The sequence below is a fragment of the Rhinoderma darwinii genome, chromosome 5 (genome assembly GCF_050947455.1).
Source record: "Rhinoderma darwinii isolate aRhiDar2 chromosome 5, aRhiDar2.hap1, whole genome shotgun sequence".
NCBI lineage: Eukaryota > Metazoa > Chordata > Amphibia > Anura > Rhinodermatidae > Rhinoderma > Rhinoderma darwinii.
The window spans coordinates 113,128,789-113,272,967 of NC_134691.1; the positions used below are offsets into that span (position 1 = coordinate 113,128,789).

The 144,179-nt window shown below is 42.6% G+C and overlaps 2 protein-coding genes across 4 annotated transcripts; both read left to right on the forward strand.

The window, feature by feature from the left end:
* Positions 1–1,332: 1,332 nt before the first annotated feature.
* TWSG1 (twisted gastrulation BMP signaling modulator 1) lies at positions 1,333–59,860 on the forward strand. The gene is made up of 5 exons (XM_075828367.1): positions 1,333–1,470; positions 6,707–6,864; positions 12,821–12,920; positions 26,942–27,214; positions 59,092–59,860. The coding sequence occupies exons 2-5, from the start codon at positions 6,742–6,744 to the stop codon at positions 59,271–59,273; spliced, it is 678 nt and encodes a 225-aa protein (XP_075684482.1). The 5' UTR covers positions 1,333–1,470; positions 6,707–6,741; the 3' UTR covers positions 59,274–59,860.
* Positions 59,861–74,254: 14,394 nt separating this feature from the next.
* Positions 74,255–116,943, forward strand: RALBP1 (ralA binding protein 1). Of its 3 annotated transcripts, none has more exons than XM_075826425.1 (10): positions 74,255–74,353; positions 88,068–88,372; positions 99,083–99,526; positions 102,240–102,589; positions 105,540–105,701; positions 107,645–107,776; positions 108,748–108,858; positions 112,494–112,615; positions 115,807–115,930; positions 116,243–116,943. In XM_075826425.1, exons 2-10 carry the CDS (start codon positions 88,129–88,131, stop codon positions 116,480–116,482), a joined length of 1,929 nt encoding a protein of 642 aa, XP_075682540.1. In that variant the 5' UTR covers positions 74,255–74,353; positions 88,068–88,128; the 3' UTR covers positions 116,483–116,943. The 3 variants fall into 3 exon arrangements, with proteins under 3 accessions (XP_075682540.1, XP_075682541.1, XP_075682542.1); XM_075826426.1 differs by lacking the exon at positions 74,255–74,353 and adding an exon at positions 74,361–74,466; XM_075826427.1 differs by lacking the exon at positions 74,255–74,353 and adding an exon at positions 82,616–82,685.
* The last annotated feature ends 27,236 nt before the right edge of the window (positions 116,944–144,179 follow it).

Genomic DNA, 144,179 nt, shown 5'->3' on the forward strand with positions numbered 1-144,179 from the left:
TAATATATGAGTCTAAGCAATCTTCTGTGGGCTAAGCAGCTCGTAGAGCCACTTACACTGATACATTGAGGGAGTTGTATCAAAACGATTATAAAGGAAAAGTTGGGAAGTTGTCTATGGCAACCAATCAGATGCCACCTCTCAGGGTACTTTCACATGCGCCATTTTCATGAAGTTTTTGAAGCCAATGCCAGGTCTGGATCGCAAAGGGAGGGGAAGGATAAAGGAGAGGTTCTACTTTTTTTTTTTTTTCTTAATTATTATTCCATGCCTGGTTGTGGTTTTAAAAACTGCAATAAAATGGCATGTGTGAAAGCACCATTATGGAAAATGAAAGCAGCAATTTCACTTTTCCTTTGCACTGGTTTTTTTACATCTCCGCCATTTCAGCAAACCCTCAGCTACGAGATGTTTTAGTTTTCATCGTAAACACACACATCACTTTGGGGAGGCTGATATTATTTGGCTGATGCTACAACACAACTTTTGCCGTGTGATTTCTGTTACATTATTCTCAGAACAGGCCACGCATTTCGTGCCACCATATAACCCGCACGCACACGTTGCGCGCAGGTAATTCTGAAGGTAAAATCCGCACATATTAGTGAATTTTTTTATGCATTTTTTAGGTGTGGTTTTACTTTATGAGGCGGGAATATGTGCGGTTTTATGCTGCGGATTTTGGTGCCATTTTTAAAAAATGATCAGATACAATTCTGCGATAGAAACGTGGATGGAGTGCCTTCCGCTACTACTCTATGTAGTCCACACAGCTCTGCACATGGTGGAAAGGACCTGTAATAATCAGTTGTAATTAATAATCACCGCTATCAGAAATGTATTTGTCGTCACAATTTGTGTCCTTACATTAGCGTACGTAAATGAGGTGACGGCTATTTGTAAACAGGAATTGTTTTCTGTGGTCAGCATAAAAATCACTGGTCTGGTGATCAATGTTATAACGAAATCATTCACGTCCTATCCACGAATTGCGACCTATAAACAATATTTCTCCAGTTGTTCGCAGCCGTCATAATAACTGGATCACAACGTCAGATCTTCTCAGACCGGTATTACGGAAACCCGGGCAAACAAAGGGGTCGTTCAAGTTCTGGAGAAAAGTATTTGTTAGTGGAACAAACCACACTAGTCCCTTGTAGTCCACCATATGAAGCAGCTCTGTGGGTTCCAGGGCTTGCTGGGTGCTGTGGAGGTATCTAATAGAAGAATACCAGTCATTTGTCTATGGGGATGGAAAATAGGAGGGAGGTGCTCTGGAAAGTGACTGCAACTTTTTTGTGAGCATATTGGGGGCTGGGATATCCCTGCTCCTCCTTCTCCTTCTTTTCCACACGCCATCAGAGTCTAGGAGGTTACAGAAAGCTGGATAGTTTGATCCTTGTTGAAAGGAGAAGTATAGTGAGACAAACCCTAAGGTGAAGACGGGATCCCATCCCATACAATTTACTGGTAAGAACCTGGGAGGAGGTGGGTTTGGTTGTCATGGAACATGAGAAATTATCCTTTCTTTTTTTCCTTGGGGTGAAATTTAAAACTGCAAGGAAACCCAAGTGTCTAATGACTAATGCCTATTCACTTTCTGTGTCAACAAAAGAAAGAATAAAGGGTTGGATTTTGATAGGAGCATACCTATAGGTGGAGGAGGCCGGAAAGAGATGTATATGCAAACTTCACCTATACCAGAGGACTGATAGGAATGCTATGCTGCAATTACACTGGGCTGTGTTGCTGCTTAACCCATTAAATTCCTGTTCTATTTATTGCATTAGTTGTTGTTACAATTCCTTATGGCCTTGTGTCCTTTATTATATTTAGATGGCTTTATTATGGATTATTATTACTTTGCATTCACTTTTCCTCTAGCGTCCTTAGAACATGTTTCTATATTACACAAGTCTTTAAAACAACACTAATAAAAGAAGTCAGGGAGAGGTGGTATTTGTGTGTGTATACTGGTATATTTTATTTTTTATCACCCTACTTTACTAAATGTTTACATTTTCGCTTTTTTTGTGAAACTATTGAAATCAGGAATGCAAGAGAATTTTATGGGATGTGTCTGTTCATTTGCATGAGTTTACTCTGATTGTAAGGGCAGATTGCATAACCTTTCAGTGGATCCTTTAATGAATCTGGGTCTTCTGGAACAGGTTTATTCAGGATTGTTAACCCCTTAGAAAGCCATGATTGCAAACTTTTTAGTTAAAAAAAAAAAAAAAAAAAAAAAAAGACGCTTGGAATCTAAGTGATGAAATGCACAATTATATTTCAACCAAAGAAGCAGGTGGTCACAAGCAATACAATGAAAGGGTTAAATGGTATGCAAGTTCTTGTATTATACTCCTGTTATTATAGTATCAGGAGGGGCAGGTCCCAATATACTGATCTTTTATATGTTCTCCCTTCTGGACATTAGTTAATTCATGCTATTTATTAGTTTCTCCATGCTTTTTAGGCTAGATTAACACGGACGTTGCGCATCTCGGACGTGAAAAACTGCAGTTTTTCACGTCTGAGGTGCATCCGTGCTCTGCGCGGCGGGATGCGATGTCACGGATCCCCCATAGACTAGAGTCTATGAAGGGATGTGTGAAGCGTGTGAAAATAGGACATGTCCTATTTTCTCACTGACAATTCACACGGTCGCCGTGTGAACGGCCACATTGAATTATATAGGTCCGTGTGACTGCCCGTTTAACATGTTCGTGTGAATAAGGCCTTAAGGTTACATAATCAGAACGAGCCATTGTAAACCATGATATATTTTTGTAGAAGTTTATATATAGATTGAAATGTATTGATTTTGTTTGTAAATCGTGTAAAGCTTCCACCCATCACCAAAGCTACCTGCTGTGAATTTCCTTTTAGGAAGAAGTAGATGAATAGTGTGTAGGAATTTATACACAAACACCCCTAAGCATATAAAAGACAACACAAATTCTAGTTTAGCAATGTGTGTATATAGTATAATGGTATAAAAGTTTAATCCAACATACTGTATGATAGAAAACTCAATAGTATATCCCATCAATTACAGACTATGGGTTTCATGTGTAAAAAGTGTTAGTAGTGAAGATCATCATAACTCTCTTTATAAATGGAAGACATATGTTCATATGACATCGGCAACAAAAACTTTTATGAAGTGTTTGTTACTGAGTGTCAAGTGCTAGAAACCATTTCTCACCATAAATGAGGAGTTTGTTATATAGAGAATGCGTACGACTATTCGCTGCCTTCTATTCCTAACAGTTTTGTGTAGTTGAAATTGTATCAAAATATTTTATGCATAATAACGGACTCCTCTACAAAAAGTTTCAAAGTGCGTTCATTATGTGACCATTATATTTAACGGGCCACAAAACCTAAAGGGCCCAGCTTCTAGAAGGAGCTGATAAAATCGTTCACACGTATGGAAAAGAAAGAGATTCTCGAAACTGGAGATATGTGATCTAAAATAGTCATCAATGGGGACAGACATGTTTCTGGACTCCCTGCCTGTCATCCCATTGAAGGACACCACAGTCGTCTAACACCTTAAAGAGGCTCTGTCACCAGATTTTGCAACCCCTATCTGCTATTGCAGCAGATAGGCGCTGCAATGTAGATCACAGTAACGTTTTTATTTTTAAAAAACGAGCATTTTTGGCCAAGTTATGACCATTTTTGTATTTATGCAAATGAGGCTTGCAAAAGTACAACTGGGCGTGTTGAAAAGTAAAAGTCCAAGTGGGCGTGTATTATGTGCGTACATCGGGGCGTGTTTACTACTTTTACTAGCTGGGCGTTCTGATGAGAAGTATCATCCACGTCTCTTCACAACGCCCAGCTTCTGGCAGTGCAGACACACAGCGTGTTCTCGAGAGATCACGCTGTGACATCACTTCCCCAGGTCCTGCATCGTGTCAGACGAGCGAGGACACATCGGCACCGGAGGCTACAGATGATTCTGCAGCAGCATCGGCGTTTGCAGGTAAATCGATGTAGCTACTTACCTGCAAACGCCGATGCTGCTGCAGAATCAACTGTAGCCTCTGGTGCCGATGTGGCCGACACGATGCAGGACCTGTGAGTGACGACACAGCGTGATCTCTCGAGAACACGGCTGTGTCTGCACTGCCAGAAGCTAGGCGTTATGAAGAGAAGTGGATGATACTTCTCATCAGAACGCCCAGCTAGTAAAAGTAGTAAACACGCACGGATGTACGCACATAATACACGCCCAGTTGGACTTTTACTGTAAACACGCCCAGTTGTAGCTACTTAGAAAGCCTAATTTGCATAAATACAAAAATGGTCATAATTTGGCCAAAAATGCTTGTTTTTAAAAAATAAAAACGTTACTGTAATCTACATTGCAGCGCCTATCTGCTGAAATAGCAGATAGGGGCTGCAAAATCTGGTGACAGAGCCTCTTTAAGGCCACCTGCACACAAGATAAAAATGCTGCCCGGTTTTCTCGCAAAAAATTCCACAGCATTTACGCAAAAGAAATTCACATGGCGCAGATTGAGAATCTGCACAGCAGTTCAATTTTTCACACGTGATTTTGTTAAAATCTCATTCACTTTACTGCCACTTTAATACACTGCGGAATTTCCGCATGCAAAATTCCAGACAGAAAATCTGCAGCATTTCCATCCAGTGTGCAGAAGATTATTCAATGTTTTATCAATCTTCTTTTTGTGTGTTTGGACTAGACAATAATTGTTACATTCACTTAAAAGCAAACCGATGCGTGTAAACAGGCCTGTAGGGAGATCAGATGAACTTTAGGGTTTGTGACCGTTTCGATTGCAGCCATGGTGGCAGTGGTCGAATTATTAAGAATTCAGGCATAAACCAATGGAAAACGTTTGGGGTCTCTAAAAGAGACTCAACATTTTGGGGGGATTTGTCCATCTGTGCATTACACTAACAGAAGACAGTAGAGCTACAGCCTTTTAGGTAAGAGGATTCTTCCCTGAAAATAGAGGCCTAAAACTCACCAAGATAATTAGGTTTTCATCCGTCAGCAAGTGGAATGTTTTCTGGTTATCTTATCTTGGTATGGGGTAAGACCGTACTAATGAAAAGATTTAACATTCTCCTTGTGCCAACTCTGCAAACCAACAGCAGGAACGGAATCTGATCTTATTATCCGATAATGAAACTTAAGTCAAAGATAACTCTGCTTGTTGTACTGCAGACGTACAGCTTTTTATAGTGTTTAGAAGGAAGGACGGATGAGAAAACTACTCAATGGCCCATCACTGTGATTATATCTCATCACGCTCTATATTATCCTTAATCTCCACCAAAAAAAAGAAGCTGCTTTCTTACTCGATAAATAACGAATCACCAATATACTACTTGTGTGGTTGTTTGACTAGTATTGTGGAGAACAGACGTGTTTCTAGGACATTTTTATGGCACTTGCATAACTGCACCTTTTTGTTTTGCTGCTCTTTTATCATGATCTGTTGTTCAAGCTGGCCATACATATTAAATAAAAGTCGGCCAAACTTGCCAATATATAAAAACCAGGGTACAATATAGAAAAGATGACATGATGTAGTTCACATGTTAAATGTTTTAGATCTGTACAAACTAAACCTGTCGTTGGAAACCATTTTCAAAACTATTTGCAATTTTTGGAACAATTTCTTACCTGTGCCTACTCTAAAAGTTATTTTTGTTCTAGAGTCCTCTTACACCCCCTGTCAAGTCAGGAATATCACCTCTGCTGCTCACCACTTGTCATAGACAGACAGACTGCAGAAGGTGAGGGGTATCTTTTCACTGCCTGCCAATAGAAGTCTACAGAGAGGGATGGGGAGCAGACTTAGAGACACAGAAGCTGTCAAAAGAAGTCAATAGAGGTAGGAGCAGAGTGAGAGAGACACACACACACTCCCCATAAAATTCTATTGACGGGGGAAGGGGAGCAGGAGCAGAGGGAGAGACGCACACACACAGACGCACTGCCCATAGAAGTCTGAGAGGGGAGGGAGGAGACATAGGTTGCTGATAAGATTTCTATCTCTCTCCAGTGCTGGATTCTCAGTCTGTACTACTGTATAATTTCCTCCATTCTGCTGCAGCTTCTATATATATATATGTGTGTGTTAGAGATAGAAGTGGAGTATTCTACTCTTCTCTGTGTGCTGTGTATAGAAGACATGATAGCAGCTAGGCGGAGGGGAAAACTGCTAAAGAAATGCAGGAGACCAGTCCTATAATGACAAGAAATGGTGTTATTCCTCATGTACACACAAATGACAGCTGATTCTGGAAAGTCACCTGAAAAGTTGGGCACGGTTTAATGCCTAAAATTGACTAAAACATTTAAGGGTTTATGGAAACATTTAGTCAATTAGGGTTATGCTTCTGCCATATGTGAGGATATCCCATATACTCTTCTCCTGGGATTGGTTGTAACATGCAGTTTATATGAATGGTTATATATTGAATTTTGAGTCAGAGGAACATGATCAGAGACTACTGCAATATCAGACCTGCATGGCTCACAGAATATGATAAAATGGCAAACTCATACATAGAAATCAATTTACCAACTAATGTAAAGCATAACAATGTCAAATAGAATGGCTAGTCCTACTTAAATGTCATTTTCTGTAGTGCTGACATATTTTTGACTGTATTTCGACCTGCGGGTTAACCCATTTGTTCTGTATATTTTCAGCTTTCTGTGGAAAATTTCTGTGTCCTCTATAAAGCATGAAGTCATCTCCCTTTACTATTCCAGCAATAGCCACCGTTCTGTGTCTTATTTGGATTATGCCCATTCAGTGCTGCAATAAAGCTCTCTGCGCGAGTGACGTCAGCAAATGCTTAATACAGGTACCTTTCATTTATTCTATACAGAACGTCTTCCTTTCAATTGCATCATAGCCTTTCTTGTTAATATCGCGCACGCTGGAAAAATCTATAAGATCTAATAGGTTATTTGTGAATTAACTTATAAGAGATGGACTCCAAATGAGGTTGTTGTCTTCTGCTGGACACTCGTGACACCGTTATGCCAGAGCCCGGACCCACCAAAGGATCCTCTAGTGGACCACTATAACTCTGATAATCTAACAACCCAACCATGATATGTTTGCGTGTGACACTGAGATGCATGGGTCTTCGTACCTGTATATATCATTGTGGTCTGGTTGTTCGGAGGGGTGTGCACATCAATGATGACACCACTAACTTGTTGGAGGTGATTGGTTATGATTATATTGTAGTTGTCTACCAATTTCAATCCATATTTTTCAATGCAAACCTTAATTTCTTGTTCAGAATTACTCAATCTTGTGCCAGCTTTGGAGACACCATGTAAATTAAAGGCCCTTTATAGATTTGGATATACCATTATGCTTCTGTTTTTAATGGATAAAAGGGATAAATAATTCGAATGAGACCACTAGTACCTTCCCTTACAAGCGTTTGCTCCACTGGCCTCAAAGGTTAAAATTAAGGCGCATCATAAAAAATTAACAGAACTGGTGCCGAATGCTGGCAATAACTTGTGAAATAACCTAGAGCAAACCGTAGTATGAACAGAGCCTTTAAATCTTTCCGTATTTGTCAAGTAATGTAAATGACAAATTCCCCTGTCTTCATTATTTTGTACTGAATGATTTTTTGAGTTTAGTAGTTTTTTTGTTTTGTGTTTTTTAACATCACTTCAAAACCTTTGAAATAAATTGGATGAAATATTTTCCTCGAATGTTGTATGCTGAGAAGGGATTTTTTTCTGATTTTAAAAACATAGGAAATCTATCCTGGGCAGTCAATATTTTCTTAAGCTGCTGACATACACAAGTTATTGGCCGAACGACAGCTATGTTCCTAAACTCCCCCACTTAGCTGAGCATGCATGGTATGTCAATACGGGGAGTGGGGTAAGCGTCTTTCAGACACATCTGACACCACTTATCCCTGGAGTAAAAACAAAGTCTTGTACGGGTTAAAATCCAACCTGTCTAAACGTTCTCCTTTCCTGAGCAGGAGATGTCTGTAGACAGTCGGGTTGTCACCATACAACATATTGGACCAAATTGACTAATTCATATAAATGTGCCTGATCATCTTTATACATGACGCAGGTTTTGTGGGACACTTTGGCCAGCATCCACTGCATGAAAAGAGTTTTCCCACCATAAACATTATGGCATGTTGATAGGGTAAGCTTGGTGGGAAATCCAACTGCTTTGATCCACTCCAGTCCTCAAAGTAGGGGTGCATGGTCCCCCATTCCTGTTGAAGAAGTGGCTCCACATGTGCTTTCACTACAATGAGTGGGAGATAAGGAAACCACTGAGAAATCCCACTTGGCTGTTTCTTTAGCTCCATTAAACTTTAACGAAGAGTAGCCACCTTTCGTCCTTAACCCATTATATTGTATACAAAACAGTTTGGTGGTTGTTTAATGCTTTCAAGTTCACTTTCCAGTATCTCCCAGTTATCTGACATCACTAATATCCACTTTGCATAAAATCTCCTACTGGTCATAATAAATAGGCCGATGGTGTTATTTGTAGGGCCAAACTCCTAGGAAGATAGATAACCTATATGTTTATGTATACCATACAGCCATTTGTATGGAGAAAATACCACACCGGTTTCTACCAACTTGGAGCCCCTTTGAGGTAGGACCACAATAAGGTTAGCACTCTTGGTTGGATTTTTATGGGTGGTGTTTTTAATTTTTAAGTACACCTAGTTTGAAGATAAAATATGGATCTAGCAAATCGATCATTTTTGTACTAGAATAAAAACAACAAATAAGTCAGAGAGAGATTTCCAGTGCGAAATCAGAGTGTAAGGATAGAATGCAACGCTATGACATTAACCATTGACTAATAGCCACAGGCAAGTTATCCTGCTGCAGAGAAAGTGAGGAGCGTGCTGCCATTTTTACAGCTGTCTGGAGTACGGAGCTGTACAGACACACTGGTGCCTGCACCCGGCCTAGGAATGGAAAAACGCCCAGTGTTCTGCTCACTACACCTTTAAGAGCAGACTTCAATACCACATCTAAAAGAGATCTCGGCTGCATTGTAATTTTGCAGTTGTAGATAACATTTTTTTGTAAACTAGATTGTGAGCTGTTGTGACTTGTTTCATTTCACTGCTGTTTTACTTAGCTCTCCAAATGAACTCCTTCTATTCTCTGCCTAACATCATAATATTCATTATTATGCATGTCTCACCAAGACAAGACCTTCTCTAAATAAGTCACCACAGCAATCAGTATATCCTCACGGATCTAGCATCTGGAGGCCACCACAATCGGTAGATATTACCAGGGGAAGTTTTTGTTTGCCCGTATATTTCTTCTGCCATGGCTGAGGCTACTGATTGGATATGTTGACACGGTCAGGATTTGCTCGAATCTCTCAAACTGTAAATTTCTGCTGCGGATTTGCATGTGGCTTTTCAGCATGGAGCCCACATGAATAATGAGCATGCTGCAGATGATAAAATCTGCGGCGTGGCCATTATTCTACACAGACTTTTACGGAAAAAAAACCAAAACATTCACCTGCATTGCCAGCGGACAGCGTGTCCACAATACACATTCAATTTAACATTATACATGTATAAAAAAAAAAAAAATAGTGTAGGAGATTTGGAGTTCCAAGAAAATACACAATTACTCATTTACTTTCTGGCCCTAGTAAATTGCCCTAGTAAATTGCGCTAGTAAATTGCGTGTTAGGCATGTCGTCGTGTTTTCCTGTATGGTATATACTGCTATCCTGGTGGAAAGGGGGCAGCATACTTGGCCTTTTCCTTATCTCCCACAGAATATAATGGATATAAGTATCCACCCATGCACAGCTACCTCTTATCAAGGAATGTGGAACAGGGAACTCCTGTTCTCAGGACTGGTGGGGGTCCCAGTGTGCAGACTTTCACAAATCAGACATTTATAGCATATTCAATCAATATCGAAAAGGACCTTAGTATGTTACATGATGGTTCTCTGTGAGTGTGTGATATTGTCTGCAGTTTTACAGCTTGTTACGGAAACATTAAATATGTTTGGTGATATTTATTAAAATGTATTAACGCATATTCTATATGGCTCCACCAGTCAGTGAGATGCAACTCTCTTACAGTCAAAAGTCATTATACACTGCACCTATTTACAGCTGAGTGTGAAGTAAAACGTTCAGGCTATGGCCTTTGTCAGGATGTAGTGTCGCTACGTGCTGACTGATTCTGCCATGTAGACGACCAGGCCTTCTCCAGCGGAGTGACGAAGTGGTGCGGTGACATTATCATGCCATCTGCATTACAAGAAAAGCGCCGAATGGTGGGCAAGCGAACTGATGAGATTAATTGAGTCCAATTGTATGTGAGGGTCTTCTGAGCCAGCAGGGACTGCCGGGGGGGGGCCCCCCTGGGCAGGGGATAGGGATACTGGGGCCAGGAGCAGGAGCTCAAAGAGCTCTAATTGATAATCCAGCCGTGGTCACGGGGGGTTCCGAGCAACTGGAGCTCCCCCTTCACGTGCGCTCCTGCAGACGAAGGCTAACGTTAGAGCAGCTACACGGTAGCAAAAAAAATGCATGTGAAAATGATTTTTGCATTGAGATTTTTAACTATTCCTTCAGGTGAACAGTCATGAAGCCTCAGCTTTGAAAGGTGTATTTCCACATAAGAATATTATGGTAGATTGCTAGGTTATGCCATAACTTGGTGGGGGTTGGACCTCCCTGTTTCCTCAAATAAATGGACACATGTCCCTTCATCAGCCCCCTGTGGCCCCTTTCATTACAATCCCCAGAATTGGGCTGTGTTGAAGATCCCTCTACAGTGGGAGGATGAGAGCTCCACTGTGCAGGAAAAAAAATCCATGATGGAGTTGCAGGGCTTAAAGAGGCTCTGTCACCAGATTTTGCAACCCCTATCTGCTATTGCAGCAGATCGGCGCTGCAATGTAGATAACAGTAACGTTTTGTTTTTTTTCAAAAACGAGCATTTTTGGCCAAGTTATGACCATTTTTATATTTATGCAAATGACCCTTTCTTATGTACAACTGGGCGTGTTTAACGTTATATCCAAGTGGGTGTGTATTGTGTTCGTTACATCTGGGCGTTTTTACTTGTTTTACTAGCTGGGCGTTGTGAATAGAAGTGTATGATGCTGACGAATCAGCATCATCCACTTCTCTTCGTTACCACCCAGCTTCTGGCAGTTCACAGACGCACAGCGTGTCCTCGCTCATCCGACGCGATGAAGTTCCTGTGGGAGGAAGTGAGTGACGTCACAGCGTGATCTCGCGAGGACACGCTGTGTCTGTGCACTGGCAGAAGCTGGGCATTGTGAATAGAAGTGGATGATACTGATTTGTCAGCATCATACACTTCTATTCACAATGCCCAGCTAGTAAAACAAGTAAACACATCCAGATGTACACACACAATACACTCCCACTTGGACATAACTTTAAACACGCCCAGTTGTACTTCAGAAAGGCTCATTTGCATAAATATAAAAATGGTCATAACTTGGCCAAAAATGCTCGTTTTTGAAAAAAACCAAAACGTTACTGTTATCTACATTGCAGCGCCGATCTGTAGCAATAGGAGATAGGGGTTTGAAAATCTGGTGACAGAGCCTCTATAACTAGTGCTGCCGCCCCTTCATTCTGGGGGTTGTGGGGGTCCCCACAGTCAGACCCCCACCGATTAGGAAGTGAGGGCATATCCTCGCTGTACGCTTTCACTTCTAATAGTGGTAAAACTCCTTTAATGTTCTCATTTAATTAGCTATTATACATGATTATACCACTCTACCGTACACCCAAGCCTATAGATCCCTCTAATTGTTGACAATTTACCCTTTATTGGGCCTGGCCAAGCAAAGTCAAACATCTGTTATTGGGGCAATCGAGCCTAAAATCTTTTGGTGGAAAGATGGTTTGACTGACAGTTATTTCATTTTTATGATTGTCTTTAGTCTCTGCATTCTATAAGGGCCCTTTTACACTGGCCAATTATCGGGCAAACGAGCGTTCATAGAACGCTCGTTGCCAATAATTGCCCTGTGTAAACAGGGCAACGATCAGCCGATGAGCAAGCAAACGCTCGATCATCTGCTGGTCATATTGTTTTAAACAAGTAAAATATTATCGTTGTCGGCAGCACATTTCCGCACATTTCCCGCTGCCGACATAACGTATGTGGACGAACGATCCGAGTAACAACCGCTCGTCCCCATCCATAGCTCCGTGTGACAGGAGTAAATGAGCAACGATGTCTCGTTGATCAGCGCTCCCTGCACCGGCCAATTATTGGCCGGTGTAAAAGGGCCTATAGGATAAAGACACATTGTGCACTGTAAAGAAGTGTGCATTTAACCGTCTGTAACATTGTGCTACGTCCCTTGCCTAATGGGGCAGCATGTACAAGGTAAATCTGGTAACTTTACTCTAAATGCTCTTGGAATACAATTAAGAAGTTGTGGTGTAAACAGAAGCTTAATGACTTCCTTTTGTGTGACCCCTCCAGACGTTTGTTCTACTCTAGACCAGAAGTCTCCGCATTATAAAGCGTGGCTGTAGCATTTCTCCTGCTGGGAGTAATAATGAGCACTATGACAATTTCAATGAGTTTTGTCTGTCTTGATTTTTATCACACTTGCAAGTACAGCTACTGCTTTATACATGCAGAGGATCATTATCAAGCCATTACAGATAGTAATTTCCAGATGTCATTGGTTTTTATTGTGATTTTTATTTTTTCTTGATTATTTCTATTTTATCTTTCTTTTTTTTTGTCCACTATTTAACAGGAGCTCTGCCAGTGTCGACCTACAGATGGAAACTGTTCATGTTGTAAGGAATGTATGCTGTGTCTGGGCACACTCTGGGATGAGTGTTGTGACTGTGTTGGTAAGTCTGTGCTGCAACTTTCTATCCTCTAATATCGGTCACGACAACTACTTGACCACAAGACTCCAGTAAGGCTGGATTCACACGAACGTGGCGTTTTTGCGGACGCAAAAACGCGGCATTTTGCGCGAGCAAAAACCACTTGACAGCTCCGTGTGTCATCAGTGTATGATGCGCGGCTGCGTGATTTTTGCGCAGCCGCCATCATAGAGATGAGGCTAGTCGACGTCAGTCACTGTCCAGGGTGCTGAAAGAGTTAACTGATCGGCAGTAACTCTTTCAGCACCCTCAACAGTGAATTCCGATCACAATATCGAGCAACCTGTTAAAAAAAAAAAAGACGTTCGTACTTACCGAGAACTTCCCTCCCGGCCGCTGCCTTGGTGACGCGTCCTTGGTGACGCGCCTCTCTTGACATCTGGCCCCACCTCCCTGGATGACGCGGCAGTCCATGTGACCGCTGCAGCCTGTGCTTGGCCTGTGATTGGCTGGAGCTGTCACTTGGACTGAATTGTCATCCCGGGAGGTCAGACTGGAGGAAGAAGCCGGGAGTTATCGGTAAGTCAGAACTTCGTTTTTTTTACACGTTCATGTATATTGGGATCGGAAGTCACTGTCCAGGGTGCTGAAACAGTTTAACTCTTTGCGCACCCTGGACAGTGACTATCTCCTGACGTCGCGTACCGGAATTTTTTTTGCCGGGTTCGGCCAAAACGAGTTCGGCCGAACCCGGTGAAGTTCGGTTCGGTTGTCCAGGTTCGCTCATCTCAAAGACACTCCGTTTGGATGTTTGTAAACAGAAAAGCACGTGGTACTTTTCTTTTTACATTCATCCTTTTGACAGCTCTTGCGCGAATCACGCAGTTCGCACGGAAGTGCTTCCGTGCGGCATGCGTGGTTTTCACGCACCCATTGACTTCAATGGGTACGTGATGCGCGAAAAACGCCGAAAGAACGGACATGTCGTGACTTTTTTTCAGCGGACTCACGCTGAGTAAAAATCACGCACATGTCCGCACGGCCCCATAGACTAATATAGGTCCGTGCAACGCGCGTGCAAATCACGCGCGTTGCACGGACGTTTTTCCCGTTCGTCTGAATAAAGCCTAACAATGTGCAAGTTTCACATGATTTCATGATTTGTGCAACCTTTCAATATTAACTATTTACTTCTAATGGAATAAAAATGTCAACTGTCGCTGTAACGTGTACCTGTCACCGATTTTTATTTTTTTATTTATTTATTTATAAATTATTTTTTTTGGAGGTGTAATCCGTATTCGTTTTAAGTATTTCGTTTTCATATACTTTGCTGGGCGTTCAGTTAAATTAACCATCTCTGCACCAATTTTCACTTTGAAGTGAATGAGTCTAAGGCTACATTCACACGAGTGTGACAGATTTACGTGCGTAAAAACGTGCATAAATCTGCGTTGCGTTTTGCATCAGTGTGTTTTGCGTGTGTTACTCACTTGCAAGCACTTCCTTTTTTTTTTCTTCAATGTAATTGATGCATGAAACGTCCGTGTGCTGTCCGTGGTTTTTACGCACCCATTGACTTCAATGGGCGACTAGGTGCGTGAAAACGCACCAATATAGGACATGCGGTGAGTTTCACGCAACGGACACGCGCTGGGGGAAAAACAACGCATGTGTGAATAGCCCCATTGAAATCAATGGGTCCGTGTGCTGTGCGTTGTTTCAATGCTGCTGTTTTACTGTTGTATTGTTTCACGCTCGTCTGAATGAGCCCTCGAGTGTCTGCATTTATCTGAATGTGTCTAAGGTCCCTTTTACACGGGCCAATAATCGGGCAAATGAGCGTTCATATGAACGCTCAATCCCGATCATTTCCCTGTGTAAAAAGGTCAACAATCAGCTGATGAGCGTGAAATAATATCGTTGTCGGCAGCATATCTCGCTTTTGTATACAGGGGGAAGTGCTACCAACATGATGGAAATGTATGAGGACGAGCGATCGTAGTAACAATCACTCATCCCCATACATTACTGATCATAGCTTCTTGTGAAAGGAGCAATGGAGTGCCGATCAACGAGCTGTCTCGTTGATCGGTGCTCGTTTTACACGGCCCATGTCGGGCCATGTTAGAGGACCCTAAGAGATGTAGCTGCAGTGACCAATCCGGTGCAAGAGTGTATGTCAGGTGACATGATCGAACTATCGGCTACTACATCCTGTATTCGCACGTGACTTATTTGTTACAGGAATATCTGCAACTGTCCCATAGATCTAAATGGGGCTTGCAGAAATTCTTGCGCCTTTTGCATAAACAACCTGATTCAGATGTATGCAAAGGCTTTTCAGTTGCAGACACTTCTGTAATAAATCTACCGTTTGTGAATGTACCCTAAGAAGTCTAGACAACTCATGAATATTCATGAACTGTCATTTTATTAAGATACATTTTAGGTCCGCTGCAGTGTTCTAAAATGCAAGAAGAAATACTGGAAGAAAATCGCGTAGAGCGGAATATATTTATCTAATGAGTCTGAGTGGTCCAGAGACTTAGGATATGTTCACACGTAGTGACCAAAAACGTCTGAAAATACGGGGCTGTTTTCAGGCGAAAACAGCTCCTGATTTTCATACGTTTTTGTAGCTACTTCCTTTTTTCGCTGCGTTTTTTACGGCCGTGTTTGGAACTGTTTTTCAATGGTGTCAATGAAAAACGCCTCCAAAAACGTCCCAAGAAGTGTCCTGCACGTCTTTTGACGAGCCGTCATTTTACGCGCCGTATTTCGGCAGATGTTTGTAGGCGTAATGGAGCAGTTTTTTCAGGCGTAATTCGAGGCGTAAAACGGCCGAATTACGTCTGAAAACAGTGCGTGTGAACATACCCTCAGAGAATAACATTTTAATGGCAGGCGATTTTTAAGCCAGCTTCACATGACCATAATATGGCTGCATTTTATAATTTTTATTACATTTGTAACACCAGATCCCATCTCATTGTTTCACCACAACTGCAGGGGGTCCAGGTCTTGTGGTCGTAATATAGATTTTAAAATGCAGCCATATTACAGCCACGTGAAACTGGCCTTAGTATGAGCCAGTGTTGTAGTTGCATTAAATCAGACATATTGCCACTATGCGTTCAGTGCCGCCTGTTTGAAGTACCGGTAGTTGAACAGCAGTGTAGATGTAGAGCTGTTATTTTAAAATAACCGCACAAAATTGGCGGGATCCACCAACAAAAAATCGAATGTCTCTGTGCAGCTTACGTCAACCAATTTACATCACATACAGCTATACATTTTCTGCCCATTGAACCAGGGTCCCATCTGTCACAATTCTCATCTTGATGGTTGGAATGCTCATTATCCGTCTTATCAACCACATTTGTTTGATTTGTTTAGGCCATAAGGTTAAAGGGGTTTTCCGACATGGTATTTTTAATTTAATAAATCTTTACATCTGTTAGTTCTGTTAAACCTATGCTCCCCACCTGTTTATGTGTCTAATTTTCTTCGTTATACGCTCCCCGAGGTTCTTCTCCCGTTTGTTTACATCGCAAGTTTGTTGTGACTGGCCGTTTCCTGTACAGAATAAAGACCACAAATCCCATGATTCAAAGCGCCGACTGAAAATAGAGCATGCGTATTGGACACGGAGTGTGAATCAACCACGCATGCTCTGAATAGGAGGATTAGTACATCGTACAACTCCTAACTACAGTGTCCAGTTACGTCATTTATGACGTGACCGTACACTCAGACAACAGGAAAACGTAAGTTAGAGCTCATGGACGGGGCTGAGGAGGAAGTTTGGATTTCAGGTTAGCGAGTGGTCACGTGACAGAAGATGCGATACGCCGCTAGGGACATCGGATCAAACGGAAGTATATTCCAAAAAGATTTGTTTGCCATTGGTTAATTTAACTGGATTGGATTGTTTGGTTCTGGAAAACCCCTTTAATATTTCTGTTAATTCTACAGGCCAAACAAAGTAGAACAGTCACAGCAGCCTGATATAATTCACGGTCTACCCAACCAAATATTGTTAGATAAAGAAGGGAATTTAGGTCCCCGGACATTGTGTACACATAGGAGCCTCATGGACCTATATGGGGAGAAAGACACTTGTAACGTTTATCTGTACAAAATGTTGTGGAGGCCGTGATGTGAGGCAGATCCCGCTTGGCATGACTTTAATGTCTCCAGGCGTGATTGAATGCAGGTGACTCGGTCGAGTGCCAGATTAGAACCCACCCTTAGGGCCTGTTGTATTCACAGCACTTTTCTCCAGATGTGCAAAGTTATAAGCTGACATCACTGCTTACAATAACACAAGCTGGAGCAGCATTTTCATCACACCTCCTCTCATGAACTCGACCCCTCTCCACACTTTGCTTGATTTATTTTCTTTAAAAAAAAAAAAAAAATGGTCTTTACGGATCCTTCAATGAGCACATACAGCAAAGATTATACCGTTTACAGATGTTTAGCAGTCAGTTCCGAATAGGAAAGGGATGTAGGTGCAGGAATAACCTGAAGTTACTTGTAAAACCTCCAAGTTCTGTTTTTTGTTTTTTTTTACTTCCTCCATTTATTAGCTCATAGCTTTTATATGTTCTCTCTCTGGCTGATGAACTACAAGTAGCAAGATGTCCTGCCAGTTCTAAGACAGAACAGAAAATGTTTAATTTTTTTTGTTTGTGTGTTGGATTTTTATTTTAATTTTTTTAGTACCTTGGTTTTATCAAGTAATCTGTTTGACTTATTGCAATGTCTCACTTGGCTAGGCTAAATTCTGTGAATTCACATCCTTAGTTTTGTGTTTGTACACAGCTATGATCTATGTGCAATAAACTCAATGTGCATCTCATTAATGCATTTCACTTGACCTTGGATCTGCTGTCAAGCCTCTCTTGCATTGCTCATGGGTGCAGATCTGTCCATTTTGACCCATAGATCCAATCTACTCACATGTTAGGTGACTCTGTAAACTCGCCACACATACTTTACCCCAATTATATTTCTTATAATTCATGTTGATGATACATATACACCGGGTGATTTTCACCAGCAAAACTGCCACTTACGTGCTACAATGGAAACAACAGTGGTTATCAGCAATGTTATTTAGAACGACCCGGAAATACAAAAATAACGAAAACAAAAGTAAGGCTATCAAGCATTCTAAGGGTATTATCGGCCGGTTTTTGGACCTTTTTTTTTTACATGATCCTTTTAAAAACGGCCACAAAAAAGAAGTGCATGTCACTTGTTGAGATGTTTTTGGAGCTGTTTTTCATTGACTCTATAGAAGAACAGCTCAAAAAACGTCAGTGAAAAATGCGAGTTGCTAAAAAAACTTCTGAAAATCAGGAGCTTTTTTCCCTTGAAAACGAGTTTTTTTTTTTTTTAGTAAGGCCCCATGCACACGGCCGTAATTACGGTCCCATAGACTTCTATTGGCCACGGGTACCTTCCCATTTGCGTACGGGAATGTGCCCGTGCCGTTGAAAAATATAGAGCATGTCCTATTTCAGGCCATAATTACGGCATGGGCAGGCCCATAGAAGTCTATGGGGTTCCCGTAATTACGGGTGGCTACGTGTGTGCACCCGTAATTACGGGAGCGTTGCTAGGCGACGTCAGGGATTTCAATTTTTGAATAAAGAAAAGCAGAGAAAATGGCGTCTGAGCGATCATGTGACATAATTTCCAGCCCCCCCTTTTTTTTTTACGGGTCCGTAAATGCGGGTGGAATACGGATGACAACGGACCCGTATTTACGGGCACGGGGCTGTAAATATGGGTTAAAAACTTGTGACAAAGGACCTGTATTTACGGCCAGTATTTACGGGAGGGAAAAAATATGTTCGTGTACATGGGGCCTTAGTGTGTGCACATGCCCTTAATGACAAACTGAAAAATGTAACCTATTGATATTCTAGCTCTATGCGCATATTGTACCCAGATTCCCCGTCTTGGCTCTCTTATTACACTGAGGATTATTGATTTACTATCAGATTTATTTTGTGCACACACTCCACCACCTCAATGTTATCTCGTGTACCATCATTTGTCTATTGAAAACGATGGGCAACCTGTTGCTGCCCCTCACCCCTCTTTTCTTCTTTGACTTTCCTGTGTTTTTTCCACTCCTACACCTCACTATTCATCTCTGCTTAATAGAAGAAAATGAAGAAGTAATATGACGATTTCTTGTTAATCATTGGGGAAAACAGCACCATCGTTATATGCTCCTGCCATTAGGAGGCGACACTGGGTAGGAAAGTCTTTGCTCCGCTCAGAGAGGCCATACCCTGCCCACAGTCACTGGATAAGTAGATTTTTAGCATAGTGTCGTATGAGGCAGACATGGACTGATACTCAGGTCTGCTGCTATTTTATATTTATTTATTTTCTTTCCTTAGCTGCAGGTGAGTTTTCAGCCTGTTTACAGCCTATGTCAAACCCCTGCGGGTTTCGGGAAACCAGGCAATCCTCGGCTCTGTTTCTCCCTTTCCGCCGGTCACCTAACATATTTTCTGCTTTCGCAGACAGCGTGTCAGTAACCCACTGTATGTACGAGGTAACTGATGAGGTGACCATGCGTGCACCTGAATAAGTCTTTTCCCATTCCCGCTCTATTTCTTCTGCTGTCTGCGGTGCTGCTATGAGTATTAGGAAGTGATTCCTTCTCTAGGGGAGTTTATAGCGTTTTTTTTTCCTTACTTAGTAACGTCTGGAGTTTTTTCTGGTCCTTTGTGGAACAAGCACCATTTTTGCCATTCAGACCACTAGTTTCTTGTCTAGCCCCCAGCTTGTCTGGCCTAGACCCCAGTTGTTTTCCCTGTCTTTGCTCCGCTCTGGCCTGTCAGGTGTTCCTTTTCTGCTTATGGCCTCCCTCATCTTGTCTGCTCTTGATTTGGAGGACGACCTTCTCGGGTGGCAGGGTTTGGAGGTGGGGCTTATTTCTTTAGCACGCCGGTGTCTTCTCCTTACTGGCACAATTTTTAAAACGGACTTGAGGACTTCAGCTCAACTCATTTGTTGGTGCCATCCTTCTCCTGTCTTCACCCACAGGGGTATGCAGCTGGTAGGCTTAGGGTTTAATTTTCTTCTCCAAACAATAATGTTTGTTAGTCCCTTCTGTCATATCTTCTCCTCGGGAAGATATTACCAAGCAGCCTATACAGATGGGCAATGTGATATAATGTTTACTAGTGGCCAGCCTAGCCTATTCTGCCTGTAGTGCTTGCTATCCAGGGCCCCACAGATGGCTCCCTCTCGAGGATAAGGCACCCCCTGAACGGGTGATATCTTTTGCTCAGGCCCTGGGAACATTAACCAGACTAAATCCAGTCTTTGGAGCATTTGTCTTCCCAGATTGTGGTTGAGCTCAGCGCCCTTCCTTCGTTTTTGAAAAATACTCCAACTGCTTCCAGCAACCGATCCCATAAGAGACATAGGGGTGCCTTGGACAGGTCTCGTTCCTAGTCATGCTATTTCCAGGGGGATCCCATTGCAGTGTTCCATGATCATGTAGCCTCCAATGTTGGTCAGTCTCTTTCCTCACGTGTCTTCTGACTCCGATAGAGAGTCAGGACAGGAGTTGTAGTTGTCAACTGCTTTGCAGGCGTTAATACATGCTGTAAGAGACACCTTGCATGTAATGGCTGATCAGCTCCCCTTCTCATGAGGAAGCACCCTTACAGCGCATGTGGCACCACAGGCTATGTTTACCAAACCATAACGAATTTGAGAAAATATTAACCAAGGAGTAGGAACATTTCAGACAGACCTCTTGTTGTTTCTAAAATGGCAGATACTTTGTTTCTTATTTAGGAGGATTTGGTCTCATTGGGTTCTGTTTCCTTCTGTGGATCCACCTATTGCTAGGCTATTAAGAACTACTGCTTTTCCCCTGGCTGCGGCGGCTTCTCTCAGTGACCCTCTGGTCAAGAGGTTGGATTTTTCAAGGTAAATCTGTTTTTGTGGCTGCAGATTCCGCTCTGCATCCGTCTTTTTCATCCACCTGGGTGAGCAAGGCCTGCTCAGTGTGGTGGAAGCGGCTGCATCGCGCCATCCTATCTGGAGCAACCAGCAGGAGTTAGCAGAATTTGCTTCTCAGGTTATCCATGCTTCAAAGTTTGTTTTTGAAGCAGCCCATGTCTTTGCCTGTGCTTCTGTTTAACCCCTTCGCGCACCCAGACGTGCTATTACGTCTAGGTGCAGGGGGTGATGTTTGGAGCGCACTCCATATGCTGCGGATGTCGGTTGTATTTTACAGCGGACAGCCGGGAGCAGCAATCGCGCTGTTCCTGGCTGTGTAACCCCTCAAATGCTGCGGTCAATCGCGACCACAGCATTTGAGGCATTGAAAATAGGGGGAGGCGGCCCCCTCCGACAGCTCATCACCCCCGCAGTGAGATTGGGTGGTGATGACGGTTGTTATGGCAACCCAGGGGCCTAATGAAAGCCCCCAGGGCTGCCTTCACTCTGCCTCTGTTAAGCCCTGCCTGTAGCAGGGCCTAACAGATGCCTGTAAAAATGACGATATACTGCAATACATTAGTATTGCAGTATATTGTACCAGCGATCTAACGATATAATATAGTATATCTAATATGGTAACCAATTTAACCCCAGGATCATCTAGCAGACAGTCCACTGTGCCCTATATACCTGTCATGTGCCCAAGACAGGTGTTTCGTTTCCCCGTCTCCAGCAACCTGTGCCACAGAACAGTGGTGCCCCATCATATGACTGGCAGCCTCCTGTGCCTCATCCAGCCTCCTGTGTCTCATCCAGCCTCCTGTGCCAACGATTTACTGCCCAGTGTAAACCATTTTTAAAAATCAACCCCGTTATTGCCCCATCGCAACCCGCCTTTGCTGCATACCACGTCTTGTGCCTGATTGCCACCTATATCCTCCTACGGTGCCTCCTGTGCCTCATTCAGCCTCCAGTGCATAAAGACGCCTGTTACTACCCAGCGTATAAAGGAAAGAAAATAATAAAATCAATCCCGTTATTGCTCCATTGCCAGCCTCCTGTGCTGCATACCGGTGTCCTGTGCCTGATTGGCACCTATACCAGAATTGGGTGCCTTATTAGCACTCTGTGCCTTATCCCCAGTCTCCTTTGTCACCTGTAATTCACTTCCCAGAGACATGTGTGTTAAAAACAAAACAAATTAACCCCTTCATTGCCTCATCGCTACCCTCTTGTATTCTGCACCTAATTGGGGCAAATCTGTGGCCCATACCAAACTCCTGTACCTCACCTGAGCTTGACACCTGTTACTCTGGAGTAGTTGTAGGTAGGGGGATAAAATAATTACATATGGGTTTAGGGAACTAGTTATTATTCTATAATAATAAAAAAAAAAACGTTTACGTTCGTTTTGACACCTGTGACACTTGTTACTAACTGCGCAGTGACATAGGGAGTTTTTACTTTGAGTTTTTCACATTTTATAAAAGAAAACTACAAAACCAAAAAAGAGACTACAATAAAAAAATAAAAACACACAATTTTACAGAAGAAAAAAAAAATGACTAAGCGGCTGTGTACTGCTAAAGTGGCATGTGCCTTGCTCCTTGAAGAATCTGATTCCGGCAGTAGGGATAAGGTGACACTTTTATCTAGTAGATCTACTAATGAACCGCCACGTAGGCGTCCAAGGGTAGGCGTCAGTAGTGCATAATAGCAGCCTAGTACAATTGACTCCACATGTATGTACACAGAAAATGTTGTGCCCCAGGTGCCTGAATTTACTGCAACTCCAGGCATCAACGCAGGTTTCAGTGAAATTAGTATATATTTTTTTTCCCCCAACTGTTCCTCACTGATGACCTTGTGAACTTGATGGTGGCACAAAAAAAATCTATGCGGAGCAATTTATTTCCCGCAATCCAAATTGTCATTATGCCAGGCCTCGAAAATAGACCCCTACAAACCCTACTGAAATTCGCAAGTTCTGGGTTGTTTTATTGAGTATGGGCATTACCAAAAACCCCACGATACGTTCTTATTGGAACAGAGACCTCCTTTATCATTCCCCTCTTTATTTTCTTGCCATGCACCGAGCGCATTTTGAAAGTATGTTAAAATTCCTTCACTATAACAATAATTGAGTGCCCACCCCAAAACGACCCCAATTATGATAAAATTAGACCAGTAGTTGACCACTACAACTTAAAATTTAGTCTGGTCTATACCGCCCAAAAATGTCTAGCAGTGGAGGAATTCTACCCCTTAATGAATACTGTGCTTTTGAAGGGTGTAATTTTTATTCAAGGAGGCATTTCTGGAACTTCCTTTTATGTTCTGGAGGCTCTGCAAACATAAGGTATTGCCTAAAAATCATCCAAGTAAAAAGTAGGCCCTAAAAACCTCCTGGACCTGTAAAAATCATATATGGAGTATTATTCAGCACAAGATGTATATCTCCAGTAGCACAAGCTGGGCATCGCATATTGGGCCATGAAGTGGCATAATTGTGGGAAATTTGCAATTCGCATCCACTGCGCATTAAATTCTGGAAAAGACCAGTGGGTTTCAAATAGAAAAATTCAAGAATTCCTTGAAGGGTGTAGTTTCCAAAATAGGTAAACTTTTTGGGACTTTTAACTGTGTTCGCACTTCAGGGGTACTGCAAATGAGCCCTGGTGCTCAAAAACCATTTGTGCAAAATCCATGCTCCAAAAACAAAATGGTGGGCCTTCCCATTTGAGCCCTACCGTGTGCCCAGGCAGCAGATAATGGCCACATATGGGGTATTGCCCTTATCAGGAGAAATTGCATAAAAAATTGTGGGGTGATTTTTCTTTTATTACCCCCTTGTATAAATGAAAAATTTGATAATAAAGCAACGTTTTATTGGAGAAAACGCATTTTTTTTATTTTTACGGCCCAGTGTTTATAACTTCTGTGAAACACCTTTTGGAGTCCAAATGCTCGTTGCACGGCTAAATAAATTCCTTAAGGGGTGTTGTTTCCAAAATGGGAGTCACTTCTTGAGGGTTTCCATTGTACCAGTACCACAGGGGCTCTGCAAACGTGACATAGCGGCCAAAATCCATCCCAGCAAAATCTGTGCGCCAAATGGCGCTTTTTCCCTTCTGAGCCCTGCCGTGCATGCAGACAACAGATAAAGGCCACGTGGGGTATTCCTGCACCCAGGAGAACCTGCACAACAATTTATGAGGGGAGTGTCTCTGATAACACAAGCTGGGCACAACATATTGGGCACTGAAATGGCATCATTGTAAAAAAAAATTCAATTTTTCATGCTTTGCATCAAATTCTGGAAAACTCCTGTGGGGTCAAAATGATCAACACATGACTAGATAAAGGCCTTAAGGGGTGCAGTTTCTGAAATGGGGACACTATTGTGTGTTTCCAATATACGTATACCTCGGGCTCTGCAAACACAACATGGCGCCTGAAAAATATTCCAGCAAAATCTGTGCTCAAAAGTCAAATGGCATTCCTCGCATTCTGAGCCCCACCGTGTGCCCATATAGCAGTTTACGATTACATATAGGATATTGCCGTATTCAGGAGAAATTGCATAACAAATTGTGTGGTGCTTTTTTTTTTTTTTTCCATCTTTCACTTGTATAAATGAAAAATTTTGGGATAAAGCAACGCTTTATTGGGAAAAAAATCAATTTTTCATTTTCACGGCAGTGTTTATAACTACTATGAAACACCTGTGGAGTCCTAAAGCTTATTACACATCTAGATATATTCCTTGAGGGGTGTAGTTTCTAAAATGGGGTAACTTTTTGGGGGTTTTGATTGCACTGGTACTTTAGGGGCTCTGGAAATGCAACATGGTGCCTAAAAAGCATCCTAATAAAATCAAGGTCCTAAAATCCATAAGTTGTTCCTTCATTTCAGAATACTGTGTTTGAGTCGAGTGGCGTACTAGGGCCACATATGGGATATTTCAAACTTCAAATCAAATATTGAAAATTCCTAATTTTTGTACATTTTCAGTAAATTTGGGATTTTTTAATAAATTTTGGTCGATAAATCTTACTTTTATTTATCACTAACACAAAGTACAATGTGTCACGAAAAAGCAATCTTAGAATCACTTAGATAAGTAAAATCCATCCTTTTAAAGGGGTTTTCCCATCAGGGACAATTATGACATATCCACAGGATATGCCATAATTGTCAGATAGATGCGGGTCTCCCCTCTGGGGTCCGCACCTATCTCTAGAATGGGGCCCCCTAAACCCCGTTCTAGCTTTTTGTGTTCTGGCTGACGCGTGTGATTCCCGAACATGAAGAAGATTCCCGAAGTCCCATAGTAGTGAATGGCAGTTACGGAAACCGCAAAAGCACTTTTATCGTGTTCAGCGCTGAGTGATCATTATTACCATCTGGGGCACTGGATTACAAGTTTGTAAAGAGGATAGGGTATAGGAGGGGAGGATGTTGGAAAAGCGAGAAACTAACACGTCTGTGTGTGAACTTCTGCAGAGATGAGTCATGGCTGGAATAAGTCGTCACAGTGGTCTGGGCCAGATGGAGAAAAGAAGGGAAAGTGTCACTGGATATAAATGTGCTGTAATAACTTATATGGTCTACGGAGCTCCTGTGTATAACTGGCATCTACCACTATATGGTCTCTAAATGATGGTAATATTGGTCTTTTGTATAGTGGTTATTATTCAGTAACCATACGGGAGTTTTATTCAGTCACTATGTGGTTATGGTGTTATTCGGACCTTTTATATTGTGTTATTATTGGTCTTATAATTGTGTGTGTGTGTGAATAAATATATATATATATATAATTTGTCAACAGTGAGGGTCAATTAATGGGCTGAAGGGATAGGTTAATTTGGGATTACACAGTGGTATTTTAAGTAACCCTGCTGTGAATTTAAGGAACTCAAATACCCTGTATTCGGCACTGTGAATACTGTCTGCTGTGTATGTTACATATTACAATAGTATATATTATACTAACCTTGAAACCTTGATATTCCATTTTATATAGGTTTAATTAAAAGTTACGTTTTATACACTTATCCTTCCTTTGCACTTTAGTTATTTAGATTAAGGAAGCGCTCCAGCTATATAGTGTAGCATAGACTATTATTAAAGAATGAAGTAGAGGCTCTTGTGTATGCTTTGTGTGTACCTGTTTTAGATTGTCATTTATATAATTCCCCTAATGCAGCCTACATTTTCCCATGATGCTTCTGGCTTTGCAGAGAGAGAGAGAGGAGTCTCAACACACTGCACTTGCTCTGCTCTGAGTCCTATCTAAGTGCAGCAAGTGATATATCAGTGACATAGAATTTCCCACCCCTAATTGCAGAATCTGTGTATTCTATGTGATATAGCTTCAGCCTGTCTCCTCGGTCTCCTGCTTGTGATAGTTTTCTGCATGTCAGTTTTTTTTAACAGAGGAGGCAGTGAGGAGCAGCGTCTCATAGAAATACTGGACTTTGCACACAGCACTCACAGATAGTATAGACCGTTATGCGAGTCAGGGAAGTTTCATAACTCTGCAGCTAATCATTGTATGAACTTGCGTATTATATTACTGCACTCCTGCTCCCTTAGGGCATAAAGAATATCTTTAGGGGTCTTTTGAGGGGTCTCAGAGCTGCCAGGAGGGATTTGATTGGTGGTGATGTAATACTGCAGTTCACAGGAAGTCAGACGCACAGGAGAAACTGACCTCCTGTCTACACATGAGACCACGGTCTATTTTGGTGGTCAGACTTAGATCACATGATTCAGTTGCCCATAATTAACGGGTTCTAAATGTATAGACGCAACTGAGCTGGCAAGAAACAAATGACACTGCAAGAATATTGCTGGCGAGTTAGCATTATATGTGCAACATTTTTTAAAATAATTGCTGGAGTGCTTCTTTAAAATTTAAAGGTGTTCAGATGTGGACATTCACTTTAAACATATTAAATAAACAGTCACCACTTTTATATATCTATACAAACATATCCAGCAATGAATTCCAGTTAGAAATAAGAATGTTTACCATTTGTCTTTAGGAATGTGCAATCCAAGAAACTATAGTGACACTCCTCCAACCTCTAAGAGTACAGTTGAGGAACTTCATGAGCCCATTCCATCCCTCTTCCGAGCACTAACTGAAGGAGAAAGCCTAAATCAACTCACCTGGAACATTGTGTCTTTCCCTGTAATAGAAGAACTCTCACATCATGAAAACCTTGTATCCTTCCTTGACTCAGTAAATCAGCAGCAACACCAGAATGTGTCTGTTCCTCAAAGTGGTGTCCATGTGTCACACTCAAGTGAAAAAGGTATGTCAGCACTGTCCATTTTCTGTCCAAAATTCAGCATACTTTTTGTTTTTGTTTATGTGAAGTCTTATTTGAGTTTTTTTTTTTTTTGTTTTTTTTTTTTAAATAGTCATAGGAAAACTATACGGAAATTCCTATAAATAAGCCAACATGAAGAATCCATGTGTCAGAAAGTATACTGTAGCTACTTCTAAACTTTATAGATTAAGAAGAGAATTTGAACCAGGTAGTACTAATGAACTGCGATTATCATAATGAAGGACTACTAGCTCAACTTTCAAAGGATAATCCTTAGCCAGGGTGTAACAAGTAACCAATAAGGCCATATAGCAAAACCACAATGCTAATATTCCAGCTTCTATTGGGCTCTTAAGCCCTATTAGACTGTGTGCACAATTTAGGGGTAACGGTAGGGTCCCTTTCCACCATAACCACCTTCAGCAGCAAGTTCAGTACACGAAAAGCCCATGATTATTTTGGTCTCTACTGGGTTGTGTCTTTTTATAATGTAAAAAGTGATGTCACAGTACAATGGTAGTGCACACAGTGATGTCAGAGCATGAAGATAATAAATGCAGTAATGTGGCAGTGCAAGGGCAATATAAAAGAAAATCTAGAACATTATAGAAGAAGATTTTTACATACCATGTTCACAGTACATGTATAATGCATAAAGTTACTTCATAGCACAAAAATAATCCAAAAGTGATGTCACTACATGGAAAATGCAAATGACCTAATACAGTAATAATACAGACAGAAATGTATATTCACGTGGTAACAGCACAGCACATGGGAAAAAAACCCCACACATAATGGTGTCACCATGCTGGTAAAATGCACAGAAATAATGCAAAAAGTGATGCAGCAGAAGAGGGATAATACACACGGCAGGTGCGCAACAAGTTCACTATTGGAGCTCCTTTGCAAAACTTGGAATGGGGCCCAATTCAGTTTCTCGTGCCTCCTTTAATCATTCATATTCCTCACTAACTGCACCTTGTGGAAATTGGACCCCTTAGTTTTGGGCCTACATGCCTGCTACCTTGAGGCGTAACTTAAAGCTCCTGTGCTCCAATGCAAAATTTGTAAAAGGGCCCCCCTAGCTACCTTATGTCATTTATAATACTGGTGTCTTCTTAAGTGACAGGGGCTATGGGCCCGCTCATCCACTACGGCCTGGGTGCGACTGCTACCCCTGCACCACCTATAGCTACGCTTCTGCAACTACCATAGTAGATCTATCCATTGCAATTCAGTCTGCAGCTTTCAGGTTATTAATAATTCTCCATCATGAAGAAAAGACACCTGAGGTGGTCTTGGAGAAGTCTGAAAGGCCTATCTGACCCTATCCATACAAGCTCAATTATACTATTCCACAAAAAAAGGATTATATGTAACTCAGCGCCATTTCTAATCTTTCCATCTCCTCTTATCTGCCAAAATCCATCAATATAAACCAGTGGTCTCAAACTCTGCCAGGTAAATGGGCCGCACATAGAAAAAAAATGTAAGTTGACAGGCCACATTACATTAAAATTTGATACAATACAAAATTATTGTTAATCAATTAGTTTTTTGAACTACTACAGGTTTAAATTTACCGGAAAATTGCGAGTTTACTCCACACATATTTTAACGATCCAGTTTAAGTGTCGCTAAATGCAGTCCGGTGGCTCAGTTGGCAGCGTTTGGCAGACACCAGAATGTCAAGATTTGGCAGCCCCTTTAGATGGTGCCACAGTTCCCTCTGTAGATGGTGCCACAGTTCCCTCTGTAGATGGTGCCACAGTTCCCTCTGTAGATGGTGCCACAGTTCCCTCTGTAGATGGTGCCACAGTTCCCTCTGTAGATGGTGCCACAGTTCCCTCTGTAGATGGTGCCACAGTTCCCTCTGTAGATGGTGCCACAGTTCCCTCTGTAGATGGTGCCACAGTTCCCTCTGTAGATGGTGCCACAGTTCCCTCTGTAGATGGTGCCACAGTTCCCTCTGTAGATGGTGCCACAGTTCCCTCTGTAGATGGTGCCACAGTTCCCTCTGTAGATGGTGCCACAGTTCCCTCTGTAGATGGTGCCACAGTTCCCTCTGTAGATGGTGCCACAGTTCCCTCTGTAGATGGTGCCACAGTTCCCTCTGTAGATGGTGCCACAGTTCCCTCTGTAGATGGTGCCACAGTTCCCTCTGTAGATGGTGCCACAGTTCCCTCTGTAGATGGTGCCACAGTTCCCTCTGTAGATGGTGCCACAGTCCCCTCTGTAGATGGTGCCACAGTCCCCTCTGTAGATGGTGCCACAGTCCCCTCTGTAGATGGTGCCACAGTCCCCTCTGTAGATGGTGCCACAGTCCCCTCTGTAGATGGTGCCACAGTCCCCTCTGTAGATGGTGCCACAGTCCCCTCTGTAGATGGTGCCACAGTCCCCTCTGTAGATGGTGCCACAGTCCCCTCTGTAGATGGTGCCACAGTCCCCTCTGTAGATGGTGCCACAGTCCCCTCTGTAGATGGTGCCACAGTCCCCTCTGTAGATGGTGCCACAGTCCCCTCTGTAGATGGTGCCACAGTCCCCTCTGTAGATGGTGCCACAGTCCCCTCTGTAGATGGTGCCACAGTCCCCTCTGTAGATGGTGCCACAGTCCCCTCTGTAGATGGTGCCACAGTCCCCTCTGTAGATGGTGCCACAGTCCCCTCTGTAGATGGTGCCACAGTCCCCTCTGTAGATGGTGCCACAGTCCCCTCTGTAGATGGTGCCACAGTCCCCTCTGTAGATGGTGCCACAGTCCCCTCTGTAGATGGTGCCACAGTCCCCTCTGTAGATGGTGCCACAGTCCCCTCTGTAGATGGTGCCACAGTCCCCTCTGTAGATGGTGCCACAGTCCCCTCTGTAGATGGTGCCACAGTCCCCTCTGTAGATGGTGCCACAGTCCCCTCTGTAGATGGTGCCACAGTCCCCTCTGTAGATGGTGCCACAGTCCCCTCTGTAGATGGTGCCACAGTCCCCTCTGTAGATGGTGCCACAGTCCCCTCTGTAGATGGTGCCACAGTCCCCTCTGTAGATGGTGCCACAGTCCCCTTGTAGATAGTGCCACACAAACACCCCCCCCCTGTAGATAGCTCCATTGGGGCTTCCTCTAGGAGTGGAATCCCCAGCCAAAGCGTTGCCGAATCTTTGGCCGGGGATTCCTCTGCTGGGACTCCAGCTCTGCTCCTGACATCACTGTCCATATATGGACAGTGGTGTCAGGGGCTTCCCCAGAGCCGGAGTCCCGGAGCAGAGACTCTTCTAGTGCTCTGCCTGGGACTTCTGCTCTGCTCCTGACATCACTGTCCATATATGGACAGTGATGTCAGGGGCTTCTCCAGAGCAGGAGTCTCGGGGCAGAATAGTCTCTTCACTGGGTGGACTCCTCTGGGGAAGCCCCTGACATCACTGTTCATATATGGCAATGCTCTAGCTGGGGATTCCACTTATAGAGCGTGCCCCAATAGTGCTATCTACAGGGAGGGAGGGTGTAGCGCTGTCAAACCCTCTGGGTGGGGGGTGCATGTGTGACAGCATGAAGAAGCGCCGGTGCACTCCTCCTGCAGACAGCTCTCTCCTCTCCCTAGGGAGCTACGGAGCCCAGCGAGTTGCAGATGACAGTCTCAGGGGCCGCATGTTTGAGATCCCTAGTAGAAACCACTATGAAATCCCAAAGAATTTAATCACCGCATGTAATGATAGGCTCGAATTTATTATGCAGTTTTATCACGCCACATTTTGGCGTAAACTGCAACAAAAAAGTCACAAATTGCAACGTGTGCCAAATTTGCTGTAAAATTTGACTTTTATCGTCACTCCCCAAATTTAGAAAGTAACAAGGGGGCGTGGCCTTAAAGGAGATGTTTGTTTTAGCCAAGTTTATTAAGTACTAGAAAAAGTACCTGGTGCTGCCTGGGTGTAACGTGTTGGTCTGTCTGTTTGTGTGTTCATTGGATTTGTTCCAAGGGTGCCCAGGAGGCCAATCCATGCCCTCATATTTTCTTGGTTTACGGGGAAGGAGATGGAGTCCTAAGACTGTGAAAGAGCCTGTTCATTAACAACATTGGCTTGGAGGTTTTATTACCAGTTGGCCATAAACTATGGTTGGATCATAATTGAAAACCGCATCATGCATAAAAGCCCACTCATTAGCACGCTGAACATCATGGTGTGCTCTATCAGATTGCTGACTGGCCTGGGTTCAGGCAGGAATCTCTGCGCTTCTGAGAACCACCTGTCTGATCTGTTGCTGAGAGAGCCCGAGTTTGCTGAGGCGTTTCAGCAGCTCGAGCAGCAGTATGACACATTTGATCAGCTTGCAGTTGGGCAAGAGGAGTCTCTGCAGCTAGTGATGAAGCTTTCCTCCTGGCCATCAGTAATCGGATTGGTTGCTATGGGTAACAGCTCCCCTGTACCTTCCCATATAGGATTATCTTGCAAATTGCACTACCTGCTACTGCCAGATAAAAACATCTTTACTATAAAAGCTAATGTCGGTATTTGCTTTTATAGTATTGGATCGTGATCATGTGTTAATGGCTGATAACCGAGAACAACAGCAAGGTCAGGACCTTCACGAAAATCTTCCTGAACACCCGATGTACCTATGTGCCAAATTTGGGGTCAAATGGTTCAAGCGTTTGGATGCCTATAGAGGACAGACAAACAGACATTGACTTTTATAATATGGAATAGCAGAGTTTCCCGGCTTCACACTGGTTCATTTGTTTGTTGTGTGTGTGTGGTTAAAAACTTAATTTCCTACTGATATGAAGCCGATATATCCAATAAAATACAAGTGCAGGGTTCCTTTTTGGAGGCATGGTTCTGTTGAGAGATTTCAGCAGCTTAGGCTGCTGCCATGCCGTTAGACGAAAGACTCCTGTGGCAAAGTGCAGGGTTCCTTTTTGGAGGCATGACTGGTATGAAAGGGTTTCAATTTATGAGAATGCTCAAATCCAGTATAGGCGCAGTTCATTTACAGCGAGTAAGTAGAGTAAAGAAAAATGGTTTGGTTGTTATTGAAACCTGGTCTAAAACTGTGTGTATGTGAGTGAGGCTAAGAATGAGGGACCTGTGAGCTTCTAATGCAGGGGCGTAGCTAAAGGCTCATGGGCCCCGATGCAAATATTAAATTCTTACTGGGCCCCCCCCCCCCCCCGCAAACTTCTCATGGCCGACGGTCCGCAGCTTTCAGCTGCATCGCTGGGTCTCCTAAGTGACCCAACAATGCAGCACTAGCAGCCGCGGCGTCACTAAGGCTGGGTTCACACACCCTATTTACGGACGTAATTCGGGCGTTTTAGCATTGAATTACGTCCGAAAATGCGGCTCAAAAGCGTTGGCAAACATCTGCCCATTCATTTGAATGGGTCTTACGTTGTTCTGTGCCGACGGTCATTTTTTTTTACACCCCGCTGTAAAAAAGACGCCGGCGTCAAAGAAGTGCCTGTCACTTCTTCAGACGTAAATGGAGCCGTTTTCCATGGACTCCATAGAAAAACAGCTCCAATTACGTCCGTAATGGACGCAGCGAGAGACGCCTGCACATGCCTTTACTTCTGAAATGCCGGAGCTGTTTTCTCCTGAAAACAGCACCGTAATTTCAGCCGTAACAGACGCTGCCGTGTGAACATACCCTCAGAGCTTAAAATGTCAGGGAAATAGCCCCAATACATATGTGTCCGCCCCAAAAAACAAGTGTGTATATGAGACAGCATAGCATATCTATAGCACTACGACCCTATAAACTATGAATAGGATTAGATACAGTGGCTCAGCAGACAGTATCACACATGATAGGATTAGATACAGTGGCTCAGAAGGCAGTATCACACATGATAGGATTAGATACAGTGGCCCAGCAGACAGTATCACACATGATAGGATTAGATACAGTGGCTCAGTAGACAGTACCACACATGATAGGATTAGATACAGTGGCTCAGCAGACAGTACCACACATGATAGGATTAGATACAGTGGCTCAGAAGGCAGTATCACACATGATCGGATTAGATATAGGGCCCAGCAGACAGTATCACACATGATCGGATTAGATATAGGGCCCAGCAGACAGTATCGCACAAGATACGATTAGATACAGGGCCCAGCAGACAGTATCACACATGATTGGATTAGATACACAGCTCAGCAGACAGTATCACACATGATTGGATTAGATACAGGGCTCAGCTCGCTGACATTGCGGCCCCAGCGCTGGACCCAGGAAAGGTAAGAATAATAATTTTGCTTCTTTATGTGTTACTGATTATTTTTGTGTGTTTGTGTTTTTTTAGAGGTTCGGTTGTTGGACTTCGGATACGAGGACTTCAATGACGGCGTGTTTTTTATTCTCAATAAAATGGTTAATGAGGGTTGTGTTTTTTTATTTCAATAATATATTTTTTCTATGTGATTTGTATCTTTTTAAACTTTATTATCACCGCCTTAGTAATGGCCGCTGGCTGATTGACAACCTCCATTACTAAGGCGGGGCTTAATGTTAGCAGGTGCAGAGGCTACATTAACCCCCATTATTAGCCCGGTACCCACCGCCACCAGGAGTACCGGGAAGAGCCGGGTACGAACCAGTACCCGACCATCTGTAGTGACGGGCAGGCACCGGGGTGGCCGCAGGCTGGTAGTATTAGGCTGGGGAAGGCCAAAAACAGTGGCCCTTCCCACCCTTGTAATGCTGCCTGCTGCTGCTGTGTTGTATCTGGCTGGTTATGAAAATTGGGGGGGACCCCACATCGTTCTTTCCAATTATTATTATTTTTTTTTTTTTAAATGACGTGGGGTCCCCCCCATTTTTCATAACAAGCCAGATACAATAAAGCAGCAGCAGCCTAGCATCACCAGGGTAGGAAGGGCCACTGTTTTTGGCCTTTCCCCTCCTGATAATACCAGCCTGCGGCCACCCCAGTGGCCGACCATCACTACAGATGGTCAGGTACTGGATGGTACCCGGCTCTTCCCAGCACCCCTGGTGGCGGTGGGTACCGGGGTAATAAAGGGGGTTAGTGTTAGCCTCTGCATCGGCTAACACTAAGCCCCGCCTTAGCAATGGACGTCGTCAATCAGCCGGCGGCCATTACTAAGGCGGTAGTGATATAGTTTAAAAAAAACCACAAAGACATAGAAAAAATATTTTATTGAAATTTTAAAAAAAAACACACAACCCTCATGAACCATTTTATTGATAATAAAAAAAAAAGCTGTCATCGGAGTAGTCCTGGAATCCGCCGTAGTCCAACGACCGAACCTGTAAGAAAACACACAAAAAATGATTAGTAATACGTGTGTTAGGATTAGATACAGGGCCCATGTGTGATACTGTCTGTGGGACCCTGTATCTAAGCCTACCACAACGTAGGCTTAGATACAGGGTCCAGCAGACAGTAATCTTATACAGTATAAGATTACTGTGTGCTGGGGCCCTGTATCTAAACCTAGTGTGGTAGGCTTAGATACAGGGCCCAGCAGACAGGATCACACATGGGCCACGTATCTAAGCCTACCATGTGATTGGCTTAGATACAGGGCCCAGCAGACAGGATCACACAATCTGTGATCCTGTCTCATGGGCCCCCTAAGCCTGCTACATCGTAGGCTTAGGGGTTGTACAGTCCCTAAACATTGATGGCCTATCCTCAGGATAGGCCATCAATAGCTGATGTGTCTCCCGGGACCCGCAAATCAGCGGTTTTGAAGGGGCCGCAGCACTCGTACGAGAGCTGCTTCCCCTTCATTTCACTACTCGCCCACACTGTGAATCGCCGACACGGATTCACAGTGTGACCGGAATGAAGTGACAGGAATGAAGGGGAGCAGCTCTCGTACGAGTGCTGCGGCCCCTTCAAAACAGCTGATTGGCGGGTCCCGGGAGTCGGACCCCGCCAGTCAGGGCTAACCTTACCTTCCTCTTCGGCCGCGGCGGGAGTTCTGTCGTCTCGATGCTGTGCGCGGCGCATAGCGCTGTGACGTCATGCGCTGTGCACAGCGCTTGACGTCAGGACCTCCGCTGCGATCTGGAACCAGGAAGGTAAGTAAAGTATGTTACTATAGTAACAGGGGCCCGCGGCCCGAGTTACTATAGTAACTTTTTATTGATGTGGTGCGGGGGGCCGTGGGCCCCCCTGGCTTCGGGGCCCGGTCGCAATTGCGACCGCTGCGACCCCTATAGCTACGCCAGTGTTCTAATGGCTAATACAGGTCATGTGATTTGGAGGAAGGTCCTTGATGTGGAAGCCAGTGGTGTCTTATTTGCTTTTGTGAATATTTCGAGAACGGTAGGACCTAGAGATCTGAAACCTGGTCTAAACCTTCAGAAGTGCGTGATTTACTTATGTGCCAAATTTGGTGCAGATTGGTCCAGTCGTTTGGCCGTGCATAAAGGACCAGCATCAGAAATTAATTTTTATATATATGAAGATGAGGTCTGAAAATGTGGCTTATATCCTTCATTAAAAAAAATAACTAGTACTTCTACAGAAAACTGTACAAGTGGCTTCTTCAATATGGATTCTTTTCTTAAATTAACAGTAAATATTTATGCACTTTTTTTCATGTGGGGATAGTTTTTATTTTACTGTAGGATTTAGTATAAACTGGATAATCATCACATCACTTTGTACAGCATTCACTGAATGAATTTTATTACGCTGTGAATTGCAATTCCTTCCGATGTTATTAATATGTAGATCCCAGGAATAAATTATCTTCAATTATCTTTGTTATGGGTGTTTGCTGGAAACGGGCAGTGGTGGGAAATTGCAATGTGCGAACGCCAAATATCACTCTTCCTGCCAAAGCTAAATGCCAGTATAAACTCAAGTGTCCTTCCTGTTCTTTCACAGGACCATCCGGTTTTCTTTGGCAAAAAGGGGCATTCAATAATAACTACAGATGACTAGGCACATAAGGGGATTTAGTTAATACTCTCTTATAAAAAGTGAATAGTGGAAAGTGTTACTTTAAATCTAGAAGGGCTGGCAGCTGACCGATGAAGAAAAGCGTTTTTACATCCGCAAGAAAATAGTTAAACGTTAGAAAAAAAATGTAGCTAAATTTTGAGATCTAGGGAAAGTTGCTTGTGACTTTTTTTTGCAGAGGTAATGATGGAACTTACAATTTACCTGCAGTGTTTTTCCAGCCTAAAGGCTCAAAATAGTATTCTATAATAAGAAACTTCACTTCAAATTGGTTTTGTTGTTAAGTTTAAATTGTATGCTAAGGATTCTCCAACACAGCCGTATTAAAACTTGCCCAGCAGCATGTTAAACAAGGAAGTTTTTCAGTTACTTGGGACGGACAGTGGAGAAGATAATGATTTGCTTCAATCTCACACTATAGTATGTACATGAGGCATGTTGTTATACAGAGATAACATGTTCCTCGGCATGGTGACTTGAATGTGGCTCCTTAATTAAAATTTCAGCATGCATGTTGTCTGTTAGGGTGCGTTCACATCAGCGTCGACTTGTTTCTGCAGAAAAAACGGAAACCTTATGGAACAGAAACCAATTGCAACAGAAGCATTACCATTGAAATCAATGGTAATGCAAAGAGAAGCTATGGTTTCCATTTGGCTTTCCGTTTATGGGTTCCCCCGAAGAAAAGGTCTAATGAAACCCATGAACGGAAGGGTGACGCTTTTGTGAACAGGCCCTTACACATCATTAGGGTGGGTTCAGAAGTGGCACAATTTTTTTCACTGCAAATCCACAGCAAAAATCTGCATGTGTGAAATTGCGATTTTGCTGTAATGTAGATTTGTAATGGAATTTATTATTTGTATTGAATGCACATCGAGAACCTGAGACAAATCCGCCATGCCTCAATGTTGGCTGAGTTGCTATTATAGCTGTCCGTTGTTGCAATTTCTGTCCTATTACAGATTGAATAGCAGCTCTGGAGCACAACTGCTGAAACCCTGTTCAGTGAAGAGAACATCATGAGTGCATGTATAGTGTTATTTGGACAGAGAACACATTACTACATTACATTACTATTTAGTGCAATATTCTAATTAGTCCTGCTTGGAAGTTGCTAGCTCATAGAAATTTGCATGTGCAATCTAGAAATTTGCTTTTACTTAACTAACGCTTGTAATTACCAAACATATTATTAACTGTTCAGTCAGCATCTGACAGGAGTAGTGGAAAATATTGGGATAGATTTACTGCTGTGTGAGAGTCTAGAAAGTGTAGCAAAATTCTCCCAATTTTGATACAACTTTGTTTGCGCCTCGCTAGCCTTTTTTTTTTTTTTTTTTTAAAGTGGTCTTAGGATGCGCCAATACTGACACAAAATTATCATGACGCATGCATTACTGTGATAAAGGTCTGAGTTTGCGCTGTATAACGACTAGACAGCATAGTAAAGGTAGGCCATTATCTTGTCCGTGTTAAAAAAGCAACCAAGTTACATGATATCATGGCCGGCCTTAGGCTGTGTTCACACAGAGTTTTTTACAGTAGGAAAATTCCTCCTGCAAAAACTGCTCCAAACGTTTTTTGCACAGTGGTTTGGACAAAAACTCGTCAAAACACTCGTCGAGGCGTTTTTTTCCCCCCATATCTGACTGATTGAAATGGGGTTTTGGAGGCGGAAACCGCCTCAAGATAGGTCATGTCGCTTCTTTTTACTGCGACACGGTTTTTACGCTCGCGGTAAAAAAACTCGTCCGCCTCCTATTGAAATCAATGGGAGGAATTTTCATGCGGATTTTGACGAGTTTTGCAGAGCGGTTTCCGCGCCAAAAAGCTTGTCAAAAAAGTCAGTGTGAACAGGGCCTTAGGGTTATGCAACCTGTGCAGTCACACAGGGTGCATCAGCCCCCCTGCTGAAGAGGAACAGGGACACATGTGACCACTATATATCTTTAACCAAACCCATGAATGAGTGGGAACATAGTACATATGTGAGATATTACACCCCATCCCACCCCACCTATCGAGTGGAGCACCTGAGCCAATGATGTCCTTTTTAATAGTCTGTTCAAATGTAGATTTTATGAAATTCTACTTTCCATATTTTTGAAAAATGAAATATGGTGTATTTTTAACATAGGAGTTATTTTTATGTAGGTACAAAATTCTTCTAGGTTTTCTTGTTGAATACACTAAACTGTCAATGAAAAAGGAAAAGACGAAAAGAACAAAAAGAAAACGCTTATTTGGCAGTCAACTCCTTAAACAAAAATTATTGTAGATATCTGGCTGAAAAACAGGGGTCCTTTACATCCTAGTCGTATTCCACTGGAAAGTTGGATGAGGTGGGGCTTGGCTTTATTTAGTTTGACCTGCTAATTTTCCAAAACCTATGTTTTATATGGATAAATGAATGCCTGGGAACGGTTTGTTTTTTCCCCCCTACCCTCTTGGATTGTGATATGAACGGGGTCAAAGAAGAAGATGAGGGTGTCATTGTAAGCCTTTGTAATAGTTTTTTTATTTATTTATTTTTAGTGTCTCTTTAAATACCTGCAGCATCTCTCGCTTGTAATCCGACTAGATTTTTTATTTGAAAGGGTTTTGTGTGCATGTATAATAAATTCGAAAAGTCTTAACATATTTAAATATTTATTTTCTTACCACTTAGCGGCAGAAAACCAGGTGCAGTGCCTTGTTCTGATCCTCCACAACTTGCAGTTCATATTTAGCTTGTCACCTATTCTAATTTCCATGATTTAGAGTTGATTATGACTAGGCATATAAGGAACTTTTCTTTTCCTAATGCCACCTCCTGGCTGGCGTATTTTATATCAATGTGTTGCGCAAAAAAAAGGTGCACACCATTAACAAACTTTGTGCATTTTAGCACTCCTCTTAGGCACTTTTCTAGACCCTTTTTAAAACTGTCTTGTAAGGTGCAAAAAGTGTCTAAGTCTGTGTTCACATCAGCAATGGTTTTCCGTTCATGGGTTTCTTTGCAGCTTTCTGTCTGAGGAACCCGTGAACGGAAAGCCAAATGGCAACTAAAGCTTCCGTTTGCATTACCATTAATTTCAATGCTTCCTTTGCAAATGGTTTCCGTTCCGCAAGGTTTCCTTTTTTTTTCTTAAAACTACGCTATCGTTTCTGCTTTAAAAATGGAAACCTTACAGAACGGAAACAAACAGAAACCATTTGCAACGGAAGCATTGCCATTAAAAACAATGGTAATTAAAATGGAAGCTATGTTTTCCATTTGCCTTTCCGTTAATGGGTTCCTCCGAGGAAAAGCTGCAACGGAACCCATGAACTGAAAAGCAACGCTAATGTGAACAGGCCCTAAATACACCTAATAGATTTGGCTCTCGCCATGTGCTTCACATTTTCAATTTTCATTTAATTTTCAAATTTGTAAAAACCGGTTCCCTACTTTACATGCAAAATACCTGCAGTGTATTGCGCCATGGAAAATGATTTTTGCACTCTTAGAATCAAATAATTGACAATTGCGGCTAAAGTGTGCTATAGAAGTTTGTACTACAGCTACCGTGAAACTACACAGCTCCCAGTATGACCTCCACAATCTGCTGAGCGTATTCTTTCACAAACTAGAAAGGTGATCGACATTAACTGCAGACCTTACGGGTGACTATTATACTGATCAGAGATAGAATAAACATTTACACTCTGTGACTCTTCTCTGATTTGGAATCGTTCTCTTTTCTTCTCCATTTGGCCCAGACTGCCATGACCACTTCTTCCAGCTAGGTCTCGACTCTTCAGAGTTTGCTGCAAAGAAATCTATGGCTCCTCACTTTTGCAGCAGTTCCTCACCCACTATATGAAGACCAGACACACTGTGCCCCTATTAACAATAGCTCTACACACTGCCCCCCGAAAATAATAGCACTACACAGTCATCTGAATATAGTGATGCTCACTATGCCCCATAAAAATGGCCCCATACATTGTGCCCCCTGAAATGAAAACTAATATACACTGTGTCCGTGGAAGTTAATAATAATGTACACTGTGCTCCCTAAAATAAATAACAATGTTCACTGAGCTCCCTGGTAGTACTCGCCTATCCCATTTTCTGCGCTGTCATCCAGTGATGCAGGTCTGGCCAAGCCTCGTTACTGCACAATGACCTAGGCAACACAATCCCGTTAATTCGCCGAATGTAAACGCAGAAAATGCACTCGTTTGGCGGGGCTGGGAGCCATGGATACCCTTAAACCTGCCAGCGCCTAATTATTCTATTGCATCCGTATCCTAAGACTGCCGATACCTTTGAATCCAGGGGAAACCAGGTTGAGATCCTTCTTCTCACCGGTTCTCCGAACCATCCCAATAGCAGCCAAATGAGCTGCCTCTTTAGTACATACAAGCTTGAGCTCTACATGTAAATGACCTGTTTTCGAATTACAATAGTTTATTGTATTAGTAATAGAAATGAATCTGACATGCTAAAAATATGTTTTGGTAGACCAACCCTTTCGTGAATAGTTGCCATAGAACTGAAGAGCATACTGAGATCAGTGTCATAATTGTACCTTGAAATTTCACAGATTTGCCAGTTCATAGAATTAAACGGGAACATCTCTCTATTTTCTTAAATCCGCCATAAGGGAATCCGAAACTGAACAATTTTTTATTGGATCAAAAAGAAAAGCATTTACCTTGAACAGGGATTGCACAGTAAAATACAAGTTTTTGCAGATAATACTAAACTGTGTAAAGTAATTTAAGAGGTTATCCGGGTTGTGAAAATATTTTAGTAGGGGCTGGAAATGAAATAAGGAAGCCAAAAAAACAACACTTACCTATCCTTGCCCCAGCGATCCAGCGCTGATGCTCCGGCATCACTCTCGGTGGTTGTTTACATGCACATAGCATGTAACCGCTGCAGCCAATCAGAGGGCTCAGCCGGACTAAGTGGTGACGAATCGTATTTTTGCCATAATGCCAGAAATAAACACATGGTGGCTGAACCCCACTGATCCCTCTGATTGGCTGCAGCGGTCACATGCTACTTCTATGTAAATGGCCACCATGACTGCCAGAGCATCAGAGCTGGATTCTAAATATTTTCAGCATACAATGGTCTTTCCTGGGCCATTGGAAACTGAAACCAAAATCAACCTACATTCCCGCAGACAATGGAAGATCCAGCCAATCAGCATGATCGTTTTACTGGTAAAACCCCTGTATTACTGTAGTGCGTGCACTGATTGGCTGTCTAGTAGCGCCTCTCTACAGTACAGTATGGTACTACATGTCCTGTACTTTTCTTTACCTGTGCCAGGATGACTTGATCCTTTTGACCCCAGATGAGGGTGTCCTTATTTTATTTTTCTGGTACACGGTGTACTGTACAGCACTCTGAAGAAGCTCCTGTCTGCTTTAATCTTTTTTTTTTTTTTTTTTTTTTTCATATTTATAGTTGACATATTGGGGGCTTCGGAACCAATTACTAGTTTTCCAGAGGGGTATGGTTTAGAGTACCAATATTTTCAACTTACAATGGTCGCGGAACCATATATACTGTATAGAATTCTTTTTATTTTAACTTTTTCTAAAAAGTAAAAAAACTGGCAGGCCCACTGTGTTTAGCTACAGGACATTCTTCTATTTAACTTTTACCATGTTCTGTGTTACATTATTTCACAGCAAGATACAAAGAACTTTGTCTTGTATAAAGTAAGTGGAGAAGCAGATGCGTCATATTAAAGTAATTTATTTGAAATATGATTGTGTGTTTTACACTTTGCTCATAAAAATAAAAATTGACATGTCAGTAAATCACATGAAATAGATGGCTAAAATATCCCCAACAGGGTGTTTTCTTTCAGCACAAACTATATAGGGTGGCTTATACGATCAATTATCTGTGCACTGCTTGAAACTTTAGAACCCCTTTAATTTGGCATTGGAACTTGGAAACTACATATCTTTTCTGTAAAAATGCAGGTGCCAAGATAATGTATTTAACTCCCTTTTTTTGTATTTTCATTCCTGGTCATGGTATCACTTATCACCTTCAAAAAGCAAGAGGGTATTCTAAAGGCCCTTTTACAGAGCCAGTGATTGGCGCTTGTACGGACGGTCTTACACGGTCATTGCAACTGCTCATTCATAGGCTGATCGCAACTTTTATGCGGCCGAAAAATTGATTGCTTGTCAGCAGTACATCTCCCCGTGTAACGCTGGTTGTACTGCAGAGAAGATGCAAAATGTATGAGGGTAAATTATTGTATTAACGATCATTTGTCCCCATACAATCCGCTAATTGCTTCATGTAAATGGAGCTAATCGAGCACCGATCGACATGCTTTAAACCATCTTAAATGAGTATCGTAGCTAAAGAGATCATCCAGGCATTTCGAGGAACAGATTAAAGGTCATAGAGGTTCTCTTTAGTAAAGATTTTCTCAACCTTGTCTAGACACGATTGCCGTAACTCCTTGTGACGGGAGCAAACGAGTGCCGATCAACGAGCGGTCTCATTGATTGGCGCTCGCTGCATTGGCCAAAATCGGCCGGTGTAATAGGGCCTTTACTCTTGTCTGCATCTAGTTTCTTTATCTGGCCTAACACATTGGATTAATGTTATCTGAACTAGCTGATTTACATTGGGATTGGCTGACACACTCTAAGGGGGGATTTACACGAGCGTGTGCGTTTTTGCGCATGCAAAAAACGTGGCGTTTTGCGTGCGCAAAAGGCACTTAACAACTTCGTGTGTCATCACATAGGATGCGTGGCTGCGTGATTTTCGCGCAGCCGTCATCATTATGACTCTCTGTTTGGATGTTTGTAAACAGAAAAGCACGTGGTGCTTTTCTGTTTCCAAACATACTTTTTACTGCTCTTGCGCGAAACACGATCATCCCACAGAAGTGCTTCCGTGTGGTGCGCGTGATTTTCACGCATCCATTGACTTCATTGGGTGCGTGATGCGCTAGCAACGCACAAATATAGGACATGTCGTGCGTTTCACGCAGCGGACATATGCTGCGTGAAAATCACGGACTGTCTGCACGGCCCCATAGACTAACATAGGTCCTTGCGACATGCGTGAAAATCACGCGCGTTGCACGGACGTATTACACGTTCGTGTAAATAAGCCCTTAAGCACATGTCCCCAAGCTTTTGTAGCTCGCGTGCCACTTTAAAATACGACAGGTGATTTTGAGCTACACTGAGTATTTACTGGAAAAAGTATATTAAAGATATGACGAGTCACAAGGCTCTTACACTAGTACTAACTGCCAGTGATATGGTTTTGACCCCAGTAACAAGTTTCAGTAATATTATGACATCCCTGGTTCCACTAAGGTACTAAGTTTGGAACTACCATTAGCTGGAGAGCTGCCGAGCCACCGGTTGGGGGAACACTGCTCTAAAGTGTATAGTGGCATCCTACAAATCTGCCAATGAGGCGTCTGGTCTGGCAGCTACTTATTCCCATCTTTTAATATAAATATTCATGCTCTTCTGATAGGAGCATGCATGTTTATGGGGTAACTTTTCGCTGCTATGTTGTATTGGTACCACTCCTCTGACAACTTACACTAGACTTCTCCAGTCACTACTTTTTTTTTTTTTGTAAATAATTTCTAAATACTTGACATGTAGTTGTTGTTGTTATTGTTTTTCAGGTTATTTTTTCTTGTTTTATTGTGTAATTTGTTTCTATGTACCAATCTATTTGGTTTGAAGATTTAGTATTTCTTTTCTTTGTACTTATGCTTTTGCCTAGATTTATTGACTTATTTTTCAACTAAACATCTGGTTGCAGTATGTCTTCAGGATATGCATATTCCTTGTACATTTGTTGGTAAAATGACATAAAGCTCTGTTGAGGTTTACGAATAAACAAAACTAGAAAAAAAAATGCGCTCAGGCTACCCTACGCCAGAACGTTTTTCAACATTCCTAAGAAAATCCATTTAATATAAACCAATTGGATATTCCTTCATCCTGACTGCAAATGCTGCAAAACCAAAACGGTAATGCTGCAAGCTATGTAACCTTGAAATGTCACCTGCAATCTAAAGGCCCTTTTACACTGGCCAATTATTGGGCAAACGAGCGTTCACAGGGCAACAATCAGCCAATGAACAAAGCAAACGCTCGTTCATCGGCTGATTGCATCGTTTTAAATGCCGAAACTATTATCATTGTCGGCAGCAGGGCCGGCCTTAGGGGTGTGCGACCTGTGCGAGTGCACAGGATGCTTCTCCCCCCCCCCCCAGCATGTGGGGGGGGCGCCACTGGGCTCTGCCTCTGTTCCACACGTGGAAGATACAAGAGCAGAGGAGGAAGCTCCGCCCACCCATAGCCAGTCCTGCAAGAAGCCTGTGAGCCTGTGAATGAGCCCTTAGAGGCATACACATATACACACTATGTGTGCAGTGGCTCGGTGGTTAGCACAGTCACCTTGCAGCGTTCAAATCCAACCAAGGACAACATCTGCATGGCGTTTGTATGTTCTCCCTGTGTTTGTGTGGGGTTCCTCCAGGTACTCCGGTTCATTCCCACACCCCAAAAGCATACTGATAGGGAACTTAGATTGTGAGCCCAATGGGGACGGTGAGTGTTGGACCTATGTACATCGCTGCGGAATATCTTGGCACTATATATAAGTAAGGCCGGATTCACACGAGCGTTGCACATCTTGGACGTGAAAAACGGTATCCGTGCTCATCCTTGTGCATCTGTGCTCTGCGCTGCGGGACACGATGTCACGCATCCCCCATAGATTAGAGTCTATGGAGGGATACGTGAAGCGTGAAAAAATAGGACATGTCCTATTTTCTCACCGACCCTTCACACGGTCCGTTGAAACAACGGCCGTGTGAACAGCCATATTGAATTACAACATTCGTGTATATAAGACCCAACATAATTAAATGTTACATTATTTTTATATATAATATATATGGGTATAGTTATCACGGTGTTATCTGTTGTATTACATAGCAGGTGACATCTACTACATTATCTGCACTGTGTATATATGGGAATGTGTATTTGTGCTTGTATATAGGTGCCGCTTTATGTATCTGTATATGTTCCTGTCAGTATATTTGTGTATGTATGTATGTCTATATATTTACATGTATGTATTCCAGAATGTGTGTGTGTGTGTGTATATATTTGCCTGTTTATCTAAATATGTCCCTCCTATTCATGTACAATGTGTGTGTGTATCACTACCTGTTTCGTTGATAAGCGCTCATTTACACGGCTCCCGTTGGACCGTGTAATATCACCTTAAGTGTAGGAACACACTAAGCGTAAACACTGCAGATCTCTTGCAACGTATTTCAGTGCGGAAAATCCGCAGAATATTAGAGTAGCAGCAGTGTGGGTGAGGATTTCAACAAATCTCATCCCCACACAGCACAAAAAAGCAGCCAAAAAAAATACATAAATTGACCTGCCGTGCGGTTTTATCTGCCGTAGCATGTCAGTGAATGCTGTGGAGTCGCTGCTCTTGTATTGTGTGTTTTCCCCATTGAATTTAATGGGGTGCTTAAACCCACAACAAAATGGTGAATGGTGTGTGTTGGGACATTTGCAGCAGAATTAGAAATTCCACTGTAAAAATCGCACGTAAGAAAAATAAAAAAAAGTTATACTTACCCAGAGTTCACTGCTTCTTCTCCAGTGCGGCATCCTAGGATGATGTTTTATCCGATGGGACCGCTGCAGCCAATCGCAGGCTGCAGTGGTCACATGGCCTACAACGTCCTCCCAGGAGGCCAGACTACGCACAGAAGAGCGGGACGGGGTGAGTATGAATGTTTTTGGTGTTTCTCCAGCACTGCTTTCTGCAGCAGAAATTCCACCCAAAAAACACACCACAATATGTGGTGGAGGTGTTCAGGGTGGATACGCTGTGCAGCTTCACGCAGCATATCTTCCCTGATCACGCTGTGTGTGTTTCTACCCTAAGGCCCCATGCACACGACTGTAAAAATCATCCATAATTGCGGACCGTAATTACGGTCCGCAATTACGGACCCATTCACTTCTATTGTCCACGGACACCTTCCCGTCTAGTTACGGGAAGGTGTCTGGGCCGTAGAAGTTTACCGCAAAAGATAGAACATGTCCTATCTTTTGCGTTTTACGGGCTGTGCTCCCATACTTTGTATGGGAACACGGGCCGAGTATGCAGGTCGCTGTCCGCAATCGCAGCCCTTGATTACGGGCACAGCTGCGTGCATGGGGCCTAAGTCCAAAGTCCACAAAGAATAGCTGGAGATCAATTGGAGCTACATTTGAAAAACTTTGTTGTTTTTTTTTATATACTGTTGGCACCTCACACAACATATAACATTATTTATTTATTTTTTTTACCAATTTGTTCAAATCTTCTATAGTCTATCTCAGCTAATTAGACTTGTATATTATAAGGGTTGTCTGGTTTAGAAATCCCATTGTGAAAAACCCTATTAGCGAACTCTAAATTAACAGAGGGGGTCCACAATTTAGGACGCTCCTCTATTAGAAAGAGCATCTCTCGCTCTGGAAGACCCAGCATCAATGTTCCCCCTAAGTCTTGGCAGCTCCTGAGAGGGGCAGTTAGGGAGCAGGGCAAGTCTCCATCCATGGTGGGCAATCTGATGACCAAAAGTAATACCCCCAGTAAACGCTAATATACCGACTTTAGTTTTAATTACTTTTTTAAATACTATAATATTACAAGTACAGCAGTAAAATAGACAGTTATATACACCAATTATAGGCATCAATGAAAGAATCCCTCATTACACCTGTAAAGGATCTGCCAGGCACAGCTTCGTGGTTAACTCCCAGAACTAATCAGTCAGCACCTGAGAATACATCCCTGAGACTGACTCCTGCTTCCACCATTCAGGCTGGCAGGCTTAGGAGTGGGAGAGCCTATCGTAACCTGGCCAGACTCAGCTAGCTCCCGCCCTCGGTCTATTTAAGCCTGCCCTTCCTTTCCCTCGGTGCTTGTGATTCTTTCCTTGTGGTTTCCTGGCCCAGCTACAGCTCCTGCTATTTTTGATCCTGCTCCATACAGACCCTGGCTTACCGACTACTCTTCTGCTTTTCGTTTTGTACCTCGCACACTCCTGGCTTGACTCGGCTCGTTCACCACTCTGGTTGCTCACGGTGTTGCCGTGGGCAACTGCCCCTTTTCCTTGCTTGTGTTCCTTTGTGTGTTTGTCGTGCACTTACTGAGCGCAGGGACTGCCGCCCAGTTGTACCCCGTCGCCTAGGGCGGGTCATTGCAAGTAGGCAGGGACAGAGTGGCGGGTAGATTAGGGCCCACTTGTCCGTCTCCCTACCCCCTGCCATTACATAATCACAAGCCCATACCTAGTCTACCCCTGGTCCCTGACACCACTATGGATCCCCGTGAGACCCTGGCTCAGCAAATGCAGGTTCTCTCCCTACAGGTCCAGGCCCTGACTCAGAGGGTCAACCAGCCTGATGCTACCCTGGTAGTTCCCCTCACCGCACCTCTTGAACCCCACCTCAAGTTGCCCGACCGGTTCTCAGGGGACCGGAGGGCTTTTCTCTCCTTTCGGGAGAGTTGTAGGCTTTACTTTCGTTTAAAGCCTCATTCTGAGAGCCAGCGGGTGGGTATATTTATGTCCCGGCTCCAGGAAGGGCCCCAAGAGTGGGCCTTCTCCTTGGCTCCTGACGCCCCTGTACTTTCCTCCGTTGATTGTTTCTTTTCTGCTGTCGGACTTATTTATGACGAGACTGACAGGACTGCCTTTGCCGAGAGTCAGCTGGTGACCTTAAGTCAGGGTAAGAGACCTGTTGAGGAGTATTGCTCTGACTTTCGGAAGTGGTGCGTAGCTTCTCGGTGGAATGACCCTGCCTTAAGGTGCCAGTTTAGGTTGGGTCTGTCGAATGCCCTGAAAGACCTGCTAGTTAGCTATCCCTCTTCTGACTCCCTAGACCAGGTTATGGCTTTAGCGGTACAACTTGACCGACGTCTCAGGGAACGACAACGTGAACGTTTATGTGTTTTCTCCTCCGACTCCCCCATGATGCCTCCCGAAGCTCCGTTGCTTCGTTCCTCCCCGAAAGATTCAGAGATACCTATGCAACTCGGGGCCTCAGTGTCCCCCCAACAACGTAGAGAATTCCGCAGGAAGAATGGTCTCTGCTTCTACTGTGGGGACGACAAGCATCAAGTGAACAACTGTCCTAAGCGTAAGATTGCAGCCAGAGAACTTCCGCGTCTAAGTGATCATCGGGGAGGTCACTTGGGCGCACAGGTATTTCCCGTAAATATGAAACGTACTAAGATCTTGCTTCCCTTTCAGGTCTCTTTTGGTGGTAGGTCTGCTACCGGCAGTGCCTTCGTGGATTCAGGGTCCTCTACTAATATCATGTCTGTGGAATTTGCTATGTCCCTTGCTATGCCTCTGATTGATTTGCCTAAACCTGTCCCGGTAGTGGGTATCGACTCCACTCCTCTTGCTAATGGTTATTTTACACAGCATACCCCTGTTTTTGAACTCCTTGTTGGCTCCATGCATTTGGAGCAATGCTCTGTACTGTTGATGCAGGGATTATCGTACGATTTGGTTCTAGGTCTTCCCTGGTTGCAGTTGCATAATCCCACGTTTGACTGGAATACTGGGGAGCTAACCAAATGGGGTAATGAATGTTGTACGTCATGTTTTTTTGTTAATTCTATTTCTCCCCCTAAGGAGGCGAATACGCTACCCGAGTTTGTTCAGGACTTCGCTGATGTTTTCTCTAGGGAGGCCTCCGAAGTGTTACCTCCTCATAGAGAATACTATTGCGCTATCGAATTGGTACCAGGAGCTAAGCTTCCTAAGGGTAGGATATTTAATCTTTCTTGTCCCGAACGTGAAGCTATGAGAGTGTATATCCAGAAATCCCTGGCCAAGGGTTACATTCGTCCCTCTTCTTCTCCGGTAGGTGCTGGCTTCTTCTTCGAGGGAAAGAAGGATGGTGGTCTTAGGCCATGCATTGACTACCGTAGCCTGAATAAGGTCACGGTAAGGAACCAGTATCCCCTTCCTTTGATTCCTGATCTCTTTAATCAGGTTCAGGGGGCCCAATGGTTTTCTAAATTGGATCTACGGGGGGCGTATAACCTTATTCGCATCAAAGAGGGGGATGAGTGGAAGACTGCGTTTAACACGCCCGAAGGCCATTTCGAATACCTCGTCATGCCATTTGGGTTGTGTAATGCCCCTGCGGTCTTCCAGAATTTCATAAATTAGATTTTGAGAAATTACCTCGGGATTTTTCTGGTAGTGTACCTTGATGACATACTGGTGTTTTCCAAGGACTGGTCCTCCCACATTGAGCATGTCAGGAAGGTGCTCCAGGTCCTTCGGGAAAACAAACCGTTTGCCAAAACCGAAAAATGTGTGTTTGGGGTACAGGAGATTCCATTTTTGGGTCAAATCCTCACTCCACATGAATTCCGCATGGACCCCGCCAAGGTTCAGGCTGTGGCGGAATGGGTCCAACCTGCCTCCCTGAAGGCGTTACAGTGTTTTTTGGGGTTGGCTAATTATTACAGGAAATTTATTGCTAACTTCTCGGTCATCGCTAAGCCCCTTACGGACCTCACTCGCAAAGGTGCTGATCTCCTCCACTGGCCTCCTGAGGCTGTCCAGGCTTTTGAGGTCCTTAAGAAGTGCTTTGTCTCGGCCCCGGTGCTGGTTCAGCCCAACCAAATGGAGCCATTTATCGTGGAAGTTGACGCATCTGAGGTGGGAGTGGGGGCTGTCTTGTCCCAGGGTACCAGGTCCCTCACCCATCTCCGCCCCTGTGCCTACTTCTCCAGGAAGTTCTCGCCAACTGAAAGTAACTATGATATTGGCAACCGCGAACTCTTAGCCATTAAATGGGCATTTGAAGAGTGGCGCCACATCCTGGAGGGGGCTAGGCACCAGGTAACGGTCCTTACCGAACACAAGAATCTGGTTTTCCTAGAATCTGCCCGGAGGCTAAACCCGAGACAAGCTCGATGGGCGTTATTTTTTACCAGATTCAATTTTTTGGTTACCTATAGGGCTGGGTCTAAAAATATTAAGGCTGATGCACTGTCGCGTAGCTTCATGGCCAGCTCTCCTTCGGAGGAAGATCCTGCTTGTATTTTGCCTCCAGGTATTATCATTTCCTCGATCGATTCTGATTTAGTCTCTGATATTGCTGCTGATCAAGGTGCAGCTCCCGGGAACCTTCCTGAGAACAAGCTGTTTGTTCCCCTGCAATTCCGGCTAAGGGTACTTAGGGAAAATCATGACTCCGCACTATCTGGCCATCCAGGCATCCTGGGTACCAAACACCTCATTACCAGAAATTATTGGTGGCCTGGGTTGCCTAAAGACGTTAAGGCCTACGTCGCCGCTTGTGAGGTTTGTGCTAGGTCCAAGACTCCCAGGTCCCGACCAGCGGGCTTACTGTGTTCGTTGCCCATTCCCCAGAGACCTTGGACACATATCTCCATGGATTTTATCACCGATTTGCCTCCATCCCAAGGCAAGTCGGTGGTGTGGGTGGTGGTGGACTGCTTCAGTAAGATGTGCCACTTTGTGCCCCTCAAGAAACTACCCAACGCCAAAACGTTGGCTACCTTGTTTGTCAAACACATCCTGCGTCTCCATGGGGTCCCTGTCAATATTGTTTCGGACAGAGGGGTACAATTTGTTTCATTGTTTTGGAGAGCCTTCTGTATGAAGTTGGAGATTGATCTGTCCTTCTCCTCTGCCTTCCATCCTGAAACCAATGGCCAAACGGAGAGGACTAATCAATCTCTAGAACAATACCTAAGGTGTTTTGTCTCTGACTGTCAATTTGATTGGGTCTCTTTCATTCCCCTCGCCGAATTTTCCCTTAATAACCGGGTCAGTAACTCGTCAGGGGTCTCTCCTTTTTTTTGTAATTTTGGGTTTAATCCACGGTTCTCCTCCGTTTCACCTGGTAGTTCCAACAATCCCGAGGTAGAGGTCGTTCATCGGGAACTGTGCACAGTCTGGGCCCAGGTTCAGAAAAACTTAGAGGTGTCCCAGAGCGTACAAAAAACTCAGGCTGATAAACGTTCTGCTAACCCCCTGTTTATGGTCGGGGATCTGGTGTGGTTGTCGTCTAGGAACTTGCGTCTCAAGGTTCCATCCAAGAAGTTTGCTCCCCGGTTTATTGGGCCGTATAAGGTCATTGAGGTCCTCAATCCTGTCTCCTTCCGGCTGGAGTTACCCCCGTCTTTTCGGATACACGACGTGTTTCATGCCTCCCTCCTCAAACGCTGCTCCCCGTCCTTGGCTCCCTCGAGGAGACCTCCTGTTCCCGTCCTCACCCCTGAGGGGGTGGAATTCGAGGTGGCCAGGATTGTGGACAGCAAGATGGTCCAAGGCTCCCTCCAGTACCTGGTCCATTGGAGAGGACTTGGGTACCCGCCCGGGATGTTCACGCTGGGGTATTGGTCAGGAGGTTCCACCTGCGTTTCCCCAGTAAGCCAGGTCCACTTAGAAAGGGTCCGGTGGCCCCTCATAAAAGGGGGGGTACTGTAAAGGATCTGCCAGGCACAGCTTCGGGGTTAACTCCCAGAACTAATCAGTCAGCACCTGAGAATACATCCCTGAGACTGACTCCTGCTTCCACCATTCAGGCTGGCAGGCTTAGGAGTGGGAGAGCCTATCGTAACCTGGCCAGACTCAGCTAGCTCCCGCCCTCGGTCTATTTAAGCCTGCCCTTCCTTTCCCTCGGTGGTTGTGATTCTTTCCTTGTGGTTTCCTGGCCCAGCTACAGCTTCTGCTATTTTTGATCCTGCTCCATACAGACCCTGGCTTACCGACTACTCTTCTGCTTTTCGTTTTGTACCTCGCACACTCCTGGCTTGACTCGGCTCGTTCACCACTCTGGTTGCTCACGGTGTTGCCGTGGGCAACTGCCCCTTTTCCTTGCTTGTGTTCCTTTGTATGTTTGTCGTGCACTTACTGAGCGCAGGGACCGCCGCCCAGTTGTACCCCGTCGCCTAGGGCGGGTCGTTGCAAGTAGGCAGGGACAGAGTGGCGGGTAGATTAGGGCTCACTTGTCCGTCTCCCTACCCCCTGCCATTACAACACCACTGTCCCTGTAGATAGTGCCACACAGACCCCCTGTAGATAGCATCACAACCCCTCCCTGTAGATACTACCACACACAGCCACCCCCCCTTAGATTGCGCCACACAGCCCCCTGTAAATAGCAGCATACAGAACCCCTGTAGATAGCGCCACACAGAAATTCCCCCTCCCCTTGTATATACTGCCGCACTGCAATCCCCCCTCCCCTTGTATATACTGCCACACAGCAATCCCCCTCCCCTTGTATATACTGCCCCACCGCAATCCCCCTTCCCCTTGTATATACTGCCACACAGCAATCCCCCCTCCCCTTGTATATGTGCTACACAGCAATCCCCCCTGTATATAGTGCTACACAGCCCCCCTCTCCCGTTGTATTTACTGCCACACAGCCCCCCTTCCCCTTGTATATACTGCCATACAGCTATCCCCCTCCCCTTGTATATACTGCCACACAGCAGTTCCCCTCCCTATGTATATTCTGCCACACCGCAATCCCCCCTCCCCTTGTATATGGTGCTCCACAGCAATCCCCCCCTGTATATAGTGCTACACAGCCCCCCTTCCCCTTGTATATACTGCTACACAGCCCCTCTTCCCCTTGTATATAGTGCTACACAGCAACTCCCCCTCCCCCTGTATATACTGCCACACAGCAATCCCCCCTCCTCTTGTATATACTGCCACACAGCAATCCCCCCTCCCCTTGTATATACTGCCACACAGCAATCCCCCCTCCCCTTGTATATGGTGCTACACAGCAATCCCCCTTGTATATAGTGCTACACACACCCCCTTACCCTTGTATATACTGCTACACAGCTCCCTTCCCCTTGTGTATATACTGCTACACAGTAATTCCCCTGTATATACTGCCACACAGCAATCCCCCCTCCCCTTCTATATACTGCCACATAGCAATCCCCCCCCTCCCTTGTATATGGTGCTACACCCCAATCCTCCTGTATATAGTGCTACACACACCCCCTTCCCCTTGTATATACTTCTACACAGCCCAACTTCCCCTAGTATATAGTGCTACACAGCAACCCCCCCCCCCCCGTATATACTGCCACACAGCAATCCCCCCTCCCCTTGTATATACTGCCACACCGCAATTCCCGCCCCCTCCCCTTGTACATGGTGCTACACCCCAACCCCCCTTTATATAGTGCTACACAGCTCCCTCTACCATTGTATATACTGCTACACAGCCCCCCATTCCCTTGTATATACTGCCACACAGCAATCCCCCCTCCCCTTGTATATGGAGCTACAAAGCAATCCTCCCCTGTATATAGTGCTACACACACCACCTTCCCCTTGTATATACTGCTACACAGCCCCCCTTCCCCTTGTATATAGTTCTCCATTGCCCCGCTCCCTCGACGGACGGAGCGCTACACTGCCTCTCGGGCGGGAGGCATGCACAGATCAGCGTGATGATGTGACATCATCACGCCAGCCTGTGCAGGGAGTCTTCCCACCGCTTTATAGGCTGTAGGCCTAACGTGGCCTGCAGCCTATAGTATTCATTTGTATCTGCGTCCTGAGGACGCACATACATGTGAATGTGGCTGTCGCTAGCACCGGAGCCCTCTCCGGTGCTAGCGACGCCACTGCATCCGCCCACCGCCCTTGACAGTGCGCGGGCTCTAAACTTTAGTGAGCAGGCGCACTGTGGAAGGTGCGCAGCCGTGCACCTTACAAGGATTACTGCCCAGCATGTCCATGTATCATACTGACAGTCTAATGATTTCAATGAGAAGTATGTAATGCTTAATTTCCCCCGTGCTTGCGCTGCAGGGAAATTAAACGCTTGTATTGGATCCTTCCACAAATTACAGCTGATTGTTGTGGGTAAGCTTATCATAGTAGACCCTTCTCACAAAAGGGAATTGTCCAAAGAGGAAAACCCCTTTAATGGCTTCATTAAATTTTTTCATTTTTAATTTGCATATCTCGAGAGGCTTATGGTGAGATTCTATTTTTTAATGCTGCTTAAAATGATTTAACCCGTTAGTGACCGCCCATTAGTGTTTTTATGGTGGCCACTAACGGGCTTTATTTCGATGCAATAGCCTTTTTACGGCGTTGCATTAGAATAAATAGAGCAGGGAGCCATTAAATCTCCCTGCTCTCAGCTACCTCCAGTTGCTGAGGGCTGGGAGCAGCCCTGCTCTAACGGACGAGATCGATATCCTTATCTATCACGCTCGTTTTAACCCCTCAGAGGCGGGGCTCAATAGCGAGCACTGCAATGGAGCTGTTTTGGAGAGCACGGGTGCTCCGTCTCTCATCCCACAGACACCCTAAGTAAGATCGCCGGGTGTCGGTGGTTTCTATGGCAGCAGGGTGGGGGGCCTAATAAATGCCCCCAGGTCTGCCACTTGTTATGCCTGCTAGATCATGCCAGAAGCATGGCCTAGCAGATGCCTGTCTGTTTTACACGGACAGGCAATAATACACTGCAATACAAAAGTATTGCAGTGTATTATAAAAGCGATCTGAGGATCGCATAGTTAAGTCCTCTAGTTGGACTAGTAAAAATTATAAAAACTAGTTTATTACATTTAATTTAAGTGAAAAAAAAATGAAAAACACACTTTTTCCCCTTACAAAATGCTTTATTAAAATAAAATAAAAAAAGTTACACACATTTAGTATCGCCGTGTCCGAAATGACCCCAACTATAAAGTTATTACATTATTTAACCCGCACGGTGAACGGCATAAAAAAAAATCAAAAATTGCTGTTTTCTGTGAATCCTGCCTTAAAAAAAAATGTGATAAAAAGTGATCCAAAAGTCGCATCTACTCCAAAATGGTACCAATAAAAACTAAAAGTTGTCCCGCAAAAAAACACCCTCATACAGCTACATAGGCAGAAAAATAAAAAAGTTATGCAGTTTTTAAATGTGGACACACGAAAACAAATAGTTTTTTTTTAAAAAAAAGTGTTTTTACTGTGTAAAAGTAGTAAAACGTACAAAATCTATATAAATTTGGTATCGTTGCAATCTTAACAACCCACTGAATAAAGTTATTGTGTTATTTATACCACACGGTAAATGGAGTAAATTTAGGATGCAAAAAAGTGTGGCGAAATTGCTGGGTTTTTTTTCTATTCCCCCCCCCCAAAAAAAGTTAATGAATAAATTCTATGTACCCCAAAATGGTACTAATAAAAAATAAAACTTGTCCCGCAAAAAACAAGACCTTATACAGCTATATAGACGCAAAAATAAAAGTCTTAGCTCTTTGAATGAGACGATGGAAAAACTTAAACAATAGCTTGGTCATTAAGGCCTAAAATAGGTTGGTCATTAAGGGGTTAAAGGCGCACTAGTGGGGAAAAGAGTACAGTATTCGAATGACTTATTCTCCTGGTGATGATAATATAGGACTCCACCACTTCTGTTAACCACCACCGTGAGTTTAAGATAAGGCACAAAGAAGTCAATATAGCCTTTAACAACATTCTCGTTCTGCTCGAATGTTAGGGATTATTAAATCTATCTTCGGAATTATAAACCATGAAGCAGTGTTTCCTTTGAAAACCTGGTGTTTACTCTATGACTAATGGTCAGTGTGTTCTATTTATTTTCTCTATACCAAACCTGACCTCCTCGAGCTTGGCAGTACAGATGTGTCTGTTCTCAGGACGTCCTAATATAACCCAGACTCAAAATCTGATCTGTAACTCCGGAGGTGATGTAGTTGAAGGATAAACATCTCAGAAGTGTCGGAAGAGAATTTCCTGAAAAATGGGTGGCAAAGATGGAAAAACAAATATATCCTGGATGTAGAAACTGTTACTGTATATCTGTACATCCACTATTTTGTTCTTATTATCTTAATAAACTTGCACATAACTCCAGCATGTCGGAACTGTGTTAGCCACCCACAATATGTAGGGTTTGCCAAGTGTCTCTCCTTGACTATGGTCATATTTTCCAGTGGTAAATTCACTATTCTATTTAATTACTGTGGGTTTTTGGTTTTGTTGTGTTTTGCTGCCAAGTCGTCTCACGCCCTATTTTTTTTTTTATATATATATATAAATGTAGTTTGCAGGGACTATGCTGCTTTCATGTGGCTTAATATGAAATGTTTCATGCTAAAGTTTGTCTCAAGCTGCAGAAAGCATAATCGGTGGCACCAAATGTTGGTATATTATAAATCCGTGATGTTATTTCAGTCAAACACGAGGGAGCACCACCATATGTTAACATTTTATAGAGATTTCAATATGCATCTGACACATCATTACTTCTATCTCAAGCAGAAAACAGAGGGAGATGGTAAAGACCTAGAGTTTTGGAAGCTTTCCAAATTCTGTTCTTTTGCTTCACTCTATAATTTAAAAATAAATTTATGGAAAGGATAAGATTGTGGTGGGTTAAAGGTAGAAATGGTGGCTTTCATATTTACATTTATATAGGAGATGGGTTCTTTCAGCAGTGAGGGATAAAGCTGGTCATCAAGTTTCGGACTGGGATTCCATTTGCCCAGGAAATTATTTCTAAGGGCCCACCCTCCATCCGTACAGAACTTGTTTATAGTGCTCATTGCACTCGCAGGACATATAATCAATAAGTTCTAATCGGATATTTGTGAATCAACTCATCAAGAAATAGACCCTAGTAGCAAATGATTGGCTCCCGATAGAGTTGTCTTCTGCTGGACCTTTTGAGTCCATATGGTATTAGGGGCCTATTGTCTCAGAGTCTGGTCCACTAGAGGATCCTGTGGTTGACCAGCCTCCCAATAGATTTTCTCATAGGCTTTCTCAGCCCTATCTGTTAAAGGCAAAACTGTTTTCATGACTATTATCAAATCTTTAATTACAGTTGTGTGTATACAGGGTGGGCCATTTATATGGATACACCTAAATAAAATGGGAATGGTTGGTGATATTAACTTCCTGTTTGTGGCACATTAGTATATGGGAGGGGGGAAACTTTTCAAGCTGGGTGTTGACCATGGCGGCAATTTTGAAGTCGGCCATTTTGTATCCAACTTTAGTTTTTTCAATGGGAAGAGGGTCATGTGACACATCAAAGTGATCGAGAATTTCACAAGAAAAACAATGGTGTGCTTGGTTTTAACATTTACTTTATTCTTTCATGAGTTATTTACAAGTTTCTGACCACTTAAAAAATGTGTTCAAAGTGCTGCCCATTGTGTTGGATTGTCAATGCAACCCTCTTCTCCCACTCTTCACACACTGATAGCAACACCGCAGAGGAAATGCTAGCACAGGCTTCCAGTATCCGTAGTTTCAGTTGCTGCACATCTCGTATCTTCACAGCATAGACAATTGCCTTCAGATGACCCCAAAGATAAAAGTCTAAGGGATCTATCCAATGTGGGTTAGTGTCAGACCAATAGCTGTGGTTTTGTTTGTTAACTTCACCATTCACATAAAAGTTTGCCTCATCCCTGAACAAAATGTTCTGTGTAAACTGAGGGTCCTGTTCCAATTTTTGTTTTGCCCATTCTGCAAATTCAGTGCACCGATCTGGGTCATCCTTGTTGAGATGCTGCAGCAGCTGGAGTTTGTAAGGGTGCCATTTGTGAGTAGCTAATATCCGCCGAAGGGATGTTCGACTGATGCCACTCTCCAGTGACATGCGGCGAGTGCTACGCTGTGGGCTCTTGCAGAATGAAGCTAGGACAGCCACTGATGTTTCTTCATTAGTGACAGTTTTCATGTGTCCACATTTGGGCAAATCCAACACTGAACCAGTTTCACGAAACTTGGCAAGCAGTTTGCAAACTGTAGCATGGGAGATGGGTGGTCTCGTAGGGTGTCTTGCATTGAAATCTGCTGCAATGACCCGGGTACTGCGTTCACCAGACATCAACACAATTTCTATCCGCGCCTCACGTGTTAACCTCTGCGACATGTCAATGGCTGTAAACAAAGAGAAGCTTGTAAATAACTCTTGAAAGAATAAAGTAACGTTAAAACCAAGCACACCATTGTTTTTCTTGTGAAATTCTCGATAAGTTTGATGTGTCACATGACCCTCTTCCCATTGAAAAAACTAAAGTTGGATACAAAATGGCCAACTTCAAAATGGCCGCCATGGTCAACACCCAGCTTGAAAAGTTTCCCCCCTCCCATATACTAATGTGCCACAAACAGGAAGTTAATATCACCAACCATTCCCATTTTTATTTAGGTGTATCCATATAAAGGGCCCACCCTGTATATAAACTAGTCAATTAAAAAAAAAAAAAGACACCAGTATTATATATGGCACATGGTAGGTTGGGGCCCTGTTAAAGGTTTGGCCTTGAGACCCAGAAACCTCAAGTTATGCCTTCTAGACAAACCATGCACTATCTTGCCCTGTTAATGGCTAATAAATCAGAAACCGTCGAACTCACCTCCTATCTTTATATTTGTATCTGTTTTACTTTACACATAGCTGGTGACCAAGGTGAAATGAAATGATCTGCATGGCTCCAGCCCTTAAACCACATTGAGGACGATGGATAAGATAATTTAGTGTAATAGAGCTAAACTTCGCAAAATTGTGCCTGAACTCCTCATGCTTGTGCATTTTGAAAAGAAAGCATGCATATAGATAAGAGGAGAAGGAGTCTTCTAGATCATGTTCATGCTGTACCTAGCCACCATTTAGCAACATGGGCATTCACTCACATCTGAAAACTTTCGTGTTTAGTAAAACTTAGTTCTTTTGACATGCAAGAACAACCTAGAAAATATTTACCAATAAAAATTAGAAATCGCCATTTGATTTATTATATTAATTCTGTATTTATTTATTTTACAGAGCACATGTGCACCGTAGTATACTTTGATGACTGCATGTCTATCCATCAGTGCAAAGTTTCCTGCGAATCTATGGGCGCATCAAAATACCGGTGGTTTCACAATGCTTGTTGTGAGTGTGTTGGACCAGAGTGCATTGACTATGGCAGCAAAGCCGTGAAATGTATGCACTGCATGTTCTGAGGGCATTGTCCCCAGGCTCCATAATGCCCAATGTATAGAACTCCATTCATGCTACTAAGATATATGATCTGTATTGATCAAGAATAGTACATCTACTTAAGTAGGCACTTTCTACTCAAACCGCAAAGATGGTAAGGAAGAATATGTACTACATAGAAAGACACATCTAATTTTTGGTAACGATATTGTATTTTGTTTTTATACTCTAAATGTATGTAAATGTTTTAGATTTCTGTGTACTATTTCAGATTCACAGAATGTATTTTTTATAAACCATGTAAAATTAAATTTTATTATATAGTTTACAATATCATTACCATTTAAAATATCTTTTACATTTGGGAAATCAAAATTTCTGTAACAGAAAAGAGTTTGATGGTACCCTTGATATTATGACATTCATGTCTTAAATTGCATTTGTTCCTTGCATTGTATTAAACTGTAAACACAAAGGTATTGTTAACCGGAAAAGTGTATTATGTATATTTCTCTTGACCTTATTCCTCTAATTCCAGGATTTTTAATTTTTTTAACTTGTTGCACTTTCAGTCAATACTTCAAAATGTTCCATAAATCAATTTTGCTTACCTTTTTGTATGTTGTGTTTTTGTTCTTTTATAATGTGTGAAGAGGTCTGTTTTTATATATAAATAACGACATAATGGTATTAAAAAGCCTAAAACAAATTGGGCCTAGTTTTCATTTTGGTTTAAACTCTTTATAAGAGATCCACTTTCTCCATATGGCTCATCTATAAAAAAATAAGTGACCCACATTCCTTGGGGCACATATGTTCTTAGGCTGTGTAGAAGCTTTTGTGAGCAATGGCTTTTATCTGTGCCACAAAACCAGTCACAACCAGAAGATAAAGGGGAGCGTTCATAATGTATGTATTACTGCAAACAATAAAAATGCTTACTTCATATAATATCAGTGTAGAATAAGATCTGCCCTCTTAGTGATACATTTATTGGTGGAAATAAAATTGTAAATTTCATTTTAAACTTTAAAAGCCATAACCAGAAACTATATAGAAGCTCATATTATGAAAAAATAGAATATGTACAATATTAAATACAACACATAGAAATTGACAGAAATTTTTACTTCCGCAATTTTGTTTTTTGTTTCTGTTTTTTTGTCTAACAGCAAAATATGTTCCTTTTTCATACCGTTTTTGTATATAACGTTTAGAAACTTGAAATTGATTTACACTGAGGTACTGACATCTGTTTCCATACTATTAAAGTGTAGCTAAACGTTTAACAAACTTCTGACATGTCATAGTGACATGTCAGAAGTTTGGATTGGTGGGGGTCCGAGCACTGAGACCCTCACCAATCGCTAGAACAAAGCAGCTGAAGTGCTCGTGTGAGCGCTCAACCGCTTCGTTTCTGTTCGGCTTTTTTCGGAAAGCCTAAGTATCGGAGAACGGGCTCATAGACTTTCTATGGAGTCAATACACTGATACATTTATTTCTGGAAAAAGACAAACAGACCCGAAGCGGCTGAGCGCTCACATGAGCACTTCAGCTGCTTTGTTCTAGCGATTGGTGGGGGTCTCAGTGCTCGGACCCCCACCAATCCAAACTTCTGACATGTCCCTATGACATGTCGGAAGTTTGTCAAACGTTTAGCTACACTTTAAGATTATATTTTTGCGGAAAACAATATGCTGAGCCATGTGTCATTATGTACACTCTCTCCAGTGTGTTTTTTTGTTTTTTTACATAGCCTTTTCTACAGTGTTCCAGTGGGTACAATAGCCTCTGGACCTTTTTATTAAACAAAAATTATGTTCAACTTACAATGCCATACTATATGAACGGTATTTCTATCTAGCTGTGATATATGAACTGTACTGATATCCACCTGTGATGCGTATACTGTACTTCTCTCTACCAGTCCATGGTTGCACACATGGGCCACTAAGTTTTTGTTTTTTTTCTATTTTAGAAACTTAGTAGTTTGCATTATTATAATCAGTGCTGAACTGTGACCCATGTAATCAGCATGCCCAATTTACTGGTAATATGCCTGTAATTCTCCACAGTAAACAGCCAATCTGCACTAACATTGGTGGGAATTTAAAGTCTGGATTACAATAAAGTTTTCGTTTTTTTTTTTAATTCTTGGGGTGATGCAAAGGACCCTATTTCTATGAATTCATCTAGAAGAAGATATTGGTCATCGATATCCTATCTGATTTTACAGAGCGGTGAGCTGATTTATTTATTTATTTTTCACTATAATAATGATCATTAGGCCCGGTAGGAACAAGAAAGTAGAAACAAAAAATGAAGATAGGTTCTCTTTAAAGTGGACCTGTCATCCGATATATGGCGAGAGACAGCATAATATACCTTCCTGTATTATCTACCCCCACCAGACATGCTAATGAGGCAATAGCAAGTCCGGCAGGTACAGTAGTTCCAAGTTTCTGAATTATAAAACACATGCTCTCTGAAATATCACTCTCATCATCGACATTCTTTTCTAATTCGCAAATGCATGACAGCGCCTCCTGCTAGTCCGTGAGAGTTAAGTGATCAAGTGCTGCAGGAAAGATTCACATCGGAATATAACAGAAACTTGCTGTACTACGGTTTGTATTGCTTGTCTAGGACTTGACAAGTGCTATTCAATGACTACAGTTCACATGGTAGAATATGGGGACGTGATCCCCCCCCCCCCCCCCCCCACAAGCAAAGATCAATTACAAACTACCGGCACATGCTTTTTAAGTGATGACCCACCTATATTATCAGTACACTTACAGACTGTGTCAGGGTCATTGTGTAGACCCTTGGTTAAAGTTTTGTGCAAGTTTTGCAACTTTGTAATAAACGGTGTTTTAATTCCTCACCATTTCCAGATCTCAACTTGTAGTCCGTGAATAAACACTCTGGTGAGTATTGGCGTAGGAAAAAACTTGGAGATGAAACTTGATGAAATTACTTCCTCCTTTATTGATATCAACAGAGGTACATACAGAACATTACCATAAAGTAATGTACAAAGTACAGCCCACTGAGATACGCGCAGAGGCGCTTCTTATAGTGTTCAGGTCACTCACACCGATAATAAAGCTATACATTACATTGCCTTGCAAACACGTCAAGTTAAGTTGCTAACGTATAAACACTGGGGACCAGCAGTGGTGTGTATCTGTTTCTTTTCAATCATCCTTCTTCGCTTATGGCTTCGAGTTATAGCACATAAGCATATATGGAAATATCAATTGTGCGGATACATATACATCTATAAATTATAATATAAAACAAAGAATATAAAAACCTTAACATCATAAATACAAAAAATTAAACTTTGAACTATAAATGCTACTTCAATCGTCCCTCTTAAATTTAGTAACACTAAAATGTTTAATACAATTTAGTAAGACTTTGATTACGGTTTCCTCATTCTTCAGACTGCTACCCCAGATGTGATCTAAGCTTTGGTATTTACAACAGATGGTCCTGCTTTCTTTGTTGTACCTATTGCGTCCTTTATAACCCCAAACACTGGTTAATGTGGGTCCTGTTAATTCCTCTACTGAAGTGGATTTTTAGAATCATTTGAGTCCTGGTGTTCCTTGAACAAGTGCACCTGGTTACAGTGTATAAGAAAACATGGTCAACTATTTAGACACATAAAACAATAACTATCACCTCTTCAGTTACTTGCAGAACACCAGTGAGCCACCCTACCACTCAAAGTGTAACTAAACTTTTTTTAAAAAAATTTACATGTCAGAAATTTTGATCTGTGGGGGTCCGAGCGCTGACCCCCACTGATAGCTAAATGAAGCGGCAGAAGCACACTAAAAGGCTCTCTTCTGAGCGTTGTATGGGCTCAATAGAAAGTCTATGAGTCAGTACACCGCTTGCCCGGCTTTCCGAAGAAAGCCGATCAGAAACAAAGCGGCACAGCGCTCACCCGAGCGATTCTACAGCTTCATTTTAGCAAACGGTGGGTTTCAGTGCTCGGACCCCCACTGATTAAAACTTCTAACATAGCACTATGACATGTCAAACGGTTTTTAAAAGTTTAGTTATCCTTTAAAAAAAATTAGCTGGATTTAACCAGCTGAATCAAGACTTCGTGTTTAGTTTTAAGACTTAGGGTATGTTCACACGGCCAAATTACGGACGTAATTCGGGTGTTTTACGTCCGAAATTACGGCTTGAAAGCGTTGACAAACATCTGCCCATTGAAAGCAATGGGCTGACGTTTGTCTGTTCACACGAGGCGTATATTTACGCGTCGCTGTCAAAAGACGGCGCGTAAATAGACGCCCGCGCCAAAGAAGTGTCATGTCACTTCTTCAGACGTAAATGGAGCAGTTTTCCATGGACTCCATGGAAAACCAGCTCCAGTTACGTCCGTAATGGACGCGGCGTTCAAGCGCCTGCACATGCCGTTACGGCTGAAATGACGGGGCTGTTTTCTCCTGGAAACAGCCCCGTAATTTCGGCCGTTACGGATGCTGCCGTGTGAACATACCCTAATTGTTCGTTTTAAGCCATCAGTAGCTGAGGCATTATTCAGACGAACATGTAAATCGTCCGTGTGACGGACGTTCTTTTAACGGCCGTCACACGTCTGCATGTATTTCTATGGGGCTATTCAAACGGCCGTTGTTTTAACAGACTGTGTGAAGGGCCCGTGAAAAAATAGGACATGATTCCTCGACCTCTAACTCAAATCTATGAGGGATCTGTGAAAACGGGTCCCGCACAAGTGCAAATCAGCTGTGAAAAATGGCAGTTTTTCATGGCCGATTTCACACACGCCCTTCTAAATAAAGCCTTAGTATTAGTTTCTCTTTTCATTAGTTGGTGTCTGGGAATCTTGTTTATAAGGAGTTCATCTTTAAGGGCAAAGAAAGCAGATAATAACTTTCCAATAAAACATGTTCCTGCAGATGCAAAAGCTAACCAAGAATAGGCATATTTATCATATATGTAAAATACTCTTAGAAGGAGGGTTACACAAAGATCTATGCTATCATACTGACCTAGTTTAACATATTACTAAAGATGAGCGAATTCCTCGAAATTTGATTTGGTCCAAATTAATTCATTACAAATTGCAAGTGCCCTGTCTGACTTTCCATCCTCACGATAGTCCATCAATATCTGATCAGTGGGGGTCCAACTATCAGTACCTACGACGATCAGCCTTTTAAAAGGGCCTTGACGCTCGTTCAAGCACTGCTTCCCCTTTATTCCTCTCACTGCCCCATACTCTAAAATGCCATCACACTTGTAGCGGCAGTTCACAGTATTACAGCGTTCTCCCAATCACTGAAATGCTGTTAATAGCGGGTTTTAAAGTAATTTGCAGTGTTTCTACCATTAAAAAAAACCAAAACCTTTTAAATCATTTTTTGCTTGGTTTTGCTGCCAATCTATGCTCCTGGGGGAGGGGCTTTGAGCAGAATCCGTCTCCTCCTTTGGCAGCAGGCAATATAGTCCCTTCTTACATCCTTTGCAGAAGGAGTCTTCTCAGCGATATTGCCATGCTACTGCAGATGCTCCACTTCTTCCCTGACAAGCCGGTAAGAATGCTATGTCTAGTGGCTGCTCTGCAGTAAACAGAGAATAACTTTGCAGAGAACTGGCTGTGGGGAGAGCGAGGTACCATTCAGATGACAGGGTCCGAGTATCAGCCAATAAAAACGGTCATTTTGGTCTTTTTTTTACGGCCGTTTTGCATCGTTTCCCTTGCGGCCGTGTTTCCATATTTAACGGCCGATTTTCAAATGTTTTGCATCTGTTTTTTTCCCTGTCCATTTTAAAAACGGATACATTTAATTTGTCAATTTTTTGCCACACACTTCCCTCTGTAGAAAATGCCACACACTGCCCTCTGTATATAATGCCACACACTTCCCTTTGTAAATAATACCACACACTTTCCTCTGTATATAATGCCACACACTGCCCTCTGTAGATAGTGCCACACACTGCCCTCTGTAGATAATGCCACACACAGCCCTCTGTAGATAATGCCACACATCCTCCTGTAGGTAGTGCCACACGGCCCACTGTAGGTATATCCCACTCCTGTAGATAGTGCCACTGTAGTTGCCTGTAGGAGCGGAATCCCTCTGGCCGGGAATCTCCGCTTCAGGAGTTACCCCTGATGTCACTGGCCATATACGGATAGTGACAACAGTGACTTCTCCTGGAGCGGAATCCACAGCCGCAGCTTCGGCAATGCTGTGGCCGGTGATTAGAAGGATTACGCTCCTACAGGGAGCTACAGTAGTGCTATCTACGGGGGGGGGGGGTGGCTGCCATCTACAGGGGGTGCTATCTACAAAGGAGCTGTGGCAGCAAAAAAATCTCACATGCACTTCGCACTGTGAGGAGGAGGAGAGAGCAAGTGGCAGAAAGCATGGCCGTCACTCGGATCACATCCAAGTGACAGCCGTGCTTTACACGGCCTCATAGACTTCTATGGGGGCCGGGAGAACGGCCCAAAATAGGGTATGATCCATTTTTTGATGGCCTGGTTTACCGGCCCGTCAAAAAATCAGCCATGTGAATATTCCCATTTGGGGTCTATTTTTCTTACTGCGGCCATGTGACGGCCGTTAAATAAATGGCTGTCACACTTCCGAGTATCCCTGACGTGTGAATGGGGCCTGACTGAGCATGCGTGTTCATCAGGACTCAAACTCATTAGGTGCATCTGCACACTGCTATACACTTTTGAACACCAGGTCCACCAGATAGGTCATCACCACATGACCTGTAGGGGTGCAACACATGGACCACGCACCTTTAAGCTGCCCTGGCTGCCTCCGCGCACCAGACGTCCATGCTGAAAGCAGTTGGCTCCGGCCACGGAATAGCGGCCGAACTGCAGTACTGTGGCTCTGCTCCTATTCAAGTAAAAAGGCGCAGAGCTGCAGTTTGGCAGCATGGCCGCTATGCTATGTACGGAGCCAACTGCTTCCTGCTCCATACATCGCATAATGGGCAATAACGTCCGGTGCCCGCAGGCCCCTGGAGCGGATGATCGGTGCGGGGTCCGGGTGTCGGACGCGCACCGATGATATACTGATGATATACTGATGATCTCCTGAAAACAGCTCTGTAATTTCAGACTTAAATGCAGTTATCGTGTGCACATATCCTAAGCGTCATGTCTGGAGGAAAGACTTGCTCATCACCTGCCCAATATCATCCCTACAGTAAAGCATGGTGGTGGTAGCATCATGCTGTGGGGGTGTTTCTCAGTGGCTGGGACAGAGAGACTGGTCAGAGTTTAGGAAAAGATGAATGGAGCAAAGTACAGAGATATTAATGAAAACCTGATCCAGAGTGCTCTGGATTTCAGAATGGGCCGAAGGTTCACCTTTCAACAAGAAAATGACCATAAGCATACAGCCAAGACAACAGAAGAGTGGCTTAGGGTCGACTTTCTTAATGTTTTTGAGTGGCCCAGCCAGAGCCCTGACTTGAACGCAATCGAACATCTCTGGAGAGACCTCAAAATAGCTGTCCTCCGATGGTCACCATCCAACCTGACAGAGCTTGAAAGGATCTGCAGAGAAGAATGGCAGAAAATCCCCAAATCCAGGTGTGCAAACCTTGTGGCATCATATCCAAGAAGACTGGAGGCTGTTATTGCTGCCAAAGGTGTTCAACTAAGTACTGAGTAAAAGGTCTGAATACTTATGTCAATGCAATATTTTAGTTCCTTCTTTTCAATAAATTAGCAAGGATTACTAACATTCTGTTTACACTTTGTCATTATGGGGTATTGAGTGCAGAATGATGGGGAAAAAGTTTAATTTTTTTTATTTTAGCATGAGGCCTCAACTTAACAAAAATCAGAAGAAATTGACAGGGTATGAAGACTTTCAGAATGCATTTTACGTTCAAAAGTCCTTCTGAGGGTATGTTCACACGGCAGCGTCCAATACGCCTGAAATTATGGAGCTGTTTTCAGGCTAAAACAGCTCCTGAATTTCAGATGTAATTGCTCGTACTCGCGTTTTTCGTGGTGTCAATTACGGACGTAATTGGAGCTGTTTTTCAATGGAGTCAATGAAAAACGGCTCCAATTACATCATAAGAAGTGACATGCACTTCTTTGACGCATTCGTCTTTTTACGCGCCATCTTTTGACAGCGGCGCGTAAAAAAAAAGCCTGTGTGCACAGAACATCGTAACCCCATTGATTTCAATGGGCAGATGTTTGCCGGCGGTTTGGAGCCGTATTTTCGGACGTAATTCGAGGCATAAAACGCCCGAATTACATCCGTAAATAGGGCGTGTGAACATACCCTTATAGTGTATTGCAGGGCCATTAATACATTGGGGTCCCAATGCAAAGGTTTTATGAGTGGGCCTCCCTTCTGAAAATTGTTAATTGTCTTACTATGTCCACACATTCAATCAACATCATACCAACAATTATATCTATTTAAGGGCAGTTTTTAGGACACAATAATAGGAAAGGTTTAGACTCACAGGTGATATCCTCTTTGATTGGAGTTGTAATCTCTCCCTTTTCTTTTTTATCTGGCCCACGCAGCCATGATGACTTCTTTCAGCCACAACTCGATAGTGACCATAAAACACTAATGCAAAATAGACAATGACCCAAACAGTAACAGGAGTCCAGATTGTAATAGTGCCCCACATTGGTGCTCCACACAATAATATTGTCCCCCTCAGGTCCCACACAATAATAGCGCCCACTTTTAGACCCCATACAGTATTAGTGCCTCCTTTTAGGCCCCACACAGCAATGCCGCCCCCTTTTGTACTCCCCAGAGAGAAAAAAATTGCCATCTTTTGTGCCCCATACAGTAATTTAATTTAAAAAAAATAAATAAATGCTACTTATATAACCCAGTGGGCAAAGGAGTTGGGGCCTTTTTTTTAGTCTGTAATGTCAGGTGGCGTGATGCAGTAACATCATTGCGCCATCTTCGGCGGGCTGCTGAGAGCACAGGATTTTGGCAGCCTGATATCAGCAGCTCTGCGCACGCAGTATAAAGCAGTGACGTAATCACACCGCCGGCCCTGGGCTGCCGACATCTTTTGCTCTCAGCAGTCTGGCACAGATGCAGCAACGGCTTCCCTGTATTGCATCACCTGCCCAGGGCCTAGATGCTTGTGTAATACACAGTCGCAGCCCCGCTCTAACAGCGGACATCAGAGGAATCTGGAGCTAAAATTCAAAGAGGAAAAATCAAAACATTTTTATACAATTCTCAAGAGGTTAAAGAATAAAAAAACCTTATTAGGCCCTATGCACACGACCGTAGATTTCATCCGTAGTTATGGACCCATTCATTTCTATGGCCGACTGACACATTCCTGTATCCTTATACAAAAAATAAAATGTATTTGATGAAAACCGTAATACCCCTCCCTTCTAAGGAGTTTTCGCTCCACAGAAAGTTATGGTATAACAATAGTATATGTCATTCCCCGTGTCAAAAGGGGCTGTGGCTCGCTTCCCGGCACAGATCTTCTTCGACTTCTGAGCTTGGCTTCATTTAGGGGACATCAGTTTGGCCCATTTAGACAATGGGTGAACCCGGTGTATCCTGAATAAAGCGGAGCACAGCTAATAGGACTGATAGCACAATGAAATCATCGAGTGTGGTCAGCCTAATATTGTACCATGAGTAAGGAAACCTACGTGTGTAAAGAATTTGCTTAATGTAATGTTAATATAGACATTTATAGAACAGTAAATGTCTAAAGATCTAATAACAATCCACAATATGTAGAAGTATATATATAAGTTCTGCATTCTCAACTCCATAAAACATTTGCAGTTTCACATTTACAGATGAAACATATTTTTAATCTTCATGACTATGAGGGGTTGAAACCGCACACACAATGTATTCATAGACAATAGAAAATGCTTAACCGGTATCTAATTTGTTACTATAGGGCAAGTCCACAAGACAGTTCTCATTTCTATATTTTATTCTCTATTTTTTTAACCAAAAAAAACGCATTGGATCCTAGCAGAAGGAAGAAGGAAAAAAGGTTTCCTGATCGGATCCACACCTGTTGTTGATGGAAATTATTACAGGAGGGAATATGCCGAAAAAATATTCCAGTCTGATTGAGCCTGGAGTTGAACTTAATAAATTCAAAATTCCTATTGAATTTTGAAAGTTTAAAATGTTGCAATATTTATTTTATTGTTATACATATCACACAGCCTTATTATATGTCTACCGAATGCAATGATGATTTCCGTTTTATTTTTACTGCACTGTCAATAACAAATCCTTTGATTCCCCTTTACCGTTCTCTTATACTGTATATAAATGTATTTTTCCTCTTTTATTTCATGGCTTACATTTCAGTTATTCTGCACATGTAGGGATCAGTTTACATCATATTTGTTTTTCTTTTTCCCATGGGTCTTCTTTGTCTGTTTCTAAAGGGATATATTTGCGGGAAGGAAACTGACGTGGGAATGCTTTCCTCTAACAATTCAAGTGGATATTAGTTTATATATGATCTCCAGGAGCACAGTATTTCCTACTCCTAGCCTCACTTTACAAGGGTTATACTGTAAACAGCGTCTAACAACGTTTTTGTCGTTATTATCGATGTTAGCTTACAATATATTTCTATGAGACCATTTATTAAAACAGGGAGCTGGCAATGATATGAGGATAGAGGATGTGTCCGGGTAGAAAGAGTGCTGTTTAAAAATACAAAGTAAACTAGAAGAATTGTATGAAAAAGAACGGGCATGCTCAGGATTGTAACAAACTAGGAGGGTAGAGGGCCGAAAGGATCCCAGCAAGCTGTCTGCTTCCTAGAGGCTGCCATGCCAGGCAGCAATGCAGTTGGTCAGGGTACACCTGTAGAAGATGTTCTGCATACGGAGTCTCAATACATCTACGGTGCAGCTGCTGCCACAAGTTGTAGTTGGCTGCTATTTTTGTGCGTTTTTTTTGCGGTTTAGCAGTAACGCTATTGCTTGCCAATTGCCCTCCCTAGAAGTGTTTATCAAACTGTATTTTCAGCATGAGTATAATTCAGTTGATTTACATAAAAAGTTGCATGATTCTAGTAGCTGTGTAGCCCACTATTACTCTCTTTGGGTTAGGATAGGTCATTTTATGTCATCCTTATGATGTCAAATATGCAATGATATTGTTGCACCTATGGCTTCTCTATGCAGTGAATTTCCATTGAAGTTGTGTGACAAGTATAAATAAGATTGGGATACCCAGTTAGTTATAATATACATAAAATAATAAACACTTGGGGTACGATGGGTTAATGAGTTATCCTTTGACGCAAGATTAAACTGTGCTGGAGAAATGTTTATATTTTTATTGTAAACAAGCTGATTTTAATATTTCTAAAAGCATGTTTTCCAAATTGCACTTTCACTTCCCCCTCTGGCCTCACTTTGCACATCAGATCTATTGCCTAAAGCAGCCAAGTGATGTGGTCGCTGTACGTAAATTGCTATATACATGTGGGAAGATGGGTGTGCGGGTCGGTTTGGGGCCGCAATGTTAACATTAAAGGCTGTTTATAGGAAAACAAAATCGAGACCCAGACAACCCATTTAATCCCTAAACCACAAGAGATTTACAGTTTACTTCTAGACCATCGTAGACAATCAAAGATATTTTTATTGACCCCAAAACCAAATGGATTTTATTATGAACTCCACAGATGTCAAAGATGTTGTCCAGTATTACACCTTCTGGCAGCATGGCCACAGTAAACAAATGTCTCTTTTGGATTTACTATGCTGACATACCTTTAATATTAAAGTGATGCAGAATTCGTTTTTTATTCATGCATGACCTGTCCCAGGTATATTATTTGTTTAGCTACTTGGCCCCCAGGAATATTATTGGACCAAAACACTTGACCACTGGATAGACAAGGATGACTAAACAACCACTGGTTTATCAAAGAAGACTAAACTGCATAGTTACAGAAGAACATAAAGCACTGGACCCCCATATATGCAAACTAAACAGTTAGGTGACTAGGTCGATAAATCACTGGGTATAACTATATACTGTATGTGCGGGCAGTCATGACAGTCCCAGTGGGACAACCATGTTGTGTTTTCATGTAGTTGGAGTCAAAAACCACAGATGTACCCTCATGGTAAAGGTCAAAAATGAGCTAGAAAAAAATAAAGAGTGATTCAGCACTGTCCAAAGCTAGTAACTTACATATAACCTTTCAACCCACAAGTTGACCCCTACTTTAATGTTTCAAGGCATTGGGTTACGCTATAGAACTTTATCTTGATGTTTTAGGGTAGGGGTGGTAAACCTTCGACAAAGTGCCCCGGCATTTATGGTCACATATCCAGGAAGTTTTCTCGGGTGGTAAGGTACCCCCACCCTAACAGCGATAGCTGCAGGACCCCCAGTAACAATCACAAATCCCCAATAACAGCTTCAGTACCCCCATAAAAGTCACAGTCACAGGACCCCCAAGAACAATGACCTGAACAGACACACAGTATAAGTAACAGCCACAGATCTCCACAACTCATCAATGTGAACTGGACGTCACTCAGTGGCACCAACTCATCTGTACTTCCTATCCTCCTGAAAGTCCTGGCGGTTAGAGCAAATCCTGATGCGTCCTACCAGTGTATTAGGGTATAATTATATATTTCAGAAGAAGAGACACCCTACAAAATCTGTGCATAAATATAATAATTGTATTTAAAAATAGTTGGTGAAATCTGTGGGAAATTTGCATCTCAAAGGTTATGCTGAGGATTTCAATTTCTGCAGCCGGTCCTAAAATCTGCATGGATTTGTTACTGCTGCCTGTGAATGGGGTTTAGAAAAATCCAAAATGCCTGCATTCTTCTGTACCTTGGTGCAGATGTTTGATGCACATTTCGTACTGAAAATCTGCCAAGTGTCAATGTACCCTAAGGCCAGTTTTATGGTGTTCGGTTTAGTATAACTGCTGGGGGTCCCACTGTGTCCACATTACTTCCATCTGGCCATATGTTGCAGCTCTCATGAAGGGAGCATGCTCTTTGAAAAGCACATTAAGCGTGACGAGCAGGCTGCCATGCCCGCAAGGAACCATATGAGGGTCTTGTGGGCAGTGTGGAAAGAAAAGCAGAAAATTATGTCGGGAGGTCTGGCTATACAATGCTGGGCCAGACGGTGGAAAAATAGTTGGATCATATTGGAAGGGAGATAGTGGTGGGCAGGCTGACGGGGGTTTTTAAAGAGAGGCAGTGTTCAGGATAATTACACCGAGTTTTTGCTCATACGAATAAAAAATCCCCTTCCTTGTTGCAATGTTTTGATGTGTGGTTGTCAGGAGGGATAGCGGCACTTCACACACAGAGGTGATATTTATGGTGCATGGTGAGCAAACCACAGGCTTACTGCAAGGTTTCTTGTCAGTGGGGGGGCACTGTGTGGCAGGTACATGGTCTGTCGGTCCCAGACCAGCCAGCAAGGCTGTCAGGTTGGGTTAATGGCTGCCTGGGGGAGCCAGTGGAGGTGCAGTGGGCACTGCTGACTTTTTCAGTGGACAGCCAAGGCAGGCATGCTTGGCTGCAGGAAGTTAAAAGGGCTGACAGGCCAGCCGAGCGTGAAATGTATCGCAATCTGTCGGACCGCCAATTTTAAAGCTTGTCAAATTTTTGCCCTTCTTCTGGTATGTGCATACCTCCCAACCGTCCCAGATTCAACGGGACAGTCCAGGTGGTGTCCCGCTGTCCCGGGTGGCCGGGGGTGTGTCCCGGAGTCAACTGTATTTGCGTCCCCATACCTTGGCCTGGGATTACGCTCCTAGAGGGAATCCCTGACGTCACTGTCCATATAGGGTCAGTGGCGTGAGGGGCTACTCCTGGAGCGAAATCCCAGGCCACAGCGTGGCCGATGATCCGGCTGGGGATTCTGCTCCTAGGGGGGAGTCCCAATAGCTATCTACAGGGGGGTAGCGCTATTTTCATGGAAGGTGTGGCACTATTTACATGGGCACTGTGGCACTATACAGGGGATACTGGCGCTATTTACATGGGCACTGTGTATGGCACTATCTACGTGGGCACTGGCACTTTATATGAGAGTACTGGCACTAGGGGCATCTAAGGGGGAATTATACAGTATGGTGGCAGTCAAGGGGGCATTATCCGCTATGTTGGCAGCTATGGGGGCATTATACTGTTTAGGGGATGCTATACGGGCATTACACTGTATGGGGCAGCTGTGGGGGCATTATACTGTTTAGGGGAAGCTATAGGGGCATTATACTGTATGGGGCAGCTGTGGGGGCATTATACTGTATGGTGGCAGCTAAGGGGGCATTACACTGTATGGTGGCAGCTAAGGGGGCACACACGCCACATCGTAGGTCCCTCTTTGCGATACTTGAATGTTGGGAGGGATGTTCTGTGTTACTTATATAAGGGTCAGTTGGGGGGTTCACATATGCACACACTATGGGAGGGGGTGTAATGGCTGGAAACTTGCATTTAAACATGTGAAAACGCAATGGCACTGATCATGTAAAAATACAATTTATTATTACACGTGATCTGATACTTTCAGATTCTCTCAATTAGCATCTACCTTCTGAATTTAACTCAAAAAGAGACACAGAACAAAACAATTTCTCAAAAATATAAGGAACTATTTACAAGGCGCAGCACAAGTATCTTTCTGATTACACACATCTTCCAGCAGACAACAGCGTCCCGGATGGCAGCGCGCCAACCACAACATGGAAGCCACTACTGCTACAAGTGATCACATGACAGTGGAGCGCACGCTGTCATGGAAAAAGCTCTTCCATAAACTAGAGGCCGAAGTGTATATGATTCATCTGTCTCCACCTAAAACTCGCTCAGCGGAGACCAGCTCCATATACGTTACATTAGTTTGTCTCCTTAAAAATGGAGATAACGTCAACAAATGAGAGACACATTGTAGCGTTCAGTAGTTACTCTGCCACTGGCCTGTTGAAAGAACTGTGCGCTACGCCGCTTCCTGCTGAGAACTAGAAGGAAGAGGAAGAAGGGTTCATAGTGACAGAGCGAGGCGGAGGGGGAGGACACAGGTGAGAGGGACTGTGTGCAGCCGGGATTACCTGTCAGGGCACAGGAGTTTATGTATTCATCCGCAGAGTGTTATGGACGCACTTTCCTGGTACAGCAGCTGGTTGCCCTCACTGTATGTATACATTACTGGGCTGTGCACATATGGAGTATGACTACTTGGTGACAGTATATGGGAACCTCTAATTTTTAGTCATTTTTATTGCTATGTGGGCATCTGCATGGGGTCTATACTGCTATAATGTTTCTGAGGTATCACATTGTTATGTGTTCGTCTAACTAATGGGCTGTTTACATAGTTAGTCCTATGCGACTGGAGGTCCAGACGAGGTGCAGGTGAAAATGTTACTTATGTGAGAAATGTATACAATTCCTTATCATCAGTGTTCCTTATAGATTGTCCTGCTATAGATTCTGATATAATATGAAGCATATTGTCAGGCGGTGATGTCCGTTGGGCTTGACAGATCCCAGGAGTCTGGTAACCGATGTGCCCAACTTTTGGGGTTTTCTATGGGTCCATGAAAGTTCTTATTCATTGCCACGAATATTATTGCTCCTGGAGTGATCTACGGCTGGGTTCACACCTGCGTTGGTGTGTTCCATTGTTCTGCTCCGTCAGAGGAGCAGGACAAGGGAATGACGGATTCATCTCCAGGATGCCCCGGAGTTGGGAAAAATACAAAGAAGAGCAACAAAACGGGGGGACATGAATAATTTATATGAATGGCACATACAAAAAATATGGTGAAATCCTGTTCCATGTAAAACCCCCTCAAAAAACAAGGGGGCACTCCCTCCGTCTGGAGAAAAAAAGGTTCAACCTGCAGAGGCGACAAGCCTTCTTTACTGTGAGAACGGTGAATTTATGGAACAGCCTACCGCAGGAGCTGGTCACAGCAGGGACAGTAGATGGCTTTAAAAAAGGCTTAGATAATTTCCTAGAACAAAAAAAATATCAGCTCCTATGTGTAGAAATGTTTCCTTCCCTTTTCCCATCCCTTGGTTGAACTTCATGGACATGTGTTTTTTTCAAACGTACTAACTATGTAACGGTTCAGTTGCACAATGATTGCTGATGGAACCCATTGAATTTAATGGGTTCCGTCGGGGTGTCCGTGATTTCACCGGACAGAGTAGCGCAACGTGCTGCACTATCGTCTCCGGTAAACTCCAACAAGATCTGCAACGGAGCCTCCGACGCAGATGTGAACATAGCCTAACCGGCCCAAGTCCATGGTATTCTAGCCACAATAGTTGCCGATGGTTTAAGTAAATATTGATGTAAGATGTTGAGATATATATCAGATGAAGAAAGTTCTCTCATGAAATGCTTTGCTTATATTTACTGTGTAGACAGTATCCGTAAATGCTGCTCTATTGTTTCTCGTAAAATCATGGATGCCCTAATGGGGATACCCTGACGGAACCCATTAAACCCAACGTGTTCAGTTGGGTGCTGATGGTGTCCGTCGTACAACAGAACTGGTGCTTCCCGTATTTTTTCTTTGTTCTGCTTTTCTGATGGAGCAGAACAAACACCAACGCAGGTGTGAACTGGGCCTTAGCCAATGTTCTGGTTTATAGACTTCTCATGGAAAAGTATGTAAAGCTTTCTTGTGCACTGTACATAGCCAGGCAGAAAAATGCTGCAGGACACCGTTTTCTAGCCAGCAGATGAGACCCTTCTTCCTTCAAGGGGTTGCCAAGACATTTTTCATCGATAACCTATCACTTGAATGTGACTGAAGCTGCAATCCCAGGCACAGCTGCTCTGAATGTGTACGCCGCTGTGCCTGTAAACTGGGAAAGGGCCGCGGTGTTCAATCAGCTGATCAGTGGGGGTGCTGGGAGTTGGACCCCCACCGATCTAATATTGATGACCTATCCTGACTTAAGGATAGGTCATCGATTTAAAAAAAAAATGCTTAGACAACCCCTTTAACTGTTTGGCCATGATTGGAAAAACGTGCATGCTTTCTTCCAAAAAAAAGTGCCACACCTGTCCACAGATTGTGTGTGGTATTGCAGTTCGGCCCCACTCATTTCCATAGTCAAGCTGCAATACCAGATACAACCCACGGACAGGTGTGGCGAAATCGTGTGGTCATTGGCTACCGCAAGTGGGCAGAGTTTTGGCCGTCGCTACATCAGCCCATGCTCTAAGAGTCCCCAATAAATAATTTTTGATCTTTGTTGTTTGCTACTTTGTGGCCAAGTGACCATTTCTAACTAGGGATGCACGATGCATCGAAACTTCGATACTGTGCATCCCCAAACGGTTCGATACCGTTGTCTCATGTATTTCGATACTAAGCTGTGCGGCCTCACAGCTCAGTATTGTAACACATGAATGTATGAGATTGGGGCTGCGGCTGAGCCATTGCCCCGCTTCTGAGTCCTGACAAGTGCGCGCCATCAGGATGATGGGATGCGCCCGGCGCTGCACTAATGAGCGGTGGCACTGAAGACAGAACATGGCGGGCGCTGTGCAAAACACCCCCATGTTCTGTCTTCAGTGCCTGCGCCGCCGCTCATTAGTGCAGCGCTGGCCGCATCACCTCATGCTGACCGTGTGAGCACTTATGTCAGGAGCGGGGCAATGGCTTTATTACACAGCCGCAGCCCCGATCTATAACGGCGGAGATCAGAGAAACTTCTTACCTCCACCGCTATTCCCGCTGAATGCTGCGATCAAAGCTAACTGCTGCATTCAGGGGAGAAGGGGGTATGCCCCTGGTTCACGTCACAGGAAATCCCTGTGACGCGATGGAGGGCCATACCATATATGGGCAGACAGTGCAGGGTCTATTGAAGGACCCCAGGGCTGTCTTACCATATCTCCTGTTAGGGCATACTTGGGTATATCCTAACAACTGCCGGTGTACTATCCATACACAGGCTAATGTGCTGGCATATATCTGATATATGCCAGTATATTAAAGTTTAAAAACAAAGTAATATTAAATGTAAAAAAAAATACACACACCCCTTTTTTATTTTTTTACAATAATCATTAAAATAAGTCTCAATACATAAAACATACACATATTCGTATTTGCGCGGCCGTAATAACTTGCACAAATTTTTTTTTGCGTCACTTATGATGTGTACGCTGAAAAAAATTTAATAAAAACTTCTTTCACTTATTAATGTGAGGCACGAGGTGTGATGAATTTAAAGAGACTCTGTCACCAGATTATAAAATCCCTATCTTCTATTGAATGTGATCGGCGCTGCAATGTAAATAACAGTAAAGTTTTTGATTTTTTTTTTTTTTTTTTTTTAAACGATAATTTTTGCCCAAGTTATGAGCAATTTTAGATTTATGCAAATTAGCTTTTCAATAGACAACTGGGCGTGTTTTCTCGCTTTACCAACTGGGCGTTGTGAATAGAAGTGTATGACGCTGACCAATCAGCGTCATACACTTCTCATCGTTCCCACCGAGCTTCTTTCACTGCACAAACACACAGTGAGATCACGCTGTGACGTCACTTTCTCCCACAGGTCCTTCACCATTGCGTCGGACAAGAGAAGACACATCGGCTCCAGGCGTCCGAGAGGGTAATATGCTCGTCTCTAGGGAGTTTACTATGCTTATCTTCACACGGTGATGCTGCTGCAGATTAAACTGTACCCTCTCGGACGCCTGGAGCCGATGTGTCTTCTCTCATCCGACGCGATGGTGAAGGACCTGTGGGAGGAAGTGACGTCACAGCGTGATCTCGCGGGAACACGCTGTGTGTCTGTGCAGTGAAAGAAGCTGGGTGGGAACGATGAGAAGTGTATGGCGCTGATTGGTCAGCGTCATACACTTCTATTCACAACGCCCAGTTGGTAAAACTAGTAAACACGCCCAGTTGGTAAAAACACAATACACGCCCAGTTGGTAAAACGAGAAAACACACCCAGTTATCTATTGAAAAGCTCATTTGCATAAATCTAAAATTGCTCATAACTTGGGCAAAAATTATCAGTTTTAAAAAAAAAACAAAAAACTTTACTGTTATCTACATTGCAGTGCTGATCACATTCAATAGGAGATAGGGATTTTATAATCTGGTGACAAAGCCTCTTTAAGGCTATGTTCACACGGGGTCTTTTGCCGAGTTTTTTGACGGGGAAAACCGCGTCGCAAAACTCGGCAGAAACGGCCCGAGAACGCCTCCCATTGATTTCAATGGGAGGCGTCGGCGTCTTTTTCCCGCGAGCAGTAAAACTGCCTCGCGGGAAAAAGAAGCGACATGCCCTATCTTCGGGCGCTTCCGCGTCCGACCTCCCATTGACTTCAATGGGAGGCAGGAGAAAGCGTGTTTTATGCCCGCGGCGCAAAACGGCGCGATAATTGCTATTCACACGGAGTATTTTGGGGGAGGAATATCTGCCTCAAAATTCCGTTTGGAGCTTTGAGGCAGATATTCCTCCCCCAAAATACTCCGTGTGAACATAGCCTAAGATAGACTGTCAGCCTACCTCTTGGCAAGTACATGTTTCACATAATAGTGATTTTTTATTTGTTTTCATTGTATTTTTAGGTTTTGTTTTTTTGCCTTTAAAGTGTTAAAAGTTGTTGCCATCGTGCAATTTGGAAGTGTGAGCGGATTATGTCAGTATCTATCTCTGTGACACAGACTGGCTTTTTCAGTTTCTAGTAGAAATCAGTGCCATTCATCACCCATAGGCTATAGTGGTTTCACTTGGTTAAAAGGATGCCTGTAACATATGCCATAAAGTGGCATACGTCAGCCATAGGCTCCCATGTAAAAAAAAAAAAATGGATGCCGCGCAGTATACGTTTTTATGTGGGATGGAATAGTGTAGTCTATAGTATCATGACCTCACTGGACACGACCGTTTAATGATAGGCAATTGGCCGCTCAGATGAGGTAATGTTACTATAGATATTGTCATTTTTGAAAGTTTACCTTTTTTACATTGCCGACAGCATTATGCATTTTTTCTGAGGCTCGAGCAGAGATTTGAGCAGTTATCAGGTGCACGCCCCATGAAACTTGTGTGATATCTGAACATTTCTTTCCTTTTATTTAGGTGATTTTAGAATGGGAGCTGTGGGGCACTTTATTTATCTACTGGAGAACGTCTTTGTAGAGTGGTTTTACCTCCATAGTACTACAGAGCTGTATAATAAAAACTGTTTTGAATAATATAGTCTAGCTGAAAGTTTAACTAGAATAAATATATACCTTTTCCTCGTGATTGGTTACTTCTGCTGACACCACACAATTCGTATACCAGTAACAATGTGTCACCGGCCTTGCACAGATATCGCACTACTCGTACTTGGATGTATGGATGCCCCTCACCCTGCAAACAACCCCTGATGCCACAGACACATAGTCGCCCCATGCTTTAGAAGCCTTATGGATGCAGTGATGCTACATGTACACTGAAGACAGAGAGTACCAGCTATGGTTAATTCCTGCTGTTCTCCCATCAGAGTAAGACTATTAGGCATTATCACTCAAGTAGATTTTTTTTTTTATGGTTCATTCTTTTTTAGTAAGATATGTGAAACCCATATTGACATAATATTCAAAACTTTCAAAAAATAGAACCGGAAGATCTACAGAGTCAGGGGTAAAGTACATAAACATAACCGGGTTGTATCCACTTTAGAGACAAAAAGACAAGTAGGTGGTCTCAGAAAGCATATACATGAAACTTTACAGAAGAGTCGGAGGAAAGAAAATAAAAAGAGGAAAAAACAAAAAGGGAGGGGGGGAGAGAATAGTGTGCGATTCCCTCCACCATCACAAGTCACAGGTGGAGCAGAAATTCATCTCATGTTTGAAGAGTAAGGGTATGTTCACACGGCTTATTTTCGGACGTTTTTCGGGAAGTAAACGGTTGAAAAATCGAAAGCAGAACGCCTCCAAACATCTGCCCTTTGATTTCAATGAGAATACGGCGTTCTGTTCCGACGGGCCGTTTTTTTTACGTAAAAAAAGGCCACGAAAATGTGCATGTCCCTTCTTCAGCCGTTTTTGGAGCAGTTTTTAATACTCTCTAGAAAAACAGCTCCCAAAACGTCTGTAAAAAGCGCTGCAAAAAACTTGAGTGGATTAAAAAACGTCTGAAAATCAGGAGCTGTTTTCCCTTGAAAACAACTTTGTATTTTTAGACTTTTTTTGAGTTTGAAATGTTAACCCTATCCCGAAGAAGACTTGAAAGGTTTTCATTGACCATGATCCATGACAATTTCACATGATCTTCGATAAGCCTAGGAGTCTTCCATGCCCCCCGCTATTGTGATTCTTCCTACCAGAAACCTAAATGAAATAATTTTTTGAGTATGCTTAGGTGCATCGGAAACCGATTTATGCAGTAATGCTTGCCAGGGGATTTACTTATGGAGACTTGTGTCCATTCCTTTCTTTGGCAAAAAAAAAAAAAAAAAGGAAAAAAAATTGTGTTCCTGTCCTTAGTCTTGCATGTTGGATTAGCAGGATTCCCAGACCATTGGGTGCCAGGTTGGATGCCCGATTAAAAAAAAAAAAGCAGCGGAAGTTGAAAAAAAAACCTTGTGTTTAATTGGTTAATATTTGAGGTTTCCAACTGGGCTGTGAGGGACTTTATTTTTAACTAGAGTTTTGATATCATCATAGGAAGAAATCCGGTTTAGTCAGTGAAAAGGAACAAGGCAGAGCCTGCTTTTACATGGATGCCTATTATCACAATGCTCTATTACACAACGATTTGTCATCAATTTATGGAACTTGTGATTTTTAATTTGTACCTTTTGAATGTCCTCATTAAACTTTCATAAAACCTTTTTTGTTGGGGAGGGTGAAATTTGTTGTTTTTTTTATAATTAAAATTGTCTGGATTAGTATTTTTTTTCTCTTGGCCGTACGTGGCAATATTACTGGAGATATATATATATATATATATATATATGTGTCAAAAAACAGGCAGCACTCCGTAGCATGTGAAAAAAAGAGGGTACTTTATTGCCCCGCGTGCAATGTTTCAGCTCTGTCCTCTAGAGACTTTCTCAAGGACAAAGCTGAAACGTTGTACATGTGGCAATAAAGTACCCTCTTTTTTTCACATGCTACGGAGTGCTGCCTGTTTTTTGACTACTGTATAGTTGGGACCTTGGTGGTCTTTTCCCTAGGGCTTGCACCCAAACATCAACCGCACAGTCCAAATATTGTAGATGGGTTCAAGCCCACCGGGGTCACGATCATAAGACCCAAACAAGTAGATCCAGAAAATCAGGCAGCACTCTGAAGATAATTTGCAAAACAATGTGGTGGTGCTTTATTAATCCATCAGTCAGTGCAACATTTCAGCTCTGCAGTAGAGCCATTCATTTATTTATAAAAAAATGCAAACAAACCAGACAAAGGGATGGAGAAAAGATAATATGGGATGGGAAGGACTGGGGTAGTTGAGGTGCTACAATCGTACAATGTGGAAGCCCCTTGAGGTAGTAAAACGGCAACAAAGACGTTTAGTGTGGCTTATAGACATGTGAAGGACATGTCCATCTGGAGCTGTGGATGAAATGTCAAAATTGAGCAGGCTAGTGCTGTGAGGGGAACTGTGGGCTTGATTGAGGCACGGAGTGGGTTGCAGAGTTGGTGTATGAGGTCTTTACATCAGAATTGTGACAACAGTTACGGACCCATGCCGGTGAGGGTTAGGGAACTGGGTGGGAGAAGACGTGCAGACCCAAAACACCACCACTATTGAGGATAGTTCCCACCTGTGAGGGAGAGAAGAGGGCTAGTCCAGAATTACTCGTAGGTGGCCCCCCAAGGGATTGATCTAGGTACGGTCAATGGGCGGTAGACAGCCAAACAACCAGTTCATTGAGAGTGGTAGACGATAGGTAATGTGCCAGATGAGAGAGCGGTGCATGTGCTGCCAGAAGGAGCTAGTCGAAGGGTAAGTTCAAAGTGGTTCCTCCCATGATGATTTGGCAATTTTTAGAGACATTTTCCAGTAGGAAACCCTTGGCGTGTAATTGCCTCAGAGAGAGAGCGGCTAAGATGTTACTCACTGGGAATTCCGTATCGCAAGGTGACCATTTAACTAATCCCGAACCTCTGGTGTCATAGTCAAGTTGGGCGGTATAAAGCAGTAGAAACCGGTGATTTGACACTAGGCGGCAGGCAACAGTGTAACATTAGCGTATAATATATCTTCTGAGTCATCGTTGTAGGTTAGAGTTGTAGAATATCGTTTTTTTTTATTTATTTTTTATTTGAGGATCGAGTAGATCTTCCACCTGGGAGAGTCCCTGCAAGAAACAGGAGTGAAAGATTAGATGAGCCTCACCAATTTTGGAATTTAGGATTACAGGTAAGGTAAAGTTATTGGAGTATGTCCTCCGAAAAGTGAAGCCATCTCCTGATTACCAACCGTGCATGCCAGGATGCCATAAACAGAGTAAGGGAGTAGGTTGGTTAAGGAAGGTAGCGTTGTTCCTAGAAATCAAATAATTTTTTAATAAAGATGAGTTAGAAACTTATGTCTTGTTTTTTGTTACTTCTTACATAACCCACATGTAAATATTGGCATGGCTACCCCCATATATTATATGGAGCAGTGCTGCTTACAACCACCTTGTCACATGGCTGCTTTATCCAAAAGTGGCCGATCTATTGGATGAAGTGGTCACATGACTTCAGTACATCACTGTACTCTGTACGTTTTACAGAGAGGGAGGTGATATTGCCATGTAAGACTGAGCCGCGGCTGCAGTTAACATTGGGAGGGGGATGTAAGAGGAGATACCTGGACATCATTTTTAGAAATTATTAATTTACAAATGAATTTATTTCTAGTAAAATATGCACTTATGGCTAAGAAAAAAATAGACCGTTCCTTTAAGATTTATCTATTTAAAGAGGCTCTGTCACCACATTATAAGTGTCCTGTCTCCTACATAAGGAGATGGGCGCTGTAATGTAGGTGACAGTAATGCTTTTAATTTAAAAAACCGATCTTTTTTCACAACGTTAGGAGCGATTTAAGTTTATGCTAATGAGCTTTCTTAATGCCCAAGTGGGCGTACTTTTACTTTCGACCAAGTGGGCGTTGTACAGAGGAGTGCATGACGCTGACCAATCAGCATTATGCACTCCTCTCCATTCATTTACACTGCACTAGCGATATAGCTATATCACTATGTGCAGCCACATACACAAGCCCTAACATTACTACAGTGTCCTGATAATGAATACACATGAAATCCAGCCTGGACGTCATGTGTACTCAGAATCCTGACACTTCTGACTCTTTTCTGTGAGATTTACAGCAACGGATACGAAATCTCGTTTACCTCGTAATCTCGCGAGATTTCGTATCCGTTGCTGGAATCTCACAGAAAAGATTCAGAAGTGTCAGGATTCTGAGTACACATGACGTCCAGGCTGGATGGTCATGTGTATTCATTATCAGGACACTGTAGTAATGTTAGGGCTTGTGTATGTAGCTGCACATAGTGATATATCTATATCGCTAGTGCAGTGTAAATGAATGGAGAGGAGTGCATGATGCCGATTGGTCAGCGTCCTGCACTCCTCTGTACAACGCCCACTTGGTCGAAAGTAAAAGTACGCCCACTTGGGCATTAAGAAAGCTCATTAGCATAAACCAAAATCGCTCCTAACTTTGTGAAAATAGATCAGTTTTTTAAATAAAAAGCATTACTGTCACCTACATTACAGCGCCCATCTCCTTATGTAGGAGACAGGGCACTTATAATGTGGTGACAGAGCCTCTTTAACAGAAACGAATATTTAAGAATATAAAATACAGAAACATTGTTCTGGGGGTCAGAGGAAATGAGCCTGTATTATAGGCCACAGCGGGATTCACAAAATAGTTCTTCTCCATCGGGCCCCATGCACATCTATGGGAGACCTAAAACAGCTCTCAACAGAACAGAGTCCTAATACATCGGTGTGCACGAGGCCTTTATCCTTTACCCCCCCCCCCTTTTTTTTTTTTTTGTCTTTGAGGCATTCAAAAACACTAAGGGTATGTGCACACACACTAATTACGTCCGTAATTGACGGATGTATTTCGGCCGCAAGTAGTGGACCGAACTCAGTGCAGGGAGCCGGGCTCCTAGCAGCATAGTTATGTACGATGCTAGGAGTCCCTGCCTCTCCGTGGAACTACTGTCCCGTACTGAAAACATGATTACAGTACGGGACAGTTGTCCTGCAGAGAGGCAGGGACTCCTAGCATCGTACATAACTATGATGCTAGGAGCCCGGCTCCCTGCACTGTGTTCGGTCCGGTACTTGCGGCCGAAATACGTCCGTCAATTACGGACGTAATTAGTGTGTGTGCACATACCCTAATACTTTTTATAAAAAAAAATATTCAACCTTTTTGTATTTCCTTTTGTATTTCATTACAATTCAGCCAGCTTTTATGTTGTAACAGTTGAGATTTGTGATGGAAAAAGTCTGCACAGCCTACATGATGGGAACACACGAGGAGCTTTAACATCTGACTCTTGTCTGTAATGACAAATATTATTTTGATGCGTAAGTAATGAATAGTTAATGTATTATATGTGGTAACTCAGCCAAGAAAAATGTTTCTGCTAAATACAGGCATCCAAGTTTCTTTGTAGAGCTTCAAAGTCTACCTTTTTGAGAGATAACATCTCCGTACGGATTTTATAGCAATATCATTTTGAAACACAAACGTTCTTTTAGTCTGAGATCGTTGCTCATAAAAATTCCTGAACTAACTGCGGCCTTTCAAAATGCAATGATACTCTAAATACACACGTCACTCCCATTTCATAACAAAGCTGCGACATGTAGGTTACAAAAAAGAATGAATTGGCCATCCAAAACTTGTAGGAGAAAAAAAAAGCAAAAAATGCTCTAAACACAAACCAGAAAAAAAGCATATATCTGTGCATGGGAAGCCGAAAACTTCCTGCACCCTTCTTTATGTAGGAGTTTCTTTGTTTTTGTAATGGTATATCCGAACTCTGCATCTCTGTTCTAATCCTTTTGTATCCAGTAAAAGAACAAAATCAGACATACAAAAAGGTATGGAATAGCGTCGACTATTATGCTATACTGTACAATGGAATCCAGTTAAAAAAAAAAATCATACAACACACGGTAAAAGTTTTTTTTAACATGGGTGATATATACCACTGTATGGCTTCCGTCAGTCATCTATTTAATGTATAAGTCATGAGCTTTTCAGGAAGCTTTTTATGATGTATACGTTAAATAAATGCTATAATAGCTTATGGGTGACATGCCACATATAGCAACCATCTGTTAAACATATAGATCGGGAGCGTTTCCCAGCGTATATGTTATACCAAGCCAAAGAGTATGATTTGATCAGGGCCTAACACATTTTTGGTTTCTGATGAGCATGTAAGTGAGGTAGGAAACAGCTGGTAGACGCCTGTGACACCAGTTTACCAAAGGTAAAGATTAGAATTGTGCAAGAAGAATCCAACTGAATTCTGACCTCTAGTGAGGATCTGTCTCCCATCATAGACCTCAGGGATTTCCAACCTTTTTATCTTGGAGGAAGTCCATTTTTTTCCAACCACATGGAACCCCCTACTCGAACTCCAACTTTACAGAAGCTATGTGCAGACAAAACATTGTATAATTCTGAGCCAGCACCATATCCTAGCCAAGATTGGTTGAATGAATAGCCCATCTCCATAAGGAATCATAGTTGGGAAATGCTACATGTTGGCAGAGATTTGCTTTATCTAATGTCTGTGGACAGCTTTATTGTACACGTATTGATGGGGATTCTCTAGTAAAAGCTATTTCCTTTATAAAATACAGAGATACAATCATTTATATAAAGGGTTGCCAAACATCCAAGTCTTTGACATTTCTGTTTATAACTAACCAGCAGAAAGATGGGTGTTCAAATCCTTAAAGAGGCTCTGTCACCAGATTATAAGAGCTCTATCTCCTACATAATCTGATCGGCGCTGGAATATAGATAACAGCAGTGGTTTTTATTTTGAAAAACGATCATTTTTTAACAAGTTATGAGCTAGTTTAGATTTAGTTTCTTAATACCCAACTGGGCGTGTTTTTTTTTTACTTTTGAACAAGTGGGTGTTGTAAAGAAGTGTATGAGGCTGACCAATCAGTGACTAATCAGTGACATACACTTCTCATTGTTCCAGCCCAGCATGATCCACAGCACAGTGAGATTGTGCAGTGAAAGAAGCTGGGCTGGAACTATGAGAAGTGGATGACACTGATTGGTCACTGATAGGTCAGCCTCATACACTTCTTTACAACACCCACTTGTTCAAAAGTAAAAAAACACGCCCAGTTGGGCATTAAGAAACTAAATCTAAAATTGCTCATAACTTGCTCAAAAATGATCGTTTTTCAAAATAAAAACCACTGCTGTTATCTACATTCCAGCGCCGATCAGATTATGTTGGAGATGGAGCTCTTATAATCTGGTGACAGGGCCTCTTTAAGCATGAGAGATCAGTTTTGATGAACAGTATTGTCATAGTAGAACGTTGGTTGTTTTGCTAATTTACATAAGGCAATTTTTATTATAAATGCCCATGCACATGGCTGTAAGCTTTGGGAAAGGCTTTCCTGATTTCTCCTTGACTTTACATAAGAAAAAAAAAAAGGCATCAAAGGTTTTCCTAGCCTTTAATGTATGTGTTTTTGCATACTAATAATTTTGATCAATTGATTCTGTAAAAAAAAAACGAACCCTGTCACAACGGTGACAGACGGAAACCATTAGCAAAGTTTCCGTCACCATTGAGATCAATGGTGATGCAAACAGAAGCTAAGATTTCTGTTTGCCTTTCCGTTGAGGGGTTCCCCGGACATAAAACCTCCAACGGAACCCTTCAATGGAAAGAAAACGCTGATGTGAACAGGCCCTAATATGGTCGGAACTCGCACAGAGGTAGAACGGGGTTTAGGGACCCTGTTCTAGAGATAGGTGGAGGTCCCAGAGGTGGGACCCGCATCTATCTGATATTTATAGCGCATCCTGTGTATTTGCCATAAACGTCCCTGATGGAAAAACCCCTTTAAGTCTGTAGTGAAAATCCCCATTGATCTTGGAGAGGTGGCCACACATTTTATTATTATTGTGCTTTGAAATGATGGGCAGTTACATGACTTCTAAGTGCTCTCTCCGCTATTGTTCATATCAATGCTCAGTCTGCATGTGCGTTGCTGCTATTCAGGGGACATACTCCTTTGATTGAACGTTGTAAGTCCATTTTGGAACAACCACTTTAAAATATCACAAAATCCTAAATTGTTAAAATGTGTTGTATTTTATTTATTTTTTACATTGCCATAGTCTCTTTCAACCGGTCAGAAATGTTCTCCCATAGTGTCTCACCAAAATAGATGTAGCTCCCAGTAAACTGCTGAATGTAGTCAATGTAATGAATACCAGAGAATACAAATACTGTCTATTATATGACCATACAATGTGCATGTCACAAGCCGAGAAATAAACTTATGGGGTAAAATTGTCTCCATTATTCATCTCTTGATGTAGTGTGAACCAAGAACCGCTTATGTCTACACTCGCTAAACAAGTTTATTTGTAGTAGCTTTTCACGAGTCACAAAAAACTGTACTTGAAAGAGTATTTTTGGTTAACTGGTCAAAGCTAGAGCTTAAATGGATCACTCTTGTTGTATAATAATTGTTTTTGTTTTTTTTCTAGGTAAAATGGACAGGTAACAGAAAACCGGGATCAGTACCTACAGTAAGTTGTCATCGGCAGAATGACGGAGTGCTTTCTGCCTCCCACCAGTAGCCCCAGTGAACATCGCAGGGCTGAGCATGGCGGGGGTCTGGCTCGTACACCTAGCTCAGAAGAAATCAGCCCAACTAAATTTCCAGGGCTGTACCGTACTGGAGAGCCATCGCCTCCTCATGACATCCTTCATGAACCCCCTGATGTAGTGTCTGATGACGAGAAAGACCATGGCAAGAAGAAAGGCAAGTTTAAGAAGAAGGAAAAAAGAAGTAAGTTTAAAGGAGACATACAATATACTTATCCATTACAGCGCTTCTAATAATCGTGTATCCCTACTAACCCTAAAGGTTATTTTTTTTTAAACTCTGTTTATTGTAAATAAAGTGCTACACAGATATGATAATCAAAACATACTGGGTGACATACAAGAAACCCATTCTTCAAGTAACCTAAACATAAGAACAGCATTGATCTCATGAGATAAGGATCAAAGATACATGTCACACCGCAAAATGCGAGAAGTACAGAAATAAGAAAAAATAAAACAAAAGAATAAAGCGATGAAACACATTCCAGGTCCAGTCGACGTGCGTATTCGGGTAATGCATCCCCACAACATTGTGCCACAAATCCATACCATATCAACCATTCGATATCCCATCCGGAGGTAAGGAAACCCTAAGGTCGCCCACGCCAAAAGAAGTATGAGGTGATATGCACCACCGGCCCCAAACCCTCACAAACTTATGCCGACAACCCCGATGTTTGTACACCAAATTGATATGAGCGCACAGAGTTAACTATCGTCTTCCATTGAGAGGCTGTAGGGGTAAGGTCACCCATCCATCGGATGGTGATAGCCTCCCTGGCCAAGAACAGGGCCTCACGTAAGAATATACCTTCATAATGAGACCAAGAATCCAGTGACAGCAGACCCAATAAACAAATACCAGGCTCACAAGAAACCTGTTAATCCAATATCGAAGAGAGGAAATCTGTAACCTCTCTCCAAAAATTGGCAGTTACCGCAGAGCCACATCATATGATCAAAATCAGCTCGGTCATTTTGGCATCTGTGACAGGTCGCTTATAAAATTCTGCCCATATGAAATAACCTGGTAGGAGTAATATAACATCTTTGAGTGATATACAATATCAAAAGATGCGAAGATATTGCATCCAGCCAATCCCTTTCAGACAGATCAGGAATTAGCCCCTTCCACCGGAGTTCTACCGTACATTCGGCGTGAGCGACCCTTTGGGACAACAGAACAGATATCAGCCCCTGTGGGTCTTATGTTCTAAGTATCCCTATAAGCGGCAAGGCGGATATGGGGTCCAGAGTTTACCTAAATTGAGATATCAAAACGTGACGCAGTTGTACACATCGAAATGTATCACTTTCAGGTACCTGGAATGTATCCTGTATCTCCCTGGCTGACAAAGTGCCACCTTCACCATTAATCAGATGTTGCAATTGAGTTACCCCCAAAATCTCCCATAATGCGTGATCATGAAAGCCCATAAAGTGAGACAAACCGTGTTGAGTCCAAATAGGCATTTCATCAACAATATCGGAGTAATTTAACAATTGTTTTGCATGAGAGTACCTGCTTCGCCAGTTTAATTATTGGAAGGGAGTGCCTAGGGCTAAAATCGTGAGGTTCTAAAATAGGCCACAGAGTACGGACGGGGAGAAAGTGAGCTATATGATGATCAGCGTTGGATGATTGTGCATTCGATAGCCTAGCTGAATAAAACGCAGCTGACCCGCCAGATAACCGAGAAATACATCCGGAAGGGCCGCTCCAGCTAACTGTTTAGGTCTCTGCAGAGTACTGAGCAGGAGTTTGCCTTCCCTGACCCCAAATAAAGGGAGAAAATAAAGAGTTAACCAAATGAAAGAACCTTTTAGGGACCAGTGTGTCCGCATGCTCAAGTATATAGAACATTTTAGGTAGCACAATCATTTTATGGAGGTTAATTCTACCTGCTACCGATAGTCCAAGCATTTCCAGACTGCAAATGTATCCTTTAAAGAGGCTCTGTCACCAGATTTTGCAACCCCTATCTCCTATTGCAGCAGATAGGCGCTGCAATGTAGATAAGAGTAACGTTTTTATTTTTAAAAAACGAGCATTTTTGGCCAAGTTATGACCATTTTTGTATTTATGCAAATGAGGCTTGCAAAAGTCCAAGTGGGTGTGTTTAAAAGTAAAAGTCCAAGTGGGCGTGTATTATGTGCGTACATCGGGGCGTTTTTAATACTTTTACTAGCTGGGCGCTCTGACGAGAAGTATCATCCACTTCTCTTCAGAACGCCCAGCTTCTGGCAGATCACGCTGTGACGTCACTTCCCCAGGTCCTGCATCGTGTCAGACGAGCGAGGACACATCGGCACCAGAGGCTACAGTTGATTCTGCAGCAGCATCAGCGTTTGCAGGTAAGTAGCTACATCGACTTACCTGCAAACGTCGATGCTGCTGCAGAATCAACTGTAGCCTCTGGTGCCGATGTGTCCTCGCTCGTCCGACACGATGCAGGACCTGTGAGTGACGTCACAGCGTGATCTCTCAAGAACACGCTGTCTGCACTGCCAGAAGCTGGGCGTTCTGAAGAGAAGTGGATGATACTTCTCGTCAGAACGCCCAGCTAGTAAAAGAAGTAAAAACGCCCCGATGTACGCACATAATACACGCCCAGTTGTACTTTTACTTTTCAACACGCCCAGTTGTACTTTTGCAAGCCTCATTTGCATAAATACAAAAATGGTCATAACTTGGCCAAAAATGCTCGTTTTTTAAAAATAAAAACGTTACTGTCATCTACATTGCAGCGCCGATCTGCTGCAATAGCAGATAGGGGTTGCAAAATCTGGTGACAGAGCCTCTTTAAATAGGAGAGTAAGGGATATACATTCATGTCATAAGAATGTGAACTATCTCTAGAAATCCATATACCCAAATATTTAAAACTGCACAACCTGTACACCCTGAAATTCTGAATCCCAACCACAATTATTGGAATGAAGAGGCATGAGGTAAGATTTACTCCAATTAATATGTAGGCCTGACCTTTTTTTTTCATGGTATGTTTCAATCAATTAACCACATCTTTTCAAGAGGAAAACCTCCTTGTTGAAAGGCGTTAGTGCGTTTTATTAATATACTACGTAATAATTCTACTTTCTCTTAGAAGGCTCTGTGCACACCGCAGATTTGTCTTCAGTTTATCGTATACCCCAGTTAAATCTGTTAGTGTATACATTAAACGGAGGCTGTAATGGATGTCTAACAATGGCATCCATCACCCATTGGCTTCAATGATATCCGTTTAACAGATATATCATGAACTCTAGTAACCCTCTTAGTGACGTGTCCGTTAAACGCCTATGGGAGATGGGGCCGATGGCAAATGCCCAACCATTGCATCCATTTCATGTGTTAGTTGGGACGCTCCAGTGACCTAACTATCCATATATAGGCAGTTATCACTGGAGTTTTCCGATGTAGCAGAGGGAGTCTGAATGTCCGCCCTTGCCCGCACAGTACGTCCTGGAATCTACTCCCGGGGCCACAGTACTTCTGGGATTCATTCCCATGGTACTGTCTTCTCACGACACATTAGGATACAAATCTACAGCAGGTCGCAGTGACCGTTAACGGTCTGCAGAGAGAGCTCGGAGGATGGATCAGGTGTGTGCGGAAAGGGAATCTCCATGATGTGCTGTCTCGAAGCAGCATCAGTCTCCTTCCATGTTGCCACTGCTGTGATTTGTCTCCTTGGTCTCCAGTGTTCCTTCTCCATGGCATCCCCTTCTACGGGTTTCGGGGATGCAAGATCCAAGCCTAGTGATTCTGTCCCCCCAGGAGGCAGCCAAGCTTTCCCGACACATGTCAAACGTACAGGGAAATGGCCATATGAAAGGCGCTAACTTTTCAGCTCTCTGTTATTGATGTTTTCGATTCTAAAATACATTTCCAGGCTTTTGATTGTAAAACTTTAATCCATGTAGAGCAGGGGTCTCAAACTCGGCCGGGTAAGTGGGCCGCATATTGAAAAAATGGGAAGTTGACAGGTCGCATTACTTGTTAATCAATTAGTTATTTGAACTACTAGAACACTATATTACTAGAATAATAATACTACATTACTATAATAATAGCGCTAGGTTTAAAATTTGAGATATTTCTCCACGTGCTTATTTCAACAATCCAGCTTTCCAGTTTGTGTCGCTAAATGCAGTCCGGCGGCTCAGTTGGCACACATGTCAACATTGGGCAGCCCCTTTTTAGATAGTGCCGCAGTGCCCTCTGTGGATGCTGCCGCAGTGCCCTCTGTGGATGCTGCCGCAGTGCCCTCTGTGGATGCTGCCGCAGTGCCCTCTGTGGATGCTGCCGCAGTGCCCTCTGTGGATGCTGCCGCAGTGCCCTCTGTGGATAATGCAACACACCCCTAGATAAGGCCACAGTGCCCTCTGTAGATAAGGCCACACACCCCTAGATAATGCCAGTGTCCTCTTCAGATACTGCCACACACCCACTTGTAGAGGCTGCCCCAGTGCCCTCTGTAGAGGCTGCCCCAGTTCCCTCTGTAGAGGCTGCCCCAGTGATGTCAGGGGCTTGCCCCGAGCTGGAGTCCCGGAGCAGAGCCGCTTCTGGCACTCTGCCTGGGATTCCAGCTCTGCTCCTGACATCACTGTCCATATATGGACAGAGATGTCAGGGGCAACCCCAGAGCTGGAGTCCCAGGCATAGCACTAGTAGGCTCTTCCCAGGACTCCAGCTGTGCTCCTGACATCACTGGGACTCCTGCTCTGGGGAAGCCCCTGACATCATTGTCGATGTATGGACAGCGATGTCAGAGGCTTCCCCAGAGTCCCGGAGCAGAGCCGATAATGGCGCTCTGCCCGGGACTCCGCTCTGGGGAAGACCCTGACACACTGTCCATATATGGGCAGCGATGTCAGGGAATTCCACAGAGTCCCGGAGCAGAGCCGATACTAGCGCTCTGCCCGGGACTCCGCTCTGGGGAAGACCCTGACACACTGTCCATATATGGGCAGCGACGTCAGGGAATTCCACAGAGTCCAGGAGCAGAGCCGACACCAGCGCTCTGCTCCGCTCTGGGGAAGGCCCTGACACACTGTCCATATATGGGCAGCGATGTCAGGGAATTCCACAGAGTCCCGGAGCAGAGCCGACACCAGCGCTCTGCTCGGGACTCCGGCTCTGGGGAAGCCCCAGACATCGCTGTTCATATGTGGACAGCGATGTCAGGGAATTCCAGAGTCTCGGAGCAGAGCCGATACTAGCGGCTCTGTGTCCCGCGGGCCGCAGATGACAGCCCCAGGGGCCGCATGCGGGCCACGTGCTTGAGACCCCTGATGTAGAGTATACCCATCTGCATGTTTCCTATTTTTCTACCATTATCCTTTTACTACATGATTGATTACATTCAGGTTATTTGTTTACAGTCCTGAGGTTTGTGCAATGACTTCACTGCATGCTGTAAACAAGAATTCTAACATATTCCAAAATAGCAGAGGTGCAGTCAGGGTGTAGTCCAGGCTTAGAGGCTACTTGGTTTTATTTTTGAATGAGTCATTTCTGTGAAGATGCTTTAGCGTCACGTATTAATTACATCTGGATTAAGGTGATGTTTACTGGCTGATTTTCTAGTCTGTGTGGATTAATTTTGTTTAATTGCAAGATTTAGCAGAGCTGAACGTGTAATTTAACATATTGCATTATAGTATCTCACTGATAATGCAGTAATTTTCCGGCAGATCAAGAACTTGCCAAATTTCCAAATACATGTAGGTGTTCTGAGTTATATCTTTGAAGGGTATTGATGCAAATCCTCTGTTCACTTCCCTTTTGAATGGGAATTTCTAGAAGTATACAATTAGGGCAGTATAGCTGTAAAATAAAAAGCTTTTCAATATGCTTACTCTAGCAATTTATCTATGTTCTCATGACCCCGCTATATGTATCTTGGGGTCGAAGTTGAGCCTCAGATCAAGTTTGCACAGAAACTAATACAGATTGCCAAGGACTCGATTTTACTATCTTGCATACTGGTATGTTGTCTTTAGGGACAACACGTCACATGATCATGGTACCAGTTGCTGCCCACTAGGGGGTGTGTTGGCGCATTTTCAAATTTAACTTCTATTCAGCAGTTTCTAAGAGAGATATAGATATAGTTCAAAGAAAGTAGCAGCATTCTAAAAAATGCAATAAATGAGCAGGGTGCCTGCAAATGACCCTGATCCAAGGCTCTTCAACAGTAGAAATAAACTCTTGCAGCACTCCCAGAGTAAGTGAAAAATCCAATCTTATTTTTTTTCTGCTTACATAGTGTGACATTTCAATCCCATACATGGATTTTTTTTCAAGGTGTGTGTGTGTGTGTGTGTGTGTGTATATGTGTATATATATATATATATATATATATATATATATATATATATACGAAAAGAAATCCTGCAGCACTCCAATATTTGCAAAAAAGAATGATTTATTCAATCAATGCAGAGATGCGACGTTTCTGTCCAGCCTTGGGACCTTTCTCAAGCTTCGCACGGGTCTATTTCGTTTGTTTGTGTGTGGTTTAAAACCCTGTTTGCTACTAGTATGGATTGTGCTGATGCAACATGCGGACAATGTGAGGCTTAGTGAGGGGATTGTTTCTATGATGGGCATCTACTACTGTAGTGCTGTCACCCATGAATAAAACTTGAAGGCATAAAGGTGATGCTTACAGATTGTCTTTAACGGTGGAAATAGAGATCCGATCGTGTGGTAGTCTTGCCCCTGGATCTTGAGCATTAGTACGGATCCTGACTCCAGCACGTGTTTTCCATATCCAAATGCCGTCATCTGGAAGGCATTTTTGTAGACCCGGATATGTTTCAGAGACTCGGCAGAGTGCGCGGAGGAACCATTAAGCAAAGTTGTGAGCTCTTCTGGTGGAACAGGTAAATCGGATATTCTGACCTTTCCGCCAGAGCAGCACATTCCTGGTCATTCACCTTTGTACTTATGTGCCCTTCAGTGTTTGCATTGTTTCTCCATTTGGCCAATCCGAAGCAACGGAGGTTGAGATTATTGGGATTTTGAATTGTAATGGAAAGCAGTATTACGCATATCAGCCCAGGTAGTAGCTTGTCGATTTAGCATATCGCACCTGGTCGGCATGGAGACGGGCTTAGGTCTGCTGGGGAGTCTCTGCTGCTCGTCTGTCTCGCTGGGACTGCAGTCATTCCTCAGTCTGCTGGGGAGTTTCAGTAGCTCGTTGTTGGCTGTGGCGCATCTTGTCAGCCTGGAGACGGGCTTGGGTCTGCTGAGAGGTTTCAGCATCTCGGGCAGCAGCCATACACTTTGCCACAGTAGACTTTCATCCAAGTGCAGGCTGTTTATTTCAATTTGAACTTCCTAAATAACCGCTAAACTGGTCCTGGCCATCAGTAATCTGATTGTTTGCTATAGGTAACCGCTCTCCTGTGCCTTCCCATCTAGGATTATCTTGTAAAGTGCACTACCTTCTACTGCCAGATAAAAACATCTCTACTATAAAAGCGAATGTCTGTATTCGCTTTTATAGTATTAGGTCGTGATAATGGCTGATAACAGCGTGTGTGTGTGTGTATACTCCTAGCGTCGTACATAACTATGATGCTAGGAGCCCGGCTCGCTGCAGTGTGTTCGGTCCGGGACTTGCAGCCGAAATACGTTCCGTCCTTTACGGACCGAACATGCTCGTGTGAATCCAGCCTAAGAATGAAGAAGCTGTGAGCTTATATTGCGAATACGGGTCGTGTGATATGGAGGAAGGTCCTTGATGTGAAAGCCAGTGGTGTCATATTTGCTTTTGTGAATATGTCGAACGGTAGGTCCTAGAGAGCTGAAACCTTCGGAAGCGCGTGATTTACTTACGTGCCAAATTTAGTGCAGGTTGGTCCAGTTGTTTGGCCGTGCGTAAAGAACATGCAACAAACAGAAATAAATTATATATATATATATATATATATATATATATATATATATATATATATATATATATTATGAGAGCTCTAATTAGCAGAGTTACCTGGCTTCGCAAGGGTCTATTTTTATGTGTGGTTAAAAACGTTGTTACCTACTGATATGAAGCCAACATGTGCGATAAAGTAAACCTTTTTTTGCTACAAAATACACGCAGATGTGGCGAATATGGGACAACTAATCGGTTGTCAATTTCAACATTGACCATTTTTGACAGTGTGTACTTTGACCCTTTTGAGACTGCAGTCGTGCCTCAGTTTGCTGGGGAGTTTCAGCAGCTTTCTGTTTGCTATGACGTATCCTGTCAGCCTGGAGACAGGTTTAGGTCTATTGAGCGGATTCAGCATCTCCGGCATTAGCCATGCGCTTTGCTGTAGGAGTCTTTCGACTAAGTGCAGGATTCCTTTTTGGAGGCATGACTGGTCTGAAAGGGGTTCAATATATGAGACTGCTGAAATCCAGTATCGGTACAGTGTAGTATAGGTACAGTCCGTTTACGGCGAGTAAAGAAAAATGGCTGGATTGTTATGGAAACCTGGTGTAATACTGTGTGTGTATGTGAGTGAGGATAAGAATGAAGAACCTGCGAGCTTCTATTGGCTAATACAGGTCCTCTGATGTGATATGGAGGAGGACCCGTGATGTGGAAGCCACTAGTGCCATATTTGCTTTTGTATTGCAATTTTTTGTGAATGCCATGAACGGTAGGCCCTAGAGAGCTGAAACGGTGTAAAACCTTCTAAAGCGCCTGATTTACTTATGTGCCAAATTTGGTGCAGATTGGGCCAGTCGTTTGGCTGTGCATAAAGAACCGACAACGGTAATTTATTTTTATGTCTGTATGACTACCAGCATTTTATCACTTCCAGTGCTATTAAAATATAGTAAGTCGACTCTTGATGTTTGTGTAATAGGAGGTGATGGTTCTCATTCATTCATTCATCCTTACAGTCCCTACATCATATGCACCTTCCAGATGTAGACCTGGCTTAAAGGGGTTTTCCCATGAGATACATTTATGACATCCACAGCCATTCACTATTATGGGAGTTATGGAAACAGCGTAGCTCAGCGAATTATGCTGTTTTTGTAACTCCCAACCATATAATCACGAAGTGGCTGCGGAGGCAGAGGGAGCAGAAAAAGGTAGAACCGGGTTTAGGGGGCCCGTTCTAGAGATGGGTGGGACACGCATTTATGATGTATTCTGTGGATATGTCATAAATGTCTCTGATGGGAAAACCCCTTTAAGGAACAGAAGGTAGCCATCCTTGTACCGTACCTTAACCGCTTGTACTTAGATCTGTAGTGTTCGTTTGCACAATAACCATTCTCATCTAGGTCAATTATATTAAACTAAGCCTTCAAATGAAAGCGAAATGCGATAAGCTAATGGATTTCGATAAATCCTGTCCCTTGCTGAGTTGTTAAGCATTCAAGTGAGTGATTTATCAATTTCAAGTATGATCAGAACTCATGCCAGAACCTCACATGTCCCTAATAAATGTGCAGATTTGTTTGGTGAACCCCATTACCTCCTTTTAGTTTTGGTTACATTTGTTAGGGGTTACTTGTCATATTGAAATGACACAGAACTATATTATCCAAACATATGATCAATAATAGTTACTATAATAGCATGACATCTTAGAATATCTGCCCCGCTCTTCCTGTGCAGAATTATAAATATAAAACTACGGTAAGTAAAACACCAAAACATTACCAAGAAAAAAGTTTGTCTCCATCCTGTATTGTCAACTATATTTTAACATGAGTGTATATAATACTGATCTACTGCATAAGGCTAGATTCACACGGGCGTTGAGCATCTCGGACGTGAAAAACGGGTGTTTTTCACATCCGAGGTTAATCTGTACTCTGAGGTGACTAGAGTCTACGGAGGGATGCGTGAAGCGTGGAAAAATAGGACGTGCTATTTTCTCACATTCCTTCACACGGTCCATTGAAATAACGGCATGTGAACGGCCACATTGAATTATATAGGTCCATGTGACCGCCGTTGTTTCAACGGCCGTCACACGGACGTTTTAACACGTTCGTGGGAATAAGGCCTTAGGGCCTGTTCACATCACCGTTCGCTTTCTGTTCCAGGGTTCTGTTGGAGGTTTCCGTCGGGTGAACCCCACCAACGGAAAGTGAAACTGAAACCACAGCTTCAGTTTCAGTCACCATTGATATCAATGGTGACGGAAACATCGCTAACGGTTTCCGTTCATCACCATTCCGGTAGGTTTGCGGTTTTCTGATGGAATCAATAGCGACTCCGCTATTGATTGCGTCGTTAAAACGGAAACCTGCCGGAATGGTGACGAACGGAAACCATTAGCGATGTTTCCGTCACCATTGATATCAATGGTGACTGAAACGGAAGCTGTGGTTTCACTTTCCGTTGCGGGGTTCACCTGACGGAAACCTCCGACGGAACCCCGGAACGGAAAGCGAGCAGTGATGTGAACAGGCCCTTAGTTACGTCAAATGCATCAAACACAGCCCATGTATAAAATGTTCAGTGTATTGCAGGCTGTGAGTGAAACCTTTATCGTTCTTCTCCACGTACAGCCATCGATATATCCGATCTTTCGATGGGTATTCCGGCTTACGCACCTCCACCAAAGTAAACTTCTAACAGATCAGTGACCTGTCAGATATTTTTGTCATACGCTTACATGTACTGTCCAAAATATTTTATGAAATCCAACTTTTTTTAATTTCAGGCTTTGTGCGGCGATGTTTGGTTACTAATTAAAATTGCTCGTTCCATACATGTTATCGAATAGGTTTCCTGTGTTCTCTACATCGGATATAGCTATGTCTAGAACTTCATGACTAAAATACAACTTCCATAAAAACCAGTAAAGGGATATTGTCAAACCTCTATACAAGACTATAATGTCAAACTTTCTTTCCCAGCTGAAGGTTATGCTGCCTTCCAGGAGGATAGTTCTGGTGATGAAGCAGAGAGCCCGTCCAAAATGAAGAGGTCCAAGGGAATCCATGTATTCAAGAAGCCAAGTTTTTCTAAGAAGAAGGAGAAAGACTTCAAAATAAAAGAGAAACCTAAAGAAGAGAAGCACAAAGAAGACAAGCACAAGGACAAGAAGTCCAAGGATCTAACTGCTGCAGATGTAGTCAAGCAATGGAAAGAGAAAAAGAAAAAAAAGAAACCCACCCCAGAGCCAGAACTCCCCCCTGTAGATGTACCCAGACCGAGGCCAGTATTTGGGATCCCGCTGGCTAAAGCTGCAGAAAGAACCATGATGTGTGATGGGATCCGGCTGCCGGCAGTACTCCGGGAATGCATTGATTTCATTGAGCAACATGGCATGAAATGTGAAGGCATCTACAGAGTGTCAGGTAAAACTGGTTAAACTACTTTGCGTTTTTTTTTGTGTGTTTTTTTTTGTTTTTTTTACTTAAGCCGTTTACAGGGATATACATTTCACGGATTTGCCCAAGTAAGCTGGGATTAATTCACATGAGAAAACAAGTTGGTCTCACACATTGCATTGGTCATAGAAGATCTACCAAAAGAAAAGTAAACTAAATGTCTTGTAGTGCACATTAAAAATGTGGTGTTTTGTTTATTTTAATGTATTCTATGCTGATTACATTAACGTGAAGAAACCGTCCCAAAGCCTAAAGTGGCACAACTAAAAGGTTATAATGATATCACATACGGTTCTGATTTCTGTCCGGTGCAGAGTTGTCATATAGATCAATCGAATAACCAAAAACAATGATGCCCTCATATATTCACACACAACTGTGACTGTTCAAGCCAGGTAGCATGTAGATATTACTTAATAGAAACCAGAAGGGAACTGGATCACCCAAAACTAGATGTCCTATCAGAGTGATTGTATTGGAAAGGGGGACCCTTTTTAACCAGTTCAGGACCAGGCTGTTTTGAGTCTTTCTGACTAGACACTGTTTAGCCATTTTTAGCACGTGTTCAGTTAGCCGCTATAACTCTTTATTTGTTGGGCTAGTGACGTGATTTTTGCGTCATTTTCTTCATAAACAATCCAGATTTTATTTTATTTTTTATTTTTTTTTATTTTTTGAATCCTTTTTATACACTTTTTTTTTTTTTTTTAATCATTTTTAGGCTTATAGTTTGAAAATTATAGTAAAAAAATTTTTTTACATTTCAGCTAAATTTTTCTGGCAATGCAGTTTTACCCTAAAATAGATCTTTTGTTTGATAGTCATCGTATACCATGAATTTCGATATATATATATATATATATATATATAATATATTACAGGTCTGTTTTTGGGTTAGTGGTTTATAGTGACTATTGTAACTGTTAGGGCTGTGGTGGGTCTAGGTAGACCCGATCAGCAGTGTTCCACTAACGGCATCCCGGCAATCGTGACCAGTCACATGACGACCGGGACTTATAGGGGCAGCAGCGTGCCTCTATTCTATACACAGTGCTCATTGTACCCGGTGTACAGTAGATCAGAGAAGACCAAAGCAGTGATCTACTATGGCACAGGTTTTAAGGACCTCACCCGCCCGCTGTATAATTACTGTCGATCAGGAACCAGTTAAAACTGTATCGTAAAGTAAAATCGCACTTTCTTTCACTGCCATGGATGTATGTAATACGCTATGACTTTAAACTATTGCCATGACTAGAATAGAAGGGATGGATCTTGCTTTTGTATTGAAGCCAGAAGTCTTAGCATTCACGTGATACCAGTATCAAAGCTAAGTGCAATATATAAAAGTTGTACTTCCTGGCAAAAGCCACTAAGCCAGCATGTACTAAATCCTGTTAGTTTTGCCTATGTATTGTTCCTGGCAATGAGGTGGGGTTTGATCATTGTGGCTAGCTTTGATGGCAAGAGTGCGCTGTTGTTGGCACTATATAGTAGGCACACTGTTGCCAGCACTTTATGGGGTAAGCACACTGGGGCTAAAACATAATGTGTGCCAAACCAATGTCGCTGGTGCACTTCATTGGGGGGTGCATTGTGACCTACCTGGTTTGTGAGGGAGGCATATTGCCCTGCTAATAGCCGCAAAATTCTAAGTGTATGTCTGCTGATTTCTATGGATCTGATCTAAACCAAAATCGAACAAAAGGAGCATATAGACTAGAATGTGTGTGTGTGTGTGTGTGTGTGTGTGTGTGTGTGTGTGTGCGTGTGTGTGTATATATTATTATAAAATAGTTTGTTTATTTAAGCAACAGAGATAAAAAACAAATATATAATGTATTACAAAAATAAAAAAATGATATCAAACACCAAATATACAACGCCACATTGGTTTCCATGGTGTGAGATATGATATTATTTTGCTACATTAGGTAAAAGCAACATGGCAAAGAATATACGTTGCAGATATAAGTCTAGAAGTAAAGGTCAGTACATATTACAATAGAGGTGTATTGAATCATCACCTTGAAAAGCCTCTGACCTCAAATATGCATGCATATAGTACTGAAACCTTGCCAGGAAAAGAAAAGATTAGACTCTTACATGAAAAAGTGCAGTAACTAGCGTGTATGCCGCCTCGACGCGCGTTTCTAGCTAGTGGTCCTCACGCCTCCTGAGAACTAACTAGAAACGCGCGTCGAGGCGGCATACACGCTAGTTACTGCACTTTTTCATGTAAGAGTCTAATCTTTTCTTTTCCTGGCAAGGTTTCCGTACTATATGCATGCATATTTGAGGTCAGAGGCTTTTCAAGGTGATGATTCAATACACCTCTATTGTAATATGTACTGACCTTTACTTATAGACGTATATCTGCAACGTATATTCTTTGCCATGCTGCTTTTACCTAATGTAGCAAAATAATATCATATTTCACACCATGGAAACCAATGTGGCGTTGTATATTTGGTGTTTGATATCATTTTTTTATTTTTGTAATATATTATATATTTGTGTCTTTATCTCTGTTGTTGCTTAAATTAATAAAAACATCTTTTTGATTCTGTAGACTTCATATCTCTTGTAAAGTCTTGTTTTGAGTTTTTTTCATTACTGAATTGTAATCCTTTTTTTTTTTTTTTTTTCTTTTTTTTTTTCTTCAATATTATTTTGTCAGGAATCAAGTCAAAGGTGGATGAGTTAAAAGCCGCATATGACCGTGAGGAGTCTCCAAACCTCGATGACTATGAGCCTTACACAGTTGCCAGCCTACTGAAGCAATACTTGCGTGAGCTACCTGAGAATGTCCTCACCAAAGAATTAATGCCTAAATTTGAAGAGGCGTGTGGGAAGTGCACGGAGGCCGAGAGGCTGCAGGAGTGTCAACGCCTTCTGAAGGAGCTGCCGGGCTGCAACCTTTACTTGATTTCATGGCTGATTGTGCACATGGACCATGTGATAGAGAAAGAACTTGAGACTAAAATGAACATACAGAATATTTCAATTGTGCTAAGCCCAACCGTTCAGGTATATATGACCGATGTTACATTACATTCTGCTTGGACCGTGGGATTATCCATTTTCGTGAACTGTAACAGCCGAAATGCAGTTTATGACCATTACATAGCTCAGTAGTTCCGATGACATTCCCTGTGGTCTAAATACGGGTAAGGGCCTGTTCAGGCCCTTAGAACGTGACTTGTGTATGAAGGTGATGACCATCCTTGATTCACTACTCGAGCTAGAGTGCTGTTGTTGACTAGTTGCCCTCTATCTCAGTGACTTCCAGTTGCAGTATCAGAGTAGATAATCCATTTTATAATTTGCTTTCTCAGGCTCCATTATTGGTTCAATCACAGTACCATAGCCCCCCCCCCCCCCCCCATTACTAATGGCTACCCATACAGCTTTCATGTTACTTCTAAACTGTCTATTTGTGTCTCGTATTTGAGATGTCATTTTATATAAATACATAAAAGTGCAGTACATATCCAGCATGCTTTGTTTCTATTTAAAGCAACTGTCCAGTTGAAAGCTTAAAATGATATGTAGGTCAGTACCTATAAGTGATGCTTACCTGATATTTATTTTTCCTCTGTGTTTGCTGCTTAGCTCTTTTTTAGCTTCTTTCCATTAGGAGAGAGCTGTTATCTGTGACTACTTAGCTACAGTGCCTACAGGGAGTCTGAGGTAGACTTAAACACACCCCCTTGTCTCATCATTGGTTCAGGCTGCTGCTCTCTGTCCCCCTGCAGCTCCTCCTCTTCAGATTGGCTGCTGTTTCTAAACACAAGTCCATCACAGGCTGTCCAGGAAGTAAGTGCCTAGGGAGCTGATTTCTATTACAGCAAGGGCAGAATGATTAAAAAGTACAGATTACTAAGCATCAGTGAGAAAAAGATGAACATCGGGCAATTGTCACACACATACTGAGGTAAAGGAGACTTAGTAAGCGCCTGGGGAGAAGCTTTAACCCCTTAATGACCAGCCTATTTTAGACCTTCATGACCAAGCCATTTTTTACGTTTTTCCAGTGTCTCATTCAAAGAACTATAACTTTTTTTTTATTTTTGCATCGACACAGCTGTATAAGGTCTTGTTTTTTGCGGGACAAGTTGTAATTTTTAATAGCACCATTTTGGGTTACATAGAATTTATTGATTAACTTTTATGAACTTTCCTTGGGGGGGGGGAATAGAAAAAAACCTGCAATTTCGCCACACTTACTTGCGTCCTAAATTTACGCCGTTTACTGTGTGGTATAAATAACACAATAACTTTATATAAATTTGGTATCGCTGCAATCGCAAAAACCTGCTGAATAGATTTTGTATGTTTTACTACTTTTACACAGTGAAAAGCCTTTTTTTTTTTCTAAATTATTTGTTTTTGTGTCTTCATATTTGAAGAGCCATAACTTTATTTTTTCGCCGATGCAGTTGAGGGCTTTTTTTTTTTTTTGAGGGACGACTTGTAGTTTTTATCTGTACCATTTTGGAGTAAATGCGACTTTATGATCACTTAGCAAATTTATTTTTTTTAAGGCAGGATTCAATGAAAACTGCATTTTTTGCATTCTTTTTTTATTTTATTTTTTACGACGTTCACCGTACGGGTTAAATGATGTAATAACTTTTATAGTTGGGGTGGTTATGGATGCAGCGATACCCAATATGTGTAACTTTTTAACTTTTCTTTTGCTTTTTAATAATAAAGCAGTTTGTAAGGGGAAAAAGTGGGTATTTTATTTTTTTCACTTTTTATTAAACTGTTTTTATTTTTATTTTTCTAGCCCCTCTAGGGGACTTCACTATGCGATCCTACGATCGCATTTATAATACACTGCAGTACTTCTCTATTGCAGTGTATTATGCCCGTCCTTGTAAAACAGACAGGCATCTGCTAGGACATGCCTCTGGCATGACCTAGCAGGCATACGCTACAGGCAGACCTGGGGGCCTTTATTAGGCCCCCGGCTGCCATCGGAGACAGACACTCTGCGATCTTATCGCCGGGTGTCAGTGGGATGAGAGGGAGCTCCCTCCCTCTCTCCAAAACCACTCAGATGCGGCACTCGCTATTTAGCGCCGCATCTGAAGGGTTAAACGGGTAAGATCGATACTGATATCGATCTCATCCGTTCCAGCAGGGATGCCCCAAGCCCTCAGCTACCTCTGGCAGCTGAGAGCAGGGAGATTTAACAGCTCCCTGCTCTGTTTACTTATTCAAATGCAGCAACGTAAAAAGTCTATTGTATCGGAATAAAGCCCGTTAGTGGCCACCGTAAAAACACTATGGGGCAGTCACTAACTGGTTAAGGGTTTCCCTCGCACAGAAAGAGGAGTGCTGTATGTGCTTGTGCTTGATGTCAGTCACCCCAGCTACAGACAATGCTTTACATCCGGGATGAACGTAAACCATTGCACCTAGACACCTGCTACAGATGCCTTTTTGTATTGCCTGGCTGCTAAAATAAAAAAGTCAAAGTGGCTCTTGGAATAGTCTAACTGGCTCCTACAGTTTTCAGTAATTTTTCCATACCTAATTTACATAGTGTGTCCAGATTCTATTATCTCTACTTCGGGTTAACTTTACAAGTGCCAGCCTGTTTCTGTCTGTCCCATAGACGTTGAAAGGAGCGGCAGGGCACGTGCGTGACCACCACGCCATTTTATACTCCTCACTGCTGCTGTGCAGTGAGAAACTGGGCGCTCAGGGCTCCTGTTTTAGTGATCGGTGGGGGCCCCAGCAATCAGACATTTACCATCTATCCTATGGATAAGTGATTAATATCCTTTGAGGAATAACTCATTTCTGAGTCATTATTAATATTTTCTTGGGATTTTGAGATTACTTAAGCCACCAAAAATGTATAAAAATGGAGCAGATGTATTGCTGCACGTGTTGGGGGGGGTGTCTAAGCTGTCCCCACATTAGAGCTTGCCTTGTCCTAATCTGTCTGTCTCCTGTATTTCAGATCAGCAACAGAGTCCTGTATGTGTTCTTCACACATGTGCAAGAGTTGTTTGGTGGAATGGTTATCAAGAAAGTGATAAAACCTCTTCGCTGGTCTAATATGGCCACCATGCCTGCCCTGCCCGAAACGCAAGAAACTATTAAAGAGGAAATTAGGCGGCAGGTTTGTTGTATTTATTTATACCTGTTCGCTTATCCACTATAGGAAAGATATGATTGTTATTTTCTGTCATAAACTATAAGTGATCGCCAGAGCGGTTTCTTATGACATGAGTTCTCAAACAAATCGATGATGAGGTAAGTAAAAATGAGGGTAGTCGGGCAGCTGTGGATGAAGAATATTTAGACTTTGCTGAAGCTTTTCTCAGACTCCTGCATAGACACCTAGTATGTAAGGTCTGTTTGTTTGGAAGGTTTAGTTTATAATTGGATTATAAACTGGCTCAAGGACCATCTCCAGAAAGCTCTGATCAATGATCACATTGAATGGTCCCTGGATATACACCCATCAGCCATACCATTAAAATCACTGACCTGTGAAGTGAATAACCATTGATTTTTCTCGTTACCATGGCCGCGGTCAAGGGGTGGGATATATTAGGTAGCAAGTGAACAGTCAGTTCTTAAAGTTGGTGTGTTGGAAGCATGAAAAATGAACGAGCGTAAGGATCCGAGCGGCTTTGACAAGGGCCAAATTGTGATGGCTTGACGATTAGGTCAGAGCATGTCCAAAGCGGCAGGTCTTGTGGGGTATTCTTGGTACGCAGTGGTTCGTACTTACCAAAAGTGGTTCAAGGAAGGACCTTAGCAGAAATTTGACTCTACGGATTCATTACAGTGGGTTGCATAAGGCCCTGTTCACACTGAGTTTTTTTTTTTATGCTGATTTTGATGCGGAAACCGCGTCGTAATCTGCAGCAAAAAGCGTCCGAAACCGGCTCCCATTGATTTCAATGGGAGGTAGAGGTGTTTTTTCCGCTTCAGTGTTTAGCCGCTCGCGGTAAAAAAAAAAGTGGCATTCTCTTTCTTGCCATGGTTCCGCCTCTGACCTCCCATTGAAATCAATGGGAGGCGGAGAAAGCGTTTTTCGGTGTGGTTTTTGCCCGCTGTACTCAATGGCTGTGGGCAAAGAACGCTGCAAAAATCGCAGCAAGAATTTGCAGGCAGGTCAAAATCTTTAAAAAAAACTCTGTGTGAACAGGGCCTAAGATCTAAAACCATAACACAAATATATTATATGTTTGATTATTTCTGCAGAGGTAGGCAAAGTAGCGGTACTTGTATAAAGTTGGAGCTTCTCTTTAAGATGACAAATCAAATTTTCAGAAATATGTCACAGTAATAAACTTCTGCATGCACTATACATCGATAGGGATGTTTAGATCGCTAACTCAGAAGGACCTGTGTCTACTTGTACGTTAAAGAATAAATGATTGCAAGCAGTGCCAATCAGCCTCTACTAAAGCCAGTCATGTACTAAACGTGGTTGAACAAGCTGCCCTGCTGAAAATGTGATAAGCCAGGCTGGAAAATTTAGTCCGAAACTACATGGGTGTGGCATGACTGGCTGAATTTGGCCGATCATTTGGGAGGAGTAAGGTGTTTTTGTTTTGTTTTTCAAACTGACTTTCTAAAGGGACTGGTTTAGTCCCTTCTGTTGCTAATGGGATCTTTCGTGTGAACGATCCCACAGACTATTCGTTGGTCATTTTCTTGTGTATGGCCGGCTTTAGAACCTCCGTTATGAGGAAAGGGTTAAGAAGAGGTGATTAAAGGGAGGATATGATCTATTTAAATGAATTAATGGCTGATCAGAGGACTCTTGGAAAGGGGTTGTTGAAACAGGACAAGTCCATTATGCAGATGACATAGGATACATCGTATTGAACATGCAGGCCGAACGTTACCACTATTTGGCTTTACGATAATCTTTTTCTCTTCACTGGGACATTTTTTCACGAACAAATAATTTTAGATTGTTCCTTTTTTCACAATGTCTCAAGTCACACATTGAGGGTTGAGCAATGATTCACAGATCGGTTTGACAAATGTTGACTATTAAAATGAAACCGAACATTTTATTTTTTATTTTTTTCTGTTTTGTAGGAATTTCTCTTAAACTGTTTGCACCGGGATCTGCAGGCAGGCATAAAAGATCTGTCCAAGGAAGAAAGACTGTGGGAGGTGCAGAGAATTCTAACTGCGCTTAAAAGGAAGTTGCGAGAAGCCAAAAGGCAGGTGTGTGATATTCTGGGTCTCGGCCTGTCTGCTCTATTAAACACTTCATCAACAGGCATGAATAATGGCATAGAGAGGACAAGGCTTACCCTTGTACGGTTGTTGGCAAAGACCCAGTGTGCTGAATAAGTGTCATGTCACTTGTTGGACTGTCCCCTGTCCAGCACAGCTGCACCCAGTTCACACGCTGCCCACCTCTTCACTGTACTTTCTCTTATCTAGTCTCTGATTTCTCTTCTGTCGCTGATTAATGGCTTTATAGCGGTCATAGAAGACGTTCCATTCACTTCATGTATTTACTTTCCACAGTTGTGTATTTTATTGTTGAACGCTTTTGTGATTAATAACAAGAATGATGGATGATGCAATTAAAGGAGCAAATTTTATAGGTGAGGACAAATTTAGCGATGGCCGAAAACTGCGGCGTGGATTACAAATTATTAATGGACGCACAGTGTTTTGCGGGTAAAATTGCAGTGGTGCCTGCAAAATCGTGTCCATTAACTAATAGCAATCTGCCGATACGTGTCCTCACCCTAGACTGATTGCACGTAGGGTCCAAAGACGGTCCGATTCCACAGACGAGCTACTGTAGCAGCACCCAGGGCATCGCAGCTTGCTGCACTTGGCGCTGCGTAGCCACAGACCGTTCTGAGTGTCAATGCTGCATATACAGTAGTATTGTGTATCTGCTTGTCTATGCACCCACACAGAGAAAGATTTATATATATATATATATATATATATATATATATATAATGTATGTATGACTGGACAGATGACTATGCAGTATTTTTACAGCAATATTACCACGGAGCGTTAGTGCTAGATTCCAAAAGTTGATAACCTCCATAACTCGCCACGCCAACAGCTGCCTTTTCCTTTCTTATTGACAAGTGAGCTGGCATAATATTAGTCTTACAGAACAAGAACAATTGGCAAAGTAATTTTATCCCAAGTTCTCTTCATAGGACTGTGAAACTAAGATTGCCCAAGAGATTGCCAGCCTTTCAAAGGAAGATGTTTCCAAAGAAGAAATGACAGAAAATGAAGAGGAGGTCCTGAATATTCTGCTTGCACAGGTAGGTGCACTATAAGCTTGTCTATGCACCGTGTTCCAAATTATTATGCACATTGGATTTAAGTGTCATAAACATTTAATTATTAGTTTTTCAATTAAACCCATGGATGGTATTGTGTCTTAGGGCTCTTTGGATCATTGTAATCAATCTCATACACCTGTGATAATTAGTTTGCCAGGTGTGGCCAATCAAAGGAAAACTACTTAGGAAGGACGTTCCACATTATTGAGCAGGCCACAGGTTTCAAGCAATATGGGAAAGAAAAAGGATCTCTCTGCTGCCGAAAAGCATGAAGCATGAAAACATTGGATATTTCAAGAAAACATAGGGGTGATCATCGTACCGTGAAAAGATTTGTGGCTGATTCAGAGCACAGACGGGTTCGTTCAGATAAAGGCATAATGAGGAAGGTTTCTGCCAGACAAATTAATAGGATTAGGAGAGCAGCTGCTAAAATGCCATTGCAAAGCAGCAAACAGGTATTTGAAGCCGCTGGTGCCTCTGGAGTCCCGCGAACCTCAAGGTGTAGGATCCTCCAGAGGTTTGCAAGTGTGCATAAAGCTATTATTCGGCCACCCCTAAACAATGTTCACAAGCAGAAGGCTCAGAAATACATGAAGACTAATTTTCAAACCGTGTTGTTTACTGATGAGTGCCGTGCAACCCTGGATGGTCCAGATGGATGGAGTAGTGGATGATTGGTGAATGGCCACCATGTCCCAACAAGGCTGCGACGTCAGCAAGGAGGTGGCGGAGTCATGTTTTGGGCTGGAATCATGGGGAGAGAGCTGGTAGGCCCCTTTACGGTCCCTGACGGTGTGAAAATGACCTCTGCAAAGTACGTATAGTTTGACTGACCACTTTCTTCCGTGGTACAAAGAAGAACCGTGCCTTCCGTAGCAAAATTATCTTCATGCATGACCATGCACCATCTCATGTTGCAAAGAATACCTCTGTGTCATTGGCTGCTATGGGCATAAAAGGAGAGAAACTCAGTGTGAGTTCCCCTGACCTCAACCCTATTGAGAACCTTTGGAGCATCCTCAAGCAAAATATCTATGAGGATGGGAGACAGTTCACAGCAAAACAGTAGCTCTGGGAGGCTATTCTGACAAATATGACCTCCTGATGCTGCAAATTCAACAAATTACCATTTTAGTTCTCTTTACAACCTTTAAAATGTTTGATCTCTGTTGTGCATAATAATTTGAAAGAGTGCATTTTGAGTTTTTTTACTTCTAAAAAAAAAATCTGTTATTAGGAGATTTGTTCAATAAAATTTGCATTATACTCCAACGGTTGATGGCTTGAAGATTAAACTGACTGTCATATGCATCGACTATTTAGGAAAATCAGCGAAAAATAACATTTGCATAATAATTTGGAACGCGGTGTAGTGAATAACATGGACAACATTCTGATATATAATAGCCCACTGAAGTCTGTTCTCTAAACATTTCCATGTGCTTTAAAGCTTATGAGAGTTTTCGGAGTTAGGCCTCATGCACACGACCGTAGCCCGACCGTAGCCGTGTGCACGCCCGTGATTTTCGTGTCGGCCGGCTGCGGACTGTCAGCGGACTGTCAGCCGCAAGCCGCCCGCACATGCACATGGCCGGGCCATTGTTTTCAATGAGCCCGGACCGCAACTCCGGACCATAATAGGACATGTCCGTACTTTCTGCGGTCCGGGTTCCCGGGCCGTGCACGGACCGCAAAAACTACGGTCGTGTGCACGGCCCCATAGAAAAGAATGGGTCCGCAATTCTCCCGTGGATTTGCGGGGGAATTGCGGACGCAAAAACACGGTCGTGTGCATGAGGCCTTAGAGCTTAGACTTTTATAGCTTACCTTACTGTAGAGATTAAAAGTATTTACTCATTACATGGAAGTAAAGGACTCATTACTATCTTTAACTCTGGAATACGGTTATCCAGCACTTAACCCCTTCCCCCTTCATGCATTCTGGGCCCTAATGACCAAGCAATTTTTTTTTTTAGTTTTTCCATAGTCCCATTTAAACAGCTATAACTTTTTTTTATTTTCACTTTGACATGGCTGTATAAGGACTTGTTTTTTGCAGGATTAGAGTTGTGTTTTTCAATGGCCTAATTTTGGGGTATATCGAATTTTTTTTTATTCACTTTTTTTGGGGGGAGGATATAAAAAAACAGCAATTTAGCCATTGTTCTATGCATTTTACATTTAAGCCGTTTACTGTGCGGCGTAAATAACATGCTACCTTTATTCGATGGGTCTGTACGATTACGGCGATGACAAATATGTCGTGTTTTTTTATGTTTTACTACTTTTGCAGAATAAAAACACTTTTGAACTAAAATCATTTTATTTTGCATCGCTGCTTTCCAAGAGCCATAACTTTTTTTATTAGGTTAATATCGCCATTTGAAGGCTTGTTATTTGCGAGACTTCATTGCTACCATTTTTGGGTACATGGGACTTATTGATTAACCTTTTATTGTTTTGGGGGGGGATGGAAAAAACTAGCAATTTTGCCGTTATTTTTTGCATCTTTTTTTTTTTTACGGCGTTCACCTTGCGGTTTAAATAATATGCTAAACTTATTTTTTGGGCCATTACGATTGCGGGGATACCAAATATGTAGCGCTTTTATTTTTACACTTTTACTAAATAACATTTTTTGTGGCAAAAAAAATGTTTTATTTTTTTTAATGTGTATCCTTTTTTTTTTTTTTATATAAATTTTTATTTCACATGAATTATTTTTTCAGTTTCACTAGGAGACTTCACTATGTGATCTTTAGATCGCAGATATAATGCTTTGGTATCCTTCGTATACCAGAGCATTATTGCCTGTCCGTGTAAAACTGACAGGCATCCATTAGAACGTGCCTCTGGCACGTCCTAATCGGTATATAGCCAGGGCAGACCTGGGGGCCTTTGTTAGGCCCCCAGCTGCCATGGCACCCCATCGGATGCCCGCAACTGTATATGCGGGCTGCCGATGGGTGACAGAGCTCACTGCCTCCCTCTGTAAACCACTCAAATGCAGTGGTCACTAATGACCACGGCTTTTAAGGGGTTAAACGGCCGCGATCGATGCACAGGGTATCGGCAGTTGGAACGTATGCTGCCGTATGGCAGTTGTGAAGGGGTTGTATAAGGCTGGATTCACACGGGACAGAAATGCTGCAGATTTTTTTAGTGCAGGAATTGTTCAGCGGGTTAGACTCCGAGCCATGTTAATGAGGTTTGAACGATTCTCCTCCACATGCTTCTGAACATTTTTTGGATGTATATGTAGAAGGGACGTACAATGTAGAAGGGATAAAAACTGCAGAAAAACCCGCACATAACATGTGCAGATTTTGCGGCAGAAACACTGCAGAAAATTTGGAACATTTTTGTCCCATGTGAATCCAGTTTAGGGCCATGCACGTGCTGCAGAGTTTGTTGCAGATTTTGTTCTTTCTGCTCAGGTGAATGGAAACTCATTTTCAGTTGCAGACATTTTTGCAACAAAATCTGCAGCGTGTGCGGGTGGCCTTAGGGTAGGATAAAAAAAACCAGTCTGCCCCCACCCACCAGTGGTTATGTTTGTATAAATAGTGTTTGGAGCCTATGCCGTCAATAACTTTTTCATATCATGTTAGGAAAATGAGATCCTCACCGAGCAAGAAGAACTGGTAGCAATGGAGCAATTTTTGCGACGACAAATTGCTACGGAGAAAGAAGAAATAGATCGTCTGCGAGCAGAAATCTCCGAGCTACAGAGGTGGGAACGTACTTATTGTTTCGTGTTTTCTGCTATTGACTCCTGGTATAAATCAGGGGATTCCGGATTTATTGCGTTTTCTGATCCCACCAAGTTGTCAAGGTTACATAACCGATTCACTAGAGTCCGAGAGCTGGAACATGATCCCTACAAACATCCCTTTTCAAGCAATGCTCGTTGAACTCTGGCATTCTGGAAGTAAACAAGTCATGGACAGAAAACCCCTATAGTCTAAAACATGGATTGTCTTTAATATCCGCTGTACCTGTGCTATAGATTATTTCCTATTCATGTAGTAGGTATTTTATGCCACCATAGCCAGACTAGCAATAGGATCACTATATTGTTCAGTAGCGACGCTGGACACAAGTTACTATTTGGGGAAGTATGTCAAATGAAGCGTTTATTGAATTTTAAACCAAGTTAGCTAATACTTATATGCTTAGCTTTTGTCTTCTGCTAGAGGTAAATGTACAGTGCTGTGAAAAAGTATTTGCCCCTCACCCGATTTCTTCTATTTTTACTAAGTTGTCACATCTAAGTTTTTTAGATCATCCAACTCATTTTAATATAAGATAAAGACAACACAAGTAAACACAAAATGCCATTTTTAACTGGTTGCTGACAGGATGAGAATGCTCGTCCTGAGCGGCGGGTACTTGGCGCATTAGGACAAGCATTCTCATCCTGTGTGACAGCGATCGAGAGCGGGGCAACGGCTGTAATACACAGTCACGGCCCCGCTCTGACAGTGGAGAGTAGAGAAACATCTTCTCTCCGCTGTTAACCCTTTGAATGCTGCGATGAAAGCTGATTGCGGCGTTCAAGGAGAGGGGACTGCACTTTGATCGCGTCACAGAAAATAATACTGACGTGATCAAAGCGCATAACTGGTATGGCCAGACAGCCCAGGGTCTATTGAAGGACCCCAGGGCTGTCTGTACACAGGCAGTTGTTAGGGCATACCTCAGTATGCCCTAACAGGAAATATGTTCAATCAGTACACAGGCTAATGTACTAGCATATAGATCTATGCCAGTACATTACAGTTAAAAAATTAAAATCTAAATGAAAAATCCCTTTTATGGGATTTAAAAAAAAAAGTTAAATCAATGTAAAAAGAATAATAAAAAATATACAGAAACACAATTTTTTTTCTTTTAAATAAACTTTTTAAAATAAAAGTCCCAAAACATGATATAATATAGACATATTTGGTATCGCCCCGACCATAATTACCTGTACAATAAATGTATAACGTTATTTATGATCGGTGTATGGTGTAAATACATAATTAAAACTGAAGCGGAACTGCTTTTTTTTTTTTTTTTTTCTGCATTTTCGTCGAAATAAAAATTTATATAAATTAAACTATTATGTAGGTACCATTTTTTGGTACAAATACATTAAGTACAACTCGTCCCGCAAAAAACAAAGTCCATACAACTACGTCGTACAAAAAGAATATGAACGTTATGAGCATCGGGATGCAAAGACGGAAATATAAGAAAATTGTTCTGTCCTCAAGGCCAAAATTGTCCGTGTCCTTAAGGGGGTTTAATGATTGGTACATTTATTAAGGATAAAGATTTATTCAGAACCTGTGTCACCCATGTGAAAAAATAATTGCCCCACCTAAACCTAATAACTACCTGTGCCACCCTTGAGCCATTCAGAGGTAAACTTGCTTGTGTACTTCGGATAATTGTCCTGCTGCTTAACCCAACTGCGCATGAGCTTTAGGTCACAAACTGACGGGCGGGCATTTTCCGTTAGGATTTTTTGATGGAACCATGAGTTCTGCTCTCTTTCAAATATGACAAGTCCTTCAAAAGCAAAGCAGCCTTAGATCAGCACACTACCCCCATCATGTTTGACTGTTGGTTCTTATAGTGGAATGTGTTTTTAGCTTTATACCAGTTGTAACGAGACCCATGTCTTCCAAAAAGCTCCACCTTTTAACCATCAGTCCACAGAATATTGTCCCAAAACTCTTGGGCATCACCTAGATGTTTTTTTTGCATATGCAAGACTTTGTTCTTTTTGGTCAGCAGTGGTTTGTGCCTTAGAAACGATCCCATGGATGCCATTTTTGCCCAATATCTTTCTTATTGTGAGTCCTGCAATTCTTTTAGAATTCTCTTGTAACGTCCTGGATGAGTCGTTGACGCGCTCTTGGTGAAACTTTGGTAGGCCGGCCACTCCTGTGAAGGTTCACCACTGTTCCAAGGTTTCTCCGTTTGTAGATAATGACTCTCACTATGGTTCGCTATGGCTTTGTAACCCTCTGGCAGATTTCAATGACTTTGTTTGGCATCTGTATTTGAATCTCTTTAGAACGTGCCATCATGTGCTGCTTTTTGAGACCTGATAGCTGCTTCACATTGCCAGACAGGTTCTATTTAAGTGATATTTAGATTCAACAGGTCTGGCAGTGATCATTCCTGGGTCGGGCTAATAAAATTTAACCCAATTGTCAATTGAATTTGGTTAACTGGTTGACATAGAGCCAGGTTGGGCTGAACAGCATTTTTTTTTTCTTCAATAAATTAAATCATCTTTTAAAAACAATTTTGTGTTTTCTTTGGTTAACTTTGTCTAATATTAAAAGTAGTTTGATCTCAAACGTTCAAGTGTGACAAGTAGAAGAAATTGGGAAGGGGGCAAATACTACTTCACAGGACTATATAAAAAAAAGAACTTGTATTTTCTTCCTTTTACCATTGTTTTGTCAAATATAAAAAGTTGCTGAAAAATACTAGAAAATAGAACATCATTCAGTGTTGACCTAGAAATCTCAGTATTTTATCCAGCAGTCTTGAATATCAAATGGCCAGGAATTGTGATCAAGACATTCTAGTCTGCAACATTTCCATATTGGTGGCCCTTCGTCAGGCAAAAATTATCTTGGAGGGCCATTCTATGGTTTTGTTTTGTTTGAGACTGTAATACAGAGCCAATTATTAAAAAAAACAAAGTTTCACACCAATAAAATTGATGGCAAATAAATTGAATATCCATCATCTGGCGCTTCCACTGATCTCGAACAAAGGGGCCATTATTCTTTGCTAGTATGCTATGCTAGGTTAAAAAAAAACTGGGTGTGGGGATGGGAACCCTTATTCCTTAACACTTACTAAGGTTAAGTTCCAGTCTTTTGCACTTTTCAAATGTAAATTGTCTAATTGTAGTCGCCAGCAACATGGCCGGAGTGAGACTGAGGAGTATTCATCAGAAAGTGAGAGTGAAAGTGAGGATGAAGAAGAGCTGCAGATTATTTTGGAGGATCTTCAGCGGCAGAATGAAGAGCTGGAGGTGAGTCTCTGCTCACAGTGAAGAACAATCTGTGCCATCTGTGTCCTGACAGTCAATCAATGTTTATTCACGGAAATTATGTCCGCCCTCTGCCAAGGTGGCTTCCTTTCTGGTTGTCTCTAGATTTCCATGGCCTTCCTCTTCTTATTTGATTGTCTCTCTGCTCCTTTTTCTTCACGATTTTTTTTATTTTAGACAGCTTTGTCTGCGATTCGCGTTTGGTGTTCCCAGAATTCACATACTCACTGTCGTAGCATGACAATTTGTGATTTATTCCAAGTTTACAACTGCTTTTTTTTTTTTTTTTGTCAGATTAAGAACAACCATCTAAACCAAGCCATTCACGAGGAGAGAGAAGCGATCATTGAGCTGCGTGTGCAGCTCCGGCTGTTACAGATGCAGCGCCTTAAATCTGAGCAGCTGCAAGATGAAGAGGAGCCGGGGAAAGCGGGCAGCAGACCCCATCTGCAGAGAGACGCCTCCTCCGAAACAAAGACGAAGGAGCAAGTCAGACCCTCGCCAATTAAAGACTGGAAGGAAACGCTGATTTGAGAATAAATGAATCGGATGTAAAGCGCTCATTAACCCTTTAAGGCCATTGCTGTGGTTTTTTATTTGACACAGGCCCTGCCTTTCTGAGGAATAGTTTTTTTTTTATGTTCCAGCCTGTTCTTTGGGTTCTGGCTTTTATGGGGTTACTTATATAAAATAACAATTATTTTGTACACGGATTAATGGTGAGAAAAGAATGTAGTTTTCTGAATGACGGCAATAGTAGCAAGAGTTTCAGAAATGTGGCTATGAATTTTTTTTAACACTTATTTTTTAGGTGATTTTATGATCCAAATGTTACCAGGCACACCAATCTATATTATTTATTCATGAGTATCTTGGCATCAGAGCAGCTTTAACATATAGTTGTTTTTTTTTTTGTATTTACATAAGCCAGGGACTTTGCAGCTGTGAATGCACCTGTTTGAGACTACTACAAATAAAACTTTTATTATATTGGTGTACATGGTTCTCTATGATCTGCTCTCCGGTGTTGCTGGCTTGCTGCTGTTCTTGCTTTCTCTCACCACAAGTGAACCATGGCTATAGGTCATGCAGCAGTTCTGTAGAGAACAGTGTTTATATTGCAATATGACTTTGTCATCAGGCCTGTGTTGCATTATGTAGTCTGGAGACCTCCACCACATACCTGATTTAGCAGCATATGGGAGTAGTAAAGCTTTCCATACCTTAAAGGGGTAGTCCATTTTCAGCAAACTAATGTTATTTTTTTATGCAATAACTTATACAGTTTTCCAATATACTTTTATGTACCAATTCCTTATGGCTTTCAAGAGATCTGCTTGCTGTTATTCAGTAGGAACATTCATTATATACTTCCAGTGGATAAAATTCTGTCCACGGTCATGTGATGGACACACAGGTGCTGGGATAATTAGAAAACAGAACTCGGACACATGTACTGTAACGAGCCGTGCACCTGTGTGTCTATCACATGACCATGACCATGAACCGAATTGTATCCACTGGAAGTAAACCATGAATGTTCCTACTGAATAACAACAAGCAGAGATCTTGAAAGCTATAAGTAATTAATACATACAAGTATATTGGAAGACTGTATAACTTTTAATAATACAAAAATATAAATTTTTCTGAAACTGGACAACCCCAAGATGAGGAATGGCATGGTGTGACTGCTGCAAAGCCAGTTTTCTCTTTCTCGACAGTTAGCACGGTACCAATCCAGTCTTCAGCTTAAAGGAGTTCTGCACTTTTAAAAATGGAGCTCAGCTCTATCCTTTGGATTTCCGAACTGCTGCAGTAATATTAAAAAAACAGACTAACTCTTCTGCGCATGTTCTTCCGGTCATGAGACCTTCTCTCTTTTGTGATTATTCTGCTGATATTACATGACCGGAAGTAGCTGCTCGGAAGGCTATTGATGCTACTATGGCTACTCCAGAGCAAGCTGAATATGTTCTTTGGTCTTTGGTGCAGCAGTTTGGAGGTTAGGAGGAGAGTAAAATGCAATGAGAAGTGTATTAATGGAAGTGGTTTCACTTTTGCATTTTTTTTTTTTTTTTTTAAAGTGCAGAACACCTTTCCTACTTGTTTGACAGTCTGGTGCTAGGGATACAACAAATCTGTTCTCAAACACATCGCTAGCCACTACTGTGTCTTAGATCAGTGTTTCTCCACATTCTAAAGCCAGGTACCCCCTAGTCAAACAAACCACGTCAAAGTAAACTAAGGCTATGATCATACACTGTGCTGCCTATGAAAAGCACAGCATGACCATGGTGGGAGTACCCCCTAGAGACATGGGTTTTATCCCCTGGGATACACTTACTAGGACTTCAGCTCAAGGCTGAGTTGCCCATCAACTGGGAGCAAGGTTGGGCCAAGCTTAAACCGAGCTTAAAGCTTACTGGCCATATTTTTAAAGGGCATCTTGTGTAGATGTTATAACAATATCACAAACAATGGCTGTTACCAGTTTCAATGAAGAGCATCAGTATCTGTTATGGGGGGGGGGGGGGGGGAGTTATTTTGTGAAGTATTGAGAAGAATCTCTCACATTTGAACTAGAATATTGGCATATTGATTCACATTTATTGACTTTTAGATTTTTCACTTCACTTTACCATTCAACCCTTCACTTACCTTTTTGTGCCTTTTTATGCTTTATTTGGAAGCTAATTCTTGGTTATCTTCTCATACCATCTTTAGTTGATCGCTGTGCAGGCAGAAATACATATTAGGCTATTCATTTTTTTAAAAAAATTTTTGACTTTCTATTATCAGTTGTTCTAGTAATGTGCTGTATTCTGTGATGGCAATCAGTCTTAATGGTTCTGCAGATATGACATGCCACAGTCCCTCTTGCAATCCTATATAAATCGGAATTATGTGCTGGCAGCAGATACTTGAGATGAAGGCAGCTGATATTTGCCATAGAATTACTGTAGGGTTGGGTTTCTTCTATGACTTTGCTATATAGGCTCAAATTTCTTTGATGCCTGTGAATGGGTCTTCCCTTTTTTTTGTATTATAGGTTTAAGCCACATTTGCTAGGTTACTGATGATATATCTTCAGGTATCACATGGTCTAATGATCACCACATGTCTTCATGCAAAGGTGATCCTGAAAGCCTATACAAAATGAAATAAGCGATGAACGTGAAATCTATTGCTCTTTTGGCACGTTATTCGTGTACATATTTCATAATTTGGAGCTAAAGGATGTTTTCTGAAAACTTGGCCACATTCAATGCTCTAATTTTTTATTTTTGTGTCTTTGGCCGGCACCAGAGCTGTGAAACGGTATTATATATTCATTGTGCATGTTTATGCTGAAATCCCAGCAATACATATGGACTGGATAACATTTTCTTGGAGCCAGTGAAAGCACATTCCAGTTCTATTTGGAGATACAGGGTTGCTTGGTGCTTAGATGTATACAATGGATTTGTTTGACAGTAGTCTCTGGTACTTTACAGGTACCATCAATGAGTGAAAAGTGCTGGCAGTGTGATAATGTGTGTAAAATAACTATTTGCCTTGTACCTCTCACTGCTGGTGGATGACCATTTCCTATCCCCAGTGTGATTGTTAAAGCGAGTCCCACTGCTATTGACTATATAACTGGAATGCACAACTCTACATTTTACGTTCAATGTGTACACCGGTAGATTGCAGATTTGCTCTTTTGTCATATTCCTGTTGTTTTAAATGAAGTGTTAATATTTTCTTCTGTCTGTTACAAATACATTTTGTATTTACTGATGTCGGTCCATTTTAATGCGTTGAGTTCCAATGATATTGTCACTTATCAGTATTTTTATTTCTCCCAACTTTATGTAAGTCTCTTAGTTAATGTTTCTTATCCAGGCATCATGAAACAGAGCAAATAAAGAATCCATTTTAAACCTGAATATTGTGTTTTACTACAGAGAAATATTCAGGGAGACATTATCAGAATCATCATGGTGAATGTAAGTCCTTGGTGTAGTTGCCATTTCTCGTTCGTCTCATTGAGGGACACATACACATGTGAGTAGATACTGTTGCGACGTGACCCGAAGAGTAAAAAAAAAGAAAGTGTTGTCCCCTCATACAGGATATACTCCCTCCTACAGACACTGATCTTATTCAGTCATTTCCTCCTACAGACACTAAGCTGATCTCTGTGCTGGTTCAGTAGTTTTAGTTTTTCTTCTCTAGCTGGGAAATGACTGTTTTAACCTTTCCCTGGCTGGCCCACTGCCAAAATGAAGACCAGAGGGAGACTAGCGCAAGCTCTTCTGTCGCCCACCAGCCTGAGGGTCGCCCCTCTTGCTCCTCCCTTATGTCTAGCCTCTGTAGCTGGCACACCTGCTGGTCCTATGCCTTTGGGAGTGAAGCTGGCTGGACTTAAAGGGAGGTACGTACAAGGGCCCCCCCAGATGCAACGAGCTGGCATGGTGTGCACCTGGTTTGTCTTTTGGCACACCTCAAATGCATGGCGCTGATGCGCTGCTTTTCATTCGGGCACCGATGCAGGTAAGACGCAGGGCTCAGGTTAGGCATGAATGATGCCTATGAACTGTGTTCCTAGCACCCAGCAGACTTATTTTTTATTTTTTTACAAACCCTGTTGCCATTTTATGCTTGCGTTTTCGAGGCTGCATGTTTCCCAGCTTCTGGTCCCCTCCAGCAATTAGTGCACCGCCACCACTTGACTGCTGGCATACAATTGCAGAATGGAAGGGGTGGATCCGCTACTCCTGCTCTCAGTAACGAGCCATGGACACTGCACACTGGACCTCCTGTTGCGTACTGCAGCTGTTGACACTAGGATCACTAAAAATGCTGGAAATTGGTAGGATCTGCCCGTAGGCCCCCTTCTCCACACTTTGTGCCAGTGTAAATACAGTAGGGAGCCATTTACCTAGGTAACCTCAAGCAGCCATTACAGCCACTTTTGAGGAAGTTATTAGCCTTGCCATATTGCAGTGTTTGAGTAGACTCCTAGTCACCAGTTTTTACAGGGGGAGGCAGTGACCTTTGAACCTCCATGTCAGATATGAGGTGAATCCTCCCGACAGGTATCTTATTCAATTCACTATGCTTCCCATGCGGCCAAATTTTTTTTATACGGACAGCCTACTCCTCTGTGTGATACATGCCAACCCCCAAACCAAGCATCCGTGGTACCACCATCTCCACTAATGCTGAATGGGCCAAACCACAATAGACTCAATAACGACAGCAATAACAAATTACAGTCAGTCAAATATTAATGGAAGTTTTACTGACAAACAACTACTTTTTATTTCGTGATCAATTCTATGTCCAACGTCAAGGGACGGCAATGGGCTCACATATGGCAGCAACGTATGCGAATATTTACATGCGTTCTCTTGAGGAGGGCCTCGTCTATGTATCCCACCACTTCAAACATGTATTGAGGTGGTGGCGGTACATAGATAATGTCTTCCTCATCTGGACTGGGGTGTCATCATCAGAACTGACTAATTTTCATAATTTTTTGAATACTATAGACCAAACTGAAATTCACTTTAGTTAGCTCACGGACAACACTACAATTTTTGGACGTCCCGGTGGAGTTTGACGGTACAAACTTCACAATAGACCTTTTTATAAAACCGACTGACCAGAACAACCTACTAAGGTATAAGAGTTCACACGCAAGGGGTCTAATCAAATCTTTACCAGTTAGCCAATTTTTACGAACTAAAAGGATTGTAGATAAACCGGATAGACTGGCTTCTGGCCTTGAGAAAATGGCTGAGAAGTTTAGGGATAGGGGTTACCCGAGTCGACTATTGGATCAGCACAGACAAAGGGTAGAATTGACTCCCAGAATAGATCTTAAAAATAAAAACCATAAACCACAGGTTAAACGCATTCCTTTCATATCAACGTTTTCTGAGATGAGTAGTCTGGTAAATAACATTGTCCAAAAACATTGGCCTATGTTGGGTAGGTGTTTGCAAACGGTAGTGGCGGTCCAGAATATGCCTATGTGCTCCTATCAGAGACCACCAAACCTCAAGGATAAGCTAGTGAGATCAGATATGGGTCCCACTAGGGTAGGTCAACAAATGTTTTTACATCCCCCTAAAAAGGGCAGTTTTCCGTGTCTCAACTGCACGAATTGTACACTTATATTGAAGGGTCATTCCTTTAAACATCCAGATACGGGTCGAGAATTTCACCGAATATTATTGTCACTTATGAATTGGAACCTGCACACTGGCAGGTCATAACATTGCATGTGTTGTTGTTAACTCTTATTATGAGTGCTCATTTATTATTCACTGCATGTGTGGTTTCATGGTGGATTGCCATGTGATGCAAGTACCTCCCACTTGATTGTATTTCCCCTATATATATATATATGCTGTTTGAGTGTGCATTCACTAGCTTGAAAAAGGCTCCGCTATTGAAGAGCTGAAACGTTGCTGTATTGGAATGATGGAATAAAGCACCTTTTCTCATTTTGCTACATCTTTTTGAGTGCTGCCTGTTTTTTGGAAAAAGATACACCTTGGGAGACTGGCCGTATCCCTGGCGGGCTTGTACCCTAATTTTTATGAGACCTGGACTGTGGGGTTGACATTTTTTGTGTGTGTGTGTGTGTGTGTGTGTGTGTGTGTGTATATATATATATATATATATATTGTATTCCCTTACTTAGTAGCAAAGCAAGTAGACTAACGTTAATACAGAAAAAAGGTAGGGGAGCTAGGCATAACCCTAGTGACCCTGATATAAAGGAGGCAGTAGTAGTGGGTGACACGAGTAAGTGAATCCTGCTATTATTCAACCTCCTTTTACATTGGCGAGCCAGCCAGGAGGAGAGATAGATAGATATATATAGATCTATCTATCTCTATCTATCTCTCCTCCTGGCTGGCTCGCCAATGTAAAAGGAGGTTGAATAATAGCGGGATTCACTTACTCGTGTCACCCACTACTACTGCCTCCTTTATATCAGGGTCACTAGGGTTATGCCTAGCTCCCCTACCTTTTTTCTGTATTAACGTTAGTCTACTTGCTTTGCTACTAAGTAAGGGAATACAATTGCATAGTAAATAAAAGGTAATTATTATTACAGACAGTAATCATTTAGATATAAAACACACAACACAGTAAATCACAGTATAGTATCAGGGCACAGTATAAACAAGGTATAACAAACCTAATCTATACCACCACCCACTTACCTAAACACATATATACGTTGCGTTACAATACATACACGCTCACTATTTCTGTCCCACTCCCTCCTAAATATAACTCTCCCTTTTCACTAAGGGTTAACGAGAGGTGGAGGATAAAGGGTTAATGGGTATGCTCGTTGTATTAATTGCAATACAACACATGTTGTATATGTCATTCAATGTGACACGTGAATTGCAATATATAGGTTGTACAACTCGACCACTCAAAAAACGTTTTTCTGAACATCTTACAGATATTTATCACCCAAAAATATTGTAATGTCTCAGGAGCATCGAAAACACTTTTTGGAAATACATAACGGGGATCCCAAGTCGCTTAAAGTATTTCCTGTAGAAAAAGTTTGTAAACCCAGGAGAGGGGGAGATTGGAGAAAACTCCTGCTCAATAGAGAAGCCATGTGGATCCTGAAAAGGGACACTAGATTCCCTAAGGGTTTAAATTATGGGACGGATCTCATGTATATTTATTAATTGTTCATATGTATTTTTCTGTTTGCCCATATATTTCATGTCTTTGTACATTTAGCTTAATGCTAATGATAACGATTGCTATCCTGTTACCCCAAATATTTGTATTTCCAATATCATTTCGGATTAATCTCCTTTATCTTCCCTTTCCTCGATCCATGCCTGAGTTTTCTTTAACTGTTAACTCCGTGAGGAACTAAACTAACTTAGTTTTTTCTTTTTAGATAACTCAGCACTTATACTATATGGAGTTGTTTACAACACAATAGTTATTGTATAATTCATAATATCATAAACTCATCCCAATCATGATGCAGCTCAACAGTATACATACATATGAGTCCTATCCACCTTGATCCTTGCCTGAGTTTTTCACCTGATAACTCACTACGGAACTAAACTTACATAGTTTCTTTCCATTTCAGTCGACAACTTAGTATTCATCTTAAATAGGGTTGTATATACAATAGCTTTTATGTAATTTATATTATTGTAGGTATACTTAAAATGTTGATTTAATACAATAGTTTACACATAGGAGTACCATTAACCTGATGACTCTGAATGGGTTCAATTTCCTTCAGGGTCATAAGAGCACGTGACCATGCACCCGAGTTAAAAATCGGATCTTTCACATTAGAAGGGTAGCTATGAGTAAGAACCAACAGGTTTGAAACGTGTAAGCCTTCACCTGGGATTTTATTTTGTTTGGTTTTAAATTTGTTACCAGTAAAGCAGAATTGAATTTTAACTGCATCGTGCGCTGGGCCCATCTCTATTCTTATTGATACCTAGTGGATATTTCTCTACCTAACGGCCGACAGAACAGCCAAGCGAGTAGTCGGGGGGGGGGGGTTTATAAATTACTGGGATGGGCTGGTGATGATCCAGCTGTCGTGGTCCATGTGGGAACCAACGACAGAATAAATGGTAGGTGGAGGAGCCTTAACAATACATTTAACGAACTATGCTCCAAGCTGAAGGGAAGGACCTCTAAGGTTATATTCTCAGGAATACTGCCTGTGCCATACGCATCACAGGAAAGACAGCGGGGCTCTCTGCTGACGCTGAACACTGATGTTTTTTTTTTGTGTGGATGGCTCTGTTCTCCTGAATCGGAAAGGAAAGGAATCCCCACAGATTTACCTAAACTGAAAGCTAAAGGCGAAATCATTACTATATGAAAAAGGAAATCTCATATGAGCATCTGATTAGGTTGTATGCTTTACTTTTTGAACTTCTTTTGTATCATCTTGTGTGCGTCTCTCCTTGTAGTGGAAGAAGTCTTTTTTGTCATTTTGAGAGCGCACTGGAGATTCTGGGGGTGAGTGTGCAATGGAAAGGGGTACACGCCTTGAAGGGGAATGAATTGCTGTGACGGCATATGCTTCCTCACGGCTACTACGCAATTTTACAATAAACGGACATCTTATATATAGCAATTAGTAGAGCGAGAAAAAGAGAGACAGAGGGAGAGCGGAGGAAAGAAAAGAATTGGAAAAGGAAAAAAGGGGGAAATAGCAAACACTGGAACTGCATATACAGTTATTTATGTCTACAAACTGCTGCTGTTTTTTTTTCCCACCTTTGCTCTTTTAAAAATGCCTAAAGGGAACTTGCAAGGTAAAAATCTGAGAAGCACCACAGAACCACATAAACCTGACTGCAAGAAACACACCGGAGAAGGTGGGGGTGGTTTGAGAGCGTCAAATATGACATTCACAGGCAGACAATCAATAGGAGGAACTATAACTGAGAACCTACCAACACAAAATATAAAAGAAATAGCACAGGGGGGCGTGGCTGGACGAGCTGGAGAGCAGATGTGTGTGAGAGAGCTCTCCACAGGCCTGAGACCTTAAGGGACTGACTGAGCGGTTACATGGGGAAAACCCGAGCAAAAAAGAACCCACGGGGTACCCAGATCCAAGGGGGTGCAGACACCCCAATCTCGAACTTCTTCCTACCTCTGGCGCCGGGGGATTCGAGTTCGGAGGGGGCTCAGACGCCGCCATTGATGGAGCCGCAGGCGGACACACTGCAAAGCGACCCCGTCAGGCTGGCTATTAGCCTGGAGGAGCTGCTGACACCGGAGGGAGAGAGTGCAGCACCGAGGGCACCCGGTTCCATTTCTGGTGAGGAAGACCGGGAGAGGAAGGGCGGGCGAATGCCTGAGTCGGTGGGACCCGCGACGAGGAGCAAAGATGGCGCCGGCCGGGACTGGAGTGAGTCACCACGAGAGAGGGCGGAAGCTGAGCCGCGCATCAGAAGCGGGCCGACTCAGCTAGTGCTGAGACAGAAGAGTACGGTCCCGCATGTGCTGGGGGAGAAGGAGACAGGCCAGGGAGGAGATGTGAGCAGCTGGAGCTGCAACTTACCTGAGGCGGCAGATACGTGGTGGAGCAAAGATGGCGTCCGTGACCGGAACACTGTCGGGGAGCTGGCAGATGAAGAGGGAGAAGTGAGAGGCAGCCTGACAGCAGGCTCTACAGCGCAGGTCGCTGGGAGGGCTGAACATGAGGTGGCAGAGGGAGAGGAGTGCTCCTCAGAAGAGGGGGGGATACCCCCTTAAACTTGCAGGCGACAACGTCATAGAAGGTTTGTGGGAGAGAGGTCCTCCCCATTATCCTCAGGAGACAGGAGCCTGATGGGAGATCTCCCGCCGCCGGACCGTGCGGCCCAGACGCTCCGGGGTCACCCGGAATTACAGGCTTTGCTGGCACTGCTCCCCTCGAAGAGAGACATGGAAGAAATGGCGGCTGATCTTAAAGTGGCGTGGCGCAGGGACCTACACGTGGTCCAGTCCGACGTAGCAGCACTACAGACGAGGGTGGAGGCAGTGGAAACATGGAAGGACTCTGTGTCTGCAACTTTAAAACAGCTCACTGAGGCGCAGAGAGATTCAGGCTTACAACAGCGTCAACTCCAAGGGCAGCTGGACGACCTGGAAAACAGGAATCGGAGAAATAACATCCATCTGAGAGGTTTACCGGAAGCAACCAGAACAGCCGATTTAATGTCGACATTAACAGGTATCTTCAACTCCTTGCTGAATCGGCCCGTGGATACCTATATTGAAATAGACAGAGCTCACAGGGCATTGCGTCCGAAGAGTGCGGATGCTGCAAGGCCACGGGATGTTATATGCCGGATCCACTATTATGGCCTAAAGGAAAAGATTCTTCAGAAGGCGAGATTGAAGGCGGAGATTGATTTCGACGGGGCTAAACTGCTCTTTTTTCCAGATTTAGCGAGGCGCACCTTGAGGCAGCGTGGGATACTGCGCCCCTTGCTTTCTATCTTGCAACAACGGGGGATAGCGTATAGGTGGGGATTCCCCTTCGCCCTGCACGTGAGAATGGAGGACAGAACTGTCTCGTTATACGCTCATGCGGAACTCCCGGGATTTCTGAGGGCCCTTGGATTGCCGCCCATATCATTGCCGGACTGGGGGACTGTTCAGCTGGCACTGGAGCCGGGAACGTCGCGGATAGGGAGACCTGCGCCGGGGAGGCAGGAGAGAGTGGGAGCACCGCTGCCGCAGAGACCGCATCGTCGCCAGAGAGAGTCACCGGCCAGAGGGCGGGAGCGTTGAAATGCTGTGATGTAGCTGCTCTTTTGTTAACCCCGTTGTTTTACAGGTGTTCACCCATGCTGAGATGTCAGTGCACGTCCCATTTGTGCGCGTGCAAATCTGTGAAATGCAAGGTTCTTATTTCCTGACGGGGGCTGTTGGGTCCGAGAAAAATGTTAATTTTACTTAAAAATCTGCGCAGAGAAGTTGGGTACTAGAGCGGACGGGCTCATCCCGGGGTGGGCTTATGTTTGACATTTATAGTCCCCGTAGGCTGTTTATTTTAACATAAGAGAAGTCGGTCCCTTTTTACAACAGTTTCAGCAGACGTGGATAGTGAAGGCGGTGGAATGTAGTTGCTTTCGCCACTTTCTAGTTGTAGGTACAAGTGTGTTGATATTCGGTAGTCCTCTGTGACCCCCACATAGGAGTATCGCTGCGACTGGACTGGTTCTAACCAGTGATATAAGTGCTGTTTGGCACAAATTAGGATAGTATTGTGACGAGATGTTTTGCTTGTCATTGGTTTGCTTTGTCTTTTTTTTTATTCTCCATTTTCTATTCTCTAGGCTTCGCTGTAGTAATGCAATATATGCATGGACGGGGTCCGATATGCGGGATTTCGCAGACGGGACGGTGGACATGGCGGCGGTGTCTGGCAGATACAGGTGCGTAGTGACAGGATGCATCAAAAAAATTGTGAGTCTCTTTGACTTCAGGGATAATGGCTGATTTCACCATATCATCCCTGAACGTGAAGGGATTTAATGTTCCGGAGAAGAGGTCTCAGATCTTGTATACATCACACAGACAGAGGATCCAGGTGCTTTGTCTTCAGGAGACACACTTCCGGGCGGATCAGGTTCCAAACATGCGCAATAAATATTATCCGGTGGGTTATCATTGTAGTAATCCACAGGGCAAGACTAGGGGGGTGTCGATTTTTCTACATAAATCATTCCAGGGAAAAGTGATAGACACGTATGAGGACTCAGAGGCACGGTTTCTTTTTCTAAAATGTGAGGTGGGGGCCCGCACGGTCACGATAGCCAATATTTACGCCCCCAACGTCCATCAGGTTCCCTTTTTTCTGAAGATGTTGGCGGCATTGGAAGCCTTTTCGATAGGAGTGCCTATCCTGTGTGGGGACTTTAATTTGACCCTTAACCCGCTGCTGGATACGTCCTCTGGGCGGACTTCCCTGGCCTATAATAAACTGAACAAATTGAGGAAGAGGCTTCGGGAGATGCGGCTTTGTGATGTGTGGAGACTGACCCATCCAGACGATAGGGATTACACATTCTATTCGTTCGCACATAATTCCTACAGCAGGATTCATTATATTTTATTTCATCATAGTCTACTGTCATTTGTGAAAGAGTCCTCCATTGGCAGTGTGCTTTTATCGGACCACGCTCCGGTGTCTTGTGTGATGCGCTTTTCACTTCATCGTCGCAACGGCTTTACTTGGCGCTTAAATGAATCTCTGCTGAGGGACCCATTGTGTAGGACAGAATTGAAGCAAACGGTGGAAAATTTTAGGGGAGATCACGCTAGTGATGATACGGCTCCAGCAGTGAAGTGGGAGGCGCTGAAATGCGTGCTACGGGGAGTGCTAATCAAGCACGGAGCGCGTCTTAAGAGGGAGCGGGGGGCGAAGCTTCAGGCACTTTTAGTAAGAGCACAGTCCCTAGAAACCCAGCATAAACAGACGCTACAGGAGCGCACTCTTAGGGAGCTTACTAAGACTCGACACGAGATCCAACTTCTACTAGATAAGCAGAGTGCACGGCTCCGTCAGGTGGGTGCCCGATATTATTATGAATGGGGTAATAAAGTGGGGAAGGCGTTGGCACGGGCCCTGAGGGTCCAAGGGGCAGCCTCCTTTATTCCCTCGATACGAACTGTAAATGGGGACCTGGCGTTTAAGACGGAGGAGATAGCAACGGCCTTTTGTGAGTACTACGCCTCGTTGTATAATCTGCCCAACCCGGCCCTGGGCACAGCCCCGCCTGACACACAGCTCTAGTTAGCGGAGTATATTAGGGAAACAGCGCTGCCTCAGTTATCTCCAGAAGAGGCGGGGGGGCTTGATCTACCATTTTCCAGAGAGGAATTGCTGCAGGTCATTAAGAATCTACCAGCAGGGAAGAGCCCGGGGCCTGACGGGTACACAGCAGGTTTTTACAAAGCCCTGGCAGAGGAATTGGTGACGCCGCTGCAGGAATCGTTTAATTCCATTTCAGAGCAGGTGAACTTCCCAGATTCATTTTTACAGGCTCATGTCACGGTCATACCCAAGGGGGGGAAAGACCCGCAGCAGTGTGCGAACTATCGGCCAATCTCTCTCATAAACACGGACGCTAAAATGTATGCGAAGTTGATAGCGAACAGACTAGCCGGGTTCCTGGGATCCCTGATTCACCCGGATCAAGTGGGATTTATCCCAAGGCGCGAAGCTAGAGACAACACGCTAAAGACCTTCTCTTTGATTCACCATGTGACTAAGAAGGGAGTTCCCTGCATGTTGTTGTCACTGGATGCGGAGAAGGCTTTTGACCGGGTGGATTGGGGGTTCCTGGAGGTGGCGCTGACCCAGATGGGAGTGGGGCGTATAATGGTGAAGCGTATAATGTCTCTTTACAATCACCCCCAGGCGCGGGTTAGGATTAACGGATCTCTGTCAGACCCATTCAAGATTAGCAATGGTACTAGACAGGGATGTCCACTGTCACCCCTGCTGTTCGCGGTGGTGATGGAACATCTTCTGGTTGCAGTTCGGAATAACGCTGACATTCGGGGGGTGCGGGTAGGGGAGATGCACTTCAAGGTGTCAGCGTTTGCTGACGATTTACTGTTTTATATCACAAGCCCACACCTCACATTGCCGCCCCTGATGAAAGCCATTCGAACTTATAGCTATTACAGCAATTACAAGATGAACATGTCTAAGAGCGAGGCCATGAATATAACACTGTCAGGGGAGGACGTAGGGGCAGGTACGGAGTAATTATCAGTTTGCATGGCAGACGGGCTCGTTGAAATACCTAGGAGTGCAGATACCTGTGGCTCTTGCGGACTCCTACTCACTCAATTTCCTGCCTATCCTCCAAACTCTAAGGGTAGACTTAGATAGATGGGAGCCCAAGGATTTTTCATGGTTGGGTAGGATTAGCGTGATAAAGATGAATATTCTGCCGCGTCTAATGTATATTTTTCAGACAGTCCCGTGTATATTGCCCAGGGTCTTTTTTATCCAGTTGAATAAAGCGCTGGCCAGATTTGTTTGGCGGGGCAGACCACCGCGAATTGCGAAAGCCACTTTGTACAAGAGTAAGCAGAGAGGGGGGTTGGGATTACCGGATTGTTTGGCCTACTACTTTGCGGCGGTGAGTGCCAGGATTTTGGATTGGTTCCACCATGAGGACTCTAAGCTGTGGGTGAGGTTGGAGAATCTCTTGGCACCGGTTCCTCTCACGGTTCTTCCATGGCTACGGAGGAGGTACTTTAAGGGGAAGGAAAACAACACACTCCCTTTGGTGACGGGACAGGTGATACTCATCTACAAACGCTATCGCAGTTTGGCCATAATGATCCCATTTGATGGCCCGTTAGTGGCAATATCCCATAATGTGGACTTTCCTCCGGGTAAGCAGCCCTCCTTTCTGTCCTTTGGGTCTAGGCCTTCGCCACTGACGTTTCGGCATGTGCTGATGGGGCGGGGCCTGAAGTCGTATGAGACACTTGTCCCGGAACCAGAGAGAACATCGGTGGGACAGTGGGATTTTTTGAAGCTGCAGCACTTCTATAATACTAATAGGGAGAAACTGTCGTTGGACAGAGATCTAACACCAATGGAACAATTATGTGTTGCTGACTCTCCTCCGGAGCGGGCTATCTCCCTTCTTTACAAGAGTTTGCAGGAGTTACAACGGGAGGTCCCTCCGTCCTATGTGAGAGGGTGGGAAAGAGAGCTGGAGTCGCCTCCATCGCCGGCAGATTGGGCGAAAGCTTTTAAGCTGTGTCATAGTTTCTCCATCTCTTGTAAAGCACAGGAAACCAATTATAAGATTTTGTCACGCTGGTATAGGGTTGCAGCATTGCTGCACTCCTTTTACCCGGCGGTGCCAGATGTGTGCTGGAGGTGTGGCGGAGGTGGGGGTACGATGCTGCACATTTGGTGGGAGTGCCCGGTGATTCAGCCTTTTTGGGTAACAGTGGTGGATCTTGTACAAAAAATCACGGGACAAGCACTACCCAACGCCCCGGAGGTCCTGCTTCTTTCCATGCTCCCTGGAGCGATTAAATCATACTCGAAAACCCTGATCAGTTTTCTGTTGATTGCAGCCCGCACAGTTATTCCACGTCTATGGAAGACCAGTAGTGCGCCAACTATCACGGAATGGTTTTGGGAGATTTTGTTGCTGCAGGGAATGGAGGAGGCAACTCAGGCCCAGCGGGAACACTTGAGAGCGGGTCGTTTGGTTTGGCAGGAGTTTTGTGAGTCGGAAGAATATCTCACCTATGCATAGGCCATTCGGGACAGGGCAGGGGGAAGTGTGGGCTTGATCCGTCCGGAGGAATCTAATGGAAGTGAGGGTCCTCTGGGTCTATTTGTGTGCTTTTGCCTCTCTCCGATGTGGACTAAGCAACTGATGCACTGTCTGATGTCGGAATACTCTAGTCGGCTGCCGTGGTGCCCACTGTCCTGGATGCATTCTCAATCAGGTGGGTAATATATAGCAAAGTGCCCACGAAATATGGATGTCTAGGCCGAAGTAGTAACTGGGCCTCTGCGGGTACAGAGGTCTAAGGGATAGTATACTGATGGTAGGATTTATAACACGGCTGGTTATTGTTATATTGCGCGTCAAATGTTATAATTGCTACTTTATGTAAAATGGAGGTGTGTTTTTTCTGTATTACTGCTTCTGTATGGCCTGTTATGATTTCTTTTTGTTGAAAAATACCAAAAATAAAGAATGTTAAAAAAAAAAAAAAAAAAAAGAAATAGCACAGGCCGTGGTAAGAGAAACATCTCCAATGATGGATAACATTATTGATAGAGCGGTTCAAAAGGCCTTTGCGAAAATGAGTCAAGAAATTTAGGAACAATGAGAAAAAGTGGATTATTTAGAACAAAAGGTGTCAACAATGGAGGACGAGTTGGAAAGCTTACATTGCCATATGCAGAAAGAAAAGGAGACAATTAGAGACAAAGTCAATGACTTAGAAAACCGATCTAGACAAAATAATATCAGGATAGTCGGCATCCCAGAGAGGGTCTCCAACATAGCTTTGAGAGATTTGAACTCTAAAGAGATACCCAAGCTATTAGGGCTCAATAGAGTAATTAAAGTCGAAAGAGCTCATTGAATCGGAAAGTGAAAGTGTCATGACTTTTTTTTTTTTTGTAATTATATTGCTTTTTATATAATGTCAACAAAATTTTAATTTATTTATGTTGTCACTTTCAGCTTTTTAATGTATTCACACTTTTACTTCTCTGCCATTTTTTTTTCATCTCTGTATGTGTCGATTAACAACACATACTAAGATAGTATACGGCACATACAATCCCATAGAGAATGCGAACGGGAGCCGTTCCATTCTCATGCGCAGGCGCTGTTCCCACACAGACCAGAACGAAGCTCGTTCGTAGATCGAAATCCGGTGCCATTTTCATGTGGAACGGAAGCCACTGCCGGACAGTAAGATGGCGACTACCGGCCGCGGCTTCCGGCCATATGTTCAACTAAGTAAAGGCGCAAGGAAGAGAAGTGTAGGCGGCAAGAACGTGTGTGTGTGTGTGTGTGTGTGTGTGTGCCACAGAGCTGAGTGTGTGTGTGTGTGCCACAGAGCTGAGTGTGTGTGTGTGTGTGTGCCACAGAGCTGAGTGTGTGTCTGTATGTAGCAGAGCTGTGTGTGTGTGTGTGTGTGTAGCAGAGCTGTGTGTGTGTGTGTGTGTGTGTGTGTGTGTGTGTGTGTATGTGTGTGTGTGTGTGTGTGTGTGTGTGTGTATGTATGTATGTATGTATGTATGTATGTAGCAGTGCTGTGTATGTGCGCGCTCGCGCAGTAGAGCTCTGTGTGTAGTGTGCGCAGCAGAGTTGTGTCCTATTTTTGTGCAGTGGAGTATGCACGGGCACCGCTGAACCTTCATAGCCGCTTATCAGCTGTTTTGAAGAATCAGCGGCGAGCACCCCCCCCCCCCCCCCACACACACACACACACACACACACACAAATACCCCCAAACATGCAAAATCAAGTGTAATCAAGCGTTTTTTGAAGCGTAAAATGTGCAAAAAAAATGTGTCAAATACACGCCGTGTGAACCTGTCAACTGAAGTCATTCACTTCACTTTCATCATTCTAAGGGTATGTTCACATGCAGTGTTTTCAGCCGTTTTTTGGTCCGTAAATGTCCTGAAATATGGCTGAAAAATCGGAAGCAGAACGCCTACAAACATCCGCCCATTGGTTTCAATGGGAAATACGGCGTTCTGTTCCGTCGGGGCGCTTTTTACGCTGCCGTTTTCCAAAAACGGCACGTAAAAAGACGCCCACCAAAAAGAAGTGCATATCACTTCTTGGGACGTTTTTGGAGCCGCTTTTCATTGACTATAGAAAAACAGCTCCAAAAACGGCCGTAAAAAAACGCTGCCAAAGACGCGAGTTTGATTAAAAAATGGCTGAAAATCAGGAGCTGTTTTCCCTTTGTAGTAAGCGTGTGAACATACCCTTAACCTTTTGGTGTGTCCTATAGGTTCTGCCAGCTGCATTTGTACAATCACACCCAAAATGGCAGCCGGACACTGCTTAACAATTTGAAGACACCTTTTCCTGGCTTGTAGGAGGGGGGGGGGGGTGAGATTCCCTCCCACATTTACGGCAGCTTTGAGTCAGGTTGCTTGGCCTTATTCACCTTGCTGTAAATCTGGGAGGTGCTCCACCTGGTGGCCAACATAGGAAAACATGTCAAATTATTATTTAATTTGTAATACTTTCCACCATGTGGAAGAAAAAAAAAATACAGCAAAAAACGTAAAAAATAATAGAAATAAGTAACTTACTTAAAAAAAAATGGTTTAATTGACGACACATTCCCTTTAAGCCGGAGGAGTGTAAGAGATCGAGAGCTGTGATTGCAAAAATCATGGACTTTCAGGATAAATGTGACATTGTAAAACAATACAGAGACAAGAAAGAGCTCATCTGGGAAGATAAAAAGTTACTAATATTTCCCGACTATTTCGCCGTAACAAGCATTAAAAGGAGGCGATTTTCACCTATATGTTCGGGACTGTATAAGAAAAATATAAAATTCAGGCTACAATACCCTGCAACTCTAAAGATATTGTTGCAAGACGGTGCAGTACAATTGTTTGATCAACCAAAGGAGGCTGCCAAATATTGCAGAGACAAATTTGAAATCACTTTGGATGAATAGATCGGGGCTTCCACCCCCCATTATTATTAAGGAGGAAAATATTAAACATATTAAGTATATATATATAAAAAAAAAAAAAGGTCTAGCTACTATAGGGATATAGGAGAGCAATTGGCATGGAAAGTCTATATATAAGTAATTGCTGTCGGGGAAGAAAGGAAGTTAATATGCGAGGAAAAGGGTGGTTAAGGGGGGTAAAGGGAATCTGTGGTCCGTGCAGAACCTTCATGTTTAATCTTTCTCTCGAAGAACAATGGCTAAGCTAAATATAGTCTCATGGAATGTAAGAGGTGTGGTTACCCCGATAAAAAGGGAAAAAATTATGAAATATCTGAAGAGACTCAATACAGATATAGCATTGCTCCAGGAGACATATCTTTCAAAGAAAGAGACTCAAAAACGAATCAAAGGCTGGGTTGGATAGGTAAGAGTTAAAGGGACAACACAAAGTAAAACTGGCGTAGTTATGCTATTTAATAGAAGTTTAAATGTTGAGATCATTTCTACTGAATATACAGAGGAGGGGAGAACAATGCGTACCCTGATTAAGTACCAAAATAAGAAAATGATGATATATAACATATATGCCCCAAATGATTCTAGTACAAATCAAAGGTTCTTTCTGAAATTAGCAGATTGGATAAACACAGATAATACACTGTATAAATTAATGGGAGGAGATTTCAATAGAGCTATAAGTCTTGTCTTAGATAGATCGGGCTCTAGATGTGAGGATGGGGTCATGACAAGATTTATTGAGTCAACTAACATGGTGGATATTTGGAGAATACACAATCCGGCAGAGAGAGATTATACTTATTTGTCTAAAGTACATGGTACTTGGTCCAGGATTGACCTCCTTCTCGTATCTCCCTCCCTGGTATCAAGGATACCTACCAGTAGGATTTATTAGGTGATTATATCAGACCTATATCTATTGGTATAGAAGGTTTTTGTAAACAATTAAAATCTCGTATTTGAAGGTTCCCAAGGGGGTTAGACTATGATAAAAAATTTCAAGAACTGATGTTCAGTGAATGGGATAATTTCAAGTTAGACAACAAAGGGCATGAAGAACGACCAATTCTTTTATGGGAAACAGCAAAGGCAGTACTTAGAGGCAAAATTATAGTATATACAATAAGAACTAAAAAACCCAAAGAGTTAAATATATGAATCTGATGTTATAAGATGATGTTTGAACATCACCTAGAAGCAATAGAAAGGAGTAGTATATGAAAAAGAGAAAATATGCTTTTTCTTTGGGGTAATAAATCGGGGAAATTATTATCAAATTTGATAAAAACATACAGATCATATAGGAGCTTTAAGAAACGAAAAAGGAGAGAAAATAACACACATTAAAGGAATAAATCAAATCATCACAGATTATTATAAGAAATTATATGAAGGTAAACGAGTTTCTGTGGATAACATAAATCAATATCTTGAAAACATAGAGATGCCTCTAATAACACAAGATCAATTTGACCAACTACATGGCCCAATAACTAAAGAGGAGGTTTAGGAGACAATTAAAAAGTCCCTAAAACAAAAGGCTCTGGGACCAGATGAGTACACTTCAGAGTTCTTAAAATGTATGCTTTCGAAGGTAGGATATATTTTGGTGGAAGTATATAACAAACTTTTTAAAGATGCAGATATAATGGAAACGGGAAACGTAGCCTATATAAAGGTGATACCCCCCAAAAAAAGGTGATCCATTAGACCCAGCCTCATACAGACCAATATCATTAATCAATGTAGATGCCAAGATATATTAAAGAACACTAGCAGATAGATTGACAGCGGTACTTCCTAGCATCATCCATTATTCACAAAATACTGCAAAGTTTCTTCAAAAACGGGACTACGTGAGGCGCTGCTACTCAATGATGATTCAGTTGTGGTGAATAGTAATATTTATTTATAAAAGCTACGCGTTTCAATGCCGCACCGGCATCTTCCTCAGGCCATATGAATTGCAGTCTAAACACCAGCCCTTTTAAATACACCATGCGGGAAAAAAAACCGCCAATGTAAACAGGGTCAGAGTGCACCAGTGACGTAATCGCTGGAGGAAATGATACTTAAAAATACATCAAAACATACATTTGTACATACCAAATACATCATTAATTAAGAGAGAAAGAGAAAATTTAGAAGAAGCACAAAATATAAAATAGTCACATTTAGTAACAGTTAAAAGACAATCTGACAAATTCAGTAGTATACTGGCCGGCGAGTTAAACGTAAGTTCAACCTCAAACAATCATCTGGATGTGCAGAAATTTTTCTATATCACAATTGCGATGTTTTACAATACTAAACATTCAATTGGAAAGTAAACGAAATTGAAAGAAATAAAAGTGATAAGTAAAAAAGATTTAAGCTACTGTTAAACTAAAACCAAGAGGAGCTCAACTGGACGAAGAGAACAACCCTCATGATGTCTATAATAATAAAAATAATAACCATCCATTTGGATGATCTTATTGATATTCTCCATAGTATCCATTTGGATATAAATGGCGCCGTGTTTTTTCCTTTCATTTCTTTACCTAGATCAGGTTTCATCAGCTCCCTTGGGAGCCTGCTACCTGTATTGGGAGGTTCCTGATCCGCTAACCTTATCCAATTGGAGTCCAGCTCCACGGATGTTTTTGGAATAGGATCTTCCTGCACTGGCTGCCGCAACCCCTTGTTTCACTTCTTTACCGTGTTAAAGGGAATGTGTTGCCAGAAAAACATGTTTTTTTAAAAAAAATTAAACATTTAGTGTGTGGGTGATTAAACATTGTTCAAATTTTTTTTATTTTTTTCACGAGTCAGGAAATAGTCAGGAAATATTATAAATTAATTCTAATTTATAATACTACCCATTTTTGGTCACTAGATGGAGCTATTCCCAAAATTGCAGCATTGCAACAATGGGTTAAAAGCCCTCGCTCTAGTGAGCTCTCAGCATCCCCCCTCCTTTATCCTGGCTAGTGCCGGGATAAACGAGGGGTTTGAACGGTGTAACCTCCTACGCTGTGTGTCGCCATTTTTTGAGCTAACACACAGTGTAGTAGGTTTACATACAGTAGTAAACACACACAAACACGAACATACATTGAAATCTCTTACCTGCTCCTGCCGCCGCGGCTCCCTCCGGCCCGTCCGCTCCGTTTGCTGCCGCTGGTCCAAGTGCACAAATCCGGAAGCCGCGACCGGAAGTAGTAATATTACTGTCCGGCCGCGACTTCCGGTCCACAGGAAAATGGCGCCGGACGGCGCCAATTTCGAATTGGACTGTGTGGGAGCGGCGCATGCGCAGTTCCCACACAGACGCCGTACACTGAAGTCAATGGGACGGGAGCCGTTCGCAGTCCCTATGGGACTGTGGCTGCCGTATTCCATGTCTGTATGTGTCGTTAATCGACACAGACAGAAATGGAACAAAAAATGGCAGCCCCCATAGGGAAGAAAAAGTGTAAAAATAAGAAAAAGTAAAACACAAACACACAAATGAATATAAACGTTTTTAATAAAGCACTAACATCTTTAACATATAAAAAAATAATTTGTGATGACACTGTTCCTTTAAAGTTTGTGCTCCCGTTGGTTAAATTTTCATGATGTTGGACTTTGCTGATAACAGAGAACACTTACGGGAACGTCTCATTTTACAGTCCATTGGGGTAGAGTTGCCTCCGACGACACCTTCAACAGTGAGTAACATATTCACTCCGGAACAAACTAAGTCTATGACTGATTTCTTTTTACTTTTGGAGGATACTTTGAAAAAGGAGGCCCTGCAAAGCATTGACTGTCGTTTTTTGAAAATTTATATTGATGAGAATATCTCTCCTAGGGGTTTAAGAATTTTATTCTATAATCCTTATCCTACTGACAATTTGTTTAATACTGATTGGTATCATTATATTGGACAATGTAACAAAGGTTTTTTAGAGAGACTTAGAACTAAGAGAGGGTCAATTGGTGAGTTACTTATTTCAGAGATTAATACCTTGAAAGAGAAACTCTTGGCTTTCTCTGAACATCAGGATTTCTTCAAGTTAGAGATCTCTACTAATAACAGACTAGTTCAATTTGAAAATGAACTTGTATTGAAAAAAGCTAATAAACTAAAAAGAGACCGAAGTGATTATTCTTATAATCAACTTGGTGATTGGAGAGTGGGGTCTAATCAACCAACTTCCCCACCTAATACTGTATTTAAACAACCATTACCTAAAAAAAAAATTCCCAACAAAGTTGCATTTACTACGGATACTCTCCAATATTCGTCTCCTACCTTTGTGAGGTCTTTCAGAAGCAATCCCAAATATAAAGGCAAAGAAACCTTATATACAGGGGTTAAAAATCCTTTATGCAAACCAAACGTGACCGGTCCTGTTATTAGCTCCAGCAATAATAACAGTAATACCATTTTTGAAAAAATTAATCCATCTGCATGTTCATTTGCGACTAGTTTAGATGTAGCTACGTCCTCATCCAGTCACCAACTTTCTAGTATACCCATCAATGCCTTCAAATCCGCAGATCTTGATATAGAACTATTGCGTTATAACTTACAGTCAGGTGTTTCATCACCTAGATGTCCATTATCTCCCCATTTCAATGACTCCATCGACTCTCACAATCAAGATAGTAATTCATCACTAATGCAATTATCTACACACAGCAATTCTAATGAACAATTTGTCCTGTCAGTGCATGATGTGGTGTCACCATTAATTTCTGATGATTCATTTTGTGTTAACCAGCAGAATATACTAACTCTAAAACTAACAGAGCCCCCTTCTGATCATCCTTCTATATCCATGGATAACACCATTTCTACTGTTTCTTTTTTAGGCCTTCCGTCCCAATTAACTATGCCCCCGATAACTCCAACATTAAAAAGCAAAGACTGTTTGATACTGTATATCACGAGCCCCAAAATCCAAACGATAACCAGTTTTTTTCCGACAATTCAAAAAATTTCGATAAAAAGAAAATTAGAAACCGACAGAGATATAGAGGAAAGAGGGGTGGTAGGAGCCGTAAATCTGTCACTACTCCACTTGCAGTCCAAAAAACAAAGGAACACACAGTAAAACTTTTTAATTTGTCCGCTTATAAATTAAATGATTGGGAAATGAGTTTATTAGGTAAGGGGCTTTCTTTTTGTCCAGTGGCCCCTCCTGATACATTTGAACTTTTTATGGACCTAAATAGGTTTATTAGAAAATTAACCCTATCTAGACATTTTTCCATGTCCGACTATTCCTCAGTAGTTCCTCCAAAAAATGATTCTCGTGAGAGTGTGTCTACTCAAATGGCTGTAAGTTTGGAAGTACACCCCAAATCCAGCTTCTATCCTATACATCATCAAGGTTCCTTTCTGGAAACCTTTTCCACACTTGTTGGAAATGAATTCCGTTTACTGGATAAACCTCATTTTATGCCAGACAATTTATCTACCAATGAGAGAAAAGCAATCAAATCCTTACGTAACAATAAGGAGATTGTTATCCGCTCTGCGGATAAAGGAGGGGGTATTGTAATACAGAACAAATGTGATTACCTTAATGAAACCTCCAGGATTTTATCGGATAGTTAATTTTACTTAAAATTAGTAGATAACCCGCTTCCCTCCTATATATGTGAATATAGAAATTTCATAGATACGGCTTTCTCAGATGGATTACTGACTAAAAAAGAAAGGAGTTTTCTCAATATGCCATGCCCTAGTTTGCCCTTCATATATCATCTACCGAAAATACACAAATGTGTGAGCAATCCACCTGGCCGTCCCATCATCTCCGGCATTGGGTCTCTCACTAGTAATCTGTCTCATTATATTGATTTACATCTCCAACCATTTGTGCTTCAACTACCCTCTTATGTGAGGGACTCTACCCAGCTCATTAAAGATTTACAAAATCTATTGTTTGAGCCCCCCTTACCTACGGTGTGTTTTTTGACAGCAGATGTTACAGCCTTATATAGTAACATTCCCCATGACAGAGGTCTTGAAGTGATGGAATCAGTATTAGCCTCGAACCCCAACATTCCAACTGCACAAATTCAATTCTTAACTAACTGTGTGGAATACATTCTCAAGCACAATGTTTTTAGTTTTGGAAACAACTTTTACAACCAAATAAAGGGCTGTGCGATGGGCTCTAGGTTTGCCCTGGCATATGCCAATCTATATATGGGTGATTTTGAGGATAAGCATATTTTTAATGGTCATAATTTTAAAGATAAAATTTTACTATATAGACATTTTATCGACGATTTATTTATAGTATGGAACGGTAATGAAAAAGAAGCTGCTGATTTTATGGAAGCGTTAAATAGTAATGATTTTGGAATAACTTTTACTTACACCTTTTCCACTACCTGCATCGACTTTTTAGATCTAACCATCGGTTATGATGAAATCACTAGCAATTTTAATACTAGAACACATTTTAAAACCGTTGATGTTAATAGCTATATCGATTTTAGAAGTGCCCACTACCCTCCGTGGATCAAAAATGTACCCTTTGGGCAATTCAGGAGAGTGAGGAAGAATTGCACCTCTGAACATAATTTCCTAAAGGAATGTAATATTCTTGAAGGTAGATTTAAAGAAAAGAATTTTCCTATGCAATTGATTAAGGGGGCACGCTTTAAAGCGGCTGAACTAACCCAAAAGTCCTGTGTTAACTTAATAAAAAAGGTGGAGGTTACCACTGACTGCACAAACAAAAATGGAAAAATAAATACAAATAAGATTAAATACACAAATAATTTTATTACAGCATATAATAGTGGACACAAATTTGTGAGATCTATTCTGTCCAAACACTGGCATATCTTGAAAAATGATCCTTTCCTCAAAAATTCCTTGCCAGATAAACCAGGTATCACCTTTAGACAGTCAGCAAATTTGAAAAATATACTAGCCCCTAGTCGGATTAATAATTCTAAGCCTGTTATTCCAAAAATTCTCCCAGTTTTAAATGGTTCCTACAAATGCAGCCAAGGGCGCTGTTTATGTTGTAATAATATTTCACATAAAAAACATACCTTCTGTTCCAACATAACCAATGAAATATTCCCAATTAGGGCTTTCCTCAATTGTGGCAGCATGTTTGTTATTTACCTCCTTGAATATTCGTGTCGACTACAGTACATTGGGAGGACTATCCAATGCCTGCGGAGCAGAATTAATAAACATAGATATAATGTTCTAAAAGGGTTTTTAAAACATAGTGTTTCGAGACACTGTGCTTCTTCCCATAACTGCCAATTCAATAGAATTACCATTACCCCCATTGAACAAATATCCTGCGATATTCCTAACCGGTTCCAAAAACTCAAACAAAGAGAAAATTTTTGGATTTTTAAGCTGTTGACCCTGCATCCAAACGGTTTGAATGATATTTCGGAAACATCTCTTGACTAATGATTTCGATTTTTTTTTTTTACAATATCCTTTTTATTGTCAGTTTTCACATTTTCTTACAAACATTTCACATAAGAGTTACATCATGAGTGCGCAGCACTCAACTGTCATGGGATTAACTTTTAAATTAAATTCAACATAACATATAAACAACACCAACATAGAAACATGGCATAATTGTCAATCTTCAGATGGACCAAACAAACATGACTCCCCCAACTCCAACACCACCTAGATCATCAATGAGTTTCCACTCATCCTTTCTCCCCCAGCTGGTTCACAGTTGCATCCTCCCTAAAACGCCTGCCAAGAGCTGCGTGCAGTACCACTTTGTGTACTGGAAAGGCCTAACAATTTCCGCTATTTCGGCTGTTGTACATTGCGTTTCTATAAATACTTGCCACTTATCAAATAGCTTCTTGGTTCCCGTTTCCTTCCGCCTTTCCACCTCCACCCTCTCAAGAACCAATAACTGTTTCAGCCGTGACACAATCAATTCTAACCCCGGCGTGTCTGCCTCTAACCAGTGACTTAGGAGGCATCTCAAAGCTACCAGTAAAATCGTGTGCACCAACACGGGAGGTGATCTTACTCCTCGAGCACCCTCTTCCTCTGGCGGCCGCGCCTGATGGAATAGTAGCGCTTGAGGCGTCATTGGGAGATTCGTTTTCCAATGGTCCTTAATATATTTCTGTACCATCCCCCAAAACCGTTTCGTATGTACACACCCCCACACTCCATGCCACAAATTCGTCAGTGGTGTATTGCACTTGGGACAACTTGTAATGCGATCAGGGAAAGATTGTGAGGGCAAGATATTAAAGCCATATATAGCTGTATGCATCAACTTGAAATAGGTTTCCCTCCAGCTCTCATTTATCACACTCTTCCGTACCGTCTCCCAACCCCCCAGTATGGTCTCTCCTATATCTGGATCCTGAGTCCACCGTTCCCAGCTTTTAAAACTAATCCTTAATTGCGGACGAACAAAACCCTCTCTCAATGCTCTATACATTCCTGAAATGGTCGCCCGCCCAGTTGTTGGACCTATGACCTCATCCAGAGTGTGCGTAGTAGCTTCCTTACTCAAATCCCTGAGCCTGGAGGTACAAAATGTTCGTACCTGAAGTACTTGCAAAAAATTGACTCTATCTACTATGGGTCTGAGTTTAGCGGTGATTTCCTCCCCAGTTAACCACCTCTTTTCCTCTGTATGCATAAGATCCCCTGCGCTACCAATGCCTACCCTCCCCCATGAGGCAATTCCGTCCCCCTTGTCCATTCCCGGTAAAAACTCCGGATGACCGATCAACGGCATATACTTCGATACCAGGTGGGGTAACCCAAACTGCTTACGTACCACTTTCCAAGCTAGAACTGTATCTCTCAATACAATGGAGGTTTTGAGACGGCACGGAAGAGAAGCGATTCTACAATGTAACAAAGCTTTCAGGTTCCAAGGTGAAGCATACTCCCCTTCCAGATCTAAATTGGAATAATTGCTTGTTTCATGAAGCCAATCTACTACATGACGCAAAAGACAGACCACGTTATAACCCCTGACATTCGGAAAGTTCACACCCCCTTCTTGTTTACCCATCATGAACTTGGTGAGTGCTATACGCAGCCTTTTTCCTGCCCATATAAATTTAGTGAATGAAGCCGTCAATTTCGAGACATCCACATGCTTCAATAAGAGAGGTAGCGTTTGAAAGGGGTATAGCAATCTAGGAAAACTAACCATCTTGATCAGATGACATCTTCCCAAGAGGGACAACGGCAATTGGCCCCATCTAGTGAGTTCCGCTTGTATTTTTTTAATTAACGGGGGATAATTTAAGCCATACAGAGTGTCTGGTACCCTCCCTATTTTGATACCCAGATAGGTAATGCAGTGTTCCACCGGTGATATCCCGCAACCCAAGGATTGCCAAAAGGTCTTTGGCAATGGCCTGCCCAACTCCAGCAGTTCGCTCTTAGCTATATTGACTTTGTATCCCGAGAATTGCCCAAATTCCTGCAAAAATTGAAAAACCTTCCCTA

Coding starts and splice junctions, on each gene's coding strand:
- TWSG1 (XM_075828367.1), top strand. CDS start 6,742: ATGAAGTCATCTCCCTTTACTATTCCAGCAATAGCCACCGTTCTGTGT. Junction 6,865..12,820: donor TCAGCAAATGCTTAATACAG/GTACCTTTCATT, acceptor ACTATTTAACAG/GAGCTCTGCCAGTGTCGACC. Junction 27,215..59,091: donor GTCACACTCAAGTGAAAAAG/GTATGTCAGCAC, acceptor TTTATTTTACAG/AGCACATGTGCACCGTAGTA.
- RALBP1 (XM_075826425.1), top strand. CDS start 88,129: ATGACGGAGTGCTTTCTGCCTCCCACCAGTAGCCCCAGTGAACATCGC. Junction 99,527..102,239: donor AGGCATCTACAGAGTGTCAG/GTAAAACTGGTT, acceptor TTATTTTGTCAG/GAATCAAGTCAAAGGTGGAT. Junction 102,590..105,539: donor TGCTAAGCCCAACCGTTCAG/GTATATATGACC, acceptor CCTGTATTTCAG/ATCAGCAACAGAGTCCTGTA.